Raw genomic sequence first — 112,262 nt, 5'->3', positions numbered from 1 at the left:
ATATTCTGTCAGGTTTTTACGGGGGATCGTCACCCCCCCTGCTCCTGCCGGGAAGCCGGCAGAGGGAGTCACGGCCCTCAGCTGCGACCGGAGCTCGAGCCCTGTCTGCTCTGCTTTTCATTTCTAGGACATGGCATTTTAAAGCGTGGCCGAGAGCACGCTTTGGGAGCAGATTATATTTTCATGGAAAGGCAGGTACGCGTTTGTGCAATTTTGGAAGGCGGAAGAACCTTTTTCATAATTTGTAGTTGTTGCTCTATTACTCACTACAAGCATGAGATGTTTAGTACATCTGTCTGTTCTGCAAAGAGTTCTGAGAAACCAGCACAAGATTTTGTGATGATAATGCAACAGAGAGGGGCAGATTTCAGCCTTTGCACAACTGCGTTCAAGGTAACGTTGAGCTGGAAGATCTCAAGCACGATGGAGTCCCCCCGCTAGCGTTGCACAGCAACCTCCCACCTCAAAGAAGTCAATACAAACAGAACACAGAAGCTACTATCATCTCAATTTACAGGCAGCCTGTTCCTTCAGCAGGATCTGTTGTGCTGTGTTTGCAAAAAAATGACTCGTGCAGTTACAGAATCACGGAATCAGAATCACAGAATCGTCCAGGTTGGAAAAGCCCTTGAAGCTCCTCCAGCCCCACCATGAACCTCACCCTGACCGTTCCCAACTCCACCAGATCCCTCAGCGCTGGGTCAACCCGACTCTTCAACCCCTCCAGGGATGGGGACTCCCCCCCTGCCCTGGGCAGCCCATTCCAACGCCCAACAACCCCTTCTGGAGATAAATACTTCCTAGTATCTAGTCTAACAGTTGGCTCTAGCAAGGTGTGTGCTCACACCTGCCGTGACCACCGCTCTGTTTCACACTTCCACTGGCCTAGGCTGGGTTTCTTCACGTGAGGACATCAAAGACGACACGTGGCCGGATTTGGAAAGCCACACAGCGAAGCAAGCGTGGAGTCAGGTGTCACGTTCCCTCGAACAGTAGCTGCCACCACAGTCTGAACGAGGAGCCTCATGCAGAGGTTCCTACAGAAGCAAGATATTACTGAGCAGCCTCACTCTTGCCAAGTTTCTTCCACGCCTCTCCAAATTTGGGATAGAAAAACACAGTCTGGGGTAGCACCCTCAAAAGGTTGCTGAGCCAGGCCTAAGCCAAGATACATTAATTTTTCCACAACCAGGCTGGCACTAATTTTTAAAGCAGAATAAATGCCCCCGAACTATGCCCACATGTAACTGGTTTATCTGGTCCTTCCTCATAGCTTCCTGCGCGGCGTGACACACCGCAGTGCACTGCCCCAAGAACTGCTTCTGCCACGCTCTGCACGACTCCCAAGGTTCCTCAGCTGCTTTATGTCTTCTACAGCCGTTTATGCACCAGAGTTAATAAACTGACAACAGGGTTAGGGGTGGTTATATACACTTTGCAACATCTGCGATGATAATGTGCATGTCGGGGGATCTGTATCCTCTAATTCAGTGCAGAGGGAGGGCTGGCTGGGTTTCTGCAGCATGCCCTGCTAGGAAAACATTGTGGCATCACACTAGCTGGGAAGGACATGAAAAAGTTGCTGTGTGCACAAAACAACTGTAGTTGTTACAACTAGGTCAGGTGAGAACGTCAAGCTGCCTGCAAACACATGATTACAGACAGGCCTTTGAACTCTGACTTCTGTGGCTTTTTAGAGGTATAGGTGGAGTCCTTGGCCATAAAGTACGTGCTTTGTCACTTCACAGCCCAGGTCCAGGGCTCTGTGCTTGGCTGAACACAGAAGCCTTGTGTATGTACGCGGGAGCAGAGTTATGGCACTGCACAGCTATAAGGGAAAAAGATCAGGATTGTCTGGACTTCCTCTCAGCAAGATATTTGTTTTGCAACACGAATACCCATAATTTGAACGCTAACATACTGACGTCTGAGTTGTCCCCTGGTGCTCAACTCTGCAAGTCATGGGGGTAGGAAGGAAAGATTTGGAACTTTGCTGAACAAGCCAAAAAAAACCCTAAGTTTGCAATGGAGACTTTTGATGGTGCCAACAGCTAGGAATGCCATTTCATCTTAAATCAAGGCTGCCGTAGGAGAGCCAACAGAATCTGGAAATTAGAGCTATGCTTTTCATGGGTTTTGTGTTACTCTGTTTTGAACAGAGCTGAGAGGAGCTTGGCGTGAAGCCACTGTCCAAAACAATGCAGGGAAGCATATGTGGTTTGAGAATTACTCAATACCATTTGAGCTTTCAGTTTTTCCTGTCCTTCAATCCAAAAGGTATGAGGGTTCCAGGACTCAGTTTCCTCTACAGTAAGCAACTCTATGCAGTAATGCTCACTAAAATCCTTTACCACTGCAGTTTACGAATGCAGTACTGTGGCTTCCCTCTAGAAACTGCTTGGAATCAGTAAAAACGTAAAGGGAAGAAATGAAAAAAAGATTAGAAGAAATCACTGGAATACATTACAGATAGTTTAATATTAATATTTCTATTAGCCATCATATTATTGCTAAAATTTAGCAGCCAGGAGCAGCAGAATTCAGAGGAGCCACTTTGCTGTTACTGCACATCCAGAAACCACACGATGCCCAGCAGCAAAAGTTAGAGCTGTTCACATGTTAACAAATTTAGCCCAGAGCACAGGATCTATACACAAAGGATCCATCATTTAAATCCAAGCTTTGCCCTAAAATGGGGTCTGAATGGTGTATATACACAGTGCTGGCCACCCATCGGAAATTAATTCACCTGCAGCTCTGCACACTCGGCAGTTTGTGCCATGGGATAATCCTCCAGACGACGGCATGGTGAAGCCTTGTGATGTGTATTGCTGGTGTAGTTAAATGTTTCTCCTTTCAGTGGAATCCCAGCTCACACCTCTGTACTGATGTTATTGCATCAAACTCTACAGCTGATCTAAAGAAAATATAACTAAGTTGATTGTTTTCTCAAGTGCTAACTGTATCTAAGTCTACAATTTTCCTGGCTTTTCAGAACACAGTGAATACATTCCTCCATTCTTCACTATTTCAGTAAAGGACTATAAAAACCTGAAAAAATTATTATATTGTTTACTGGGATTTAGTTCTGGTGGATTAGAAAGGGACTGAGGAAGAAATAATAGACCATGTTATATTAGTGCAGACAATATCAACTTCAAAGTGTTGAAGAGTAATAACAAAATGTTTTATTTAAAGCTTCACATCATTCTAAATACATCTGAAAATAATGAAACTGCCTGCATGTAATCTGTTGAAATATGGCAGATTAATTTTACTTACTAGCAAGCAATAAATATATAAGAAACACTAAATCAGGACATTAAACTTCTACGGAAATTTCGGAAAACAAGCACAAATAATTTGCTAGAATTATCTACAAAACTAGGAATTATCTTATACATTGACATTTCTGTGCTTTTGGCATTGCTGGGTATCATATCTATTTGAAAATGCTTGAAAGCAGTAACATAAATATTGCTTTTTGTTTAGAACAACAGAATTACTGGAAGCATTAGGCAGGCTGTCTATTTTATAACTCTGGAACAGAAAACATAAAAAGAGGATCGAAGGCTGATAAGAATCACCAGAACTGTTCTTAACTGTACCTTTCTCCTCTCTACTGAAATCCCAGTTCCCCAACAGTTGTAATTCAGGGATTGCTGGTATACTTCCATCTCTTCCCCCAGCCTGGGTCCTGAATATCCGATTGAAGGGGTGGAGTATCGTACTGCTGGAGAGAGCTTGGCTCTGCTTTATTCTGGGCTGAGCGTGAGATATCTGATATTGGCTCTTCATGCAGAAGTTCGTTGTCAGAGTTCTTTGCAGAGAAAAAAAATCTTTCTTCTTCTTCAAGAGCAAACTTCTTTCCTGAAATGTACACAAAAAAGCCGAGGGTGGCCGATCTGTTGAGCCAGTCAAGAGCAGTTCCCGTGCCAAGGCAACACCATGTGAGCAGCGAGAGGGCCATGCTGGCGTGGGAGCACGGGACAGTCCGAATCCCCGAGGAAAGGAGCTAGCAGGGACCGCCAAAGCCGACGTCACCGAGCTGCCGTGGGTCCCGTCTGCACACCCAGCCCTGCACACTCATCTCGAAGTGGGGAATCATCATCACCTCCTGCCCAGCAGCTGCTCCCAACCCTCCCCGCCACGTCCATTAAAGGGAGATTGGTGAATATAAACGGTGACCTTCATTCTTTGAAGTTTTTTTCTATGGGGAGGAGAGAGTCCAGAAGGTCAATACCCTTGCATCAGACTATTCTGTACAATGTCAAGATAAGAGAGTTAAACAAGTTGTTCCATGAGCAGCAGAACCCTGTTTACCTACAGATTTGCATAGGTTTTTGCCTTCATTCTCACCTCCTTCAGCTATAGGACCCCAGCCCGGCGATATGCACAGGATGATTAGTCAAGGCTGGGCTCTTTCCCTAGGTGGGGCAAGTACTGGAATCTTCTACTCAGAACAAGGGCTTTTCCTGGAACTTGCAACCGTCTGCCCTATTCAAACTTGGCTGCGACAGCCAGTGAGCTTAAAAATTATTGCAGAGTACTGACAGAAAGAGCATGTGCATAAACTTCAGGCAATCAAGCTAGCACTGTCCTTCATTTCCCCCATCAGCCCCAAGAGACCTGGTGCAGTGACCTCTGGAAATAAAAAACTTGGAGCTTTTGCTCTGCCCTGGCAGGGTCCTTGCTCTGTCGGAGAAATGGAAACAATTTAAAATGCAACTAAGTCATTCCCTGCCGCAAAACTCAGCTGGATGCCTTTCCAGCCTGCACACAAAGATGCCTTTCCCCAAACAGGAACACAGGACTCAAAGAAACAAATTGGATTATGGATCCATTGCAAAAAAGGCAAGTACCTGTGAAAAACTGGAGAATTCAAAAGAGCATCTGCTCTGCCCTATTTCCTCAGCCACATGACAAGGTTTAAGTTACCGACAGGATAATTTAACAACGTGAGGGCTTAAATGTTCTAAAGCTAAATGTTCTACCTTGTGCTGTTCAGCTAGTGATTCTTCAGACCCTTGCGCAGCAGGTTCTAGCTCATCTGGGCTTTGATGTTTGCCCAAAGCAGCCAGCACAGCATCATGAAGAGTTAGAAAGAACCTTTCTTTGGTGACCCAGCTGTCAAAGAAATCATTCTTCTCAAAGTCTGCTATCACAGCGGCTATAAAAAAATGGGGGAAAATAAATAAAGCAGCAAAATCACACCAAGTACTACTGCTAAAACACTCTAAGTTTAAAACTTATCCTTGGAGATAAGTCAATATTAGTAAACAAATACTATACTCACAGTGACAACCAGCTGTGAGGGCTGTAATGCCAGGATTGGGAAACATGAATGATCTGTGCAAAGAATTAATTCCATGCAGGAATTAGAGCAATTCTGCATTAAACAAGTGAACTAGGAGGTAAAACATAAATAGGGAAACAAACCCTCCCTTGCAGGGTTTTATCTCTGAAGAAAACCCTTATTCCACTATCTCCGATCCTGTTTTCTAGTTCAGCACTGAACAGCCAAGATGTCCGGGATGTTAATGAATGCTGACTCCAGAGCCAGGGCAGGTCACGGCCAGACCCCGTGCTGGCCCTCCTGCAGTTCACTACGCAGCACACAGTGCTATCTCTTCACTTAAAACAAAAAGTTCTCACAGGAACAGACTAACTTGAAACATCTCTCCGTATGCAGATGCCATGCCCACGTGTAAACGAGAATAGGAACCCCTATTTTCAAGCGTGACCTGTAATTCTGGTTGTCTCAATTTTCATGTCCAACATTTTCAGATATATCAACTTAGTGTTAAAGGAATCAGATTTTAAAGGTGATAGATTCTCACCATTTTCTCAATGCCTAACCCTTTGTAACAAAAATATCTCAAAGTAGTTAATTTTTTTTTTAAAAAGGCAACGAAACTCATTATTTCAGAGAATCACAGAATTTCAGAATACGGGGTTGGAAAGAATGTGGAGAAACTTTGACTTTATCCCCCTTTCCCAATGGGAAGGTCATTCAGTGGGTGGCGAATAAATCTTCAAGGATTTCAGGGACAACAGCTCAGTCCACAATTATTCCCAATAGGTGTTAGTCTAACCTGTTATTAAACAAAAATCTTTTGAAGTTGAGCTATAGAGTTTGTGGGAGCTGACTAAGAATCCATCTGGAACTGTATCTTTCCAAGCAGCACAGCTACATGAAATTTATTTTTGCTAAATTTATGTCTCCATTGGCTAGGATCCCCACTTGGAGATTTAAAAGTTCAAGGCATACTTCAAAGGAAAGGCTAATTAGGCAGTCAGCAATAACAGCAAAATCACTCTAGAAGACTGCGGGGAGTTTTACATCCGACACTTTTAAAGAAGAGCATTTTTTTAAAGTGTCCAGCTAGAAGAAAAAAAAAAAACAGCCAAAATGGAAAAAAAATAGATCTTTTATAAATGTGCTTTTAGTTTACATGACTCTAGAACTGGTGACAATGGATGACAGGTTTTTGCATGTCTTTTGTGTGGATAGTGGGGCTTTTGTTTTTTAAAAAAAGTGGTTTTATCGGAATTTATTAATTTCTGAAACTCGATAGCTCCCTTAGTCAACTGAAAGATGTGAGTGTTGTTACGTAGCAAGGCATTTTTGGCTAACTAGAAACATAAGCCATTGGGTAAACTTCAGGTTTCACATTTATGTGCAGTTAGGGTACTTACCTGTTGCAGTTACACTGAACCTACCAAATCCCCTAATTGCACCATGCTGAAGACTAAAATAACGGTGTGAACTGGAGATGGCAAATGCATCAGCTGTTCCTCCTGATCTATCTGTACCGAGGAATTATCTGTTGCAGAGCCTGGTGAAAGGCAAGCTCTTTTCCCTTCGTCCTTGTTCTTCTCAGTCGTAAGTCCCGTGTTAAAGCCTGGGGATGCACACTGTGCATCGGCTGCTCCCGCCCAGAGCATCCCAGAGCTGAGCTTGTCTCCACGCTTTGACCAATGTACCAAATTAACTGAAGATGACGAGGAATTGCTGTCTGTGTGATGTTCTGCTCTCCTCTGTAGATGGTATCTAAGATGGAAAATGGAGAATGCATCAGCAGATGGAAGAATTGGGCCCAGGAGGTGGAAAATATTTTTGCTGCAAGTAAGACAGTACTGTAAATCAGATGATATTTTTTCTCTCGTCGTAAAAAACATATGTGAAATAACACTAAATATAGCACGAACCCACAAGAGCATGCAAAGCAGCAAGTGACTTAGGCAAGTCTCAGATGTGGTTAGCAGAGTGCCTTCAGCCACCAGATAGTACAGTGGTACCTCACTCTTCCACACCTGGACATGGCCTGTGATACTGGAATCCGATTTGTTACTTCTACCTTTCAGGAAAGAAAAGAAGAAAACAAAAAAATTGTCTATGGCCATTGCCTCTCTCAGCAGCACTAAGCTGACCCTTACTGGCTGAGTTCTGCAGAACTTTGATTCATCTACATTCTTGTATGGCAGCTGGTCACAGAAAGGACCAATTTAACCAATTTTTCTTTCACAATAGTTCCCAATGTGTTCTTTAATTTTTATAACGCAAGAAAGGTAAAGTCACTCTCTGCATTTTTTGTACTTTAGAAGATAACGTTGCATTGTCTATCACTTCAACTCCCTAAGCACCTCGGTGCCACATACGTTTTCCAAACCACTGTCAACCTGTTTCTCATACAAGGGCTTTTACAAAACACTTCTGAAGACAGTCCATTCCCTGAAGTTCCCTTCATACATTGTCTAAGACAATTCAGAAAATTCAGATAAAAAGGAACAAGAATGATTCTAGAAGATGCACAGCGGCCAATTATAGTAAAGAAGAGAAACTCTCTAATCATGATAATCGTAGTTGCCTTTGAGGTATTTTGTACTTGCATTTGGCAGTATTGGCAGGAACAAATTCCTCATAAGCAAGGGAATTCTCTCACTTCAGTGGGGAAAAAGAAGAAAATCCCTACCAAAGAACCTGACAAAAATCATTCTTTCAACTGAGGAGAGAGTATGTTGAATACTTCAACTGCTGGTTAATTCACCCAGTAAGCTGAGCTACTGTTGCTCTATCACATAAAGCATGCGTAAAGAAATACAGTGGCAATGTTTGCTTATTTTCAAACAGCAAATATATATATATATATCCTTTATATAAACATTTACAGCCTTTTCAGTGTGGCAAGTTAAGAACATTGTCCTCAGTAACATAAAACCAGGCACCTCAAACAAACAGCCTAGATAAATATACTTTTAAAGCTGACCCTAGGTGGTGGTGGTGGAGGTGGATCACAGACACAAGGGCGTTTAAGATCTTTTCCTTCCACTGCAGTGTCAGACAGACTAAGTGAAATTAAAGCCTTCATTTCACTTTCATCTAGAGGCACTGCTTTCATGTCCATCTGAAACAGAAAGGCAGTTTTATTAGGGGTTTTATCTCCCCAATGCAGGGCTCTTAGAAACTTCGGCTGACTGAGAAAGTGGCATTTACCTTGCATAGCAAATAGGTTTTGAAGTGATTCATGTTTGCGGAAGAGATGGAAGAACAGCACTGGAAGATTTTGATACTTTCAATCTCCCTTGCCTGTAAAACAAAAGTTGTATCTGTGAGGGCTGTACCTAGCAGGAGCTATTTTTCCCCTCCTGACTGTCTATGTTTAGTCTGCAAGGTCTTACCCTAAGGACAGAGTTTCTCTGGTCACATTGTTGACTACACTGCATACTGGTAGGGGCATTGGCAGCATGGACCTAATTACCATAATCTAATCTGCTTCTCTTGCAATTAAAAACATACCTCCAGCACATCCATCACAGATGGCAGCTGGCTGCTCTAATGTAAAGTAAGGGAAATTATTTTCGATGCTCATTACAGGAAACATACACTATACCTTTGTCTTACTAACCTTGTCCTTATATTATTCCATTTTTTTCCAATCCATCAGCGTAGCACTGGGAAGGTACCCATGTGGCAAAGGTAAAGCTTTCTGCTACTGCACTAACTGGTGCAGGACTTGAAAATAATGTGTTAAAAAGGCCCGTGCCCTACCTATTTTCCCATCATTGGGAGAACCTATGAGTCAGTCTAGCACATGCACAGTTGTTATTGTGAAAACATAGGTAGAGTGGACAAAACCAGACTGAGAAAAGCAGGTCAGCAAAAAACGCCAAACAGCTCTGGAAGTGCCAGCAGTGCAGCTTCCACCGTTCGACACAATCACACAGATTGACACAAGGAGCTCCACAGGGCCCGGGCAGGCTGAGCCAGGTATCCGAATCGCTTCACCACAGATACTTTAGCATTCTTCAGTTTTCAAAGTTTTGAATCAAATGAACTGAGTCTGAATGGTCCCCCCAGGCATTTAAGGGAAGGAGCTGGATTACAGAAAGAGATGGAACATTTGTTTTTTGTTTCCTCTTAGGGCTCTGTAGACGGATAAACTTCTATAAATATTCATGTTTGGAATCTGTCCCAGCACCACCATCTTCATTCTGAAACAAGATGTTTATTAGGTTTTCACAGAGAACAGAGAAAAACCATTTGTTCCCAAAAGCTTGATCTCCATTTCTCTCCTCTTCACTGGATACACCAACTGTAACTTACAGGGTGCGAGTACAAAAAGTTATTCACTCATAATTAGGGTTCTTTGAGTAGGGGAGCAGTACACAAGCACAACCTTCAGCTACAGTGGTGTCCTCAAGAATGGATAATATCCCATTTCTAGCTCTGGAACACTTGGATGATTGTTATTATGCTGGAAAGCACGTTCCCTCTCTGTCTCCCCACAGCTCTCCTCAAAGATACATCTACACAGTCTGGTGGAGGCAGCGGTGACTTGTGCTTAAAGCTGGCTGCTCAGAGGTGAGGTCTGATCCAGAGCTCGTGTAGCACCATTAATGCAGGGTTTTGCCTTGAAAGAGAATATCTTGGTTTGGGTACTGGGCTTTGCTAATGGTGCTGGATGGTTTTGGGACAGGTTCTGGTCAGTTCAGGGCATGGGTGGAATAAACATGGGACTGGCTGGCTTGTTGCTGGAGAACTGGAAGGCAGCGGGCCCTGGTGTATGGAAAATTTTTGTCAAGACACTCTATTCAAAGCAATCTCTTTGCAGATAACTTCCCATGCTTTTTTGAATGTTGTCAGCATAATGCTCTCACTGGTAGGAAACTGATAAGCAGTTATATATCCTGAAGGTAGTACGGACAACAGGGATACTTAATGGAGAAGTGGCTGCAGAAATGCCCTTTCACAATGCTCATGAAGTCCCAAGGCAAACCCAAGAACTTAACTCTGAGCAGAAGTAATGCTGTGAGTTTTGGACAGCAACTGAAATTCTTCCTGAAGGTATTCATTCTTTCAGAGCCACTCTGGATCAGATCACAAGTGGTTCGATATTTACAGCAACTGAGTTATTTCCTACCTCTTTCCAGGCTTCAGTCTACTCAGACAAGCACCTCCCTATTATGGTAAATCTCATGAGGTATGGCTTGTATTTATGAATGATTTTCCTGTTTGGATTAGCTGCTAATAAACTGAGTAATGTGTGCCTGACGTAACCTCCCTCCCCTATCACGAACGGAGTTTACGGAGAAGATAAAGCAACTTGGTAAATGGCAGTGAAGACTGAGGAATGTATTTGAAATAAAGGCACAATATCTCATTTCATCCCTATGCAAGTGTGTGTACACAGATCACCTCTCCTGGCTGATGCCTACTCCATAATAAGCTGTCTTCAGTAGCATGGTACACCTGCAGAAGGGACCAATGCAGAGCCCATAAACTCGAAGGGATTACTGGTTTGGGATAGCATTAGAGAGACTCCAGAATGACCTGACTGAAGTGCTTACACACATGAAACACCTATTTAATTGTTGTACATATAACTATCTCTAAAGCATCAACTCTAAGAAAAACTTGTATTTTGTTTTAAAATTTACAAGTACCTGTGTGACCTAATGGTGATTATGAAGAACGTAAATCCCATGGCGATCACTAAACCAACAAATCACTGCAGCAAAAGCTGCAAGCCAAATAACCTTTGAACGAGAGACAGAGAGAACATGAGCCATAAAAAGATGCAAAATGACCTCCAACTCAGCCCCAGCATTTGTAAACTGCAGACAATATAAAAGGCTAGAAATGGTAATACGTGAAAAGCTTTGCTGGCACATCTAGACCAACCCAGTCCTGGACGTAGCCACAAACAAGGATCACAAATCACAGTTCAAATCTCCAGACTTTTTAACAGGCCTTCAATTATCAGGATGAAACCACATCATATTGGGGGTCTTTATGAGAAATCCTGCACAAGAGTTGAAATGAGAATGTGGCCCTAGCTGGCAGCTAGACAATTTCCTTCTTAAGGGATGTGGGAAGCAACAACAATAATTAGAACTAATTGAAAATTGATTTAAAGAGATTTCAATACACTTGTTTCAGCGGCTATTTCAAAGGATCGCTTTCCTAGGGAATGGCCACTGCTTTGCCTTGCCCTCTCAAAACATTTCTCCCTTTAAGAAACATTCCAAATCCTAGATGGTTTTTTTTTGTCACTTACAAAATGATACTTACCCCGTCTCCACAGGATGGGGATGTCCAGAAATTTTTCAAGAAAAGGGATCATGTTAAATACCACAATAGCAGCCAGTATACCCTGTGCAAATCAGAAAACCAGCATCTATTATTTTGTTATTTTTTGTTTGCAACCACAAACATGCTAAGGAACAGATATCCATCACAGACAAACTGCTTGAAATGAAAATCTTATAATACCTTTATTTCCATAATTTTTATAGCTACGTATAACGGTTCTCCTCTGATCTGCAAACCAACATGAAACTAGCATGTCGCTTCTTGTTTGATTTCACAATCACTTCTGCCAATACAACTGGACTTCCTCTCGAACTGTTATGTGTAGTTTCCATTACAGTGTTCTTCAGTGAATGCCTGTGCCTCCTGCAGCACTAGGAGAAAGGCCAACACCATCTACAGAATTAAGAGCTGCTGTTTCAAAGAATGGTTTCAATTAGCATGGGTAGTTCGTTGCCAGATTTAGGAAGTTCTTTGACACCATTTGTTGAAATAGCCTCTTAGCAAAGAAAAGGAGACTGAAAGGAAGTAGATGGTTAAATTCTGTTTTGTCAGCTAGTTTTGGGAAAGGGATTAATTCTCCCATCTTACAAAGAGGCCAGGAAAAAAATCAGGAAGTAATGCTCTGTCAGTGGTTCCCTAAGAAAACTTACAGAAAAAAAAAAAAGTCTAGATAAAAAATTAAGGGAAAAGTGGAAAACTGAGTACTCTGAATAATCTATGATAACAAAATGTTTATGTTTATTGCACTGGCAATGCAAAATCCACAGAAGGCAGTTTAGGGGTCCATATGGTTTTAAAATAAACCTCAAAGACCAAGCTGTTTAAATTATAGAGGCTGTCAGTGAAATTTCAATCCAGTTTTAGCCAATGAATTTTAGCTTGTACTGCTCAGTGAGACATGGGAGAGAGATGCAATATTCATTACCTAATATGTTAGCCTGCTGAATTTAGGAGAGCTTAAAGTCATTGTTTTGGTTTGGTCCATGCCTGAAAACAATTAACTCTAGAGCATGATATAATCCCTAACTGTCCCAGAAAAATCTAGATATTATGCTTAGAAAAAAATCTTCATTTTATGCTCAGGAAGTAAGTAGGCTGCTGCCATAACTACTTCAAGTTCACTTACATTAGGTATCATCTGGAAAAAGCATCCTAGTTTCAGTGCAATCACCAGCTCCAATCGCTGCTGCTAACTGAACAGAAACACTTTATTAGAGAGGCCCGGGAGAACCATCTACTCCCTCGTCCTCTCTAAACAAGTAGCTGTGGCCCATGTAACACCACTGACTGGGAAAAATAACCAGGGGACAATTAACAAAGGTCACAGGTATGCTGCAACTCATGGTACAAATTCTAGTATACTCAAGATGGAAGAGTTTTCTGTAGATATAAATTTGGCCTAAATGGACTATTCTTAGGCACAACAGAACAATGCAACAAATGATTTGGGTTTGATAATTTCACCTGAGTAATAAGATACTTCTCTTGCAAGTCAGACTTCGAAATACACTCTTTATTAAACAAAATTATTTCTACGCTGCAGTAAAGCATATACAGACATTCAGTCAAGAGGTATTATAAAAACATTCTTACATACTATTATTACACATTACACCCTCTTTGCCCCCTGGAAAAAAAAAGATCATGATGTCAAGTACTCAAGAGTTAGGAAGAAGTGGCAGAATTAAGGGTGCATGAACAATTTTCCATTTGGCTTTTCAGCATATTCACTAAAATAATTTTAAACTACATGAACAACATATCCTATTCTCCCCACAGGATCCTGGCTTCCTTCGTGGCATATCACGTGCTGTAAGTGTAGTACGTAGTATAACATCCACAGAGAGGGGATCTGAATTCATGTTGCCTGGGTATGTAACTTTATATTTCACAAATTGTTTCGATTAGGTGTCAGCCTATACTCAGTATACAGTGATTTTAGATGAGAGTTTGGAAGCTTAAAAAAAATCCAGCCCAGCTCACCTGTGTTCTTCCACCTGTCTTCTCTTGAATGACAGTTCCAGAAATAGCACAGCTGACAACAAAGCTTTTGAAAAATGAGCTGCCAGTATTCCATAGCCCCACAGTTACTGGCTCCTGTAAAACAGAAACAGGAGGAAGCAAACCCCAAACGAATGACTTACCTTCATAGAAGTAGCGTAGCAGGGATTCCTTTCCTTTTGCTCACACTTGCTGGTTGCTCATCTGTATTGCTAAGGTCAGGAAACCTCCTGGAAAGCAAGGTCTCTGGTGGTTAAATGAGCTCTCTTAAAAGGCATACAGTTTTCACATCTGAGGATCTCATGAACCTTCCTTCAAAGAAATCCACTTAGAACCTCAAAGCTAAGAAGCACTAACTTTCAAGCTAACACATGGCAAATCTGAGTACACAGCCAGAGTACACCTCGACAAAAGCTGAGTGGAAAAGACATTCACTTTATATTGTATCCCCAGAGGCAGCTTCCTTACTGGCTCAGTTCCATTCCAGTAAAGATCCAAAGCCATCACAACAAGCTAAACATGGGGTAGTACAAAACACCTAATGCTTACTAACTCTAGCACAGTTTTACTTACTAACACAGTTTTAGCTTAAAAGCCTCTCAGAGCAATTGCTCTGGGCAGAGAATCCATACACTGGGATAGTAGCCACATACAGAAAAGAACTACAGCTGCTCTGGCCATTTACAAATTCAGCTCTTCATTTATCATGCTTTTATAGTCTCATGGATTCATGACAGCAATGGTCCTCAGCGATCAGTTGCAGCACTCTGTGTGTGTGTGGTTCATCCCAATCACTGGGAATATACAAAGGCCTCCTGGTCAAAGAAGGCCGTGTTTTGGCCTTCACGTTATTGCCTTATAACATACACTTGCAATAGGAAAGGGTAACAAGTTGCTACAAAACCATCACGTGGCATATTCACTCTGTCCTTGCGTTTCTACCACTGGCAGGTAGGTAGTGGCTTTGCAAGTTGAGTTTAGCTTGCTTCTTGGCCTAGGAAGTATTGTAGTTTTGTTCTCACCTGATTGCTGGCAATACTGTAGTTGTGAAGTGAAGCATATCTCTCCCCAGCAAAACCAAGAAGGAAATAGCTTACAATAGCAAGGGAGAAGGCATACAGTATGATCTTGCTCAGGTTTGATAAATCTGGCAGTGTAGGAGGCACAAATCTACAGGAGAGAGCAGATAAATTTAGGCCAGTTCAGTAACTCTGAACCCAGGATCATCATCAGAGGCATCCAGCACCCCACTGGAGATGCTCTCAATCCACCTCACAAAAAAAATCCAAATTCCTTCCTCTGTGTGCTAATAAAACCTGAATCTAACACAGAAAACTGCAGTTTGAATTCTGTATATTCTCAGAAATGGTGATGTAATTAAAATTCTTGAAGAGTTATTCTTCTAGCTGTACTTCCCAGTAAAAGTCAGCCCATGCCAGATTCCAAGAACAGGCTGAAACATCTCTTTCGTATCTCAAAAGTACAACCTCAAAAACAGCATAGAAAACTAACCTCTGAGGAATCTTACTGACCACAGCACTACTGATTCAGCATGATGATGAATGTAATTAGAAATAATGATGACTGTGATAATCTGGGAAAGAAAACAAGAAGCAATACCAGAGATTATACAGCATTTGTTCCTGAAACTGTATACAATACATCTGAAGACAGTTAATCTTGCAGGAATATTTAAAGGACTTAACCACAGATTCAGTGTGTAAATATAACAGCATCTTGAAGTAATACGTTACATGTTTTTTGAAATAAAGTATATTATACTCTCTGTTAGCTCAATTATCGCGATGGCATTTTGGAGATCACTTACCAAGAGAAGTTCCATAGGAAATGCATTAGGACTATGTTTATAAGTTATCATGATAGATGTATTGACTCGTAGTACGGCCATGCCAAGCAAAAATTGCAATATGCTGGTGGCATTAGCCTCTGGGAGAACCAGGAGGAAACGAAATAGATTCTGGAAAAAAAAAAAAAAAAAATCATCAGAAAGGATCAGAGTCAGATACTACAACTATTTCTGTATTCCAGGAGACTGACATAGGTTGCCCTGACACTTGAACTCAACCTTTCTGCTATGGTGGTATCTTCAGTTAGAAGAAGAGGGATGCTAAGAGAAAAACAGTATTTGAAAAATCTCTCTCGTCTATTGGTATCTGCAGAGAAATCACTGCCACGAATAGCTCAGATCTAGTGCTGTCATTCTTCTCTCTTCTACACTACCTTTTCCTCAAGTTGTCTGATTGACATTACTAAAGTAAATTAGGATGAATTAGCTTTAACTTGTCTTTAGCTTGGAGTCTGCTGCTTCTTTGTCAGGTATGATAAAGATCCTGTGTACCCAACAGCTTGCCCACGATGATCTATTGAGGAGAAAAGTACCTTTTCCTTTAACCTTTGCTCCGCTACAATTGTAGGCATGCTGAAAATATAGTATAGCACTACATAAGTAATTAAAAATATGCACACAGACTTTTCTTCTTGCATGTCAGACAATAAGCTCCATACATTGTTCAAGACAACAGGAAGGTGAAGTAAACCACAGCTGAGACTTGCACAAATATCCCTTAGCAACTGACTTAGATTGAAATTGCCTTCAATTTCTGAAGCTGCTCTTTTCTTTCCCCTCCAAAAAGCATGCATTTCTTTGACTAACAATGAATTTACTCACATAGAAAATGCCCAGGGGTCCCTTATGGAAGTCAAGCATGACGTCAAAGATAAAGCTAAACTGTGATCCAACGACATGCAATGCTGCTGCGGTGAGGTGAGCACTGAGGAGCCTTCGGCATGTATGTTGTTACAAACCCCAGGCAAAAGCAACCTCAGCAGCAACTGTATGGAACAAACAAGAAGTGAGATGTGATAAAATTATCCATGTCTAACCCTGTCCTTCTTGTTTCCATATTTGAAGAGCGTGATTCTTCACTGCCATACATGATGGATAGTTATTGGAACATGCTATTTTCATTATGCACAATTAAGTAAGACACTGCCAAACCAAAATAGGAGCACTTTACATCAAGTGTGTGCAGTTATGCAGGACTACCTAAGGGTCAACATATTGCAGAACTGGTCAGTGTAAATAATTTACTTTACACATATTAATCATAGACACATGAATCTTCACCTGTCATACCTTTTTCAGACAGCATGAGAGGAAGAGACAGACCTTCATGTCCCACTTTGCACAACACGTATTCAAATGTAGCTTAGTATTTGTGGTAAGAGTATGTAAGCAGTACCAATTCTTACACTTGTATGAAGAATGCATGTCAGGATACATCATTAAGAATGTAAAATAGATTCATCTTCTACCTGAATGATGCCAGTCAAAAATGTTATTGAGGCGGTAAGCGTCAAGGCCTCCATGTACCCTTTCCTAAGTGTAGGGTCTGAGAAATTGTCCAGTGAACCATTAGTGGAAAATGTTTGGTTCAAAGTAAGAGTCTTCAGAATGTCTATCACCACCATATTTAGGATGCTGAATGAGCCTGGAACCAACAGAACAGAGAACAGAAAATGAAACTGCATGAGATGTTGCAACAAAGTCGTGTCTTAAAACCACACATCCATCTCTTCCCCCCACCATCAGTCTGTGCAGTATGAGACAGTCTATTTTCATTCATATTAACAATCCACATATATAATTCATTTTTACTGTTTCTGAGTAAGTACCTAAAGTTTTCAAAGTCTTGTCTGAAAATTTCATATTCCTACTATTTTACGAGTGAAGTCTTCAGTTCGGCAGATGCACAACAAAAAGATTTTAATGTAAAGCACAAAAAATGGATGCATTGCAATGAGCTGCCAGAAAGGCTGAAAAACACAGTCAGGGAAAGAACTGCCAATTTACCTAAGAGGCCAGAGCTCCACATACCCACTCATTATGATAATGTGAAGGGCCTTCTCACATGTAAACAGCATTTTAATAAGGCAGCTGCTGAACACATTAAGAACATAAACCCATCACCAGTTCAGTCATGGAAACTGCATGGAGAAGACCAGGAGCCAAATCATAATTCACAGTAAGATCCTGGAGGTGAATGTGAAGCAGCTTGCACTGGTCCTTTACGTAGGAGACGCCTCCATGACACTCCAGCCTCTCCTTTGCACTGGTGTCTGTCACACAGGAGCCGTGCTGGCTCCCATCCTCGGGGGGTTCAAAGCACCTGAAACTTGACTGACTTGGTGAAATTCTCACCATGGATCAGCAGCAGAAGTGGAACAACAACGAACTGAGAACGTGGGGGTCTGGATTCTCACCTAAGTAATATCTGCCTATTAGATGAAATAGGTAGGACATCTTGCCAGTTTTTTGAAGCAGCACTGAATAATCTCTAAATCCTGCAGAAACATTTCACAGTACAAAATAAACCTCACCAATTGAGATATGATGTGAAGTCCCAAATATAACATATGTTATCGAGCAGCAGAATGCAGAAAGGAAGCCATTGATATTTGGCAGAGGTAACCTGGTCAGCCAAACTCCTAAAAGCCCTGGAAAGCAAAAATGTTCCTAAAATCAAGCGGACTGGGAAGGCTCTCTATCTTTGATTACTATTTTTAAGTAAAATTTTGCTGATGAAAACCTGACAACCTTTATGAAAATCCCCATTCAGGACCTGATAAAGCCAGGCCAAAAGCCAATGCTGTTTTACAACAACAGGCCCTTGCTAACTGGAAATTAGACAACAAACCAGAACTACTCTTCATTTAGGCAACCTATTAGCAGGGTGGCTATGCATGTGAGTATCTAACAGACCTGATTTTGCAAGGTGGATTTTAAAGCCCATGTTATTTTGTTTGCAATATAGGAAAATGCTGATATTAGTTTACATTTTGAGTAGTGTCCTGTCCTTGAAATTATACCATGTAACATCTTATTATAGAAAAGAAGTTCTGCAAATATGCAAATAAATAGGTTAATGATTTAAGGAACTTCCAAGGTTAAAGTTCTCGCATAACCTGATGACATTAGAAAGAACAGAAACACACACAGGAGATAGATGATGAAAACCATGATATACAAAAGGAAGCTGGAGTGTTTTTTTCTCTCTGCCTACCTTGAGGAATCTGAAACATCCCAACACTTAGGCCTGCATGTAGACCCCTCAAGATCCATTCTCTGAACTGATATAAAAACAGCCAGTTCAGGACAGGGAACATCTTGATTATGATCTTTCCAAACCTCCCCAGGAGAAGCTGAAAAGAATCAGATAGCTGAGCTATACACAATGCCTTTTACAGTCTCCATCTCTGCAGCGGCCTCATGCTCTGCAGGCAGCAAAGCCACACTGCTCCGGTCAGCTCTCTGCAGGCACCACGTACCACGCACAGGCGATGGTTAGCCTGCTGCAGATCCAGCTGGCACATAACATGAATCCTACACAGGCACCCCCCCCCACCCCCCCACCCCCCCCGTGCCTTTGCATTCCATTCAGATGAATCACAAATACTCTGTGTGCCATTCACATGATAGCCTGTCAGCGACCGAGCCCAGAGCGCTGAATGCATCAATTACTTGACCTCATTAACACCGCAGACAAATAGGAGATGGTATTTTGATTCCTCCTATTCTGATCTAGAAGAAAAACAAACACACACTACATCTGGGGGGGGAAAAATAGACAAACCTATCCCACTTCCCGCAAAACAGTCAAATGTTTCCTGTATTACGTTATTTAATAAGGGGATGCAAGCAGGACTTGACCCACATGATTTATTTTGCGTGTATGTTTTTGAATCAGAATTTCCAGTAGGTAAACTCTGACTAACCCCACGGCCCTGTGCTCCTTCTTCCCCTTTTTAATCCCCTGGCAAAGTTGGTGATTTTCTACTTACAAACCAAATGTAAGTGATGTAGTGTCTACCCGAGGCTTCTGGCAGCCCTGAACAGTGGCTGTGGGAACTGACCCCAGTTAACATCACAGAGCTGAGTCCCCTTCCATCATTTTATTGTCCCAGGTGATTACACACTGGGCTGTCAAGTGGAAAAAAATGGGGAAGAGAGAAAACATGAGATAGGGAAGTGGAAAAGAAACAGAGAAAAGAGTATGAGGAATCAAGGCCGAGATGGTTCTTAAATGGTGAGTTGGGGGAGGAAATAAAGAGATATTATTAAGCATCAAGTGCAATAATAAAGTTTCCAATAATATTAGCTATGACTTTACAGCAAAATTCTCCCTTTGATCTCTGGGCAAGACTTATTTTATTGCACCAGGTGTTTCTGGGTGGACAGACTGTTAACTCTAGATCACATGTCATAATTACACACAATTCAACCCTTTCCATCAAGTAATTTTGTTTTGCTGACTCCAGAACTTCATCCAATCCCCTTCTTACATTTTATTTTCTTTTAATATATAAAAAGACAGCGCTGGAACAGAGGCTATTGCACAATCTAAAGGATCTCACTATTACAGAAATTAATCTTGATGACAGGTCTTCATGGTGAATGAAAACTAGAAAACACAATAGCAACTCAAATAGCAAATATGGCTCCACTTGCCTTCACTTATCACCAGGAAATTACTTTAGAGCAGCGTAAGTTAGACATGACCTATAGTTTTAGGCTGCAGTCCCACACATAGCTGAGCTGATGTAAGAGGTAGTTAAACAGAAAGAGAGAGGTCTGGCTCCCCTCCTTTCCTTTCCCTGTGTGGTCCTGTCTCTTCTGGCAGCAGCAAGCTGTTAGATTAGCTCACCACACCTTGTGGAACCTCACCCATAGCTAGACTTGAGTCTCAAGTCCTGCCATGGTCTCAAAACAAGAGTTTAAGTTTCAGTAGACATTCAGTATACATGCTGAAACAAAGCCCAGATAAATTATGAATCAGAGATTTCGTATTTACTTTTTTAGGAGACCTTTGTAGAGTAGACACGGCCATGACCATTGACAGTCCACTCCAGATCCAAAAAGAGATTCAGAAAGAAAACGGAGATATTCATAAGTCAAACAAAACTAAAAGGGGAGCTGATGAACTGGCTTCCTATTTTTTATTATATTTGCCTTGCTGGAAGGACACCAGAAGTCATCCTACTGCCAAAAAAGACTGCCTTCTGGTGTGCCTGCAGGGCTCCTCTGGCAGGAGACATGCTTCTACTCTTAGTATAAGGCCCAAAAGATAATTCTGGCACATGGGAAAATGAGGCTGTGGAAGCATTAATGCCTTATCACTACCCTAGCCTCACCCATTCTCCTCAAAGAACGTCGGAACATAGCTCCAAAATAATGCCAAGGCAGTTTGGTCACACCATTGTGCAACTTCCCACGTCCTCAGCTAAGAGGGAACAGAAAAAGGCTCTTGAAATTTAAGAAATAAAAGTAGCAAAAGGCACAAATCAGAAAAAAGCAAATGAAAGCCTGTGTCTGACAGCTGGGCTGAGGGAGGCTCTGAAGGGAACTACAACTATTGACAGTTTCTCGTTACAGGGCATATATCCCTCACACGCTCATAGTCCTGAAGTGAACAGACACTTCTGCAGATTGCAAACAGCAACTTTGATAGTGCAGTGCTGCACTGACCTTGCACACTTCAGGTGAGTTGTTGTAACTGGGTGTTCTGCTTTGGTTACCAATCAGTGCAGATCAGCATTTTAATTACCAGCTGTGGAAGAGTTAGCACTTTTTTTTTTACACGGGCTTGAAGAGTCTCCTTAGTTTCTTTACACCTGATAAATTCCTGGCATAGAACTCACCTGTATTGTAGCTGTCTGTTCTCTTGGTGGATCTGTGGTTCTCCACCCAAGGTGGAGGACAGTTTTCTTTCAAAATATGCCTGGAAGTGCTCCTCAGTCTGCATTTCTCTTTGGACCGTGTAAGCTGCTGGTTGCCTGTAATTCCAACAGTATCATTGTGGAGCACCATATTTTCCTTTTGACTACAGTCAGTCAAAAACAAAGGAACAGCAAATGCTGGAGACCACGATGAACACTCTCTTTCTCACTGGAAGAAACAAACACAGTCACAGAAGTATCTACTAAAACCAAAACAAAACATATGATACGTGATCAGTCCATCCCAACATCACTCCTGTGAAGCCAGTAGTTACACTGGGGATAAGCAAGGCTCTGGAGAATGAAATCCATAAAAGACATGCTGCTCTTAGGATCAAACAAATCAACTGCCAAATCAGTTGCAGGAACACTGGGTCCTTCTGGAACTTGCCTTGTTCCTACTCTGTAGGAAAGACCAGCCTGGATCCCCTCCATTTTGTGATCCTAAAAGCAGGCTGGTGTTTAGGGAACTAAATGCAGTCCTTCTTCATAAACCTGCCACAGCTGAGGAAACAGTTTGAATTCTCCTTGTTTCCAATCCTGGAGGAAAAAGGCTTAGTTTGAATCATGCAGAGAGGAGCTACATCGGAGGCTGTACAAATGCCACAACTTGCTGTATAAAATTGGTATCTGATACCATTCAGGTTTTCAAATCCCCAAAATGTCTGACTCTCGTTCCTCAGAATTTTAATATCAGGAAGGAGATCTGAATTCAATCACTATCACTCAGAGTAAGTGAGATATGAGTTCTCAAAGTAAATACTAAGTAAAGGTCCAGTGGAAGAGCAGAGCTAAGGCAAAGTTCTCATACTGACATCTGAGGCAAAAAAAAAAAAAAAAATCAAATCCAGAGCTACCAAGTGAAAGTACATGTAAGAAGGGTGGTGACATGCAGTAAGATTTTTTTTTTTTGCTATGGGCAGAACAAAGAAAAGAGGAACTATAAAAAAGTTGCAAATGAGCAGTGGAGAACCTAATCAGAATGCAATTTAAGTTTAAAATACCAAAACCTGCAAAAAATTAATTGGGATTAAGTTTTCTCCTCATATTTCATTTCCTGAACCATCACGATCAGTTTGTGCCAGTCTAGTGTTTTGCATCACTGAGATCTGCTACTTCTGATACAGCATCAGGGACTCCAGCACAGTATTTACTGTCTTGTGAGACATTACCTACCAACACGCACACGCATCCCAGTCATTCTAAACCAGAGAGAGCTAGTAGCAGGCAAGTCTCAAACACACTCCATCCCTAGGGCACAGTTTCTCCCTTTTTTTAAGGAGGAGATAAATCAAGGTCTTCCACAGATGACCTTCAGAGCCATTTTGGTCATTAGCTTTTCATACCCAGTACAAGCTTTTGAAGCCTTAGCTGTTTCTAACACCTGTGAGCACCATCACCTCTTTTCAAGGCAAGGTGACACAACAAGCAAAACTAACAAGCAGCTAGAGTTTGCAAATTAAAGGCATTCAAAACCCCAGCACGTCAAGTAGTTACTTTTTAGATGCAAGCAATGGTAACTTTCAGCTGTTCCCTCCTCTTATTTGGACTTCAATGACTCACAGCCACAGAGGACAGGGTCCTACTCAAATCTTACTCTGTGTAGAGAAAGAGAAGGGTTTTGACATGGGAAGCCAGATGTTTTAAAAGCAGGCTTCCATATCCCATTCAGAACATGTCTGTCTTGCACAGTACTGCTAACAAGACTCATCTTCCTCAAGCTTGAGATCAAAACCTAAGCGGCCTTGAACACAAATCCCTAACGCTATTTACTTGCTGTGACATTCTGTACTTACTACCTGGTGAAGACACTGTGAGCTCCACTCCAAAATGTGCTCAACCTGCAGCACTTAATAACTTCACTGAGTCTTAGGCACGCACTTGAAAGCAAGCACATACGTATCCTTGATACTGCAAGGCCTGTTACGGTATTGAGAAATAGTTTATTCTCCAAACACACACAGAAGGATCAGGACACTGGGAAATCTGGGCTTCGCTCTCACCATCGCTCCTGGCTTGAAGCCATTTAGGGAACAGACTGTCCTTAGGAAGTTTACAAGCGCAGTTAATACTGGCTTGTAAGGCTTCAGAAGCTTTGGTTACCCCCAGATACACCGTGTCAGGCTGTTACTGGTGACCCTGGGCCTGCAGAAGTGCTGCCTCAGGCAAGTTTTTTCATCTATTTTCCTTTTCGCAGAACCATCTGGGTTGGAAAAACCCTTGAAGCTCCTCCAGTCCAACCATGAACCTCACCCTGACCGTTCCCAACTCCACCAGATCCCTCAGCGCTGGGTCAACCCGACTCTTCAACCCCTCCAGGGATGGGGACTCCCCCCCTGCCCTGGGCAGCCCATTCCAACGCCCAACAACCCCTTCTGCAAAGAAATCCTTCCTAAGAGCCAGTCTGACCCTGCCCTGGCGCAGCTTGAGGCCATTCCCTCTTGTCCTGGCGCTGGTTCCTTGGCTCAAGAGACTCCTCCCCCCTCTCTGCACCCTCCTTTCAGGGAGTTGCAGAGGGCCATGAGGTCTCCCCTCAGCCTCCTCTTCTCCAGACTAAACCCCCCCAGTTCCCTCAGCCGCTCCCCATCAGACCTGTGCTCCAGACCCTGCACCAGCTCCGTTGCCCCTCTCTGGACACACTTTCTTTTTTACTTTAAGCACACCCTAAGGGGGACCGCGCAGGAAAACCAAGCAGGACTCATGAAAAGGCGAAAGAAGGGCAACAATTCCCCAATTTCAGCTGCTTTAGCCCGCAGGTGGTTTGGAGCGGGACCCTCCAGCCCTGAGGCGCCCCCGAGGCTCCGCCCCGTCCCCGCGGGGCCGCTCTCGCGAGAGGCCGGCGAGCTGGTTCCATATTGGGTCATCTCAGCCCTCGGCGCCTCAACTCTCGCGAGAGCGGCCGCGAGGAGCCATTGGGCTCCGCCGGGGCGGAGGTGGGGGGGTGTGTGAGGGAGGGGGGGGCGGCCATTGCCCCGGCCCAGCCCGGGCTGTGCCGCTCGGAGCGGGGCGGGGGCAGCGGCTGTGGCGCCGTCCTACCTGCGCCGGGAGTGTGTCCCCACACGGCCGCCCCGCCCGCCAGCCCCTCCGCCGCCGGTGGGACCGTCCCCGCCGCGCCTCGCTTCACCTCCCCTCACCTCTCACGGGGGTTTATCCCGCGATCCGCGGGAGGGAAGGTGGGGGGGGGGAAGGCAGTGACAGGGGCCCCGGCGCCCACCGCGCCCGCCCCCTGAGCTGAGGTGAAGGCGGGGCGGGGGGAGCGCAATCGGCCGCGCGGGGCGGGGCGGCGGCGGCCAACGGTCGGCGGCGTGAGGGGACGGCGGCGGGGAGGGCGTTGCTGTTGCAGGGCCGCCCCCGCCCGCGGGAGAAGCGAGGCGGGGAGGGGAGAGGAGAGAAGAGGAGGAAGGAAGAAGCAGCCGCTGCTGGAGGAGGAGGAGGAGGAGGAGGTGGTGGTGCTGCTGCAGCAGCCGCGGGCAGAGCCTCCCCCTCCCGCCGGGCCGGGCGGGGCGGGCTCCGGGGCCGAGATGTCTCAGGAGCGGCCCAAGTTTTACCGGCAGGAGCTGAACAAGACGGTGTGGGAGGTGCCCGAGCGCTACCAGAACCTCTCCCCGGTCGGCTCCGGGGCCTACGGCTCCGTCTGGTGAGTGCGGGGAGGGGACCGGGACCGGGGGGGGGTGGTTGTCCCTCCACCATGGCCCCTGCCCGGGCTTTGCGCCTGGAAACCTGCCCCGGCTTGTCGGGCCCGGGGGGAGAGGAGAGCGGGGCTTGCTTGTCCTCCGGGGGTTCCTCTCCCGCAGCTTTTCACCGGTCTCCTGCAATAAACACTTTTTCCTCCTCCCGGTTGAAGAGCGGTACCGCCGGGAAGCCGCAGTCTTGTCTTTGGAATGCGTCGGGGATTGCACCACATGGCAGGTGGCACTAAAACATTTTTGCAAGGGAAGATAATCATGTCCCAACCCCCCCCACCCCCCCGAATGAGCTCATATAGACATATTTCACTGTGCCTTCTTGCAGTTAGTAGGTGGGGGGTGGAGAGGGATGGAGGCTGGCAAGTCCCCCGTAGCTGGCTTTGCAGAGCTGAGGGCCTGGCAGCTCTTGCCCCGGCTTCTTTCTGGACCTGAAGGATAGCTTATATTTGAGAGAGAGAGATTTAAGAGATAGATATTTGAAGCAATTATATTTTTAGCTGGAATTGTTGATAGGCAGGGAGGGCAGAGGGAAGGCTGTGAGGGCTGTTTTTGCATCCCTGACTTGTAACAGTAGGTTTGCAAGTGTCGGTATTTTCTTGGCAATACTAGATCAACACAGGAAAGCTTGTTTTATTGCTGTAGAATGTCAGAATTACTGCAGTATGCGCTGCCTGGGAGAGTAAAGCCTTGGTATGAGACCTGCAGAAATACAGAGAGCTTGAAGATAAGAGTTTAGTTTTTAATGCTTACTTAATAGGAACAAAACGTATGACAGGTTACACGTGCAAAATACAGTACTTCCTTAATATGTAGTTTCTCTGCTGAAGGATGGTGGATCGTTAAACATAAATTAACTGGGTTGCATGCATTGGTTAATCTTAAAGACAAGGTTGTATTTGAATCGGTTTGATGTCTAGACTTTAGCAGCCATATAGTAAAGCTGCATAAAAGCGTTCACAGATTACTGTGTCCTTTTTATTAGGAAATGTCTTCCACATGAACATTCTGGGTTTTGTTTTCTGTTCTTTGGCTCTGTCAAAGTGTGAGCAGAATTTTCAAATATGGGTGCATAATGATTACACATCTGCTCTGCTGCTGTATTTGAGCAGGCATGCATATTTTTTCATTAACACAATATGCAAATTTATACCATGAATATCATGTTATATCATAAGGAAGGATGCATGCTGCACTCATAAAGAAAAGATGTTTTGCATGTGCTGCAGTTTTAAAGAAATAAAGTTTTCAGCTGTTCTTAACCTACTGTTACAAAATTGTTGGTAAGTTCAGCTTAACTAGCATGCATTTCTTAAAACTGCTGCGCCTTAAGTATGCAAATGCTTATATTTAATAAAAGGCAAAGGCTGGTCAGTTCTAGCAGTGAGATTAACCAGTGTGCTTGCTGAGTTTTTTTAAAATAGACGGGTATAGTTCTGGCCTTGCTGCTGTAGCTGATAAATACCCCTGCAAGTGCCACAGAGTTACATAACCCCCCAAATGTAATAGGAAATGAATTTGCTCAGTGCCTTGTCCATTGTATTTTTAAGGTTGACTCTACACCATCTAGCCCATTCCTCTTCTGTTTTCCTCCTCCCCACACTCTCCATTGTGCATGTAATGCTTCCAAAGTTTGTTTTCACAACCGATAACTAAAGAGTTTGCATCATGAATTTCCTGTTTTGCTGTGTCAAAACTTTCGAAGATTGTGCAACTGTGTTCAGACCAGATGAAACAATTTTGTATTGGAAGCAATTTCAAGACATGTGGCACATGAGTCTTAGTGCAGTCCATGTTAATAGTTTTCTGTATGTTCTTCTAAAAGTATGTTTCAGAAAAGGTACAGTTCAGAAACAGTAGTGGTGTGGAAAGTATGTCAGAATTTTTTTAAAAACAAAACAACAAACAAATCCCCTTGCACATACATGTAATTTTATTAAGCTGCAAATGGTGATGCATAGTATTCAGAATGTTCCTGCAATGACTTGTTCCGCTCTGTCCCTTTAGAGATTTTTTTCTCCTCAGTAAAAAGTTACCAGGTTTCTTTAGAGGCTTTGAATTTGGTGTACGTCTGTGTTGGGATAGTAAATTGTGGGGCTGTAACCACCCTTAAACTGAATGGTTAAATATACTTCTGTGTGTGTCTACTGCAATATTTTATTAGAATGTAATAAAATACTCTTTTATTTAGTTGTCAACATGAGGCATTTAAAAATGAGCAATTTCTGGAAATTGGGGGGAAAATTAATAAAGAAGCCAGCAGATGAATCATTTAGGCTATGGAGCTGTCTGCTGTAGGCTGCTTTAAACGTCTAATGTGAATATGACTCGGAACACCCTAATGCAAGAACCTGACTTTATGTTGTAGTCAGCGGATAGAGAGAGAGAGGCTTTTTCTGCAGGCAGCTTAAGGCACCCGAGGCACGTGCTTAAAGTTAGAGCAAGTAGTCCAGTGTTTTCTGAAGCGTTGTGTGCAGTGTTGGGTGAATGACGTTCAAATGGCCAACTCGGGTCTTTTTCAGGATCCGTTTTTCAAAAACTGGAAGATACAAGTAAGGATTCAGTTCCAGAACTTTGAGAAACATCGATCCGTACCCTCGGATTGTTCATTACCGAGTCATGTAACAATTGCTGTGACATCTGCTGTGTGAAATGCTATTCCATTTATCCTTGCAACTCTTTTGTATGTTCACACAGCACAGTCTTTTGCATGACAAGGATTTTGTAACCAGGTCCACACTAAAACACTTGTGGGTTCCTGAAGTATCAGTCCGTAATACTTCATGTGAGGAGGAGAGGGGCCTGGATAATGCAGCATCTTGCAGTGGGAAGTTGCTGAATGGAGATGGGATCGATCAGTGACTCACAGTTTAGCTGGAGGATTGCTTCATTTCTTGTGTGTGCTGAAGGGAAATTTCAGCAAACAGCATTAGTTCAGCCAGCTCTAAGCTAAGCAAAGAGGTGTTTAGACGATCTTTGCCATCATTTTCTAAAATGCTGTGAAGGCTGACTCTGTATACTCTTGGGAGTTTATTATTGTATTTTTTGCAGCAGTTCTGTGTGTGCTGTATTAATACTTTGTAAAAGAAGGGCTTTGGTTTAATTGCTTTGCAGGCTATCTGCATTGCCTTATTTAATTTGGAAAGGAATTGAACAGCCAAGACTTACTCTTCCTCGGAATATTGCATAAGAATTTTTTCTTTTTTTTTTTTTTGTGGATGGTCAGGTTATATAGCTCTTCCAGAACCTTTGATTTCTTCCCATTTCGACCCACAGTTGTATCACCAATGACTGACTGAATTTCCTGAGTATTATGAAGATACTGAGATAATTCTCCTCTTTTTTAAACTAACAGAGAAACACTATGGATTTAAGAAATTTTAAAACATTAGGCTCCAGAGGAAATGAAGTAACAACTCTAAATATCACCTTTGTAGTTACAATTCCTCCGTGGATTTTTTTGTTACCAATGTGTGTCTTCAGGCTTACTAATCCCTTATCAAAGCGTGCAAGTGCCTCCAAAGTATGTGTGCACTTGGAGGGACAGGTGCCTGTTCCCCATAAGGTGTGGTAGATACACGAGGAGTGATATGAAGAGAACTATAAAGCTGAGTGGGATGAAGCAGCCGTACAGGTAGGATTAGCAGAACACGTGTGAGGAAGGGGCATCGAGTAGGAGGTGGGCACACGCAGAAAAGCCGTGAGCAGAGCTCTGAAAGCAAAGGCGAGTAGTTTGAACTTCATGGGAACTTTGTATATTAAGAAATGAAATTAGTGTGAGCACATCTGTCCTGTAGGGAGATTTTTATTGCAGCTTTCTTAGAAGCAGAATCCAACATAGCAGAGAAGTAAGATTTACAACTTCTTATAGGGTGTTGGGAGGGTAAGTGAAACACATGTACAGACTGAACTCAGAAGTGACGGGTGTTAATGATAAACTCTCGGGTACTAAGAACTGTGTTTTTTCTGTCTATAACTAGGGATGCATAAATTAACTCCAGAGGTACCACCAAAGAGATGCAGCTAGCTGGGGTATTTGCATAGGCGCTAGCGATGAGCAGCATACTATTTAGCAGAATAGTCTTTGCACAAAAATTAGCATTCTGATGATAAAATTTTTAAATAAATTGCACTCCTGAGTAATTTTGTATGTACTTCAGTTCCTCAGACTACTTCAAATCTTACTTCTAAGAAGATATGAGTTGAATTGGTGGATAGGTTCCCTAAAACGGTTGTTTTATTCTAGCTCTTACGTTCTGGATTCAGTTCAGATTAACTCAGGATTGTAGTTTTAGCTCACTTAGGGCGAGGTGGCTGCAGTTCATGTGCCATAGCATGATACTATGTAAGAGGTTAAAAAACGTGGAAGCTGTGAGAAATTCTGAATTTGTGCTGATCTTGTTTTAAAAGGGATTTAAAAGTGTGGATCATGCAATTTTTTCCTAGTTAGGCTTTTTTAGATGAAATATGATCAGTGTAATGCAGCTGTTTTAAGTCTGTGATGCAAGCCAGCTTAGTGTTCTTTAAAACGTGCTCCAGCATGACAGCTGGTCTGTGCTCTCTGTGCTGTGCTCTGAAAACCATTAGGCAGTTATCTATATTGGCAGAAATTACTCAGCATGCCTTTATCGGTAGGGAAATAGTCTTTAGGCCTCAGATATGACCGAACTTAGAAGTCTTCTGACTTCAAAAGTAACTTGATTGCAAATGTGCAGTAATAGAAAATTTTCTTTCCTGGGCTTGTGCACCATTGTGCTGGTTAAACGGTTTCTCAGTGCTGCTGATTGCAGTTCTCCTTGGAGGTTGTACATCTCCTGCAGCAGAAAGGTAACTTGATACAACCCCAGAAATGTCATTAAAAAGATGGTGAAATTGAATTTCCTTTGGATTCTGAAATAGCTTATGGTGGCTCTGAAATCTCTAAAGAGAATCTCGTGGAAATCAAGAGAGAAGCCTGGCTGGGTAGCTGTGAAGATGATTAATATGCAGGGGATCCCCTTCTTCTCAGGATGAAAGCGATACTGGTATATGCTGCCTTTTGTACCCAAAATGTTTGAAAGCCGGTAAAGATTCATGATTAATTCACAACAGCAGGTGTTGAATTATGATGACTAATCTTACTTTTGCTCTAAGTCCTAGAAAACACCTTGAGTATCATTAAAATATTGTCATATAATTACAGTCTGAATTACGTATGTTTGTATATCGCAAAATGGTGTACACGAACCTTAAAAAAAATTGAATTCTATGTTCCATGAAGCGTTGCAGCTTAAATATTGATACTCCAGTGGTGTGTGAAAACCTGGTAATTTGAAATCAAGATTAAAAATGAATGCTTCATGGCTTGTCTGCCCAGGCTGAGTGAGGTGTAAAGGGCAACTCATGTGTGGAAGTGGTTGATAACGGGCATGCTTTGAGGCAGTGTGGTATAGCTTGAGGATTTCAACTGTGGCAGTTTGCTCCAGTGATCTTCTGTCCAGTTGCGGTTTTGTCTCTTTTCCAGAGAGCTCTGTCCACGGTGTTTTTGCAGGGGCCCCTTTGTAGAAAAGGAGATACTCCTCTTCCATGGGGCACAGTGGGTCTTTCCATCCTCTTGCAGGACCTGGGCGAGGATCACTGACTGTAGAAACAAGCTTGTATTTTGTTTTCTATTTCTCATAAACCTCATATAGCATTTTCCTTGAAAACTGAGCAACTTTGAGATAAGGAGTCTTTTTTTTTGCAAGTTAATTCCAGTTAGTTGTTTTAAAAATAAATGACAACTACATTTATTTTGGAGAGCTTCTTTGGCAGGGGTGGGGGATGAGTCTAGGACTACTTTTTTGAACTTTGTTAAGCTACTTCACACTTTACATTTATAAATGTATAGCCTTCCTTTTCACTTGATGTTTGTCAAGAACTAGTGCATACTCACTTTTAAATGGAATCAGGAGCCCTGAATCAAAGTGCAGCAGGAAAATTAAAAAATACTGGCCTCTGACTTTCTCCATTCCATCTTTTCCCCTTGTTTGTTATCTTGAATCAAGTGTAACCTTGATTTCACATCCTCTCTTTCTCCTCCTCCTTCCTTTTTGACAAACCAGAGCTGTTTTAGATAAGAACATCAAAGAAGAAAAGGAAGAGGAGTAATTCAGTTCACAGCTAAATACCTATATTTCTTTAGTTCCTCACATATAAACCCTAAGCTCCAGAAGATTTTATGCAGTGTATCAGAAATTTAAAATAGTTCTTCATGTGTTAAACTTTTGGTTGTTTCAAAAGTGTCAGGTTTTGCTGCTTAATATTATAAATAGGCTTTGATAGGACTTACTTCAAAAGACGATTTTAGAGTACAAAATATCAACTATATATATATATATATGAAGTTACCAAATAGGATGGAGTTAGTCTTCATGGGTTCTAAGAAGAAACATTATTTATATGTACAGGTTTTATGTATAAGTTTCTGTTAAAGGGACACGTTTAAGTAATGAACAGCTAAATATCACTTATTCACATGCATTTTTTGTATAACAGGATTAGATGTGATAAAGAGGTTTGATTTTTGGCTTCAGTTGTGATTAAGAACCTTCATAGTTGATTTTATTGGGCATAGGCCTTGGATTTTTGTAGCGACTGAAACCATAAAAGATAGTATCTTGAGCACAGTGTTTTGTAATGAAGTGTGATATATGAAAATATGTTTAGGAATACAGATAATATTTACGAGTACTCTACCTCTCTCCAGACTTTTATTGCCATATTTGTGTTTAAGAGCGCAATTTTTTTTAGACAGAAGAATCATACGTATTTCTTTGTTTCTCCAAAATTTCTCTTTACTGTGTGAACAAGACTCATCTTTTAAACATTTTCTGTAGAAACCAACAGTTGTGTACCTGTGTGGGGATTTTGGGTGGGGGTGCAGGTTGTGGACCAGGATACCTAGAAGTTATTTTCATTGCAGAAATGGAGAAATGACGTTGACTGTGACTCGGTGTCCAGGTAGCAGCTATCTGGAGTTGCTAAGTGTGGATTTGAAGGTGTTGGTAAATAATTAATTTTGATAATATGATTGCTTTTTATTGTAGTTCTGCGTTTGACACAAAAACTGGGTTGCGTGTGGCCGTAAAGAAGCTGTCCCGACCATTTCAGTCTATCATCCATGCCAAAAGGACTTACCGAGAGCTGCGGCTACTTAAGCACATGAAACATGAAAACGTAAGTTGAAGGAGATGGTATCAAAAGTTGGTCTGAAGTTGGACTGTGCCTGGAGGGTCCCTCATGATTGCATTTAAGGATCTTGTTGCATATGCTCTTTTCTGATACTAAATAAAAGCTTGCAGTAGTACAAGGGATTATAGTTGTAGAAAAGCAGACAAATAAAAAAAACCCACATAGCCAACTCTGTATTAAAAAATCTTAATATTTCCTAGAGTAATCTGGAAATTACTGCTTAGCAGGTTCATATTGGTTTAAGGATTTAGGACACAGGTGGTGTCACTTACATCCTCCTGCTCGCTTGCTGTAGTAAGCTGTACCTTTTGTTAAGAATTTATTTTAAAAAAGAAACTCTCAAAGTTTGTGTTCAGTGTCTTCTGGAGGGTTTTTCATGTTTGATTGTTTTGGCTGGCCTGTGTCAGAAGGGCGTAGAGTAGATGTTCGCTAGATTCCTGTAGGTAAAATAGGGAGGGGAAAAAAGGGGGTGGTGAGGGGGTGGAAATCAGATGGCTTTTCATACAAGCCATCCACTTAAATCATCAACAGGGAATCAGAATAGGATGTGACAAATGTGATGTTGAACTATTTTTTTGCTGTAACCTCCATTTGGTATAGAAAATGGTTGGTTGACCAGTTCTGTGTGTTTGTGGCATTAACACACCAATATAACTTATTTTGCATGCTGTTTGGAGCAAATATTACATGAAGTGGAACAAAAAGCCTTGTAACCTGTAGAGCTGTCAGAAGGTCAAGAGGAAAGGAAGGCTCTTGATTTCTTCTGTCCAAGCAAACTCCAACTTAGCAGAAGAGAGGTAGTGTTCTGGAAATGAGCTGAGCAAACCCAGGACCCTTGCTTAGCACAAAAAGCCAAACAAGCCTTATTTTGTTGGACGTTCTCCATGGATGGTCTGTGCAGAACTTCTTCTGTTGTGGCAGTGGTGGTTGTGTGTTGTGGCTTCTGACCACTACAGTCAGCAGCTGGTATCCCCTAAAGCTTCTTGACATTTTTAGTGTGGCCAACTTAATTGGAACTTTTGATACATGTATGTGCTATTGTCTATAGTTCTTCCTCAGCGCCTCTGTACGATACTGCTGTCTCAACAGTAGAGGTTGAATTTGATCCTGCTCAATGTCCATCCCCTGGAGTTTTTCCTGGACCTTTTCTCATAGCTGAGATGTTCTCCAAACAGGGAAGCTTTGAATATCTGTTCAAAAAGAAAAATAAAATCAGCATATCGATCCATTTTGTCTAGTAAGGTTAAACAATGAAGGTTAGATTGCGACTGGTGCTACAACAGTTCTGTGTCTGGCATTCATTAATATTTCTGGATTATACTGGAAAGAGCGTATGTAGCTTTAAGAGTAAGGGATAAAAGGATGTTAAGTTGTTTATATATAGAAATATTTATTATCGGTTCATCATACCGTTATCTATCTGTGGGAAGTTTATCTAGGTTGTGGTTTAAAAATCCTGCAGATGCAGAAATGTTCAGAGCTGGTTCAGGCAGGCTTATTAGTGCTAGCGTCTGGGTTATTTAGACCTCAGTTCGGAATTAAAGCACTGGGTTTTATGTGGCACAGAAGACACCAGCAAATCTAGAAGGTATGGTGGTTTTAGGGGCTTGAGCATAGAATGGTTTTCTACATCCTGTATCTAATCTGGCTCATGATGCTCTTGAGCAAATAAATGGACCTGCAGAGCATGAGTGTGTCTGCGTTATATTTTCAAGTTCCAGGAGGCCTTGTTAGCTTGCATAAAGCATAACACTGAGCAGATGGGAGAGCAAATGGGTTTGTTGTCATATGAAGAAATTAATAAGCTCTGTGACATCCTAAAATGCTGGGAGGGGAAAGCAAAAGGTTAGGAGTTGGAGTCTGCATCTACTGGTGTTCACACTTAGAAGTGAGTCAGTGACGCGCTGCAGAATAACTGTATTTAAGTGTTTGTGAAGCTCGATGAAAGATAAGGGTAGTTTGATGCTGTGCTTTACAGTGTACCGAGACAGAAGTGATAAATGAAGGAAAATCTGAAGTCTAGATAGCAAAGTCAGCTTTTGTCTTTCCATGCTAAACTGGGTGGATAATGTTGATTTTTTTTTTTTTTTCTGTAAAAACTGGTACGAAAGAATCCCCTGGAGAAAGAAACTGTAAGCACGAGAACTATTGTACAGGATGGATGTGAATGTTACAGTTTGAAGATGCCTGTCTAGAAATGGAATTGCTGTGATGTAAATCGAGAGAGGCAGGGAAGTGTTTTTTCTCTTCAATTTCCTCAATAAAATCTAATCTATAATGTATAATATAGATTAGACAGAGGCTTTTATTTCCTACCCACTTGCTCTCTTTTCCAAAACCATAGTCAAGGTTCCCCAAAGATTTTCTTTAATTCTCTGCTTAAAAGTGACTCGACTGATTCTGACACCCTTGACAAGGGTAAACAATGGGATAAAAAGGATGGTGCCGAAGGGAACACGGGAATCCAACTCTTGGTTTCGTACGCACGCTTGAACCATTACTGAAGTTGCTGAAATGTGTGTGATGCTTCTGTACCCGAGACAAGTGACATACTGACTTGAAAAGGGAAGAGGAGTTTTCTGAAGGTGGATGAAGAGAACCTGTCTGTTTATCTCATGTTTTCATAAAATAAAATATTATTTGCTGTTAAGAGAAGGAAGATGAGGGTTGAAAGCATGTTTCAGTGAAAAATGGAATAAACTTTATTGAACAGATGGATTTAATTTTTTTATAATGCTGTAGATGACCTAGAAGGTAATTATGGGATAATAAGGTATAGTTCTTTTCCACAAAGTAACACATGCATGTCCTTTTACTCTCTACTGAGAGAACAGTTTAGCTGTAAAATGAAAGGTGGAGTAGCTGCACTTTGGGCAGAAAATACAAGTGACAGTGTGAAGCCGTCAGCTGTGTGTGAAAATTGGGTCCTCATTGCACTGCACTGTTTTGCTGACTTATTTTCTAGTGTAGTCATTATTATTCATAGCTTGCCTTACAGGTCCTTGAATTTTTCTAGCCATTACTCAGTACAAGTGAAACAAATATAGTCTCCCAATTCTGATTTTAGTTTGTAGTCAACAGTATAACTGAGAATCGAGCAGGAAGCAGTTTTGTATGTGGTTGGTTTTTTTTTTGTTTATCTCATCCGTTTATTTCCTGAACAAACTTTAGTTGGTTTTTGAAATAAGGTATTCTAAACCAGGGTTTACACCTGCCTTTCGTCATGGCTCCTGTTTGATGCTTTAAGTGGTTGGCTGGTGGGAAAAGACAGCTGTGTATTTTTAACCTTAATTTTTTTTTTTACACAAGTATTGAACGTTTGTTTCTGATCTTGTATGAATACTAATTTGTCTACATCTGAATCATTCATGTAGTTGGAAATGAAACATCTACTGGAATGAGTGGTTTCTATTCCACAAAGGAGCTTAGTAACTGTATCATATTATACTACGAAGGTATTTCACAGCTTTTTCACTTTACCGTTTTCTTTCTAGGTGATTGGCTTGTTGGATGTGTTCACCCCTGCCAAGTCACTAGAAGAATTCAATGATGTGTAGGTAACTTCTCTGAAGACTGCAACAGAACATCTTTGGTATCTTCCTTGCATCTCCCAGATTATTATAGAAATATTTCCCACCTTAATTTGTCTGCCATCATTCTCAAACAATTCTGAATTCCAACACAAAAGATACTAGGACACCCTAAACTATTGGACCCATCAAACTTGTTCACTTGTGTTTTATTGACCGGTGCTGTAGGAACCAGTGTAGTAATCTGTTATGTTATTTAAAATGTTGTGGACTAGGTTTCATTCAGCAACACGCTTTGGACAGTCAGCCCTGCTACTGGAGCTTCATAGGGCATTTTTACCCTAATGCTGTGGAAGGGATTGCTTCACAGCCGATGTGTTTCCTTTTGTTCGTAGGTACTTGGTGACACACCTCATGGGAGCAGATCTGAACAACATTGTGAAATGCCAGAAACTCACCGATGACCATGTGCAGTTCCTCATATACCAGATTCTTCGGGGACTGAAGGTACTTGCACCCATCCTACCTGAATGTTGGTAGCTCATCCAGGGGAGGTGGAACTTGTTGATGAATGTCATATCCTCAGAGATTCGTGTGAGGACATAGGGAAGTTACAGAAGCCCCACTAACGTACCGTAGGATAACCTATTAGTATTGTTCTTTCACTTCATACCTCTTTGGAGCTCTGTATCAGTAAAGTTAGGTATCATTTAAGAAGATATTTTTATACATTCCTATGGGCAGAGTATGGAAAATGATGAACGGTGCTGCCCTCTAATCTGCTCTGGCCAGGAATCTTCCACTTCTTCAGTTCTATTTGCCTGTGTTGTTCCACTCGCGGTGGCGGTGCTCCTGGGTGTTCCTGAGGAGAGACAGAGTGAAACACCTGCCAGCTTGGAACACACAGACACACACTCGGTTCCTTCTGCAGACAAGCTGTAGCATTTGAATTGTGTGGGATGGGGTAGGGCAGTATTGTTTAGTGAAGAAATGAGGAGGAGGCTACTTGACAAATTTTATAACAGTCCATCTTGCTTTACAGTACATCCATTCAGCTGACATAATACACAGGGTGAGTATTTATCCTAAGATTGCTTCCTGTACTGAACCAATGTCTTTAAAAAAATGTAGTACAGAATCTTGCAATGTAGCACCTATAGAAACAAGAAGAAATTTTCTGAGAATTATTTTGATTAGGCAGTCAAAAAGTTAAACATGGGAAGTGGTTGTCGAGATCCTTAGTTTCTGTTCCTGCCTTTGGCTTGTATCTGTGTGAAAGAGGCTCTCTATTTGTTAAATATATGTCTACAGCACTGGTGTTGCAATAAGCCTTTATGCATTTTTACTTACATGTGACACCTCTGAGGACCACAGAAGAGATAGCTGACTCTGGGATTAAATAATTTTTCTGAGTATGGAGAGTTGGTGTTTACAGCCAGTTAGAATCGATTTTCTTCTGCATTTACATTTTTTTATCTGCTTTAGACTTGTGAAACAACATTTATAGCACTGTTAATGCTGATGTTTAATTTTTTAGGATTTAAAACCTAGTAACCTAGCTGTAAATGAAGACTGCGAGCTGAAGGTAATGTAAGCCCAAGGTCTGATTGCTTTGACTGTGATTTGAGTGAACGCCTTATGGATGTCCCTTGGAATTGAAGGGACAAGATAATTCCTTATGGAAATAATTTTGTGGTCCAAAGTAATAATGTCCTTCCCAGCTGTAAAGGGTTGTAAGGACATTTTTTCTGTATCTGTTCCTGTGTTTTTAATGGATCATCATGAAAGGGAAGAGTTAACAGCTTTTGTTTGAGTTCAGTTGTTTTAGAGACAAGATATCCAGACGTAATTCTGATTGAGCCTTAACGCTGTTCTAGGCCTAGTGTCTTTTAACAGGTTGTGAAATTTAGTTTCATAATCTGCTTTTGCAGTTGCACCACCTCTCCTCCACCCATTCCAATAACTGCCTAGTTATTTGCTCTAACTAGTTTGCATTGTTCCACTGCAGTAGTTGGTGGATGTCTGTTCTGTTCTGTAGATCCTGGATTTTGGCTTAGCCCGACACACGGATGATGAGATGACCGGGTATGTGGCTACCCGGTGGTACAGGGCTCCTGAGATCATGCTGAACTGGATGCATTACAACCAGACAGGTGATGCATTTCACTAACACAAAGCTTTTCAGTTCCTGAGTTGTGGGGAAGAAGGAGTTGTTCTTTGTACGTGCTCCTTTCCATTTGATCACATAAGTTGGCAGTCGGGGTGATTACGCTTCAGTAAGGGTGATTAAAAGAAGACAGGTATAGAATTAGTATTTGAGCCACAGTCAACCAGATGTGAGTTAAGAATCGTGATGGCATTCACAAGACTTCTTTAAACTTAAATCTGAAATTGCAATCAGTGAAGTATTGTCAGCACTTATCCCTTTTCCTAGCACGGTGATTTTTAAAGTAAGTGAATGGAATGTATCTGGATGAGGAGAAGGTGTGTTTCCAGGAAGCTGCTGGGAATATGCTGAAAAATATCTGGAGTTATGGTGTGAAGAAATGCTAAAAAGTATATAAATCTCCCTTCCTTTCCTCTCTTCTTAGCCAATTCTTCACAGTTACATCTTCCTCACAGTTTCCAGTATCTTCTCAGCAACACACCGTGCTTCCCTACAGTACTTCCAGATCAGGCACAGAGCAGAAAAGCAAATGCTGAGAATAGTTGTACAGGAGAACATGTGGGTCAAAGAAGATAATGTGCTACTCTGATTTCATACTTCACTACTTTTTCTTCTTTTCTCTTTTCCTCTTACATGTATATAGACTTGTCTTGTATCTGTAGTGTAATAGTTGGTGGTTGTTTGGGTAGAATTTATGTGAAGGCCATATGCAAATTAATTCCTCAGAGTTGTTTTGAATAGGTTTCTTCCTCTTCGATTGCGTAGATTCCTCCCCAGCTCTTTGGAGTTCAATGCACGTTATGTTCTGGAAAGGAAATTTGTCTGATCTAGTATTCTGTTACTCGGACAAGTCTTAGATGACGTAGTTCCTGAAGAGTATCAGTTAGCTTGCAATGTTTCTCAGATTGTTTCAACGCTGTAAGACTGCTTAAGGATTAAGTTGTTTGTACTTTTGTTGGATAGGGTGATTCTACTGAGACTGTATTTTTCTGCATTACGTTGTTTTTTATTTTATTTTGTTCAGTTGATATTTGGTCAGTGGGATGCATTATGGCTGAACTGTTGACTGGAAGAACGTTGTTTCCTGGTACAGACCGTATCCTTTAAAAGTAATATATTTTTTGAAATGGAAGTTAGAGATCCTTACTTTGACATACTTCACAAGAAAAGGAGTTCTGGGTTTGGTTGTGGGGTTTTTTGTTTGTTTTTAAGTTAATGGCTTCTTTTACTCACAGTACAATGAGGTGAGTTCTTGGTTTTGCTGCACATGAAACAATCACAGTGTGCAAGATGGCAAATCTATTCCTCTTTATTGTCTGTTGGCATCGCTAGAATTACTCACGTGTTGTTTGTTTCTGGGAGTTACTTTCCTTTAAGTTTATTTAAATTCATTGCTCTTTGAGTTTGTAGAAATAACTGCATGGAGTAGGCTGTCTGCTAAGAATCCTCTCACGCTGCAGGTTTCTAGCAAATGTGAAGCATCCTTCTGGCCTCTGTTCTGTATCCTGGGGGTATGCTGTGAAAGCAGCAGGTTTGCAGATTCTTCAGTGCCAAGGATCTCGTTCCAAATTGCTCTGAAATGTTTAGGTTCCGCTTCCATGCTTGAGTGTAAACAGATTGTGAGCCTTCTTCCACTGTATGCTGGTATTGATGTGAAAAATCAAGCCTGAATAACTTCTTTTCAAACTGATTTTTTTTTTTTTCCCTGCACCAAAGTGGCCGGGTAGGACACTTTGGCAAATTTATGAGAGAGCACTATCTTTTTCCCCAGGAAATTAGAACTGAGACTTGATGCAAATTGTTATACTTACAGCTTTTGTTTGTTCACCCATGCAACACATAGGAGTAATTTACTACTGGCAAGATTTTTCATTGCCTAGAAATTGGACTTTATTTGCCAGAGAAAATTACATTGCCCACCTTTTACCAAAGTTTATTCTTTCATCACTAGTTTGTTTATTTTAATAACTTCTATTAATTTATTAGTATTTATAGCTATTAATTCAAATTTGTTAGCATTTGATGAAAAGAAAACTACTGTTGGAAGTGCTGGCCTTCTGTGTACTATGTTCCTTCTGGAAAGCATCTAGATTCCAAAACTCTTTGGCAGAAGGGAAAGCTTTTTCATTCCAGTTTTGACAGAGTTTCATTTCCCTTTTCAATGTGCTTTAACTTTACTCTTTTTTTCCTCTTTTTCTGCCTATCTCCATCTCATAATCTCTCTCTGAATTTGTTGAACTTGCTGTACTCTACTGTTTAGTCATCTCTGCTGTATTCTTCTGTTGTCAGAGACAGAAGCAGAACTAACACAAAAGCGGTTTAGAAGCTAGAAAAAAGTTGCCATATTTCTCTCCACTCATTGAGCACATATAATTTGGTTTGGCCAGATTTTTTTGGTTTTTTTCAATAATTGTTGATTCAAAGCAAAAGTCTTTAACCTGTTGCCGTTATTTGACCCTAGTAACAGTGACACTTTAGATTTTAAAAATCTTGGTGCTTGAAAATAAAATATTTGCTCACAGGATTTGCAATACATAAGAAATGCTTCACGATGTGTCCTTTATGAATTGAACAAAACAGTTCTCTTCCAAGCCCAAGAAGTTTTTTCTCCAACTGTGTTCTTAGCTGTGAATTATAACCAATAATAGCTGCAATGCAAAATAAAGTTTGTTTTTAGGATCTAAATTGTTTGCTTTGTCATATTAAGGTATTTTATTAATATACATCTCCCAGCAGATGCTTGTGACTCTTTACCTTAAATGCTCAATTTCTTTTGCAAATGGTAGTAATGCTTTTGAATTAAACACGTTTTCTGTTCCCAGTTGGTTAGATTTTAAGAAACATAAGGTCAAATCCTTTCCCATTGTAGATAAAACTTTGTAGTACTGTAGTTGTTACGGTTTGTGTGTGTGGTTCCCCACTTTAACATATATGCTGTTTGATCATGAGGTTAGAACTCTAAGGGGAGTGGGGTCTGTGGTTGTGGATCTTGTTTGTGCACGTAACACGTGACCAAGGATCTCGAAGGGCACCAAGCTGTCTGCTTTCACTCCGGTTTTGCTGACGTCTAAAGACAGCAAGCAGAAGTAAGATAATGATGGGTTCTAGCTTCTCCCTGTCTCAGAAGGCTCTTTGAGATCTTTATATATGCATGATTTCAAGAAAGTTTTAGGAATTTTCCAGGTGTAGATCCTCTTGGGTACTTCTGGGCTCTTAATTTCTTTGTACCCACAGATTTGCTGAGGCCCGTGTTCCTCCCGCAGTGTCACAATGCAATTGCTGATTTACTGACTTTGCAATTAATGTGCTTAATTCAAGATACATTGACCATGCTTCTAGTAGCCAAGGATAGATTATATCCAAATCCACTGCAGTTCTAAGGAATTCCCTTTGCAGTTGGAGGCAATGTGACTATGTATTCTGCATGTACTGGAAGCTGGAAACTGCTTCTGTTTGACAACTGAAAATTTTACATTCTTGCTTTTTGGCCTCAGGATGTTAATTTTCTCAACTACATAGCTTCACATTTCCAAAATTAAATAGATAGTGGCAGAATAGGTAATGACATCTCAGGAATATCATCCTCCTGCTCAGGTGGTTCTCTTACTTGAAATATTGGTTCCTTTCACCAAGGATTTAACAGAAATGGTGTGATGTTATTTACAGTCTATCAGATATTTCTTTATACGGCCCAGAGTCACAGATATTACTTGTAAGGGGCTTCAGTACAGGCAAGCTGTACAGTTAATTTAATCTGGTAAGTAATAAAGTGGTTCTGAGTTGATGATCTTCAGTGCTGTCTATGATGATGATGCCACTGATAAACTAATGCTGAATTTAGTTTTAAGTTCTGAAGGACCTAATCTGGCTGTCATTGACTTAAAGCAAGAATTGGAGATACTCTTAGAAAAAAACTGCTGAGATTAATATGGGTTTAGCTCTGCAGGATTGTTACAGTATTCCTAATTTAAAACTGAGTGTAAGCGAATTGAATTGTTCCTATTGTAATCTATGTGTGGAAATATTTGAGTGAAAGATGGATTTCTGATATTGGTAAAATCTCTGCCAGGAGGTGGAGAAGGGGAGCAGGACTGTGGAAAGACTAGTCAGGGACGAAAAAAATTGAGGTAATGAAAATCAGTCCTTCAGGCTTTTAATGTGAGGCATAGCTAGAGGTTTTCCTTTTGTTATTATCGTATCTGTCTTATGTCAAGATCAGTTTCTTTTAAACATGTATATTCCTAATTTTTTTTTTACAGCTTTTGTAATGTGAATGATTCATACAAATAAGTAGAAAAGTTGACTTTTAAGTTTGACAATTTGATTTGCATAAAATTATACAAAGTACAAATAGGAATAGCTTGACTGTTTTGTACTAGTTTAGCCAATTTTCTATATGTTTTAAGTTGACTCTATTCCCTTTAAACTCTGAAGAGTATTTTTATTACTATTTTTATTCAGTAGTGTGAGACTTCCATGGTAACTAACCAGTCTGAGATTACATATTCTTCTGATACATCTTGTTCTTGCTTGTGGTGGCAGCTAAAACAACTTCTGAACTTTGCTTTGCCTGGATGAGCTCTCACAATCTTGCGATGCCGGCTGCTGATGGTGATGGCAGGTTGCTTTCTGAACTTTAGAACCACTGAGACTCATGAGTCGTTGGGGGTACCTTGGTGATGGCATTTGGGGTTTGCATGCTGCGCTTTCCTTCTCCATGCACATGTGTTTGTTTTTTTTTTTTTTTCTTTTGCTTTGTATTTACTAAGTCTTTTTCCTGTCTTTAACTGCTTATGGCTCATTTCTCTGGGACGTGGTAGGCCCTGTAGTTAAATGAATGCTGCAGTTCAGCAGGTTATAGATGGCAGGCCTAAAACTAGAAGCAGGGGTTGGGTTTTGGCGTGCCTGTGGCAGGGCCAGTTACACATTCTGTGTTTTCTCTTGTGTATCTGAGAAGTCACTGAAGTGTATTACACGAGTATCATCCAATAGCAGTTTTCCCTGGGAAAAGAGCTGACAGCAAACTGGGCAGCAATATTATTGGCACACCTGGTGCACATGATTTTAAATGCCTTTAAAAGAATTTAACTATTCCAGCTGAGGTATGGCATGTGACTTCTGAGGCATGTTAGCAGTCTGAAATTTGCCCAACTGTTTCTTGCACAAGAATGAGTGGAAGATGTAAGGGCTGTTTTAAATAGCACTGAAGAAGAGCCAATTTAAATGAGCTAATTGTGGTTAGTATAGCACCCTCTGCTAATTCTCCTACACCAGTGGATATACTGATTTCATTTTAAGCATTAACAATTAAGAGCTGGCAATTCAGCAGCTAAACTAAATCCAACTAGATGCATTGGATTTACTTTTAGGTTTGCAGTGTTTAAGTAGGTGGGAGTTGGCCAAGCAACTTGAGAAGTGAGAAATTAGTTCAGCTGTTCTGACAAAGTACTATTTCCAGGACTTTTAATTCATTTCACATGTAAAACTTTGTCTAAAGTTTGCATCAAAAGTTAACAGTTTTAGCAAAGTATTGGTGATTTCCTTCATACACAGTCTGCCAGTATTACAGGAACTCTGAGGCTTTTTTTAAAAAAACTGGAGGCAGTTTTTTAAGTTTTTGTAGTACTCTAATTAAAAGATATTCTAACAAGGAATTGTAATTGTATCTTAAAACATCAGGAGGGCAGTGATCCCAGAAATTGTCTAGTAAGTAGACTACTTTTATTGAAAGGAAAATGTGTAACTAGTTTGATATAATTTTAAGGGCAAATATAAACATTACAAACACAGTCTGAAATGACGAGTAGGTTTTGAAGGGCAGCGTGGAGGATAATTCAGAAGGGAGATTATTCTTTTAATGGTTTTAAAAAGACGCCTCGTGTCTCCTGACTGTCTTGAGTTTTAGACATAAGACTGTAGGTTTAGTGGATTTTTTCCCTCAAGTGTATGTTTTGTCACTTAAGCCAAATATTTAATTTTTCTGCCGTGTTAAAGAGGACAGCTCGGGTTAGTACGTGGCCTGGTGGAAGCTCTGTTGTGGATAAAGCATCCTTTGCATCTGCAGTGTTACATCTCGAGAGCTTTCCACGTAGAGATTTTTAACCCTGAGCCCACGTTCTGTTTCTCTCTGCTGCTCCGGGGGGTCCTGCCCTGCTGGTCCCGGGGAGCTGGGGGGCGAGTACCCGCTGCCAGCTGCAGCACCCCCGCTGCTCCGGGCCTGGGAAAGGTGCACCCCGTGTTCAGGTGGAGGGATGCTGTAGGTTGTGAGCAGGGGCCAGTCATTTTCTTAAATTTTAAGTTTTAGGAGTGGCTGAATTGCCTTGGACGGTGTTCACAAAAGCCCTTGACTTTTTTTAATATTGGAGCCTACACTTTTCAGCCTTCTGCTTTACTTCATCTGTCACTAACACAACCTAATCCTGCTGACTGCTTCTACTCTGGTGCGGGGCCTGAGAGGGTGAAGTGAGCATGTAAACTGATCCTCCACCCGTGGGGACAGAGCTCTGACTTCTGCTGCAGTAGTTAAGGGTGCGGTGACTGATTCAATGCATGTGGTGTATTTGTAGACAAGTTGTTGGATCTGATGCAGACAGAGCTGTGTTATACGGGGGTATTCAACTGTAAATGAGAGGAATGAATACAGTTTGCTTAAAATAGCTTTTCAGTGGAGGCCTTGGCAGGTGTTAACTTTCAACGTTAATAGGCTGATATGTTGCGCTTTTTCATTTTGATTTGTCCCAGCATTTTCCTTTATGGTCCATCATTAGATATTGATCAGTTGAAGCTCATTTTGAGACTCGTTGGAACCCCAGGGCCTGAGCTTTTGAAGAAAATCTCCTCAGAGTCTGTGAGTTTACACTTTGATTGTAATATCTGCCCTTTCGGAAGTCCCAAGTTTGTGTGTTGCCCTCCTGTAGTCTATCTGTAGTATGTGTTGGGATTTATTTTCTTTTATTTTTTCTTCCTTTGTCATTCTTCGCTCTTGGATGGCTTTGAGTTCTCATGCTATGTGTATCTGATCTTTATTCCTCTTACCTCTGCCTGTGGTATGATTTCTTCCTTCCATATTCTCATTTTACTGCTTCGTGACTTTTCTTTCAGTTTGTGGGTTTATACTTCGTGATACATTGTATGATCAGATGCTGCTGGGGAAGTATTTTTCACAGCTAAGAGTTTGAGGCTCATCTCAATTATTATTTCTCCAGATTGCCTACCCAGGGATCTTTCTTAACAGGAGCAAGTGTGTTATCCTCTAAACACACCCAGTCCCTTCTGTAGCACGATTAATTTCTGAAATACTACTGCCACCATCTTTGTTCTCGTAGCATAAAATCCAAACTGCCTTTTAGGTGCTTTTCTGTGGCAGCTGTTTCCAGGGCACACAGTATATAGTCCGCTGAGAATATAACTCATTGTGGTGTGTGTTTAAAGGGTATTGCTGTATGGGGCCCTTCTGTCAACCTAGTCCACAAAGCTTTCTGCAGTCTGTTTTAAAGGGTGATCTCCATTTTCAACCATAATGCCATTTCTGTTTTGTTGTAATCTTGAATGGAGAACTTCTGCAAAGACAGTTATTAAATGGCATTTAGTTTTACCTGTTTCTGAAGGTGAAGCGTGGAAAAGTTAGAGCAAGAGATGCTGTAACAGGACGGGTTAACCAGTTCATGCATAGTGAGCGGTGAGCTTGCGTAGAGGTAACTAGCAGCATACTTGAGCAAGTCACTCTGCTGTTTCTGATACGTCATCGAGGATCAGTGCGGTGGAGAGCGATGACGAGATTATTTTGTACTGCAGCTTGTGTTCTTTTTCATGTAACAGTGACGAAAAATGCAAAATGTGAGGTTAGCCTTGAATTACACTTGATGAAAGTAGACTTGCGGTGCAAGTTGGGATCAGTGGGTCAGCTTGCTGAAGACAACACCAATTTAAAAAGCCCTGGGATGTTCTGCCCTTGGAAAGGTTAGAACTGGATACCACAGGTTGCTTTGGGTGCCCGGTGAGCTGACCTTAAGGGTAGTCTGGTATTTGAAGTACAGGGATTAGCGAGAGAGAGAAGCTTAAAGGGTGACTAGGTTAAGCAAAAGATTAGTTTGCATACATAAGGTTGGAGCGAGGTTTTTTTTTTTAACATTGCACAGAGAAAACAATAATTGCTCTTAGCCAGGTCCAAATCAAGAGTCTAAAAAAAAAATGCAGTAAAGTCCTGGTTTTAATAATTTTTTTCCCACCGTATGGGGATAGCAGAACTATTAAGTGGTTGAGGGCCTTTAGTGTGTCACTGTAAGGAATTCTGGTTTTCTGCTGCATTACTTCACTTGCTCTTACTTTCTCTGTCTGTTCACTGGCATCAGCTAACTCTGTCTTATGCAATGCTAATGTTTTGCTAATTTTGCATTTATTGCCTTCTGTCACCTCGCCCACATCTCAAAGTGCATTCAAAGCTGTTTAGAAGGAGGTGTCAGTTGTGAGCCGATTTCACTTTGCACCACAAGGAACTTAAGTACTTTCTATGCGGCAAGAAAAAAAGCTGGTAACCAGTGCAGGGGATACAATTTTTGTTTCTGTTTTAATTTTTATTCATTTTTCTGAGGCTGCATGTAGCTGCAGCAGCCTAGGAAAATGTTTGAGGAGTAGCTTCAGCCAAAGGAAATGTCTACTTTTGTGGCTTAAAACTGTTGGGAAACATGAACGCAACCGTGTTGTAGTGTGGTGCTACTCGTGGCAGACAGAAATACTTTCTGTACTGACGCTGTTACAACTGATCAGTAATTCTGCATCGTTTTAAGTGTTCACTAGTGCAATTGCTAAACTTTTCACAAGTATTGGAAAAAATTAGCGGACCCTGCCTGTATGGCTTTTGCCTTGTGGTTTGCAGAAGAGATGCTTTGTATGCAGCTGTTTTTTTCTGTTTAAAATGGTTTTTGCACTGTTTTTAACAAAGCCCTTGACTAGGCACTTAAGATATTAACCAGCTTCAGCAGATCATGCGTCTGACGGGAACACCCCCTGCATATCTCATTAACAGGATGCCCAGCCACGAGGTGAGCCCTGAGCAGATGAGGGGGGGTTCGCAGGGCAGGTCTTCACTGCAGCGTTTGCTGCTTCTCAAAGTGATACACTCGCATGTGGCATGGGGTGGGCAACTAACGACCTGCTCTTCAGCAACGTTTTTGTACTAAATAAAGACTTGAGATTTGGACAGTGTGTACCGAAATACTGATTTTTTTTTTTTTAATTTTTTTTATTTTTTTTTGAGACTTGGGAGAGCCTGGATGTGAGTTGGTTTTGCACTGTGAGCCGCGTTGTGCGGCTTCACCAGCAGCCACCGCGTGGCACGCCCAGGCACCTCTCTGCTCTGCAGTCTTGCATGAACCCCCAGTAATGTCAGCTCTTCCTCCGCTGTCTTGAGTGGCCTCTAGCTGGGAAGGGATAAAGCTGATGGGCTTAATAAGTATCAGAATAAGTAAAGAGAAAGCAAAGCAAGGAGACAAACCGTAATAACTGGTGCTTCAGGGTGACTGAAATGTACTTTGTTTTGGTGGCTGGCTTGTGTTGTACTTCAACAGAGCATTTATTTCCACAGGCAAGAAACTACATTCAGTCTTTGTCTTACATGCCGAAAATGAACTTTGAAAATGTGTTTATTGGTGCCAATCCGCTAGGTAAGGCTTGCTTTTTAAATGCTGTGCTCTTCCTGAAGCTGAAGCTAGTGTGTCCTGGGACACCCAGGAGCTTCCCCCGGTTTTGTTTTGACTGCAGAAGTAGTTCAGAACAGAGCTACGCACCGTTTTCAAAGTTTACAAAGTATGTGTGGGCTGAGGGTGTAAGAGGAGAGGAATTGTGGGTGAGGGGTGGGTCCTGAGAAACTACAGATTCCTCGTATATGTCGGGCTTTTATGAGCTTACGTTTCAGAGTACAGTGTCACACGCTCACTGTGTAAAACCCTTTTCTATTTTGATGCAATTGCAGCTGTGGACTTGCTAGAGAAGATGTTGGTACTGGATACAGACAAGCGAATCACTGCGGCAGAAGCGCTGGCTCACGCCTACTTTGCTCAGTATCACGACCCAGACGATGAACCAGTGGCAGATCCCTACGACCAGTCTTTTGAAAGCAGAGAACTTGAGATTGAAGAATGGAAAAGTGAGTTTTGGGGATGGGAGAGAGCACCAAGCTGCTTCCCTCGCGGTCCCTTCCACAGCTGCTGTGCAGCTGAGCCACGGGACTTGGAGGCACAAAAGAAACTGAGAAAAACGTGGGCGCCCTGTTCCCTCCGAGGTCCTTATGCTGAGTGAACCCGTAACGTGCTGTGCACATAATCAGCATCGTCCCTGGGAACTAATTCTTACCATGAGTGTACAAACATACAGGCGACGTAGTTGCTCGTGCCTTTATGTTTGCAAACTTACACCTCCTCAACGCTCAGGAAGTATCTTCTATTGTGTGTGTTAGTCTGTGAGAATGGTGTAACCGTTCTTTTCTTTTTCTTCTTAATTAAACCATGTTTTTCACTTAAAATAGCGTTAGAACCTTTAAGACTGTTGCGGGTTTTCTTGCATGAGGGATGTTTTTAGTACTGCCTGTTGAGTTTCTGTCCTGCTTTTCCACCAGGCCTGACTTATGATGAAGTAATCAGCTTTGTGCCGCCGCCGCTTGACCAAGAGGAGATGGAGTCCTGAGAAGCTGCTCTCTTCTGTTTGTCCCACTTCACTGTGAGGGGAAGGCCTTTTCATAGGGACTCTCCGATTATCGTTCAAGTGCCTCGTCACAACAATATTCTCCTTGGTGGAGGGGTTTTGTGTGTGTTGAATTGGGGAGGGGGGGGGGGGGCGGGGGGAAGAAAGCTGAGTCTATGTAAACATGCTGCATGCTCTCTTGTATTCTGTGTACAGCCTGGGGCAAGCTCGGAGGACCTGTTCTGACTCTCTCCAGTCCTTCCAGAGTAGCAGTGCTCAACCAGTTCGCACTGCTGGGGCAAGGTGGGGAAGCTGACCTTTACAGTTGGGTTACAATCATTGCCGTTTATCAATTCTTCTACAATTAAGTAACCTCAGAAGAATGGAAGTTGGTTTATAGGCTTAGAGAGTCCTCTGTTCTCTTCAAGACTGAAGGTGGGGTTGAGGGATGTCCTTGTTCAATCCCAGATGGCTCATTTACGTCCAGATCTTCCTGGTACAGCGGAACATCCAGGCCTTCTGATTCTTGGAACGTGAAAAGGTTTCGTTTGAAATTGTAAATATGTTTGTGCCTTAAATGAATGGGGAGAGAGGGGAAAGGAAGTCTGGAGTGGAAATCTCTGACCCACTGTTTTTTCAGGGGTGAAGGCTCCCGGATAGCCAGGCATGAACTCGATGTAATCAGGAAATAACTTTCTGAGGCAACAGCCTCTACCCCTGCATTGGGTATTCCTGTACTTCTCCCTTTTCCCCTCCTCTCGTTCTGAGGCTTCCCAGCGTTAGCTCCCAGGAGACAGAGGCTGGAGAAGATTCTTGCTAGCCACACGTTTGTGTATGTTGTTCCTTAAAAGGTGGGGTGTTTTTGCATGTCGTAGCTGTATGTGCATGTAGAGCTGCTTGATTTGTGTCGTTACTTTTCTGGGGATGGCACTGGGGCAGTTAAATCGTCAGTGAACTGTTTTTACCGAGTACCTCAGCCAGTGCCGTGAAATCACAGCATCCTTCCTCTTGTGCTGCAGCTCCTTGTGAAATACCTGCCCTTCTGGAGGCTTTGACGAGGACAGGATAAAATATACGGCATAGAAACGTGCACCTTTTTCTTTGTGTTCTGATCTTCTGGTTTCGGAGAAGGAGAGCTCGGGACGGAGGGTTTCTTGTGAGATCAAATGTAAAAAATGTTCTTTAAAGAAACAACTATGGCATCTTGTGCCAGAACTTAAGTTATTTCCTGAAAAGAATTTTTTTAGAAGTATTGGAATCCAAAGCAAAGAAATAAGCATGCATAAAACCACAATCTCCCTTTCACTGTCTATATCTATAAATATAAATATTTATATATATATAAAACTAACATTTAGTAGAGGTTTTTTTACCCTCTCAGATAAGAGCTGCTTGGCTGTTTTTTAGCAGGTTGATCTCTGCCTGAGGAAACATGAAAAGGGAGTATGTTTGAACGCAAACACGGTTCAAATATTTTGTATTTTACAGGACTCTGCGTGAGTGAAATACCCAGAGTTCGAGACTGGCAGGAGGGAGGTTTCTCAGCATGTTTGTGTGCTAGAGCTGTGCCTGGGGAGCTCAGGAGCCCGGTTGTAGGATTTGTGGAGGAGAAGTCTGTAGACATTTATTTGTTGCAGGCATCCTGTGTGGACAACGTACCTGTGTATGTGAGGAGAAAGGCTTTTGCAGTATTTTGTGTTCTTGTTACCTACGGGATGGAGAGGAACCGTTTGTAGTGTTTTTACCCTGTGTTTGAAGAGGCAGCACAAAGGGATGGGACACGGATGACAAAGCCATTGATTCTTCCTAGGCTACTTTCCAGTGATCTCTTCAGGTCAAACACTTAACAAAGGTCTGGGGTGAGATGAAGAGAGCAGCTATTTCATGCTCTGGGATAAAACTCTCCTCAGCCCAACAAATTCAAGACAGAAAACCTCCCTTTTCTGCTGGACCAGCAGTCCAGGTATTCAGATGAAAATGTAGATATACTATGTAAACCTACAGCAAGATTATTTTTATCAGCCATTTTATGTGTAGATGCTACAGTGTGATTTCATGCGGAAATATTGCTAAAGATTTTTAAAAATATAGATGTCGTGTGTGCGTGGGTGTGTGTGTCTGTGCGTGAGTGGGAATGTTTCATTCGGAGTCTGTAGGGACGGGAGCCCGCGTGGCCCCGTGCTCCCTGCCCGCCCCCGGCGTGGGGCTGCTCAGCTGCCCGCAGGCTGAGCCCGAGGACGCGCTTCGGAGAAGAGATCGGCTATTTTGTTTCTATCCATGAATTTTGCTGTAATTGGTTATGCCAGATAAGATGTCACAATACCACTGGTTAAAAATAAAACCTATTTTTCAGATTTACTGCGCTGATGGTACTTCTAAACCTCTTGCACTAAAGGGTTGCCTTTAGCACGGTGTGAATTTCTCTGTCGTGTCCTGCCTGGGGCGGGGGCCGAGGCCGCACACTGTCTGTCTGACTGTCTGCTGACACTGCGCTTGTGTCCCTATTTGTCCCAAGTGGATTCTTTGCTACCAAACTAGCCTAGAGTCTGACCCCGAGCACTGCACACAGAAAAAAATACTTTATTTTTCTGTTTAGTGTAGGGAAGTGCTTAGTCAACACAATAGACCAGCGTTTCGCTGCTTGCCCGGACCTGGGACCCTTCCCAGTAGTACCGGTTTGTGTGTGTTTGCTATTTAAAAGTGATTTTTTTTTTTTTTTCCTCTTCAGCTGCCATCTAGTTGGTGGTGGAAGGGTGTTTGTGGGAGCAGGAGCATCGTGGCTCCCCGTAGTGGAGATTTTCCAATGCCTGTTGTGTGTCAGTGCCGTTCACTCGGAGCAGTGATTGACCAGAGCAGTGTTCTGTGCGAGTTCCCAGGCCTGGATAACCCAGGGTGGGTGCGTTGGTCCAGGCCAGGGAGCTGCTCCCCGTCAGAGCTACTCATGGGAGTAAGGACAGAGGAGAGCGTGGGGGTGCTCTCGGCTGTAGGGAAGCTGCCCTCCTGCTTGTTTTCACCTTCTGCTTGCCTGGGTGCAGACTGAGAGCAGAGGGGAGAAAAGCCTAAACAGGACCTGTCATTTAGTGTTTTCTGGGAGGGGAGAAAAAAAAAAAAGCCTAAAACTCAAGGTACACAATTGCAGAATGAGCTCGGTTACAATATGTCCTGGTTAGCAAAAAAAAAAAAACCCCAAAACTAAACTCAGTGAGAATTGAGCTGGGGAAAAGAATAAACTACACCGACAAAATCCAATTACTCAAGGTTTCCTATTCGATTTGAATCGGTCACTTGAATTAATTCATCTTTCTACAGCCAAGACATGCCTTAGATATTAGAACTCCCTAATTGTGCACTGATTACCTGCGTGTGCGCGCGTAGTTGAGCAAGAGTTGTGCTCATGAAATAACAAATGAGTTACACGTTTGCTTATGTACCAGGAGTTTTTGCTGTAACACCTCTTGCTCACAGGTGTATTTATAGAACCAAGCCGATTGTCAGTTTATTTCTTGACTCTGCTCCTGCTGTAGCCAGGGCTTATTTACACACGTGTGTGTGTGTGCAAGGTTAAAAAATCTGCCATAGCACCTTGTCCCTCGTTTGTGTTTTATAAAAGAGCAGACCTGTTCTTTGAAGAACACGGGCTGAGGCTAATGAGTGTTGCAGCAGCTGCCTGTAAGCAGGTAAAACGAATCTTTCCTAAACCCCTGATGGTGCTTTTTCTGTAAGTCCCGTTTATCGGGGGGCTCTGACCCGCTGCGCAGGCGTGCGCAGAGCAGGGGCACCCACGCGGGTGATGTGTGTGGAAGGAGCGGAGGCTGTGGGCAGGTTGAGGGCTGGCGGGGTCCAGCACGGTGTAAGCAGCTGGGCTGGCTCAGTAAGGCGCGGCTTAGTCACTTCCTTTGGGAAGTCTGTAGGATGCACCAGCCTCCGGTGTGGGAGCGCCACCTGAGCCTCGTGGAGTTGGAGCAAAATGTCGAGGTGTTCTCTGCTTGCCGGGACCGGACCTTCCCGCGGGCTGGGTTTGCTGCTCTGGCCTGTCACGGGGGGCGCGGCAGTGACCTTGGGCTCTGCGCTGGCCAGGAAGACCCGAGAAGGGGTTAGACCTGCTGTGGGAGATGAAACCAGACCCAGCAAAGCCTGGGGCACCAACACTTCTCGGAATGGTCCCATCTCACGGCGGTTCCTGAACCTCCTTGCTGCAGTCACCTGGCCGAAGGTGGAGAACCTCAGCCCGCTCTGGCCGCGTCCCCGCTCTGCCGGGAAACCAGGCTTGGGAGAAAACCGCCATCGCTTCGTGCTCCTCCGCGGCTGTAACGCCCTGCTGTCCTTCGTCACGAGCCTGGAGCCGTCCTCCATCAGCCGGAACAAAGAATGTCCCCGCGTGTCTGACGAGGCGCTGTGGCTTGTCCCCCAGATTCCCCGGCTCGACAAGTCCTTACTCACTCGCTTGTTCAGGGCTTTCATGAGACCCCCCCTGCCAGCCCCACGAGGACATTTCTGGGCCGGTGGCCCGGTGGGAGAGCGCGAGCCGGGGCTGAGGCGTTGCCTGCCGCGGGGCTGCCTGCCCGGCTGCCGGCACAGAGGCACCTGTACAAGATCAAGGCGTGTCGGGAAATCTGATGCCTCACCTCCGCCGATGTGGAGGCGGAGAGAGGAGGGCCCAAAGACATGTCCCTTCACGCTCGCAACAGCTGAAAACGGAGAAGGAAACTCGCTAGAGCCTTTTTTTACCAGCGCAGGAGGCCTCGCTGTCCTGCTCTCACCCCGGAAGCCCTCCCGTACTCCAGTACTCTGGGGGGGTGGCAGTCCCGCACCCGCCGGGCGATGAACATCGCAAGGAGAAGAGGCTTCTACAGACAGGAGGTGAACAAAACCCTCTGGGAGCTGCCCAGGAGATACACGTCCCTCCACCCCGTGGGGTCGGGAGCCTACGGCTCGGTGTGGTGAGTGGGGTCCTGCCTGCAGCGCGGGCAGCAGCGCGCGGCGAGCTGGGGGCGCTTAAAGTACCGCGCCGGGGGGGAAATGAGGAGGCGCTTGTCAGCACCCCTCCATTAGGAAGGACATTTGCACGTGTGATGGAGGCAGTTTGCCTCCCGCTCCGGCGCGGGCAGCGGGTTGGGGACTCAGTTGCTTGGTGAAATAGAGATGGTTCCTCCTGTGGTCGCCCCGGGTGGGCAGAGGGGAGCGTTTCCCACCCAAGCTCGGGTGGGTACTGGAGCGGGGGTGGCTGCAGCGTGTCCCCTGCAGCGTGTCCCCGCTGCTTTAGCCCAAGGCGGCTCATCTGGGGCTGCCTGCAGAAAGGAGCTGGGCAATACGACCCCCGCCTTGATACTGCTTCCAGCTTGAAATCATAAAATAGATAGAAGTGATTGTAAACTGGGATCAGTGACACACTGGGATGGGACTTCCTTCCTGGTGGATGATAATCCTCAAGCTCCAGGAGAGCGGCCTGAGCTGCTGTTGATTAATCAGTTGGGCAAAGGTGCCCGCAGCGAGAGCGAGCAGAAGTCAGATCTTGCTTGGTTTACGTTGGCGAACCAGAGGAGACGGGTGACTTTTTGAAAGGTTAAATATGAAGCAGCCCATTGATAGGATCTGAAGGCAGCCCTTGTTTCATAACACGCTGAGCTAAAAAAAAATAATAAAAAAAAAAAGGTGTGTCCCCTTTTGTAGGTGTTGGGCAAAGTCTCTCTGGCGCTGTCACGGCTCCAGTCCTGAAACCCTGGGGCCCAGGTTCTGTCCTTGACCCCTGGCTGCCGGTTTACAAAGGCTGCCTCTCCCCATGTTGCTGTCCAGGTGCAATTAAGCTTCTGAGATGCTTAAATGAGTCCTGCAAAATCAGGCAAGAGTAAACTTGACTTTTTCTTATATCGCTACAGTGTTTTCTGGTTTTTGTCATAAAAGAAAGCAGGAAGATTAAAAGAAAATAAAGGCAGGACAAAAAAGGGAAGAGGGAAATCCTTATAAAGTTTCCTTGCTCACCAGAAAAAACCCAAACAACAATAAGATGAATCTTTTACTGATCCCTGTGATCTTGGCTGCTCTGGAGGTGTCGGGGAGGGAGGGATGTTAAAACAGCCCCCGGGTCCAGGGGGGTGGTGGTATCGCAGGGGCAGTGCCCAGCGGGAGGGTTTGGTGCCGATTCCTGTACAAAGCAGAGGGGGAAGCGTTAGGATTTGCTGTCCTCTGCTGGGAATTGCTGGGAAGCTTTTCTATGGCAGCATCATGCGGAGCTGCTGACTTTTACACCTCCTTGAGCAGCTGAGAAACTAACTCAGGAAAACCAGCAAAGACGTGTTTCTTCCCTCATTAATTCTGCTGAAATCTGTAGTGATTTGGCTTCCAGCTGGAGGTAATTGTGGAAAAAGAGTCTCCTGCCCCCTCCAGCCCTGGTCTTGCCGCGGAGGCAGGGACACAGCTCTGCCTGCCCGGTGTTGTTAAGCCTGTGCTGGGCAATCCCGACCCCATCAGCTGGATTAACTCTCCGCCGTGGCTTGCAGCGGGGTGAAAGCGGCGCTGCCTGCGCTGGCCCGGCTCAACCTCCATCACCCAACTCTGCTGGGCTGGGTGGTGGGGTGAGACGCTCCGTCGGCCAGCGGCTGGGAAGGCAGGTAAGAACGTGCACCCTCAGGTGAGGAAATCTGCCTTGAATTCTGCAGCTGTTTGATTATCTGGTCCGAGTCCCTTCCTCTAACTTCCCTGGCTCCTTGGGTTTGCGCTGTGCTGTCCCCTCTGCCGACACCTGCTGAATTCCTGAACTGAGACAACCCTTCACTGTCCTCCTAAGACATCCTGTGGCATCTCCAGCGCTGAAGCTGCCTCGTGTAGCTGTTCCTGTGCTTCCTTTGCTTTTCCCAGCTGAATGCATTGATGAAATCACCGTCATACTGAAGCTCCCAAAGGATTTATTTTTGCTCTCATCATGCACAACTTGGAGCACCTTGGAAGGGACCTTAGTGGCCAAGAGCAGGGAGATTGCCTGATGGTATCGGGGAGGTTGAGCAGAGCTGCTGATAGCCCAGACTGCCGGCGGACACACCACAACTGATTGCTTGTGGCTGACAGTCAGAGAAAACTCTGCGAGAGACTTCCAAGATTTGCAGTAAGGAACTGACAACCCCTCCTCAGCGCTGAACCAAAGGGACGGCCACGCAGAGCGGGGTACTCCCACCTCTCCTACTGCAATCAGCCCTAAACCCAGGAAAATGCACCATTTCATTGCATCTCCCATCTATAGATATCCCTTCATCCCATAGATGAAGTTTTGCCTCTGAGCGAGGGCCCTGGAGGTCATGGGAGCTTTATGGTACCTGCCCTTCCCTGTCTTGGGTCCTCTAAGAGCCTTGAGGAAGGAGCAGAGCCTGGCGATCAGGGACTGTGGTGGGGTGAATCACGAGTCCCTTCAGAGAAGGAAGCCGGGGAAACGCGTCTGTGCAAGGCTGGAGGACGCGTGTGAAGCGCTAACGCCAGCGTTCGCGTGGGCTTGGCTACCCTGGGCAGCCGAAAGCCGTGGGGCCGATCGTGGTGATTTATAGCCCTTCCGCCTCCCCAGGAGATGAGATAAGGATTTACAAAGCGGTGGGAACTGCTCTGGAAACCCACAGCGTGATTTGCAAGAGAAACCCCTTTTTTCATCTGTTTGCCTCTTGGAGGGGTCAAGGAGGGGCTGATGTACCACCGAGAGTCCCGAATTGCAGCGCTCTCTGCCTGAGGACCTCCCTCCACGCTTCTCGTCTGGTGGAATCCGGGGGCACCTTTGCAACCCGATCAAAGAGCCTCCAGAAGCAGAGAAAGTGTCGCAGGATCGCCCTGTCCAGCCACAAACAGCAGACGTGGCCAGAGGGAATAACAGGTCCCATCCCCAGCAGTGGCTGTTGTACCATGTCTTCATTAGCTTTATAACAGACTCATTTTCAGCCAGACCTGCTTTTACACAGAAACATTCATATAGTGTCAAAGATCCCGAATGCAGGAGAATTAACTCAGCAACCTGTATTTTCAGCGCGTGACATCCACTGTCTTTGCCCCAGAATACAGCGAAGGCGGCTGATGTACCTTAAAAGACAACAACCTCCAAGCAGATGATTGTTTTATTCCCTTATCTCCATGTGTTAGGGAAGGAGAAGGCAGAGGTAGAACTAATCCTGACCTTGAACTGTTTGTGTTTCCCTCTTCCCACAGCTCTGTTAGCTCCAGCTCGTCCCTGCAGGTTAAAGGGAACAAAGTTAATTGTATAAAGTCACTAACAGTTTGCTCGGTGTCCCCCCAAAGAGCACGGGCTGTGGTCTGCCCAAAGCCATACAGGTGACATCCGTGTGCACAGAGCTCCGCTGGGTTTCTCAAGGGGCCTTTCTTTGCTGTTCCTCTGTGAGCTCCAGAATTAGCTCTTCTCTGGGAGAAGACCTTTGGTATTGCAAAATTTGTTAAACCATACTGCCCATGTCAGAACTGGTTTTTATTTGTCCACTACAGTTCAGCCGTAGACAAGAAGACAGGGGAGAAAGTGGCTATCAAGAAGCTCTGCCGCCCGTTCCAGTCGGAGATCTTTGCCAAGAGAGCGTACAGAGAGCTCATGCTGTTGAAGCACATGCAACACGAGAATGTAAGTACTCATTTCTCTCCATTCTTGCTGAAATGAGGCGGGTTTTCTTGCCACCTGGGAGCAAGTCCTTTCTGGTGGCATCGCCTTTATTTTAATTGAGAGGTCCCAGGATTTGGCACGTGCAGGTAGTTTCGGGGTTTAACTGCTACCTGTCTGCTGCGCCCAGTTGGCACCAGGCTGGAGCAGATGTGTAATGGGTGCTCCCGTGTGTTAGTAAGAGGAAAAGCAGCTGCCCAGCATAGCGAGGAGTCCTCGGATTCCTCAGATGGAGTTCTCGGTGCTCACCCGCGTGCGTGTGCCGGTGGAGAGCTGCTACCCCAGTGCCACGTGTGCAGCAAACGCTTCCCACGTTTAAATGTGGACTTCTCTTCTCCGTCAGGTCATTGGGCTGCTTGATGTCTTCACCTCCGCCCCCTCCTACCAGGGATTCCAGGACTTGTAAGTTTGGAGTTTGCGTTCGCTCTGTCTAGACTCAGCCATTGCCCAAGACAGCGGTGACTTAGCAGCAGGGTGGGAGATGGGTTGAGGTGCAGTCCGAGGCACTGAGTTGAAAAGGGGCCAGACTAAAGCCAGACACCCCCAGACAACAAGGAGAATCTAAAGCACAAGTCAGTTCTCATGGCTTAAACCACCCAGAAGGCACAAACAGACCCCCGGCCGTGCTCCCAGCTGGGAGAACAGTGTGTAGAGGCCAATGTATGTAACGAACAGGCAGCCTGAGCCGCGCTAACGTGCTGCCTGCGCCGCTGCTGAGCTAAGAGGCTGCCCTCGGAATGGGAGAGGTATTGTTCATCGGGCCCTGGGGTAACTAAATCGAGAATTTTAAAGATCTGGTTTTCATCTTGATTCTGGCTGTTCTTTTTTTTCCCCTCGGTGTTGATGGGCAGGTTGGACGAGTTGTTTTCTTTTCCTCGTCCTCGAGCAGCTCGCGCCTGGGTTGGGGTTTTCAGCTGATGGCTGGGTATTTAGCAGCCTGCAGGAAAAGTGTCTGGAGGTTCTCAGACCAGTTCCTGCTGGAAGATCGTCAACTAATTAGCAGTCTCAGCAGGCAGGCCAAAGGCTGAAGGAAGCTAGATGTTGTCTTCCGAGGCAGGGCTGGAGAACATGACAAAGATAAATTTGGGAGCCAACGCAGCAGTTTTGCAAGACTTTTTAAGGCTGCGCAAGATGTTGCAGCTCCCAGATGGTGTAAGGCTGTCCGGAACTGAACATCACTTGAGGTCTAAAGTAAACTAATTCAGGATCATTAAAGTTTGGAAGAGCCTTGCTCTTACTTGACGTCAGATATCCAATTTAAGGGGAGGAGAAGGACCAATTTTCAGAGCAGGCTGAAATCCCAGCACCACTGCAGGCTGTGCTAGTTAGCCAGGAACACTGTCACAACAACTCGTCTTAGTTACAGTAAGTTACACAGCCAGAAAACCAACTGAGTGATTACAAGGCTAGCCTGGTTCCCTATGTTTTTCTTCTAGACTCAGGGCCTTGTCTTACTGCCTTTTAGCTACCTGGTGATGCCATACATGCGGACAGATTTACAAAAGATCATGGGACATGAATTCAGTGATGAAAAGATCCAGTACCTGGTCTACCAAATGCTGAAAGGGCTGAAGGTAGGTGGGTCTGGAGGAGTTTAGTGACTCTCTGTGTCTCCTCTACACGTCACCTCTGAGTTGACCATAACTAAACCCCCTTCCCACACTGTACAGGAAGATTTGGAGGGGTTATGGCATCCCCTGAGAGCAGATATTTGCTGTTGAACTACTCTTGATCCAGCACACATCAGTAAAATGACTGCTGGTTCACGTCAGTCCATCAGGTATCGAAGCAATCGGCAGTCATAGACCTTGCGATGGTTTTTCCGTGACAGCAGTTGCATCGTTCTTTGACTTGCCAAAACCTTTAGCAAAACTGTGTAGAAAGTAAGAGGCCAGCAGCAATGGGAGCTGCTTCTGAATTCTGAACAGAGGCTCTCGGGGGAGAAGACAGAGGAAATGAGTTTCTATTCACTGGAATAAGGAAGGACTATGCTGCTGTAACTGGCTTTGAGAGAGCAGAAAGCCATCACTGCAAACCCCAGGATGTGGAGACAATGCTTTAATGCTGCCCCCTGAAACGTTCTTCACCTGGAGTCAGAGCAGTGGCTCTAACAGGCATTAACGAGTTCACCTTAATAACACCTTTCCCCAGATCACTGCTATCTTGAGGAGGGAAGAACACACAGAAGGTGTAACTCTTGTGATAAAAGCCATGTGGTCAGTTTTTGCTACTTTTTGTTTTAATGATGAGATTTTTTTTTTTTTTCACGTGGTTTAACATCCAAAATAACAAAGTTTTCATGTCGTCTAATGACCCTGTTCCCACCTGTAACCCTGATGCCCTTGTTTGATAGTTTGAAGTAAGGAACTCTTGCTCCACACCCCCTCCTCTGCTCTACGCCTCTTCTTTAGGCTGGCAATATCATTGCAAATACAGGCAGAAATTCAGGGCAGAGATTTCTTTTCAAGCTGCTGCCCTGGGGGCTGGGGCCCTGCAGCAGGCTGCAGAGTTGTGTTCTCAGCAAGTTCTTGTTTGTAGCTCTTGTTTCTCTGCTGGAGAACAGAAAGTCTCGTCTGCTGGTGCTCACATTGTGGCTTCTCTTTTTATTGCAGTATATTCATTCCGCCGGTATCATCCACAGGGTAAGTTTGTGTGTGTTCTTATTGATTTTTTGCCTGTTTAGGAGAAACACAGCTTGGTCATAAAGTTAATAAATTCCCAAACACAGTCTAACTAATAGCCTCATCTGCTCTAAGGTCTCTCTGGCGTCCTCCCTCTTTTCCCTCCTACACCCTATCTGTGTTTGGATTTGCTCATTTGTGCAATATTTTGAGGAAATGCTGTATTTTCTGATGAGCTGAGAAGCATTTTATGATGCTTTTCGAATTGTTTCAGAAAAAATAGTAATCTAAAGCTGTAGAGTGTAGCAGGCATGGTGTCTTTGCCATATCAATACTGGACTTGGGATGTTATGGGATCCCATCAAAGGCAAGAAGAGGTTTGGCTGAGGCTTGTGTTGATGCGTTACGAACCAAAACATCCTTATTATTCTGCTCTTGTCTGTTGTAGGACCTGAAGCCAGGCAACCTGGCTGTGAACGAGGACTGTCAGCTAAAGGTAGGTGGAAAAGCACCACTTTGTAGCATGTAGCATATCAGATCGTGGAGGAACTGCTCTGCCAGCAGGAATTTGGCACCGTCATGTTTCCTCTTGCCTCCCGAGACTCGGTTCGAGGCGTTTCATTACTCGGCGGTTGCAGGCGGTGGGAAATACTCACCTGCTGATGTAACTTGCTGAATCAGGGCCCAAGACTTGGAATGAACATCCTGTCGCCGTAATTCCTGCGGGACGGCAGTTCGTAATGACTTCCTAAATAAATTCAGTACTGCTGAGCAATACTTGCATTGGGTGGATGATCCCCGAAGGATAACTGGATTCGACCACAGTTACCCTTTGGTTCTCGTTGACGTGATGGTTGTGATTTCAGACGGAGTTATTTTCAGTATTGCTCTGAAGGGTTTGCTTGCAGCTCGCCGGTGCGGTGCTCCAGCACGCGTTTTCTGTAGGGTGTATTACAGGGAATGGCTCTGTTTCCTCTAGAGGCTGGGTCAAGCTATTTTCATCTCCAGAATTGAGGGAGAGGCTGTGCCCTGTCAGCTGCAGGGTGTTTTTGTAGGAAAGGGTGAGTCGTGGTGGCCTGGGCACATGCCTTCGCCGCCAGGTTATGGAACTCAATTAAATAAAGCTCATGGAGTTGAAACTTAAGCCTCAAGAGAGGAAGTGACCTTCCAGGTGCACACAGCACCCATCCTTTCGGCAGGGTCTTCACACAACTGGTTTTGCAGCTGGGTTGCAATTTACAGAGGAATTAAGACAAACCTGTTAGTTCTTTGAACTGTCCTGTGGGTGGCTGTGGTGTAGTTGGAGCTTTGTTATTATCTGATTGAATCTGCTTCGTTTCCTTTTAGAAGTAGATTCTCACTTGCCTGTAGGATTTCTCTTTTCTTTCCTGCCCTTCCTTCTCTCTCTTCCTTTGGTGAACTGCAGATCTTGGATTTTGGCTTGGCCAGACACGCAGATGCTGAAATGACTGGCTACGTGGTTACGCGCTGGTACAGAGCCCCAGAAGTCATTCTGAACTGGATGCATTACAACCAGACAGGTGAGCGGCCTCGCCTCAGCCCCGTGACGAGCCCGGGGATCCCGCTGTCACACCTGGGTCACAGCTCACGTAATCCCCCAGATGTTTTTCTTCTTTATCATCAGTGTCCCCTGGAGCAGAGCAAGTCCCAAAGCTGTTGCACAACTCCCAAAGCTAATGCCTGCGGGAAGTGATGGAAGCAGAGATTTTAGCAGCATAGAAAGAACAGGGGAGGGTGGAAAATGGGAGTGAAATTTAAATCAGCACCCCTTCTGCAAGCAACAGTCCCAGCAATTATTGCTGCCTTCTCACTGTCCTTTTTGGTTTTCCCTTTTTTTTTTTTTTTTTCCTCCTTTTTCTCTCTGAACAGTGGATATCTGGTCTATTGGCTGCATCATGGCAGAAATGCTGACGGGGAAAACGCTGTTTAAAGGAAAAGACTGTATCCTTTCTTGGTGTGTGTGTCTGTGAAAGGGTTTTTATGAATGAGGCTACTGAGAAAAATAGGTGTCAGTCTGGTTTACCAGGAGATAATCGCAGGGACCAGTCTTTTTGGTGAGGAAAACAGGACAGGGCCAAGCCACCCTTAGAAATACACCTCTGTGCTGGCCCCGTGTGCTCTGCATCAGCAGTCTCTCCTTGCGTGGCCAAAGCTCCATCCCCAAACCTTAGTGTATCCCCCACGGGCCCTGGTAGAGTTGTGCCAGCAAAATTATCTGTTGATGAAAATGGCATCCCAGGAAAAAAGCCCTGGAGCTCTTTTTGCTAGTCCGATGAGTCTCTGCTTGCGCAGCTCTGTTGGGTTTGTATCGTAACCTACTCGTAGCTCCCACGGGTCCTCGGGCTCTCCGGCACCCAGCCCGCAGGCTGAGCTGTTGGGGGTGTCCAGGGCTCGCTCCTAGACGGGTGATCTTTAACGCAGCCTGCCAGACCTAGATCAACTGACTCAGATCCTGAAAGTAACGGGGCATCCAGGGGAAGACTTCGTGGAGAAGCTGGAGGACAAAGCGGTAAGAAAGTTCCTTGTGAATTCAGGTCTCGTTGGCGGAGGTGCGGAGGGAAGAGGTTAACTCGGCGTGTCCTTGAGGTGGGAAGGGTGCTGCTTCTACAGCAGCAGGGAGGAGGAGCGACAGCAGTCTTTGCCCCTTGGCAAGGAAGATGTTTCTCTTTGCTGGTGGCACATCTGATGGATTTGGCGTTGCGTTGGGAACTGGTGTGGGTTGCAGGGACTCCCAGATGAGGTGCCTTGTGCCCCAGCAAACCACCAGCCTCTGCTGTTCTCCAGTTTGGCCCTTAAAGCAGGAATATTTCTGTATCTCAATTGATAAAAATAGTTCCTTGCAAACTGGTCACTGAAATGTGACATCTGGGTTGATTTGCGGGTGCATTCGTTTGCCTTTCCTCATCTGAGCCGTGAGACCCAAGGGCTGTATTTCACAGCCCCTCACACTTGTCCGCATGCAGTAAATGCACTTCCCTTTCCATTTCAGGCTAAAAGCTACATCAAGTCCCTTCCTAAAATCCCCAAGAAGGATTTGTCTGTGCTTTTCCCCAAAGCCAATCCTCAGGGTAAGTCACCTCCAGAATTTCTCATGAGTTTTCACAGCTGGAAAGGAGGCAGGCTGACTGCCACAGCTCCAATCTTATTTCTCCTCTTTCTCATAATTTCTTGCTTCTTTTTCCCTTGCAAATTGTGCCCCTGCCCCTCTTCAGGGCAAATATGTATGAATTAAAAGCAAAATGATTCTTTATTGGCATTACAGTGACAATGTTCTGCTGTTCTTGGCCATGTACTTTTCTTTTTTTTTTTTTTTAATTTTAAAGTGACACAGCCTGCAATATACATCATTTAAGGAAGAGATAAAGTTCTGACTCGTCAGAAGAGAGCGGGCGCTGGATATAACAGGATGTCTAGGCTGTGGGGTACAAATTATGGGATTAGGACATTGCATGTATCAGCTCCACTTGGTATGAGAGTTGGGATGAATTTTGGCTGATACTGGCTTCCAGAAGTTGTTGCTTTTAGCCAAGCAGGTGATATTATGATCAACAGTATTTAGATAAACAAACCAGCTCTTCTCTGTTCATGGTTATTTCCCAGCCCCACATCTGAGGCTCCATAGGTTTTGATAAAGTGCTGAGAGCCTCGCAGTCCACACCAGTAGTTTGGGTTTTTTGGGGTTTTTTTGGGATTTTTTTAGAGTACAGCTTAGATACTGTTTGTTGAACACCTGGATCCACTGATACTTAACAGGCAGCTGAGATGTGCAATTTTCAGGGTAAAAATTGATCTCTTAAAGGAGCTCTTTTCCCAAGTAGATTAGAGGTGAGAGCAAGCAAAACTCTTCTAAAGGCTGAAAGGAAGAAAGCATTAAGGTGTTAGAACCAAGGGGGAATGGGGTCAACAGACTAGTTAGTATCTGAGTTTCCTGCCTTCCTGTTTACCAGGGATGTATAGATTTCTGTATAGGTTACTTATGTTAAGATTACTTTGAGTTGTCTTCGAGTTGAAAGCAAATGATTAAAACCAAAAAATACCTTGGAGTTACTGGCTTTTTATATTCTTGCGGCTCCATCTGTGCAGCAAGGCTTATTCAAGATGAATTGGTTATTTCTGCACAACTTACACCTCCAGTTCTGTCAGTAAGAGCTCCCTGAGGCTGTTGTTGGGTGGACTTTGCATCCCCCCTGCTGGGAGCCTCACGCTACCTTGGCCAGGTTGAGGAATCTCTTTCGTTTTCAGGTCTGGAGATGTAGTCCTGGAAACACAGGTCCCATCCCTTGCAGGGTTTGTCCACAGGATTCCTGTTCTCCATCACACTTTGCTTAGCCCTGTTCCTGTCTTCTCCTACAGCAGTGGACCTGCTTGACAAGATGTTGCAGCTCGACGTGGAAAAGCGCCTTACAGCGACGGAGGCGTTGGCTCACCCCTATTTCGACCAGTTCCGAGACATCGAGGAGGAGACAGAAGCACAACAGTCCTACGATGATTCTCTGGAACACGAAAAGCTTTCGATAGATGAGTGGAGAAGTAAGAAGTTTATCATCTTTGAAGTTCCTGTCTAGCACGGGACTTTCCTACCTCTCTCTTTCCTGTGTGTGTGCTGAGTAAGGCTGCGATTGCCTGCTGGGCCCTTGATGATAGCGCACATCTCCCTTGCCTTGCTCTTGCTTTTATTCGTTTAGCAAAGATCCCTCCAGCTCCTCAGGCACTTTTTTTTTTTTGCCTCTCTTCTCTGTCTGTCTCTTCCAGCTTGTACCTGCCCTACCCTCTCCACTGAGTTACCTCCTCTCTGCACATTCGCAACATTCAGACTCTAATCTGTGTCCTCACAAATCACACATTCATGGTTATTTTTGTTCTGTTTTTCAAGAGCATATTTACAAGGAGATCTTGTCCTTCAGTCCCATTGCACGGAAGGACTCAAAGAAGCGAACTGGGATGTCGTTATAGCGGCCGGTGCGGCTTTGGCTGGGATTCACTTCTCCTGGGTGACGATTCGGACTGACCCCTCGCTGGTGGCCGTCGATTGGCCTGTGGGACTTCTGTGTGCCAGCACGAGGGTGACACTGTGCTGTGGGCACTGGACTTTGTTCTGCTAAAGGGGGAAGCACCCCAAACAGTTTTCAATGCAAAAGATAAATATATTCTCATTGGAACTTCAAGTGGGAGAATTTTACCTGGTGTTTCTTTCCCCCCCCCCCCCCCCCCCATATTCATCCACTTGAGAGAGCTTTCATTGCTCCCTTCTCATTAGTCTTTCCAAGCACAGGTCTTAGTACATTGATATATATAAGGTAAACTTTTCTGGGAAGCAAGTTCCAAGCAAAATAACCAGAAATAGTGAAATTCAGCATAACGAGACTTTATCCAATCTAACTCTGAGCGTATCCCCTTTCCCTGCACAGTCAAAACAGCCTCCAGCACAGCGAGGTTGCTGGGACGGGGGAATCCAGTTGATCGTGGCATCAGTCTGTGTTCAGAGCAGCTCCAAACTCTTGCTTATACACACAACTCCCTGCTGGGGTGCTTCCCCCTCCAGACAGCCACGGCCTCCTCTGCTTTTTGCTCTGCTTATTTCGTTCCCTGGGGTTTGATCAGCGCTGTCTCCTCCTTATTGCTAGCTGCAAACACATCCTGGGAATTCACGGCCACTTCCCACGGGCATCCCAAGGAGCTGGGTTATAATCTAACAGTCCTGCTGCCGTTCCTTTCTGCTCAGCCTGGTTTGCCCAACGGTTCTCTCTTCACCACGCTTATCTCCTGCTGAGCACCCTCTCCCTGGAGTCACCCTGCCTGCTCCAGGCTGCCTTTATCTCTCGGCAGGGCTGGTGTTTCCTTACACAGCCCAGCGATGTGACCCCTTATATTCTCATTCCTTCTGCCCCGCGGGATCAGTTAAACCAGGGATCCTCTGCTTCAGTTCTCTTTAATGGCTGCTCGTTCCTCAATATGAAGAGATGTTTAAAGTGATCATTTGGAAAATAGTCAATTGTCAGTCCTAAGGCTCAGCTCTCAAAGTAACTAAAAAAAGTTCATATATTGGGGGGGGGAAGCAGGAAACTATGTTGCATGAACAATCTAGTGTTAGCAGAAAGGAACACAATAATTCAACTCAGTGAGCACAGAAAATAAGTTTAGACATCTTAGTTTCTTGGTATCAGATTAGCTCCTTCCGTTGGCATCATTATAAATTACATCTAAGATAATCTTATTAGATAGAATATCTCACAAAAACCACTACAGGCTAGAAAACATCCTTGTAAGAGCTTCACAAATTCCTTTTACTGTACTTCCATTGAGGTTTTGCATTTCTTATTTGTCTGTGCAAATTTTAACTCATTCACTTATTTGGTGAGTAATTCTTGATAGCTACAAGAAATGGCCTTCTCTGAGATGCTCAGAGTCCCCGTGCGTGACGGGGTGGGACTGTGCAGTGCTGCTGGCACGCAGCTGGGGAGAGCACATGGCCCCAGCCAACTGCATCCAGCCCTGCTCTGACAGTTTCTTCAGTGGGTACAGAGTTTTATATGAGATGAAAAACACCACAATAATCTCTTTTTTTTTTTTTGCTCCTGGATGTGGACAAAAAAAATGTAGGATGATGTCAGAAATCCTGACAACTTGCCTGGATTTAATTGCTTTGGAAAGGTGTTCAGGTAGCATCAAGATAAGAGGAGTGTGATACATAAACAGAGGGAGGTTGTTTTGTGAACGCAGACCAACCAGAGTCATCTGGATCCTCCCTCCAGGGAAAGTTTGTTCCATTTTTTGGTTCTACAGTATGTTAAGTCATTCAAATTTAACAGTATGTTTTGATCTTTGAAGTAATTTGCTGTACTGGAGGTATACTGGTATGGTTTTTGATGTGTATGCAGCAGTATGCCCCAAGCCACCACTCGAGTACATAGGTGTTTCCTACAAATGTTATTACCATTAGAACAGAGAAGAGATGAAGAATAATTACAAGAACAAAATAAGCAGATGGGATCGGAAAGTGACTGCAGTGTCACTACAACTGTGTCTGCAGGTTCTGGCCTTGGTGAGTTTGGGTCTCATGTGAGCATCTGAACGCTTCAGAAACCAAGTGGAATTTATCCCCAGGGTGGGATATGACCGGATAGCAAATGTGGAAGAGCAGGATTGTGGGTCTGATACTTTTGTTATGTAAATTCTGGCTCCCGTGACAGTCCTCTCCTAATGCATCCCGATGATCCTGTAGACAATACCTCTCATCAGACCTTTTAGAGTACAGCCCAGGTGTACTTGTGTGGCTTATTCTAAAGCAACATAACTGCTGGGTCTTGACCTGAGGTGGTGTCATGATCCTTTGTCACTTGTGAGACCAGGAGATCGGACAGTAGATTTTGGAGAATTTTTCCCTTCCTTCCCTATGCTTGGAAGTTCTCATTGTTCATATGCTAAACAGTTAATTGCCCAAGTTTCCGAAGTACAATGGGGTCTTTGGGGGCTATTTATCCCCCCTCTGCAGTGCTACACAATAGGTTGGGTTTTTTTTTTCCTCTGACAGGCCTTTATTCCTCGAAATATGAATGAGTATGCTTCACTCCCACAAAAAAATCTTTAAATATATATTAGGACGCCCCCCAACCTGTCATATATTCCCTTAAACACCACTTTGGTTAATAATCACAGTTCTGGAAATGCTAATTGCTAACCCAAAATTTATAGAGGTACTTATAAAAAAAAAAAAAAAAGACACATAATTTCCTGCTGAGCAGGATTCAAGTGCACAGCCATCTGTAAAGAGTGATTCTCTAATCAGGCATCTACCTGCAACTTCGCTGATGGATGGAAATTGTTAGTTTTCTTGAATGGACTCTGATAAACCTCTGGATAGGTTACATGTCCCCACATATTAATGTTAGTGCAGAGAAAAGCCTGAACAGTAATGGAGCTAAGATTCCTTCAGGTTCAGTGCCTTCCGTGGCCTGACACGGTCTGCCCAGGAGCTCAGACTCAGATGGTCCCTTTTGCAGAGGTGTTCTGGGAAGCTATCAAGCATAAGGCTCACCAGCAGTAATACAGGTTTGTCAGATGTAGAATGATGTAAAATGAATATAGAGCTGGTTTGGACCTACAATTTTTCCCTACGATTGCAGGTGCTATCACTAGAGCTGCTTGGGTGCAGAAGTGCTGAACACAGCAATTCTGCTGCCGTCGAGCTCTTAACACCTCTTGTCAACGTATTCTGCCTGCAGCTGAAGCAAAAACTACAAATATCTTCAAATTACTGCAGTAGCATCTCAAATCCTTTCCTATATGTGGTGGCGATGCACAGACCCACCCTGCAATCCAGAAGTGTGACTGGCTCGTGCAAGCGTAGCTGAACTAGCTTTAAGCTACTGAGCTCAGTATTAATAGCACCATCTGTAAGCAGCGAGGAGCTCAGCCCAAGTTAGTCTGAATATTTACTCAAGATCTTCAGAAGGTTTTTCAGCCTGTGCTGAATCTGGTGTATCTGCAGATCCCTGGCAGTCACTAGATAGTTCAACGCTAGGCAGGTACAACTGTTAGCTGTGATAACACCTTCGCACTGCACCGTAAATACCTTCTCAGTTGGCATCTTCTCCCCTATTACAGTTGGTTGGGTTCAGCCGGTCATTCCAAAGTCCATCCCAGGGATGTGTGCCAAGAGACAAGTGTCTTTTCTGTGTGAGAGCTCAGAGCATGCCGTCCCCGGGGCTATAGAAAAATATTTGTTGAGAAGGTATATGAACTCTCCACCCCTTCTGTAGCTGCTGAGTCATTTTGGTTTGGTTTAGCCAGGATGTATGCTTTCAGTACTCCCTAATTTTCTTCTTTGCCTTGTGATATGTGGTTTTGCTGTACAGACCTCAAAATAAGGGAAAACTGCAACATTACCAGAATTTTCTGAGCTCTCATCTCCACTGGGACCCAGACACGGTGACGTCGTGTTTCTTGGCTGTCTCTCTGTTGCAGCTCAGGCCGTGTAGTGCTCGGGATGACCCTTCAGCTACGGTAGCTTTTTGATACGCCGGTGTTGATGTTATCCTGCTGCAGCTGCACAGATGCTCCATGCTGATGTGATGTGGTTTCTCTCGGCTCCTATCTCTCTGAGCCATGTGCCAGCCCTTTGCCTCACTCTGCACAGAACCGTTGTGATGTTCCCTCAAGTCCCTTGAAATTCAGTGTTGTTGTTACGAAGCACTCCGAAGAGCTGGGCTGGAGGACGTACAGTGGTGTCCTGCTGACTCTGTCTTGAAGAACCCCAGCTTGATGGGAGCAAGGGACCATCCTTTCTTCTTCCTAAGTGTGAGACAACCTGCATTCCCCTTGAACAGTGGGAGAAATTCCAGCTGCATCGGTCAAACAGCAGTTGAAATATTGTCCTTTTGAACCTGGCATCTGACTCGGCTGCCCTGTCCGCTGTGTAACAGAGTTAACAGAGCTCTCTGCAGCTGCCATAAATATCTTGGAGAGCTGCAGATGTTTAGAGCTGCCTGTGCCCTGGTAAAATGAGATTTGGTGGTCAGCAGCGGAGGGTCATCATCCAGGTGAGTGTGTGCGAACACACAGGGAGGTGTCTGAGGACTGTGGGTGAGGCAGGCTGGCCGTCTGACTACACGTAGCTGTGGATGTAGAGAGGCAGAGCAGAGTCTTAAAAGCTTCATCTTGTAGAGAAAAATTGAGTAGATCTATGGAGACTTCTGGAGTATAGAGCTTTCTTTCAGAAAATCATCTGTTGAGGTGAAGAACCCTTTCAGACAGAACTCAGAAACCACTTTAACTGGGAATTTAGTGTGTGATTTCTTAATCATCATGCCCCTCTTCAAAAGGGGATAGGCAGACCTGAAGAGGATTGGAGTTTGCTGGCTCTCTCTAATGATGGCTGAGGGAGAAAACATCTTCATGATAATGTACTGAGTAGTTGAAAAGGAGCCTCCATAGTTTACAAGAATAACCCAAGATGCCCTTTGGGGGAATTGTCTGTGTGACCAGAGGATGAGCACAGAAGAGGCACTGAGGACTTCAAATACAAACAGGTGTGAGAAGAGCAAGTGTGAACACAACTGAGTGGGATATGTAGATTTTTCTGTCAGGGAGATGAAATATTAGTCCCTCGTTTCAGGGACAGCACGTAAAGTCTCTTCGGTATCAGTCTTTCTGCTGAATATACTCCCAGAAAATATTGTGTGTTTCAGGGACTGGGTTTCTCTCTGGAGAGCTCACACTGAATGCTCTGAAATTGCGAAAGCAATCTCAACAGCTGGTGTGTGGGCTCCACGCTGTGGTTTCATTCACTCACCCACCAACCCCGTACAGTGACAGCACACTGTCCAAGAGCCAAACACTATTTCTTCTGTAACTCCCAATATCCCGACAAATGCGGGGAGCTGGTGCTCTGCAAGCCCAGGAACCCTGGAGGTGTGTGCATGTGTTTGGTTTTTGTGGTATGTACCAGCCAGGAACTCAAAATAGCAGGAAATGTAGCAGGTTGATAGTGGAAAGACGGTGTCTGTTTGTGAAGATCAACCGTCCCAGTGCTCGTACGGCATCTGAGGACACGTTTCAATGAAGAGGAATGAGCTACTTGAAGAGGAAAAAAAAGTCATATTCACATTTCATGAAAGGAGTTTGAAAAACACCTGCTCGACAGAGCCAGTGACTCAGGCCAAGCTTTAAAATACTTCAAAACCAGCACAAGAAACAGGGTGTGTGTGACCCTGACAGACACTGTTAGTCAAAGAAATTATCTTTCCCTGAGGCACAGGTGTGCCTGTTAGATGAGCCACACTGACACATAATTGATGTACATTCCTTTCTTCACGTTTTTTCCCCTTGCGTAGTTTACATACTTAAAAACACAAAACTGAGTGATAAAAGTGAACATCCAAAATTCCATAAATTAGGCCAGCCAGAAATATGTTTGCTGTTTATATTAAGGATGTATGATAAAAATTTATATAGACAGAATTTTTGTGCCTGTCTCACATAACACACAGATGTTTATCTTGGAATACTATTTACTTGTGATTCCTACATTTATTTCTGAGTTTATTAGCTAAGCATTTTTTTTTTATTTGGAAAGTGAAGTATTCATCGTAAACAATCTTTCTGTGTAAGCTTTTTTTGACAGCTACTTAGGTCTGTGAAGTTGCAACTTTACAGGATGTATTTATTAGGTACTTCCAGATGTAGTGGGACAGGAAAAGCAGATGAAGCAATGATTTCTTGTTTTATTTTTTTCTTTCTTAAGAGCCACCACAGAATTGTCAGGATTGAAAGACACAATACTTGCCATGTTTTGGACACCACCTAGAAACCTTTCACTGCAGAGCTTTGAAAATATCTACAGCCTCTTAGAAAACCATATGCTATAGGAAAAGGGAAGTCTGTTTTCATGTTTAACCTTTTCACATTCTAGGTAGCAGACTAAACAAATAAATTTCAGGTTTTCAGTATGTGATAAAGGGGGAGAAGAAAAACACAGAAGACTATAAACACATCTGAGAACTCTAGTGAGATACTGTACAGAGGATGGTAATACCTTTTCATATTTCCATGCCTTGCTCTTGCCTGAGCAACCAGGGAAAGCGTTCCTAATCCTCTGCAGTTTCCCGTATCATGGGTCAGCGGAGCATTGGCTGGTAACATGATTATGGCTCTTTTCCCACCTAAGACAAACAAGACACGAAAGAGAAAGATTGAATGAAGACCAAAATAGCCAGTACTAATTCATTTTTCCCCCAAATGCATGAACACTCGCTGCACTAATTGCAGTTACGTTCAAGGCCGTCAGCATTACTACACTGTGAAAATGTCAGAGTTTCCAGGTGAATGTGGTTTATGGGGTGTTTTGCCTGATTTCTCTCTACAAGGCCATTTTCTGAGCACATGGGTTTATACAGCTTTTAATGCGATGTTCAGCTGGTGCTGCTTCACAACTGATTCAGTCAGCACTTTGGCTGATTGATAACTCCTTTTTGTTGGATTGCACTCTATTAAATAATACTGAAAGGTTAGTGTATATCTTCAGCCCTCATTGATTTTCTGTTAAATGAAAGTGAGTTAACTCCTTTTAGCCAAGTTTGATCGGAAAAATAAAAATTCTTCCACCAGCAACCATAATTTCAGATCTGTCGTCAGAACCCTTCACCTGAATAAAGGTTTCGAAACCATGATTTGCATTTTAAGATTAAAAAATGAACAGCACTGAGGAGATAGTGCTGGGTGCTTGTGTCATCTCTCCAGAGTTAGTGAGACTGAACAGGGTTATATATACCCTGCACAAAACTGGGGTCTAAGAAAGTGCAGCTGAGCACTTGCAAATCCAGCTGAAATAAACAGCAGCTGAGGCTAATCACTAAGAGATATCAGGCTTTTAACCTTTAACAGGTTCTTTTTAGGAATTGCATTCATTTCAGTAATTCTGAAGAAAATGGCCACACCACAAGCAGCTGAAGCAGAGATACAAACATTGCTCGTTTTTGAGGCTTAATGAATCAACAAACAAAAAAGGTCAGTTCTCAATTCCAAATGATAGTTTTCTCCCCTTTTAAGTATGTTTTATATACTTGAGTAAAGATGAAGAAAATTATAATACAATTGAAGCTCTGAGCTGTCTTGGGTGCTGCTTTCATTTCAAGCAACATTGCTGGTTTTGAACTTGCACCCTTTAAAAACTGGGAGAGCGAGGAAATTGAATTAAGTTGTGCCTCTGGGATTTGAGATAAGTTCAGAATGTTTTTTCAAGTAACTCATTAGTTCCACAGCTCTATTATAAAACTAAATGATGGGTAACTTGTTTTCATGTTGTGACACATGGCCCCCGATCCTCAGAGATGTCTGTACATCGCTTTGTGCAGGAGTCATCCTACTGAACTTAATAGGGCTATTCACATGCTTGACATTAAGCATGTATGCAAATCTTTGCAAGACTGGAACCTAACGTGATTATAATAAGCCAATTCCAGTGCGAATCTACGAGTACAAAGTTTCAAAACTGAGGTCAAAATGAAAGCGTTTGCAAAAGTTTGTTGTATTTAAAAAAGATGCCAAAAGTGCTGGGAAAAAAATGCAAGTAAACCCTGCTGTTAAAATCAATTAAGTTCTCGCATAAAGGAAAATGGGATAGTGAAGTTGTTCATCAGTTATTGAAATGATTTTATTTACTTTTTAACTGTCTTCCCAACACCTATAGATTTTTTTAAATTTTTTTTTATCCTTCATGTATAGGACCATGCTGCTGCATAGCTGTTCTTCAGGGGTTAGGCGAGATGCTACATAAATCAGTGAAAGTATCTGGACTTTATTTCTTAATATTTGATAGGTCATTTCTCATGCAAGACAAGAACAGAATATATTATTATTTGAGTTCTGATATGTTAACAGTAGATTCTTTAAAAAGTATACACAGAAGGGAGTACTTGGAGGTTGACATCTAAGACTGTTCAGCATTAAGTAACATGTTTTCCCATGCTTTTAAGGCTTCAACAAGCTCTGGTCCAACCAGAGTACTTTGCCAAACAGACTTGTCATAGACTGTTTGGCTGCTCTCGGATTCCACGATTAACATACGTCAAGAGACAAAAGATCTATAGTTGGACTGTAAATGAGGGAAAATAGCATTCATTTTTTCCTTTGAAAACAGTTCGGTTAATTCTATAAATTCAGATGGTAATATTATGCAATACTCTGCACGATCTGAGTGGGAGGTGGAGCGTACATATGCAAGTATGTGGTACGCTCTATAAAAAATAAGTGTAGGAGCCTGTGCAGTTCCTATCTCACCACTTATCTCAGTTGCAAATGTAACTTCCTTGTTCATTCCTCAGTCCCTCTCTCGCAGTCCTTCCACCCCGTTACACCTCTGCACCTTAGGAGGCCCTCCGGACCTGAAGTATCAGACTAGAAAATAAATACAAGCTCTTATTATTCCCATCATTTGTTTGATGCTGCTTGTTTGGGGTAACGGTGGCAGGGACACGGCTACAGGCTCTCTGGGGGTGCAGCCTGGTCAGACTCTGGCATCTGGTGATGCTGCTGCACGTTTTGGGGGACCCTCCTGAAAAAAAAGCGGGTGCTGGCTGAAAGCACCCCAAGGAGCCTGGGGCAAAAATCCAAGCTGCTCCTCATCTCCAGCGGCCTGGGTGCTCCCGGGGGCAAGGCACCGGCCTAGGAAAGGACCCCCACGGCTGTACCCGAGCCCCGAGGCAAACCCCAACCCCATAGCGGGGGGGGGGGGGGCGGAACTGTCCCCCTCCGACCTCCCCGAGCCAAAGCGGGGGCCGGGAGGCCGCAGCTCCGCGACACTCGCCCCTCTCCACCTCGCCCGGCCTGGGGCAGGGGGTGGCGGGCGGTAGCGGTCCCCCCACAGCCCTGAGGCCAGCGCGGAGGGACACCCCCTCCCGTCCCCTCGCAGCCCCCGGGGGCCTCCCGCTCCGCGCGGCCCGGGGGTGGGAAGGGACCGGGGAGGGGCGGGCGGTCCCTGCCCGCGGGGGGGAGCGAAGCGCGGCAGCCCCCTCCCCCGCCTGCCCGCTGGCTGCCGCCTTTTCTCGCCGCTCGGCCGGGCTGCGCTGCCGCCGCCACCGCCGCCTCCATCTTGTGCGTGTGTCCCCTGCTCCCCCCCCCCCCCCCCCCTTCGCCTCCACACAGCACCGGGAGCGGCGGGGGCGCTGGAGCGAGCGGGGCCCCGGGGAAGGGGGGGGGGGGGGGGCGGGGGGGAGGTGAGGGTGGTGGGGGGCGAAGCGGCACCGGGGCCGGAGCGGCAGCGGCGGGAGCAGCGGCGGCAGCGGCATGAGGAGGCGGCGCTGAGGAGGCGGCGGTAGCCGGAGCGGACGGAGCCGACATCTTGTGCCCTCCCCTCCCGCCGCCGGCTGGGTGAGCCCGTCCGCCCCAGGGGGGAGGGGAGGGGGAGGCGGAAAGAGGCTTTAAAAAAAAAAAAAAAAAAAGGGAAAAAAAAAAAAGGAAAACAAAAAAAAAATCCCCAAAAAGGAGGCGGCAGCAACGGTGAAGACCGCCGCGGCGGCGGCGCGCTGAGGCGGCCAGGTAAAGCGCTGCGCGGGAGGCCGCGACACCCTTCCCTCAGGGGGTCTCTCCTCCCTCACACACCCCCGCGCCGGGGTCGCGGGAAGGTGACCGGGCGGGCGGGAAGGAGCCGGGGGAGGCCGCTGCGCTGCAGCCTGCGGGCCCCCCCCGCCCCCGCTCGGTCCCCGCGCGGCGGGAACGGCCCGCGGCCCCTCGCTGGGGGGGGCGCGGCGGCGGAGAGCGCCCGGGGAGGGGGAGCGGGCAGCGCCGTGTCAGCCGGGCCCCCCCCTTGTCGCCATCTTGCCCCCCCCTCTTCGCGGCGCCCGTGGGGGCCCCGCCCACCTTCTCCCACGCTATTGGCCCAGGCGGGGCCGAGCGCGCCCCCCCTTAGACCCGCAGCGCCTTGATTTGCTATTGGTGGGGGCGCTGGGATGGGCGGCGGCGACAGCCAATAGCGCTCTGGCGCTGCCTGCGCTCTCCCTCGCTCTCCCCCGCCCTGGTCCCTCTCTCTTTGGGACTTTTTTCGCTCCCCGGGGGGCGGTGGGTCCTCCTGGGCTGGGCTCCCTGCTGAGGCCCGACGTAGCTCATCGCACTCACCCGCCGCGCCTTCTCCTCCCCCGGCAGCGGCTTTATTTTTGTCCGGGTCCCTGCTGTGTTTTGACCCAGATCGCTGAGTGCTGCCGGGGCTCCCTGCGGGGATCCTGTGGCCCTGGCTGCACAGGGGAGGTCCTGAGGAGCTCCCGGCCGGCACCTGACACAGCTCACGGCGTGTCATGGTTCCCTCTGAGCGTTGCTGAGGCCAGACACAACTCATGGCGCGTCACAGTTCCTTCAGAAGGCTGCTGAGGCCGGAGGCAGCTCATGGCATGTCACAGTTCCCTCAGAGCGCTGCTGCTGAAGCCAGACACAGCTCATGGCACACACCATCTGTTGCCGATGCATCCGACTTCACCTTAAACTTCATCCGCAGCCTGACGTGTCTCGCACCCTCCCTGTTCCAGCGGGAGCTCCCCTCCTGCAGCCCGGTGCATCTGCCGTCAGCACGACTTGGTTCCAGAAGTATCAGGGCATGTGCCAGGGCAGGCAGCTCTCTGCAACGTCCGCTGAGCACTGACACACTTCATTGAAGGTGTCACCACGGGCATGAGGAGCATAAACCTTCAGCAGACACGGGTGAATATGGGCCCGTGGAAAGCACGGACGTGCTGGGAACGTGGAGGGACATCAGCGAGGGTGGCAGGAGCTTTTCCTGGGATTTTCGGTTGGCAAAGGAAAGGTGGGAGGGGGCTGTGAGTGTTCCAGGCTGTGCCTTTCCTCTGGCATCCTTTGCATTTATTTTACGGACGCGTTTCTTAAATAGCTCAGTAGGTGTCTATTCCCCACTGCCCAGGAAGGGGTTTTAAATCCCAGAAAACAGCAACAGGTGCCTGCCCAGAGCTGCATGGCTGCCAGTGTGGGATGGGAACGAGGGGGAGTGTCTCCAGATCTTGTGTTTGACTTGGTGCCATGGGGAGAGGTAGTCTCTGGTAACACCAGAACCCACACTTTTTTTGGGGCAGTATGAGCTGTAGCCGCTGCCAGTAATCACAGTGCACCAGAGTGGAACGAGAGCCACGTTGTTCCCATCTGCTGCTGCCTGCTGAGGTGCAGGTGGCCTTCTCCTCACTCCAGATCACCGAAGGTCTTGATCTTCGAGGGACTTAGCTCTTCACTGGGATCCCCAAGCCATGCTGGAAAGGGGCAGGAAACTCCCCCAGCAGCACTGCCTCGAGCTCCAGCCTTGTGTCCTCTGCAGGTTAGCAAAGAAACTTGGTGCTGGAAAGAAAATCCTTGTTTTTTTGGCGTGGGAAGGCTGGAAAGAAGGACAGCAGTGGGAAGAAGGGGTGGGAAGGAGACTGAGGTCTTGTGTGGTGCAAGAGGGTGCCTCTGACCCTTCGAAATGGGCAGTGCAGTGTTGCGTGGGTATAAATCACGGCAGCATTTAGCCCTTCCTTTTAGAGCACCCCTTGGGCTGGATTTTCCAGGCTGCGTTTATAATAGGGGCCTGTATTGTGATGTTGTTCGATACATGGATCTCTCCAGTTTTTTTTCAGTGGAACTTTTGACCCCTTTGTAGTAAATGTAAGTCTCCTGATGACAGGCTTGTGTTTTTAGTCTCCTTTTGCAGCCCCCCATGCATCTCTGGCCCACAGGTGTGAAAGCTGCTGCTCAGATTTGAACTGCTCCCGAGTGAACTCGGGGTAGAAAGAAGTTCATCCCCAGTGGTTTTGTGTGTTATAGCCACACTGTTTGCTCACTTGTGCTCTCTAGGAACCTCACCCCCTGCTCCTAGCGCAATACCCAGCGGAAATGGATGATGGGAGGTTTTTGGAAAGCCTTGAGCACGCTGTGGTGACAGCGAGAGGACGACTGTTTGAACTTTCTGCTTTCACATCAACAACCTTTGTCCATGGCGGGACAGAAACAGCATGGGCTGAAATAGCATTTAACCCTGCTGAAGTCAAGTCTGTTTAGCATTTCACTGTGCACGGGTGCTGTTTGCAGAGGGATTTTTTTTATCCATGGCTGAGGGGTGTTTTCCAGTGTGCCAAGAAGATCAAAGTGTTCCTAGATTGCTGCTTAGAAGTTTCTGTTGTTGCAGACAAGGACACAGTGTTCAGCTCAGCGTGTCTGAGTTCATTTCTGTGCTGCTTTCAAGGTATTTTGGAGGTGGGTAGCTGTGTCTTTCCTAAGATCCAGGTGCTTGTCTTATCCCAGGCACTCAGCTCTGACTGGCAGCAATTTCCATGCTGTTTTAGGTGCTTCTGCATAGTGCTAGGTAATTGTGTTTTACAAACGGGTTGGTTTATGACATTTGGTTGCTGTGGTGCAAAGCCCGCTTTGGGTAATTTCTCTAGACAATATATTGATTGGTTCACTAAAGCTATGGGAATGCCATACCCTTGTTTTTTTCCATCAACAGGTAAAATAACCCTTCCTTGAGGTGCTTGTTTTGCTGAAATTTGCTTGTCCCTCAGCACTCCCAGCAGACAGCTAACACCTCGTTTTTCCTGAACACAATATTAATTATGAGTGTGGTCAGCTCATGCTAATTACTTTATCCTCCAATATCTTTTTGTTCATATATCTTTTTCCCTCCAGTATCTTCTTTGCTCATACCCACCTGAATTGTAAGAGAGCTGTTTGTCAGCAGGATTTTCTGTTGATTTCATTTGATGATCAAGTTGCCTTTATACCTTCATTTTAAAATTCTTTTTTCCTGCTGATTGAAACTGTTGGAGCTTGGCTGGGACAAGTGCAGTTGGATCTCTGCAGTCTGCTAATCAAGTGGCTGATTAGAGTTTTGAAGCAAAGGTCCTGAACTTCGTGGTGGTAGAACTTGTCATCTGGAATTAAATTGTGCCTACAGGCTCTATCATCATGGGTGTGTGTACTGAAGCTGGCACCTGCAGCTTATTTCTGTGGATGCAAAGGAGAGTTTGAAAACTTTTCCCAAAGCCTGTTTGTTTCTTAGGACACGTGTTGTATCATGGCTTAGTCTCATGGTTCACAGAGTCAGTACTTTCAAGAGAAATGTGTCGCTCCTGGAATTAGTTACATCTTTCTGGAATAAGCTCTGGGCTTCTTGTAGGTCCTGGTCCTGCCAGGTGCTGCTTGCTCTGACTGACACGATTGAGGGTTTGTGGAGCTATGTCCTTCACAGAGCAGAAATAATGCAATGGCTAAGTACAAATTATGGGTTTGTAGTATGTTTTCTTGTCTGTGGGTCGCACAGAAAGGGTCTGAAAGCGTGGATTGCTCTAAATAAGGGTGAGGTGCTGGTTCAGGCTTCTGTGTAGCAACAGATAAGCTCTGGGCAGGCTTATCTTCTCAGGGAGATTTTACATTTGCTTTTCTTTGTTTCCTTTCTGTCTTGTTTCAGCCTCAGCCCATTTCTTCCCATAACTCATGTTCCCATCCCGGACACTGCCCTTCTTGCTTGCATTACTCACTTGGCTTCCTCTTTGCTGCCTCCCTCCTTCGCCCTCAGATTGCCGGGCTCCTGACGCTGCGTCTCCATCCTCCCCCAGATCATCTCGCTGGCTCCAGGCTTCTGCTCCAGCTCCCCCTTGATGGGCACCTCCTTAACGTCAAGAGCCAGCTCAAATGATTAGCTGGGTTACTGATTAGCAGTTTGCGAGGGCAGAGCTGGCTTGGGCTTCTCATTAAGGCTCTCGACAAATACCGTTGCACAGTTCCTGGTGAGGTCTAGAAGCTGTCTTGCTGCTTCCCTGCTCATACCACCATGGACCTGCCATGAGCAGAACTGGCTCAGGTGCCTGACCATGGATAGTGGCTCCAGAGGGGTTAACGCTGAGCCAGAGCTAGTAAGTCCATCTGGATCCATGCTGCTTGTTCCCTTGCTCATTCCCCTTCGCTTCCTCATGGATCCCACCGAAGAGCAGAAGGGATGCACATCTGGCACGTTGCTCAGTTCATCCTCTGGTTCTGTTTGGGCTTTTGTGACCCATTTTGCATATTGGGAAGGACACAGTCCATTCGGTGCACCCTGTCTGCAGAGGGGTGTAAGGAACAGCTATGCCTGGGAGAGAAAGGAAAGCAAAGCTGAAGGATGATTTTTCATTACGGGACTTTTTGCATCTGCAGTGTGGGAATGAAGAAGTGGTGGTGGCAGCCCTGAGGTGGGAAACTTGGAATAGGTCCCTCCTGGGCTGAGGGAGCACTGCTAGTTTTCTCATATGGAGCTCAGTGACAAAAAAAAAATGGGAACTGCTTTCACAGGACAGGAACAGTGCTTTCCTTTCCACCTGGAAACCATCCAGTGCATTTTCTGTGCTACTGGGGGTATAAAAGAAAAGCCACAGGCAAAAGAACAGGGAAGAACTTCTTGACTTGTGTGAACTTAGTATGTGAATTTTGGGGGATCTGAATGGTTTGCTGAGCTGAATGCACAGCAGAGCGTTTGGATGCTATGCTGTAAAATTAATTTAAGCATTTCTCATCTGGTGGTTTGGGGCTATATACATCTCCTGACATGCAAATAGGGAAGGTTGGAGGGTGCTGCGCATTGCAAGAAATGGTTGATGTATCCATTATCTGCTTGTGTCTGAGAAGGTGTGAAGACTCAGCAGGCCTGAAATTGCTGAGTCTGTAGTAGAAATGTTGCTCTACTGCAACGCTGAGTGAGTTTTTGAATCTGTGCTGCTCCTTGCTTGTCTCCGTGGCTGACCCTGTCCTCTGTTCTGTTTTGTTCCAGGGTCTCTGGACCGCAGCGATGAGGAAGCCTCGGAGGAGGTCCCGGCAGACCTTGGAGGGGAGGCGTTCTCCCTCGCCCTACAGCCTCAAGTGCTCACCGACTCGGGAGACACTGACGTACGCTCAGGCCCAGCGGATCGTGGAGGTGGACATCGATGGGCGGCTTCATCGCATCAGCATCTACGATCCCTTAAAAATCATCACGGAGGACGAGCTGACTGCCCAGGACATCACAGAGTGCAACAGCAACAAGGAAAACAGCGAGCAGCCCCTTTTCCCTTCCAAATCTAAGAAAACACCTTCCAAAGGCAAGAAGAAGGAGTCCTGCTCCAAACATGCACCAGGGACGTCTTTACACTTGCCCCAGCCCAACTTCCGTGTGGTGGACTCCTTGTGCCAGCCAGATGCCCCTCCTCTCCCCGCTGCCTACTACCGGTACATTGAAAAGCCTCCTGAGGACCTCGATGTAGAGGTGGAGTATGACATGGACGAGGAGGATCTGGCGTGGCTGGAAATGGTCAACGAGAAGAGAAGGGACGATGGTTATGGGACAGTTTCTGCTGACACTTTTGAGCTGCTGGTGGATCGGTTGGAAAAGGAGTCGTACCTCGAGAGCCGGAACAACGGGGCTCAGCAGTCTCTCATCGATGAGGATGCCTTCTGCTGTGTCTGCATGGACGATGAGTGTCACAACAGCAACGTCATCCTGTTCTGTGATATCTGCAATCTGGCCGTGCACCAGGAGTGTTACGGCGTGCCCTATATCCCCGAGGGGCAGTGGCTTTGCCGCTGCTGCTTACAGTCCCCTTCTCGTCCTGTGGATTGTGTCCTTTGCCCGAACAAAGGTGGAGCCTTCAAGCAGACCAGTGATGGCCGCTGGGCCCACGTGGTTTGTGCCATCTGGATTCCAGAGGTCTGCTTTGCAAACACTGTGTTCCTGGAGCCCATCGAAGGGATAAATAACATCCCCCCGGCGCGGTGGAAGCTCACGTGCTATATCTGCAAGCAGAAGGGCATGGGAGCTGCTATCCAATGCCACAAGGTGAACTGTTACACAGCCTTTCACGTCACCTGTGCCCAGCGGGCTGGTCTCTTCATGAAGATTGAACCCATGAGGGAGACCAGCATCAACGGCACCACATTCACCGTGCGCAAGACTGCCTATTGTGAGAGTCATTCCCCGCCTGGGACGGTGAAAAAAGGGTCTCCAGCTGCAAGCGGTGAGGGGCAGGAGGACACTGTGAAGGAGGAGGGAGAGGAGGAAGCTAATTCTGGTCCTCCCAAAGGGTCTCTGAAAAAGAACCGAGTGAAATTGAAGCAGAAGATCAAAAAGGAGCCTGGTGACGTGACCAAGGGACGTTCGTCTGTGCCCATGGTGACAGTCGCACAAATCCCCTCTTACAGGTGAGTGTTGCAGGTTTAGGGAAGGAGCTGGACAGGGTCTGTTTTGAGGGCTTAGTCCCTCTGGTTTTTGACCTTGGAAACACTAAATCTTCAGTCAAGACCTAGCAATAACTGTGTTCAAAGAGTGCAACAGAAAACACCCATCGAGCGTCTAAATTCACATAGACAGCTGTGAAGGTGTTTTTAAAATACTTCAGGCATTACAGGTTGGCAGGCAGATAGGGGTCATCCCGCTATTAAATTTTTTTTTAATCTCCTCATTTCATAGTTTCTTAATTCCTCCTTTTATTACAGAGCATGTCAAACCTGTCAGTGTTGCCAGCAGCTTTGAATTTGTGTATTTTTTTTCTCCCAGCTCTCTCTCATACAGAACTAGGTAGTGCTGAATTTTTGTTCGGTGCCTTAGGAACTGTGGTGATGTGTTGCTGGTATTTTAACAGATAAGGTTTGGAAAACTGCTGATAAGGCACTGCGTATAATCTAACGAAAGGTTTGGAAAGGTTAAAATCGGTGATATATTATTCTTGGACTGCTGTCAAGTTAGTTTCCCAGACTCCAGCTTAATAATATCAGACTTAAACAGCCCCCAGGAAAGTTCTAGACACTGAAAGTAGCTTTGAAGTTAAGGCTTGGAGCCGAATTGCTGATTGTGTACTTTGTGTTGTGGCAAGTGCTTGGTGAGAACCTCCAGCCAAGCTGCTGCTAATGTAGGGTTATACTGTGAAGAGTAGGCACACTTATCTTCACGGTGTGGAGATAGACTGGCTCTTAGGAAGTATTTCTTTCCAGAAGGGGTTGTTGGGCGTTGGAATGGGCTGCCCAGGGCAGGGGGGGAGTCCCCATCCCTGGAGGGGTTGAAGAGTCGGGTTGACCCAGCGCTGAGGGATCTGGTGGAGTTGGGAACAGTCAGGGTGAGGTTCATGGTTGGTCTGGAGGAGCTTCATGGGCTTTTCCAACCTGGATGATTGTGGGATTCTGTGATCCCAGATTGTACCAGTCACACACGTAGTTCAGAGTGTGGATTGACACAGCACCGCAGAGCTTCGTCGGGAAACCTGGTGGTGTCACCAGGGTCCACAGTGTCCCTATTGCTTTACAGTTGCCTCCATGACACCTCTTTGCTTCCTTTAGGCTGAACAAAATCTGCAGCGGCCTCTCCCTCCAGAGGAAGAACCAGTTCATGCAGAGGCTCCACAACTACTGGCTGCTGAAGCGGCAGGCGAGGAACGGGGTGCCCCTGATCCGACGCCTGCACTCACACCTCCAGTCACAGAGGAATGCGGAACAGGTACCGGTGCCCAGCTGAACCCCCATGGGAGGAGGAGAGCTGGCGTTCCCCGGGGAGTTGTGCTTGATGGCTGAGAAGGGGAGTGAGGGTGTAAGGATCAGAGGGTGACCTGATTTAAGTTTCTTTTGGTCTCCTCTTGGTATGCCTGAAGAGCTGAGTTAGTGTATCAGTGGGATATCCATCGTGCCTCTAGGATTGGTGTTGATGAGCCAGCAGGTAAGAGTTTTTCCTCTGAGTCAGGAAACCCAGGATTGTGCAAGGGTATGATGGGCCCTTGGTGGGCTGATCTCTTAGATGAATCATAAAACCACATTCCTCATGAGTCATTAAAGATCCCTTCCTCAAGAAAATGGGTGTTAGCTCCAAAGTCCTGGCCAAATTCCAGTTTGGGTCATTCTTCCTGCAGCTTCAATTTCCAACCCTCCCATGCATATTCATATGGAAGTTTAGACACAGTCATCAGCTCTGGACTTCTTTGCTTCCTCCTCTGAGCTGGCGTCCAGAGTCACTCGATCTCGATGCTATTAAACAGCACCGTGTTTGGCACGAGAAGTAGTTGGTGAAGTGGTGAGGCAGCTGAACTCTACCCTCTAACATAGCCTATCAGTAGGTATTGTGCACATTCTGCACGTGTATTTTCACTGTAGTTGGAGGAATTTATAGGCTTTTGCTTTGCATGAAGACTGCTCTGGGTGATTAATAATAAAAATATTTCCCACTCATCGGTCTGGAGCTTGGGGAAGTACAGTGTTTCCTTGGTGTATTAAATTGGCAATTCACCATAAGTAAGTTCTCAAAACCAAATGTCCTATAAATTTAAACTATCAAGATCTTGTGAAGCAATTGTCCTCTCTTGGCAATCATGTGAAAGTGTATGCACTTCAGCTATATCCTCAAAACCATTAAAAAAGCTACAGATTTAGGAGAGGAGGGATGATTGCATTGCAAAGCCACTGAACTGTGTCTTGGAAGGTGTGAGCTCATCTCCCAGCGTTGGCTGTTCCTTTGTGTTTTGGCGAATCTCTTTCCATGGCTCTATTTCTTATTGGTTACAAAGAGGATAATAATAGGTCTTTTCTCCTATGCTTTTGCTCGCCTTGCCTTTATACTGTAAATGCTTTGGGCTGCCTCTTCAATGCAAAGCAGCCAACAGAAAAATTTCCAGCCTGTATAATAAACTTGGATATAAAAGCAGGGAGGGTGTCAATGAGCGTGCACTGAAGCGTGTTCCCAGAGTGTAGCTACAGCATGATTTAGGCCTAACTTCCCAGATAACGTAAAATCCAGAAAGGCTGCTGTTGTGTTTGTTTGACAGCTAAATGCTGTCAGAAGGAGGGGACAGAGTCCAAACAACAGACAAATAGACAAGAGGAAGACTATGAGAGCAATCCACGGGGGACACCTAGAAAGAGGAGGAAGTGCAGGAAGCCAGTCGTGTTTTTGATCTCACCCCACTGCTCTGTCTTCCAGAAGGAGCAGGATGAGAAAACCAGTGCAGTGAAGGAAGAGCTGAAGTACTGGCAAAAGCTGCGGCATGACTTGGAGCGGGCACGGCTGCTCATCGAGCTGATCCGTAAGAGGGAAAAACTCAAACGGGAGCAGGTAGGTGGTTGGTTGTCGAGTTGCTGCACTTAGCTCTGGTCCCGTGCACGCGCTCGGTGCTGCAGGAGGCAGAGGAGGAACACGACAGTTTTTCTTGAGCCTTTTCCTCTCTTCACGGAGTCTGACTGTTGGATGTGCGGAGCAGCCGTCTCTCTCTGTGTCAGTCACAGGCTCACACTGCTCGGCCTCTGCCCTCAGATCAGAACTGGGCTGCAGAGTGCTGGGAAAATGTGTTTTCATAACTAATAGTGGATTTGATTCCTGACCTACAGCACCCCTTCTATTTCTGGGCATGGACCAGGTGTTTTGCAGAGTATAAGTTAGATCTCCTTTAATAATTATTTCAGGAGTTTGGTGACACCTACTCCAGAGAGAGGCCTAAATCACAATTCTGCTTTTCATTTCTAAAGCTAAAAATGCCTGTGTTTTGCCCTCTAAGTACATTGTTTAGAAGAAGTTTTAAGATGGAGACCATTTATTAAATTTTCCAATTTCCTCTTCGATCTGTGTGCAGTTCTCCAAAGTTGCATCAGTTAAGGTTTCTTCCCATGCTTGCCAGCTTTGCCTGTTGAGGGTCTTGGTCTTTGCTTGCCATACCTGGTTGGTTGCTGCAGCCACAACTGTGCTCTCTGGCATGAGTTATCTTCAAGGCTAGCATCATGAAAGACTGACCCTGTGCACGGTGAGCCTGGATGTGTGGCCTCAGGCATTGCCTGGGTGCTCTCATGCTGTCTGCAGGGAGCCAGCCAGAGGGAACCCAGCATCTTCTGTCATCTGTGAGCTTTTTTCCATGACCAGAAACTGTTCACAGCTTTTCTGGAGTCCTTTTGATGCCAGCACTGGTTCATTTGCTGCGTTGTCCTTGATTTACAGCAGTAGCTCAGTCCTGCTTGCTGTGTGGACATATTTTAAGTAGGAGGATCAAAAAAAAAAAATCACTCTTGGGCTTTGTTTGCTTTTGATATCTTGATATATCCCTATCACAGTTGGCTAAATCCATAAAAGCTTGTTGAAACTATGGTGTTTGTATAAAAGAATAAGATATCACAGAAAAGTGTATCTAGTTTAGGAGCTCTACCCCAGCCCAGCTTGTAGGTGAGCAGAGAAGGATGCTCCAGAGTCCTGAGTCTTTGTTTGGGTTCTTTCCTGTTTTGGGGGAAGGTCCGTCTTCGTCCATTCTCTTACTGATGCTGTCTTCTTGCTTAGCACATCAAATACGGTTTACTTTGTGTAAACGCTTACTTTCCTTTGCTACTGAAGGAGTTGATTTAATGACATAATGAGGGATTAGAAGATCAAAGAAATTAAAATGTTAAAGGAGAAATAAATACTTCTATCCTGTTCCAGTCTCCTTTGAATAGAGTTTCAGTGTAGGAGATCAAACCGGTGCTACAACTTGTTTGCTTGACATCAGACTTCATAAAGGATGTAAGAAACTGTATTAGGAATTTGCAGACATCTAACCACTGTTGTTGTTTGTCTTCTGCCTTGAAGTGTGAGAGCTTATATCTTAAACTCTGTTTATTCTCTCTAGTCTAATTATGGATGCTGTCGTTCATGTAAACGCCTACATACTTTTAACTTTTGTATAATGTTGCTAATTGGCTTAATAATATCTTGAGGCAGGGAGTTCTACAGGATAATTTACCAGGCATGAAAAGCTTCTTCCTGTTTTCATTTTTAGTTGTATTATCTTTTCATTTTCTGGGGTTTCCTCTCGTTTTGGCCTTATGAGGTTGGATAAACAGGAGTTCCCCATACAAAAGGATTGGACTGTGCAGTTAGACTCTGCAAAGTGCTGTCTGCTAATGCACATCCTGCACGTGGAGAGGACAAGGTCTTTGCCAGAAATTCTTCAGCAATGAGTCTGCCAGGCTAGTGGTATGATGACCTGAGGTTTCCACCACCGCGTAGAGCTGGGGTGATGATTCAGGAGAAACCAGAGGGAGACACTACTCACACATATCCTGTCCTTGATAACTGGGCTCGTGGTTGTTTTCCCATTCCCAGGTCAAGGTTCAGCAGGCTGCCATGGAGCTACAGCTGACCCCTTTCAATGTACTTCTGCGCACAACACTGGACCTGCTGCAGGAGAAGGACGCTGCCCAGATCTTCGCAGAGCCGGTCAACCTGAACGAGGCAAGTCTCTTTCCTAGAGGTGTCTCACGGGTTGTAGATGAGGTATGGCTGGGCAGAAGCTCATGTGCTGTCATAACCCTGGAAGCACAAACCACCTTGTCCCAAGCTGCTGGTGGACTAAATATCTCAGAGGGGACTCGCAATGTGGGTGTCCTTCCGGGCCAAAAAAGGGTATTGTTTTCTGGAAGCTTCAGCACGTCTCAGACAAATAATGTTTTGCAGAGCCAGGATGTGTCTGCCTTGACTGGGTGGCACAGAAATGAACTGCTGGCGCTGCCCCTTGCCGGTGGAAAGGGCATTAAGAGTGCTTGTGATGGATGCGCTCTAGTTGGCTAGTAAATGGTTTTTGTAATTGTACAGGTTTTATATGTTTAGGTTCCAGATTACCTGGAATTCATTTCCAACCCAATGGATTTTTCCACCATGAGGCGGAAGCTGGAGTCCCACCTGTACCGAACATTGGATGAGTTTGAGGAAGACTTTAACCTTATAGTTACCAACTGCATGAGGTATAATGCTAAAGACACGATTTTCCACCGAGCAGCTGTCCGGCTCAGAGACCTCGGAGGAGCGATATTGCGTCATGCGCGGCGGCAGGCTGAAAACATCGGCTTTGACACTGATGTGGGGATTCACCTGCCTGAGTCACCCAAAACCGAGGACTTTTACCGCTTTTCTTGGGAAGATGGTGAGTGTTTATAGTGTTTATTAACCTTTTTATTTTTTTTTCCCAGGCAGATCATAACTGTGTTCTTTGTTCTGAGCATGTCACTCAGCCTGCATGGAGGTCATAGCCATCATTCAGCATACAAGAATTTTCTTATCCATCTGTTTACCTAAGCATATATCTAACTTCTTCAGAGCCACAAAGAGCAGCATTTCAGCTGAGCCGGGCACTCTGAGCTACGTGCAGCTTAGCTCCAGCTCTCCTAGTGCATATCTGTCTCAGAAGACCCTTGTAGCTGCCCATGCTGTTTGATTTGTGCCACAGCTGTGGTACAAACTTGGTATTTTAAAGAACAGTGCAAAGGTGGATCTAGGATTTTTTGCACTGAGGAAAGCTCACACATTTCATTGTACTTGCAAAGATGTAGAGCAACTGCGTTAGATGGAGCACAGAGGGCTGGGTGGGGGTGATGTGGGGTTAAGCTGCTGGCACCCAAGCAGTCCTTCTAGCTGAGACTTTCCATTCGCAGCGGGACCACATCCGTCTTGAGATGCAGCTCCAAAGCATTGGTTGAATAACTTGGCTAAACTTAGTACAGAATACTGCTGCCTTCCAGCACACAGAGCTTGCAGTCTGCCATCCAATTCCTAAACGTTGCAGCCCTCTTGGATGCAGACAGACAGTTTTGTTGTGAAATTTGTGTTGGTGTATGATAGCACGTCTCAGCTGTCTGCCCTGCTCCTGCGGATGCCAGCCCTTCAGCAGAACCAGAGGAATGACAAACATGTTATGTTTTGGCCAGTTCTGTTTGTGGTCTTGATTTTGTCATTTAATCTGGCAATGAAGTAGGTTTCTACCAAGGATCTGGACTGTGAGCTGTCTTGTGTGGGGTGCAGACACATGTCCTTTCACTCTTGCCCCTGGGACAGTAACGGGAACTGGAGGGTGGTGCAAGTTAAATCAGCTGCTTTTTACCCAAAGAAAGGAAGTCTGAGCTCCAAGGTTAACAACTGCTAAATCGCCAAACTAAAGGAATTGGTTCATGAATAGCATCAAAGGGAATGAGGCATGGCAGTGGTCCCAAACGCTTCTTGAGAAAGCCTTACTCCTTCCCTTCACTGTTACAATCTCTTTTGATGCAGTGGATAACATCCTCCTCCCGGAGAACCGGGCTCACCTCTCCTTGGAGGCCCAGCTGAAGGAGCTGCTGGAGAAGCTGGACATGGTGAGCACCATGCGGTCCAGCGGCGCCCGCACGCGACGCATCCGGCTTCTGAGACGGGAGATCAACTCCATTCGGCAGAAGTTGGCCCAGCAGCAGAACAAGACCATGCCCAACGGGGAGCCTGTGCCACGGGAAGAGGGGCTGGATAAAACATCAAGGGAAGGGGACGAGGAAGGGGAGAAAGGTGAGAGGTTACAGCAAGGATTTTAGCTCCAGCTCTCTAGTGCATGTCAACATGAGGCTGCACCTCAATTACTGGATTCAGTTTTGGGCCCCTCACTCCAAAAAGGCCATTGAATGACTCGAGCGTGTCCAGAAAAGGGCAACGGAGCTGGTGCAGGGTCTGGAGCACAGGTCTGATGGGGAGCGGCTGAGGGAACTGGGGAGGTTTAGTCTGGAGAAGAGGAGGCTGAGGGGAGACCTCATGGCCCTCTGCAACTCCCTGAAAGGAGGGTGCAGAGAGGGGGGAGGAGTCTCTTGAGCCAAGGAACCAGCGCCAGGACAAGAGGGAATGGCCTCAAGCTGCGCCAGGGCAGGGTCAGACTGGCTCTTAGGAAGGATTTCTTTGCAGAAGGGGTTGTTGGGCGTTGGAATGGGCTGCCCAGGGCAGGGGGGGAGTCCCCATCCCTGGAGGGGTTGAAGAGTCGGGTTGACCCAGCGCTGAGGGATCTGGTGGAGTTGAGAACGGTCAGTTAATGGTTGGGCTGGAGGAGCTTCAAGCTCTTTTCCAACCTGGATGATTCTGGGATTCTGTGAACAGTCAAGACCTGCTGTTTCTCCTGTCTGTGGCCCTAGTGCAAGATGGGAATGGCTGTTGGTAGTTTTGGGAATAACTCTTTCTAAACTGTTCAAGCAGATTCTTTATTCCTTTAGCAGATGATGCCAAGCCGCCGCACCCTCCAACCCTGGAGCCCACAGGACCCGCACCCTCCCTCTCAGAGCTGGACTCTCTGCAGGACCCTCCAACGCTCAAACCCATCAGTGAAAGCAAGTCCTTGAATCAGCTGCAGAAGAGGGTGATGTCGGACAGGGAGCTCTTTGACAAGAAGGCTCTGCAGCGGGAGAGCCAAGCCTTCCAGCGCCTGCTCAGCGACAACGGCCTGAACGGACTGGCCTTGCCGCCTGCAGACACCCCCGCCAGCCCCCCCTTCAGCGGCGTGGGCCGACGGACATCTGTCCTTTTTAAAAAAGCTAAGAACGGGGTGAAGCTGCAAAGAGGCCTGGACTGCTCCCTGGAGAACGGGGAGGACCATGGGCAGAGCGGAAAGCTTTCGCCCTCCCGCCCGGAGGGGGAGCGACAAGCTCGGAAGCGGCTGCAGAGCAGGACCTGCAGTGAGAGCGATGGAGAGAAGTCTCCCAGGCAGGCAGCACAGCGAGGTAATTCCTTGGGATTTCTCTTCCTTCTGTACCCTTGGAAACTGTGAGATGGGGCTGAGGGAGTGGGAATCCTGGGGCCGAGTAAAGATGTCTGCTTCCAAACTACTCACCTGAAACTCGCTTTATGCTTGGGGGAAACATAGTCCCCATAACCAGATGTGCCTGAGGAAAGCTTCATTTCTTCCACATGTTTCTAAAATAGGGCAGACAAGACGTATCTGTAATGAGCTGCACCTCCCTTCTCCACCAACTATACACGGAATTTGTGGTAACTTAGTTCAGCTCTAGACACCTCCATTTTAGACATTTAAAGGTACCGAGATGAAGCCCAGGTGGGGTCACAAGTAATTCTTCTCTTTGCCAGTCCACTGGCTGCTGTAAGAGAGAGTTTGCCATTTTTTGTAGGGCCAGCCAATGTGCCTGGCTGCTTGCAAAGCTGTTGAATGGGCTGGCTGGAAACTCCAGGCTCTCCAGTCAGGGCTGAGGAGTGTTGGCATTCCTGCCCTTGTGGAAGGGTTTGTGTTGGTTCAGCCGCTCTTAGGAGTGAGAGTTTCCTGCTGCAGAAATGGTGCATTTGGTTGGAAGTGTGCAGTGAACCAATAACACAGCACCCATGTAAGGTGAGATGTTAAACATTGCTTTTAAATCAGATGCACCCTCAGTTCTGGAGTTTAAATAAAATCAGTGGGAATACCGAGCAGGATCCTTTCCAGATTAGATCTGCAAATGAGAATAAGCAGCTGAGATGAAATTTGGAAAGACACAAGGTGAAAAGGAACATATGAATGACAGCAATGTGATTTCTTTTAAAGTCTTTGTTAACAGCCATTGTGGGATAGTTCCCATCTGTAAGGCTTAACTTAGCCCACACCTCAAATATTGTCTTAAAATTATTTTGGCTGTCAGAAGGTGGCTAGCAAATTGAGAGTGGGATGAAAGCGATTGAATGTGGGGATTGACTTACCAGGACAGGTTAAAGGAAACATAAATGGCTCCTCCAAAGAGTTGAGGGACTCACCATCATCATCTGCCAGTAATTAAAGCAGAGAGGAGTGGCTCAGGGTGGATACAGGTCAGAATGAGAGGCTGAAATTAAAAAAGGGAAAATAAAGGCAGGGTGCTGGAAAATCACTGATAACTAGGCAGTGACGTTTTTCCTCTGCTGAAGCAGCACTGCTGGCTTTTTCCTATGAGTTGCATTCAGCTCCTTCTGCTGTTTCAAACACAATTGATTTCTCCTAACGGGAGGGAGTGTCTAGTGTGCCGAGTCCGTGTTACCACAGGAGCAGGTCAGCGTGATCGGGATTGTCGGAACAAGGTGTTTTGCAGAAGTGCACGTTTTGTGGCCATTCCATAGTTACAGCTGGAAAAACGATAGTGGCCTTGGCATGAATTTGCCCTTTGTATGGCTGACAGGCTTTTGATGAGCCCACGGGGCCTTGGGGTGGTGGGTCCCTGGATGGGGGAAGGCAATGATCGTCTGCCTTCTTGCGCCTGCTCTGGGCTTGGGGGTGCTCTCCGGGGTCATTCCCTGTCCACCCCTGCCTGTCCCCACTCAGGTGGTCCCAGCTCTCTTCCTGCATATCCCTCCGGTGCACAGAGCAGGAAACCTGGCAGTGAAGAGAAGATTTCCAGCACTGTCAGCATCCAGGGCAAAGAAGTGAAATATTCCACTTATGGCTACAGTGACATTTGTACTGGCCGGAGAGGAAGGTGGTGGGGAGCCTTCTTCTACCCCGGAGGAATTTGCTTCCTCAGTGCCTGCTCTGTCCACTGGAAAATCTTATTTCCAGAAATTGAAGCAACAAATTTTTCCTAGAGCGGTTTTCTCTCAGCAAGGAACCTGTAACCCAATAAGCTATGGTTTTATATGCCTGCTCCTGTGGGCAGGGACCAGCCCGGCAGCCAGGCCCGGGGCGAGGCAGGGCGAAGTCTGTGGCAATCAGCATGAAACCTCCATGTCTTTTCCAAACGACACTTGAAGCCAGATGAGCAAGTGGTTCATTTCCTGGCCTCTGGCCTTGCCCAGTGAGCAAGATGCTGTGTGGAGCTTTCCTATACCATCCCTGGGCACTTCTCCAGCGCTTGCTTCTTCAGAGAGAGCCTGATTTTTCATGTGTCGGGGGTAGAAATACCTTTTATTAGTCACCTTTTGGCTGCAGCTGAGTCTGGGGAAGTCGGTGCAGAGTTTCCCTCTCTGGCTGAAGTACTCAGCATCTTGGTGGCTGTGAGTCATGGGACAGTGACCCTACCTGAGCCTCGGTGGCATCTCTGTGCCTTGCTGCTGCTTTTTTGGGCTGATTCCCATTTGTCTCCTCGGCAGGAGTGACTAACGGCTTTGCAAAGCACGCAGAGAGCGGCTCTGACTCCGAGTGCAGCTCTGGCCTGGGTGGTGGACTGGTGTTTGAAGCCTGCAGGTAAGTGCCCTGTGCAAAACTTCCCCAGAACACCTTCTGTGTCTGGATTAATCTGCCTGGTTTTATTGTTTGACTTCTTTGTTTCAAACCCAGCCCAAACTTACTTATTGTATGTGTGGACCCTAAAAGACAAAAAGCTTCTGAGGTTCCATCCCATCCTCTTAAGCTATAGGTCACAAAAACAGTGCTCGATTTTTTCGAGTAAATGGGTCTATGTTACACTTCTGTTCCTCAGTGCATACACCTCTTCTCTGCTGGTGAATACCCTCTCGCAGTTCTTGAGAGCCAAAGCTAGAAAAACCTTGAACTCGAATATCCAGCACTGCAGGTGAAGCTGAACTTCTACCACCTACTGAATTGCTGCTTTCTTCCTCTCAGAGGTTTAAAAGCAGAACTGGGCACTTCAAACAGGACTGAACAGACTTAAAGCAAACATCTGTCATCTTTTGGTCAGATGCCATAGACGTACATGGGTACTATATCTTTTTTCTGGTCTTATCTACCTGTCCAGCCCTTCTAACACTGACTCAGGTAATTTCACAGCCCTTTCACCACACGGTAAAACCTCTGTTATTCCAGAATCATGTTTGTGAGTGGCAGGCTGAGGACATTTGACCTTGATGGGTAAGATCATCCAGGACAGGCAGAAGCAAGACTTGTAGTTGATATTCTTAGTAATATTTTCAGTGCCTTGAACATGTCATTGCCCTCTGCTTGTCTTTGATGACCCTGAGGGTGATGACCCATCACTAGAGAAACGTGTTCAGACATTTTATGCTTCCTTCCAGTGCATGTGCTCAGTCAGTCCTCAAGCTTGCAAAGTCAGTTGGGCACTTAAAATTGTCAAGCTCCCCGTGCACACTCATTCTCAGGACTGAGGCTACAGTTTAAAACTAAAAGCTGTGTAACAAATTATTCTGCAGCAGGGTTGAATCCCAGGAGCATTTTTCAAATGAAAACTTCTCTCTGCTATGCAGAGTGATCCTAAATGTTAGCTGTTGAAAGAGGTGTATAATTTTGCAGCTGTAACTAAGGTTTGATTAGTGTTTCAATTATAAATCTGTTTGCAGAGGCTTTCATGCTGATGACAAGGGGCAAGGCCCTGGGTTCGGGGGAGCAATTTTGGTGTGAGGGCTTTTCCCTGTGGCAGAGTCATCCCACCTCAACAGTCAGGTTCTGGGCAGCCCGAGGGAAGCACGTGGTGCCCCATTAAATTATCTCTCTTAGCCCATGCTGAGCCCCTTGAGGCATAGGACTTGCAGCTCTTCTCTGAGATGGGACACCCACCCACTTCTTCATCTCTCCCCTCTTCTCTGGGCTCTGCGCCCAGATCTTCAGCTCAGTCATTACCTCTTCTGCAAGCTGGATACTACCATGATCCCCGTTCAGATCTCACAAGAAGCTGCTGCAATAAACTATTGTAAAGTGAGGAGCTGCATCAAAGGGAACAAAAAGGAGAGAACTGGATTCGTGCGTAGTTGTAGTGTCATTTAAATGAGGGCCCTTGAGTCAAGCAGAAATCCTTCATGGGGTGAGGATGCCCTCAGAACAGGACCAGGAGCCAGAAACTCACCTTCAAACCATTATCTTGGCCTTATGGCTGCACTGTATTTGCCTCCATTTCCTCATCTGTAAGTGAGGGAGACAAATCTGGATTCACAGGGGAGCGTGGGGTCCTGTTAGTTGATGTTTTTATAGTACATTGAAGGTGAAAAGTGCAAGGTAAGTGCTTATTACAATAATCACAAGCAATTGACATAGCAAAAATTACATTAGAGCTATGTGACACCCACAAAACAAGGAATTTAAACCAAGCTGATGTCTCATGGATAACTTGTACAATTATTCTATTTAGGAACAGCTCTGCTTTTTCTCCACGCTTTCTTTTTGAGTATCAAATTCACTCAGAATGGGAGGTTTATTGAAAAATGGTAAATTAAAGAAAAAAATTACAATAACTGAAAAAATATGATTGCTTGAGGTGGGGATAGTGCATTTTCTGAAATGTTTGTAGCTGTGAGGTAAAAGGATGTTCAGGACATGGGCTGATAGAGTCCAACTGCCTGTGTGCTCTCCAGCATGAAGTCTTTGCTGTGTTTCTTCCTCACGTTCATAGCTTGGTTTCTGTTAGGCCCCTTTCATTGCTTGTGGCAAAGTTGGGGTGATGTCCGGTGTACTTGCACCAGAAGAGATGTTTTGGTGAAATTCTGCTCAAGTATTCAGTGTTCTTTTCATGTCAGGGGTGCACCAGTAGAGTAATTTTGCAGTATTTTAAACAGAGCTGAGGAATCCATTTACTCGCTTTTGTTTTCAGCCTAACACCTGCTTTTCCGTATCATTCTAACAGTGGTTTGATGCCTCCCAAGCGAAGTCGAGGGAAGCCAGCTCTTTCTCGGGTGCCCTTCTTGGAAGGTGTGAACGGAGACTCCGAGTACAGCAGCTCAGGTGAGAACGGCCGCAGCACACAACCTGCTCCAGCCCCCAGCGCGCCGCAGGGCTGATGCCGTCTGAACCAGGGGCAGCAGGTCTCGGTGCCTGCCAGGAACCCATCCTGCACGGACCATCCAGGTTGTATCATCAGGCTGCTGACCTGCCCCACCTTCTTACCTGCTTTGTTAGAAATTCTGGGGAGGAGTGGCTGGAAAGCTGCCAGTCAGAGAGGGACCTGGGGGGGTTGATGGATAGCCGGCTGAACAGGAGCCAGCAGTGTGCCCAGGTGGCCAAAAAGGCCAATGGCATCCTGGCTTGTATCAGCAATAGGTGGCCAGCAGGGGCAGGGAAGGGATCTTACCCCAGTGCTCGGCACTGGTGAGGCCGCCCATTGATTACTGGGTTCAGTTTTGGGCCCCTCACTCCAAAAAGGCCATTGAATGACTTGAGCGTGTCCAGAGAAGGGCAACGGAGCTGGTGCAGGGTCTGGAGCACAGGTCTGATGGGGAGCGGCTGAGGGAACTGGGGGGGTTTAGTCTGGAGAAGAGGAGGCTGAGGGGAGACCTCATGGCCCTCTGCAACTCCCTGAAAGGAGGGTGCAGAGAGGGGGGAGGAGTCTCTTGAGCCAAGGAACCAGCACCAGGACAAGAGGGAATGGCCTCAAGCTGCGCCAGGGCAGGGTCAGACTGGCTCTTAGGAAGGATTTCTTTGCAGAAGGGGTTGTTGGGTGTTGGAATGGGCTGCCCAGGGCAGGGGGGGAGTCCCCATCCCTGGAGGGGTTGAAGAGTCGGGTTGACCCAGCGCTGAGGGATCTGGTGGAGTTGGGAATGGTCAGGGTGAGGTTCATGGTTGGGCTGGAGGAGCTTCAAGGGCTTTTCCAACTGAGATGATTCTGGGATTCTGTGAAATTCAGGTTATCGCATAAAAGGGTTTTCCTGCTTTCACTTTTGCTGGTTGCCTGTGCCCTGCACTCTCCTCAGATGGGTACGGTCTGTAGGTCTGGTGTGTGCAATGTGCCTGGCACTGTCTTCTCCTGTTTTGGGACTAGTTCTCTTTAATGATGCTGCAATAAAAGCAGTAAATCATAATTACAAGAGGGGTCTCTGTGGACATGGCTTCATAGCTGTTCCCTCTTGTACTGCTACCATTGCTTTCGAGGTCTTTTAACAAAGTTGTCTTTGTCAGAACCCCCAGGGCGCTACACCAATCTTCCAGCACTCACATGACCAGATTCTTGTCTTTCTTATGGTGCGTCAGCCATGGAGTTATTGCAGGTTTATGCTGAAATCAGAATTCAGCTTTCACTCCCTGGTATGCCTGTGCCCTTCTGCACAGCTCCCATCTCCCTGGGAACCGTTGTTACCCTGCACCCTGTGCGCTCAGCAGTCTGCTTTGCAGATAAGCTTTACAGAGAGCGAGGCTGGTACCAGGGGGAATTAGAATCGGTGGGACAATTCTGGGTTTTAGAACATCATTTCATTAATGGAAGAATACATCTGGAATGCAGTAGTGGAGAAGCACATCAGATCCGTCTTGGCAAGGTGCTCATTTGGGTTGTACTCAGCGTTTTCTAGATTCAGTTTGACTTCTGGGAAAGCCAGTGTTTGACCATTCCCCCCCAGAGCAAGCACTACTTGCTGTAAAATTCACATTAATGAAGATTACTCCTTTTCCAGGATCAGAAGCTGGCAGATTACTTATTCATGTCTTGAATGGATCTTTTGCAATACTTCTGACTTAAGTTTGAAAAAAATGATGGCTAATAGACTTCTGCAACTAGAACCAGGCATTTCCTGCAGAGATCAAATAGCCCCAAACTATATGGCATCAGAATAGTCTAGCTATTTGTATTTAGGAGGAATAAAAAGGAGCTCTCTGAACAGTGGTCCAAATTAATCCCAGATACAGCTTCATCAGTTCCATTGAGGATGGATTTGGCTTGGTGGAGTCTAATGGACCAAATTCATCTCTTGTATACCCATGTGATTTCAGTGATATAGCAGCTGTTCAGAACTGAATTTGATTAATATTTCCATATTGAAGAGTTCATCTGAAGCTACATGTGTGCATAGACTTACACCCGTGATTTAGGAGACTCTGGCTTTATCTTAATGCAGAACATGACTGTACTGACAGAGCATAAAGAAGGCTGGATGTTCACCGTGGCCAGGCTGGATCTCACTGCACCTTAAATTTTATCACAGTCTTACTGCAGACGAGATGTGTGTCTTATCGCCTCACCTTTTATCACTTATACCCAATGCATATAGGTACAAATCATAAGTGGCTTTCCATTTTGCTCTAGATCTCCGTTAAGAGAAATGGTTTGGATTCATGCATATGTACACGTAGTAATGATTAAATGTATGCTCTTCTGTGACAAATAGCTGAACAATAGGTTTGTTATAAAAAGACAAAGATCTGGTTTGTTATAAAAAAAGAGGTGTAATTCCAGCTTTCTGCTAGCTGCAGAAGCAAATAGGTTGAAAAATAAAACCAGCAATACTGTTAGTATGTTTTAAGTACAACAGCAGTTCATCTGTTTTAGCTGATTGCTACTGAGAGAATGCAGGCCGTCACGGCTGGGTGAGATGACAGTGTGGTTTCTTGGGTTATCATAACCCCCTGGCTAGTAATCGCCCTCCTAAGCCATGTCTCCTCTGTCCCTTAGGCAGGACTCTCCTCATGTCCTTTGAGAGTCAGGCTGAGCTGGAGCCCTTGGAGCTTGTGTGGGCCAAGTGCCGTGGCTATCCCTCCTACCCCGCCTTGGTAAGTGCCTCTTGCTCTCTGGCAGCCTGTACCCGCAGTGAGGTAGCCCAGAACACCCTGCTAGCGTGCAGCGTAACCAGGCAGAAAAGGAAAACTGCCCAAAATCATGCAACGTGCGCTTTTTCTTTTTTTCTTTCCTCTTTGCACAGTTAATTTCCCCTGTGCTCGTTGTTTCAGAGCATGGCAGAGGATTCATAAAACATTGCTCTCTCAGTGCCAGGGATAGGAGGAGATCTTTCCTCTCCTCTCCTGTTCACTCTGCAGCTATGGGGAAAGTAATCAGAATTATTGGCGTGAGAAGACCTAAATTTTATAAAGGCAGACACCGGGTTCCACGGGTGTCCAACTGCCCACATATTTTCCTATATAGTGAGTACAACTCCATATGTAGGTGCCCAACTGGCCTTGTGATGTGTATATCCTCTTGCAACAACCGTCTGTTTATTGCATATGGTATGCAAATATGAGACTATCCGCATGTGTTTTCACCTAGTCCTTGGAATGATATTTCCTAAATATTTCTCTGGTTTTGGATACTTGACTATTAACATGAAATCCATAAACCTGGCTTCAGTGAGCACCATATTCAGTTCCAAGGCAAGACACGACACGCAGCTGTTGCTAGGAAGTGCCAGCACCACTGCAGGCTTTTAAGCGCTTGTTAAGTTATCAGCAGAGATTGCTGAAGTAAGTATATATGTAAGAACACGAGATGGGATGACTGTGTTTTGTTGTTTCTGCTGCTTTTAAATATATCCCTTGAGATGTGGCTCTTCCTGCCATCTCTGCTCCATGTAATTTCTGCGTGGCTGCAGCCATCCCCTTAAGTACCTTTATGGTTGGGATCGCTGAGACAGCCAGCGCCTGTGACTGCTGAGAAATCGTAGGGGGTGAAAGCAAGTGTAGTCATCGTGGAAATTATACAGGTCTCTACATCCAAACTGTGAAACCGGGCGTAAGCTGACGCAGCGTGTATGCCTGGCCGTGGCTGAGCACACAGATGCCATCAAAAAGGGCAGGTTCTGCTAAAAGAGGGACCCTCATCCAGAGAAGGGAACAGCTATGGATCTGCTCGCCATGTTGGCCAGCCAAAGCATTTTTAGATCTTTGTGTGGCTACAGCCAAAGTTAAACTGTGCTTTAGCACAGCTTTTAAACACTGAGATTGCCCCCAAAAAAGGCAATTCTTTGGTAGCAGTCTGTTGCAGTTGTAAAGTGTCTTAATAAATTCCTACAGCTGGCCAGTTTTTCAAGCCCTTAGGAGACAAAGTGCTGAGAGATCTGGTGGAGCTGAGAACGGTCAGTGTGGGGTTAATGGTTGGACTGGAGGATCTTCAAGGGCTTTTCCAACCTGGATGATTCTTGATTCTGTGAAATCAGGAGGCGAAGAAGAGTAGACCAAGTATTGCATCCCCCCTTTGCTGTTTTGTTCTCCTGTGATCACATAGCACAGAAGTTGGACGCTGACATTTCTGCTTTATATGGGGAGAATCGATGCATCTGTTGTTCCTTCTCCCCAGAATGACTGTAGTCTGCGTTCCCCTTGCCTGACAAAGCTGGCGCTGCTTGTCGACTCTCTCAAACTCTTGGGCTGGATTCTGATCTGATAGCAGTGTAGATCTGAGCAATGCTGCTGAAGTCAAATGAATTGCAGCAGAGCAGAGCTGTTGTAAAATCACATTTTGCCTGCTGAGTACAGCAGTGGTGTTACATTTATTGTATGAATTTGGAGTGAGGGAGAGAAATCCTTTGCTGAACACAACAATTCTGAGTTTGTACTAAATTATCAATTAGTGTAAATGCACCTACGTCCACACAGAACCACATACTTACATCCTTTCCCTTTTTTAAGATCAGGTGCTTGGCTTTTGGTCAGGCTGGCTTCCCTTCCACAGGGGAAGCCTTGAGCACAGGAAAGTTCTTGAGACAAACAAGCAGTTTTGCTTATCCATCCTAAGTAGATTTTAATTGTCTAGCTTGGATAGACTGAAAGAACAGAAAAAAAAATGCATTCTCTACAGTACTTGAAGGGTTTTGTGCTCAAATATCCTTTCCCTGTGTCACTAGATAATTGATCCCAAGATGCCACGTGAGGGTTTGCTCCACAATGGAGTCCCCATCCCGGTCCCACCCATGGATGTGTTGAAGTTGGGGGAGCAGAGGCAGACGGAGGCAGGAGAAAAGCTCTTCCTCGTCCTTTTCTTTGACAACAAGAGAACCTGGTGAGTGTGTGCAGACAGGCGGGGGCCTGTCATGAGTGCTGTGGCAGAGAGGGAAGATTTAACATGGTCTTTGGTATGTGGGAGCGTACAAGGATTATGATGATGATGATGTTCCATGTAAATTGGAGAATTTAAACATGCAGCAGTCAAGAAGAGTCTAAATAAGGAAGCCAGCCTGCTTTTCCTGGCCCAAGAGCACAACATCTGCCTGCTCCACTTCCATGGTGAACAGCCCAGCATCCTTCACCCAGGAGTCACATCACCACAAAAATACTGAGGCACATGAAGAGCCAATTTAATAGTCAAAATCTGCAGCAAATTAGAGCGTTTGACTTTAAAACACCAGCAGACTGAGCAAGCCAGTTCTGCTGCTGCGCAAAAGATTTGCCAAAAATCTCCAGGGTAACATTTTCAAAATGCTGAGTTTATTCCATATTTAGACTTGCCTGATTTTTCGGAGATGCTGAGTACCTGCAGTTTTCAAATCAAGGGATTTGTTTAAGATAGAAAACGTAGGTGTAAGCACCTGGTTCAGGGCAAGTGAAATATCTCAAGGCCTTTTATTGTTCTGTCTCAGACAGGCTGAATCTGCTGATTTTAGTATCGGTGGCTGACCATGCTCACATGGTAACAATAACCCAGCCAGATATAATAAACCACAAAGCAGCGAAGTGCCTTAAAATAAACAATAAGGCTTTGAAATCTGGGTATGAACACCAGGAAACTTGTAAAATTGGAGAATTATGCTGGAAGAGGTAAGTCCCCGCAATGAGGCAGGCAGCTGCACGCTGAACCCACTGGATTATTTAACCAGAAAATGCTACATGGGAACATGAACCAAGCAAATAAATTGTCACACAGGAGACAATACCTGTGTGCAGCTGGGATCACAGATCCAGAGGAGAAAGAGGATGCTGGGCCGTTGGGGTGCACATGGGAATGGAGGAGAGAATGGGCTTGCTTCTGCTGCTGCTGTCTCTATAAAGTAAGGTACTAAGTTTAAAAAGGAGCCTTGTGTTACTTCGAGGGCACTTCTCCTCCTCGGTCTCCTGGGGAAGGTCTTTGCTGGCGTCCCTGGGAGAGCAGGGAACCACGAGATCTGGGAAGGGCAAGGGGCTGGAGGAAGGAGGTGAATGTTGCCCGGAGGCTGCATCGCAGCTGGAAGGAAGATGCATCACGGGGAGAGAGCAGAGCCAAGCACGCAGCGGGGTAAAGCAGCAAGGGGGAGGGTTTCTCCCTGCATTTTGGGGCTGCTGCAGTGTTTTATGCAGTCTAAAGAGATGGAGGCAAGGTGCAAGACAGGCAAAGGAAAAGCATGTGCTGTCTTCTTGGGAATCTGAGGCTGGGATCACGTTCGCATCACTTGATGAGTATTTGTGTCCTCTGGAGAAAAGAGGTGCCGAGGGACGCACCCCTGAGGCTTTGTATTAGTACACTGCATTGTTTCACTGGCCCTGATGACCAGAACCACTCGATACAGGGCATGTTCTTCAAAGAGGCACTGATGCTTTTTAGCGCAAGAGCGATGGCAGTGCCGTGCTTCCTGTTGCTGTAATCATCCATTTTGAAAAATTAAATCCAAACTTGTAATTGAAACTATCTTCCCAATAAAAATCAGCATTTCCTTGGCTTTGCCCTGCTTTTGTTGGAGACAAGCTCTGGTGGATGTTGTGTGTCTTAAGTGGCCACTTAGAGCCTTGTTTGCAGTTTGTCTGGAGTTAAGGCATCTCAGGAAGGTCCTAAAAACCTCTTATAGTGACAAATCCAAATTCTGCTGACTTCAAGGATGCTGCGGAAAGACTGAAACTGGTCCCTTATCTTTGCGGTGAAGTTAAGCTGAGCTGCCCTGGGTTGCCCATGTTGGCTGGCTGGGAGATGCATTGAACTGTGCTGGCAGTGCCTGAGGCTGGACTCCCAGGGGCTGGACTTTGCCAGGAAAGATGGATGGCATGTTTCTGAGTGTGCTGGTTAACCCGGGCTAATGACTGCGTGTGCTGGTTAACCCGGGCTAATGACTGCGTGTGCTGGTTAACCCAGGCTAATGACTGCACAGTAAAAGCTTACTGTAGACAAGGCATTTGCAATTCAAGTCATCAGTTGGTTGGGGTCAACCTGGGTTTGGGACACGTCTACTGGAAGTTGCCTATTTCTGGGTGATAATCAGATAGTTGTACCCACCCAAACCCTGATGCTTACAGCCTCTTGGAACAAGGCAGAGCTTTCTCAGGGATAAAAACTTACTTTTCACCATGCGGTGGCTGCTCTGTGGAACAGAGGAATTTCCAAGGTTCCCCTGGAGCTCCAAGGAGCATTGAAAACCTTGAGTAAGGACTCCGAGGAGAGAGAAGACTGTGCTCGTGCAGGAAGGCTTCTTGGCTACAGGTGGTTCTTCCATGTCCAACGCAAGCATTTAAACATTTGTAGCATCGTTGTGGGGTGTTAATTATAAGCAAAAAGATCACACGTAGCTGCTCCTGAGGAGGAGATGACAACTGGTGACTGAGATACGTGGGGAATGCCTGAGGAGCTGGAGTACTTGGCTGCATCTTGGAAACTTTTGGGACAAACTCCTTGTCCTGTAGCAGCCGTGCAGTGGGTACGAGAGCCAGGCACGTCCAAGCAGTCACCTCCTCCAGATTGCTCAGGCGTAGCGTTGCAAAGGCAAGAGGCCTCCAGGTGTTTGCTCTTCTTTCCCCATTTCCCCACTCGATTCCCTCGGTGACGGGGCTTTGCCCTCTCCTTTGTTGCAGGCAGTGGCTTCCACGTGACAAAGTCTATCCCCTCGGCGTGGACGACACAGTGGACAAGTTAAAAATGATGGAAGGACGTAAAACCAGCATCCGCAAGTCTGTGCAGGTGGCGTACGACCGAGCCATGATTCACATGAGCCGCGTGCGGGGAGATCATCCCTTCGTTACTTCCAATTATCTGTAAGGGGTCGGGGTGGCTGGTCCTCCTTTTCCTCCAGACCCCGCGCTCGCTGCGTCGGCAGAGCGGACCGTCCCGTGCGCTGACCGGCCGGGGGATGCCGTTCCCAGCAGCTGTCAGTGCTCCTCGAAGTACCCTGAAATGTGCCAAAAAAAAGCCTGTCCAGCTTCTTTCTGAATGTGTCTCGCTGAAGAGCTGGCAGGAGATGAAGTGTATAGTCTACAGGGCCGGGAGTAAGGGAGTTAGGGAAAGCTGCCAGGTGATGGGAGCCAAGGTGAGGCGATGCAGCGAGCAGAGCGCAGCGCTCGGATGTTCGGACCTCACGCACCCTCCCTCGCCCCCGCCTCCCCCCTGCCACCGGGGTTTTTAAATCCTCAGCCAGCCCCGAGAAATTCCTGGGAACCCGCCACCACTGTCACCGAAGCAGGATCCTTTACAGAAATCCCAACTGGACTTTCTTGTGCCAAATTTACCCTAACCGTCATTGGCCTTTTCATTTTTTAAAATGACATTGATTGTCCCATCACATTTAAAAAAAAAAAAAAAAATCGTAGCTGGGAGTTCACGTTACGATTTTCCTGCCTACGTACGTAGTGTTCTCATGTTGGATTCCTCATTGCATTTAGAAAAGCTTTTTTGGTAACCTTCCCCTCTGCTGCACACTTACATGCACAGATGCACAGAGCTTTAAATATGAAAAGCAAATTACCTGATTTTTTTTTTGTGTGTGTGTGTGTGTATGTCCTAGAAATTTATTTGGTAGTTTCACATTTAAATTCTGATTTCTGTGACTGTGCTTGTTCCAGTAACATTTCATATCATGGTTTAGTACAGTGCTGAGTGTAAGCAAAGAGAACTTCCTTTTTTTAAGAAGCAAAACTAATTTTGGAGGTGTCTAATGAGCTGGAGCAGCTTTGCAGGCACTGAGGTTGATCAGGGTTGGAGGGAGATACATCTTTTGTGTTGGTTTATGCACATTTGGTGTAAGGCTCCTCTTCCTTTCTTCCCTTTTTTCTGTCTCTCTAACGTTTTCCTCTGGCTCGGTTTGGGTTGAAACCAAGCGCTAACTAGAGCACACGACCATTTTGCCTTTTCGCCTTCTCCCGCACACGCGTGTCCTTTCCCTGGCGTGTGGGGCTCCAGCGTTGTCATCCATGAAAACCCAAGTAAACCCAGCTCTGCAGACAATCCCTGTTTTTTGGGGTTTGCATTGCAAAAACGGGGGCAACTGATGTTTGGAAACTTGATGACAAAACCTTTTCTATTAGCCAAGGACTTTATGATTTCTCTGATCTCTTCTGTTGTGGATCCCTTTTTGCTTTCCCATTTTAAGAACCAAAGGTGCAGAGCAAGATTGTAGATTGAGAATATCATCATTTCGCTTTTTAACTCAATATTTTTTTATTATTTTAACTTTTTCATATTGAAGAGAATGTGGGGTCAAAATAATAATAAATAATAATTAATAATAATAATGAATAGTGGGGAGTAATCACTGCCATTTCTACTTGGTCTACTTTTTTAAAATACCACTTCTTATACATTGGGACATGGAACCACACTTTAAGGAAGATTCCTGTAACATATAGAGATGGGGCATAGGATTTTGTAATAATAATAATATTAATAATAATAATAATGCCTATGGAGTGTGGCTAGGGAAGGATTGTTGTGTATATAGTTGTAAAATATTGTTCTAAATTATTTAGACCTATTGTCACCATTCTTGAAGTCCTCAGTTGTGTTGCTGGGTCTTTTATATGCACACAGTGTAATTTATTTAAAGGAACATACACTTTTCCAGGTGGTAGCTCAGCTGTGGACTTGTGACCTGTGTATATGTTTTAAGATCTTGGGATTTGGGGGGTTTTTTTTGGGTTTTGTTTTGTTTGTTTTTTTAAATGACATTTTAGAATTTGAATTGGCTAATATCCTGCTGTTGCTACGGGACCTAAACGTTACTGTCAGTCTGCTGTAAAGCACAGATCGCTCTATTTATTGTAGAAAGTGAGTTTATTTGCTTTCTAGAATTGTTTATATCAGATGGTATAAGAGAGGTAATAAGAAAATCTATGCTTGTAAAGAAAAAAAAAATGCTAATTTTACCTACTATAATCTGACTGTCTGAGACTATATTTTCTCTCTGAGAAATAAATGTTCTAATGTATAAAAAAAAAAAAAAAAAAAAAGACTCCGTCCTTGCTAGTGTTGTCCTGAGGTGCAGGACTTACCGTGATGGTTTTTATTCATCCCAGTTGTCCCAGATGCAGGCATAAAGTGGTTGCAAAGAGCAGTGGTAGGGAAGGGACATGTGGAGGTTTCTTGTGCTTGCCCTGAACATCTCCCAGAGGTGAGTTTGTTCCCAGGGTGGTGGGTAACAGATTTGGGTGCTGCAGGATGGGATCCCACCCGGCGCCGTGCATTGGCCGGGGGATGGCTGAGAGCCCCAGAGGGATGGGAATTGGGAATCTGGGCCTTGAATCCCAACTCCTGGCGATGCTGATGGCCCTTGGTGGGCCTGGGGGCTCCTGCAGTGCTGGCCCATGGGCATGGGACTTGCCCACAGATGGGGATGGGAGCCGGCAGGGCCACACTCTGCAGCCGGGCTGGTCCCTGGCTCCTGGCTGGGGAGGGTTTTGCACCTGAGCAGGTGCATTGTCTCTCCTCCCTAAGATGCCTTTTCCCTCCCTGTGCAGGTTCGGGGTGCACCACCAGGACCCCTTCACTGCCCGGCCCCTCTCCGCAGCCCCCGGGTTTTGCTGGAGGCTGCTGCTCTCCGAGGGTGCCGGTATCGTCCCCGCCACGGGCACGAGGCCCTTCTGGGGCCAGAGGCACAGACCCACTGCCGTGATGCAAAACCTGCAGGAGCCAGGGGACACTTCTCCTTTACTTTCTCCCATCCCATTGCCTCAGCGCCCCAAATTCTGCAGGGGACAGATGCAGTTGAGGCCTCAGCCTGGCTCTCGCCTCCCTGCCCAGCCTTGCCAGCACTTCCTCTGCCTCCCAGGCTCAGACAATTGTCAGCTGGATCCAGGAAAAGCCCCAGTTCCTGATAATCTCCAGCAGCCACCGCGCTGTCACAGTCCCTGACCCACTTCTCCAACTGATTTCAAAATACCGAGTAACTAAATTTCTGTTTTCCCCATAATAGGTTTGTCCTTTCAGATGCTTCTGCCTTTGGCAGAGCTGGGTTTGTCCTGCCTGGATCCGTCCCTGGTCGCAGCATCTGCGGGAGCTGCTGAGATCCCTCCAGAGCTGGTGCGACAGCATCTCCCGGGGCTGCTGCTGGCAGCACCTTTGCCTGAAACCAGTAATTAATTTGCAGTTCTGCAAGCAAAACTTTCTAGTGGAGTTTAATTTCCCCTTCATTATATGGTGCATAATGTGAAAGTGTGACGACACACTTGCTTGGTGTCGTCTGCTTCAGGTGCAGCCACCAGCCTTGCCCCATCCGTTTCTCCATGTTTCTTTTCAAGTCGCAAAGAAAGAAGAAACAAGATGAATGAAAACAAGAAGATCCCGTGGCTCAGCGCGCTGGCAGGGCAAGGACACGGCTCTCTATCCGCTGTTGGGATGATGCTGAAGGCCACCAGATTTTGATCAAGGGGAGGAGAACTCAACTGCTGCAACATTCAGGATCCGCAGATGAGTGGGGAGGGCGAGGCGGGGCAGGGGGGGAGTCAGAGCTGGAAACTGGGACCCCAATGGCTTCTTCCTCCTCCTCTTCCTCAGTGTGGTGGCTCTGGGGGACCCTGCCCAGGCAAAGGGAGCCCATGGGGTGAACGGGAGCCTGGTGACCCCTCCAGCCACCCTCCCCACACCTCAACTCCCCTGCGAGCCCCCCGGCACTTGCCCCATGACTGTCCCCATGGCGGGACAAGCCCGGGCAGGGAGCGGGGTTTGCTCGGTGCCACCATGCAATGGCTGTGACCTCCCCCCTCCAGAGCCCAGGAGAGGTGTCAGGGGCCCAGATGGGTGCTGGGGACACGGGGGTGACAGGACACAAACCCTGGATGGGGACAGGGGCTGCGCAGCCACGGTGGGACCCAGGGGAAGGAGCTGGAGAGCCAGAGCTTGGCAATCAATTGTAACAAAGCCTGGGCAACAAACGCAGGTGATTAGACTCATCCAGAAGTAATTATATTTGTTCCACTCGATTGAACTCTAAAAGTAACGAACAGGGAATAGAAAGTGACTGGGGGGTTAAAGGTTTGTCCTCCCATAAGCTGCTCTGACCCAGCAAACTCAGACACCACCACCGAAGATACAGAGGAGAACCTTCCCATTTTACAGGTGGAGAAACTGAGGCACAAGGGGGTGGGGGTGGGGGGGGGTCGGTGACATGCCCGAAGGCCCTCACGAGGCCAAACAAGGACTCACCACCCCCAACCCTACTGCACACACTTGCCACACCACACAGTTCCGTTACTGGTTTTGTTGCTTTTTTTCCTTTTTTTTTTTTTTTAATTCATGTTAAACTAAGGCCCACCAGGTCTGTCTCTTGGAGAAAACAACAAAAGGCACACACAGAAATAAAGTAAAAATCCAAATGCCTGAGAAAAACAATTCCAGGTGAGGAAAGCGATTTCTTGAGACACTGTTTGGAGTTTTATTGGCAACAAGGCTCTGCCTTTCACATGCTTGGCCCCGGCCCCGCTGTCTTTTCCCACCGGGAACAGCAACAGAAAGCGGAGGGACGAGGAACCTCCACACCCTGCCGAGACCCCCCGCATCGCCCCGCGGGAGCGCCGAGAGAGCCCCGTGGGGACCTGGAGCCATCTGTCCCCCCCCGGCCCTCCCGCATCCAGCCCTTGGCACCCCTGTGGACGGCGCCTGCCCACGGGAATTCAACAGCCCGTTAAAACATTCACCATTGGTTTGATTTAAAAGCAGACGGCGACGAGGCCAGCACAGTCCGGGAGGATGCGTCCGCAGGACCGGGGGGCGCCGGGGGCAGCTGGTGCTGGATCCGGGGTCGTTCCTCCCCGGAGAGTCCCGCAGCGCTCGGAGGGGCACGTGCCAGCAGCCGACGAGCCCCGATACCCTGTTTTTCCTTGACACAGCTCTCCCCTGCTTCCTGCTGGGAGCTCCCATCGCCTTGCCAAACCCAAATCCTCTTTGAAGGAGAAGCCTTGAGATATGTATTTCTATCACACCTCTTCCTGGCAGATCCAACACTGCAAAAACACCCTGGGGCAGAAATACTCGTGGCTCTGAAATGGTCCCCTGGAGGGGTCCAAAGCCCAACGCCGCAGCACCCAGGCGACCTTCCCAGGCGCGGAGAGGATGGGGGGAACAAGGGGTGCACGTTATAAATATAAAATCATTATCTGCTACAAACAGAAGACTTATATTGTACATCTTTGACCCATATACACAAGAACACAATATACACAGAACGCCTCGGAGGAGCGGGGGCTTTGCAAGGGGGTTTTTGGGAGATGCTGCTCCCCTACCAGCCCCCCCGCGCCTCCCCCCCGCGCCGGAGGGGGCTGTACCGACAGCACATCAGTCACCAAAAGTCCCGTCAAGCTGGCGCGCATCCTTCAAACCGCGTGTGGATGGAGTGGTTGTTCCCCCACCGCCGTGCCCGTCCCGCTGCCCCGGGGGGGAGAGGGAGGCGAAGAGGATGGAGAGAAGGAGAGAGAGGGCAGGCACCAGGGGCTCTCTCGTGAACCCACAAAGCGCTCGGGGGCTCCGGACCCTCGGAGCGAAGCTCAGCCCTGAGAGAAACTTCTTGCCCTGCTGCCCTCGGTGCGGGGGGGGAGGATTTTCCGGCCAGGCGGGTCTCTGATAAGGCATTTTCATCTGGGAGTTGGAGCGAACGGTGTCGGAGAGAGAAGGGAGCAGATGGGGCAGCGCATGTGGCGGCAGGTTAACACGAGGCAGCAAAGCCAAGGTGGTCCCAGCCGGAGAAGCCCAGGGCAGGGGGTGGAGTGGCAGGAGAGCTTCGTCCTCGGCTCAGTTTCTCTGTAGAACTGTCCCCCATGTCCTCCCCGAGCCCCCTCAAGCCTCTCGCCCCGGCTCGAGCCACCAGCCCGGCGTGAAATACTGACGGTGGTTGGAGTGGCACATCCAGGCGCAGGGAGTGGCAGACAGGCACGCGTTAAAGAGTTAAGACAAGAGTCGATGTGAGCTTTGTACAGCGAGGAGCAGCTCCCGGCCGGAGTGTCCGAGGACTTGGGATGACAAAAATGCCACAGTGATCAGATCGGGCCAGGACGAGGGGGTGGGCACGGGGGAGAGGAGGGAGTCTCGCCCTGGCACCTATCGGCGGTAATGATTGGGGGCATCTGCAAACATGTACTTGAGTCTGTAGGCTTCTGCGAGCAGGAGTCCAATTTCTTCGTTGCCCCAGTGTATCGTGGGCAGGTTTTGTAACAACATCAGAAGGCCCTGAAAGAGGGGAAGGTGCTCAGATTGGTACAGATCCAGAGCAGGCTCGGGGCCGGCGTGACCAGAGGCAGCAGCACTCAGGAACTTTCGCTCACTCGCAGGTCTGAGGGGCTTGGAGACGGCGTTAAGACGTGCTCGTGTCTAGTCTGAATCACTGAAACACCTCAGATGCCCCCAAACCCCTTGAGATACAAGGTGCTACCACGGCACTACAGCTGGACACCCAAAGGCAAACACGAAGGGATTTACCATGATTGAAGCTGGAGCCCAGGGAAGAGCTGCCCAACAGCTCGGTCCTGTCCTGAGCGCTCCGGCTCAGGAGTTACTTTCAGGCAAAGATCCTGAGAGGGGATGATCTCGGAGCCAGCTCTGAGGTGATGGTTGACTGTGTCCACGCTGAGCTCCCAACCAGAGCAATTCCCTCCCCTCTACCCCCAGGGAATTACCCCCAGCCTCAAAGACTTACTTGGAAGTCTTCCTCATCTAGGATCTCCTTCCGCCACTTGATCAAGAAGGCGGCGCAGACGTACAGGTGGAAATGTGAGAATCCTTCCGGCTCCGACTGCGGACAGCAGAACTCTGGGTCAGCTCCTGCAGCTCGGCTGGATCACGGCCTCCCCGGACACTGACATTCTACTGGGCCACCCACCTCCCAGCTGGCTATAAATGTCCCGGGGTCACGCTGCTTTGCTTCCCTCATCTCCCCAGCTGCACGGTGCTGCCAGAAAACCCCCGTCCCCCCGCGTACAGGGAATCAGCCCCGCAGTGACCAGCCAAGCAGGGACGGCAGCGGGAGCCCACGTACCTGGTAGGTGTCCCAGAGGCGGATGGTGCAGCGAAGCGGCAGCTCCCTCATAAGCAGATTGTTCATCCAGCGAAAGGCAAACTGCAGGTATTCGACCTCGTACTTCCTAAAGTGATTATGTACCTGCTCTGAAACAGCACATTTCACTTACACACCTGGGGACCACGGTGCCCCAGCGCCCGCATGCGGTCACTGCCCCCAACACACCGGCTTTCACGTGCTTTCAGGCTGAGTCCTTGTTCTCCCAAATGCCTCCGCTCCTCACCCTGTGCTACCTGGCCAGAAAAACCCTGTCCCCAGCAGGTTTCTGGCTGACCCTACCCTGGCCTGCTTCCTTACGTGTTGTAGGCAAGTGTCTACCCATCCCCTGAGAGCACTACTTGCAAAGGAGGCCTCCTGCTGTTGCGACAAAAGAGCCTCCAACCTGCTCAGATCCCTCTGTCTCCTACCATCGATCCGGCTGACCAGCTCCTCCAGCGCTTTGACTTTCTTCTGGATCCCTGGCTGTGCAAAAGTGTAGTTATCCTGTGGGGAGAGGCCACGAGTCAGCAGCAGCAGCACTAACAACAGCTAGAAATGACCAAAACCAGATGCCCAGCTCCACAGGGAGATCACCGTGAGCCAAGGAGCCACAGCTCTTCAGCACCAGGATCATCTGCCTGCTGTGAAGTCTCAAGCCCGGACAGCACCCGTTGAACAGCCACAGCATCTTATTTCCCAGGATTTTACCTACAGATTTAGCTCAGTGAAGCAGCAAAGTCTCCCTAATGCTAGGACATGCAGAGTGCTCACCCAAACACAGAGAGATGACTGCTACCCCAGCAAGGGACAGAAACCTCGTGGCCCCAGAGGCTCACCTGTATCCCGTCCAGCAGCTTGCTCATGCACCAGAAGCTATCGGCTTCGATGCTCCGTAAAACATCCTGCGACAGGTTCGTCACATCAAAGTTCTCCACGTCCTCCTCTGCAGAACAGAGAGGGAAGAGCATCAGGAGGATGGGGGACACCGGGAGGCTCAAGGGACACACCGAGGGGCTTTATCAAGCCAAGGCAGAGCAAGAGGCACTACAGGGCTCCCTGAGTGATGTGAGCATCCTGCCTAGCACAGAGTGCAGCACCCAGGCAAAGGGCTGAAGGACCCCAAAAGACTTGGTGGCCATGATCCAAACCCAGCCCAGCTCCCCAGGGAGCCGTGGGAGGGATCCTACGGCGCCGTCACTGCTGTTGTCCCTCAGGGGCGAGGGCTGTGCATGGACAAAGCTCCCGGCATATGGAACCTCTCTTGCTGGAGCGCATCCCACCCTGGGTGACAGCAGGTCTCCGCCAGCTGGCAGGACCACAGGGACAACTGGGAGAGGTGAATCCCTCGCTGCAGCCAGAAACCAGGTGAGGAAACGCTGCCCTTGGCCTGGGGCAGCACAAGGGAGGTCACTTCCCCCTCCCAGTCAGATTCATCAGCATCATCCCAGGACCGAAGAACAACAGAGGCACCCAAAAAGTGGCTGCCAACTCTTGAGGACCCATGAGAAATAACTGCCAAAGCCTCAGAAACCCCTACAGTAGAGCAGGACTCTCAGGCACGATTGCAAGGACCCAAAAGTGTGCAAACATCTTCCTGGAGAACAAAAAGGCTCCGAGTTAAATCCAGCACAGAGCCTGACAGCACGGCCACGCGACAGAGGGACCGCTCAGCTCCACAGAGCTTCTCCTCCTCCTCGAGCCCAGCTGACAGGAGAGCTCCAGCAAACAGCAGCCCCATGCACAGAAGAGCCTTGCTGTGGGGGAAGCCGAGATCTGTGCAAGCTTGTTTTTCAAACCCAGTGAAGTAGGGGTCTGAGAACACAAGGGTTAGTGGCAGCTCTGTCCCCAGAGGGTACTCACAGAATCATCCAGGTTGGAAAAGCCCTTGAAGCTCCTCCAGTCCAACCATGAACCTCACCCTGACTGTTCCCAACTCCACCAGATCCCTCAGCGCTGGGTCAACCCGACTCTTCAACCCCTCCAGGGATGGGGACTCCTCCCCTGCCCTGGGCAGCCCATTCCAACGCCCAACAACCCCTTCTGCAAAGAAATCCTTCCTAAGAGCCAGTCTGACCCTGCCCTGGCGCAGCTTGAGGCCATTCCCTCTTGTCCTGGTGCTGGTTCCTTGGCTCAAGAGACTCCTCCCCCCTCTCTGCACCCTCCTTTCAGGGAGTTGTAGAGGGCCATGAGGTCTCCCCTCAGCCTCCTCTTCTCCAGACTAAACCCCCCCAGTTCCCTCACCTGCTCCTCATAAGACATGTGCTCCAGATTGTACTCAGAGTGCAAAAGGCTGCCCTTGCTTTTAAATAAACCCCCAGGAAGGGCAAGGGAGAGATGAGATGCCTCGAGGGTGGGACAGTGGTGA

The 112,262-nt window shown here is 46.1% G+C and overlaps 4 protein-coding genes and 1 long non-coding RNA gene across 18 annotated transcripts in view; 3 read left to right on the top strand and 2 right to left on the bottom strand.

Moving 5' to 3' along the window:
• The first annotated feature begins 24,380 nt into the window (after nt 1–24,380).
• MAPK14 (mitogen-activated protein kinase 14) lies at nt 24,381–51,021 on the top strand. Of its 2 annotated transcripts, none has more exons than XM_074850501.1 (12): nt 24,381–25,031; nt 32,145–32,274; nt 35,784–35,842; nt 36,215–36,326; nt 36,862–36,891; nt 37,357–37,404; nt 37,858–37,972; nt 39,011–39,082; nt 46,948–47,027; nt 47,570–47,648; nt 47,957–48,130; nt 48,599–51,021. In XM_074850501.1, the coding sequence occupies exons 1-12, from the start codon at nt 24,916–24,918 to the stop codon at nt 48,664–48,666; spliced, it is 1,083 nt and encodes a 360-aa protein (XP_074706602.1). In that variant the 5' UTR covers nt 24,381–24,915; the 3' UTR covers nt 48,667–51,021. The 2 variants fall into 2 exon arrangements, with proteins under 2 accessions (XP_074706602.1, XP_074706601.1); XM_074850500.1 differs by lacking the exon at nt 46,948–47,027 and adding an exon at nt 44,754–44,833 and having other exon boundaries at nt 24,385–25,031.
• Nucleotides 51,022–53,484: 2,463 nt separating this feature from the next.
• Nucleotides 53,485–65,114, top strand: MAPK13 (mitogen-activated protein kinase 13). 2 transcript variants are annotated; one of them, XM_074850498.1, is made up of 12 exons: nt 53,485–53,603; nt 57,133–57,262; nt 57,642–57,700; nt 58,764–58,872; nt 59,911–59,940; nt 60,368–60,415; nt 61,346–61,460; nt 61,810–61,881; nt 62,370–62,449; nt 62,930–63,008; nt 64,294–64,470; nt 64,814–65,114. In XM_074850498.1, exons 1-12 carry the CDS (start codon nt 53,485–53,487, stop codon nt 64,891–64,893), a joined length of 1,098 nt encoding a protein of 365 aa, XP_074706599.1. In that variant the 3' UTR covers nt 64,894–65,114. The 2 variants fall into 2 exon arrangements, with proteins under 2 accessions (XP_074706599.1, XP_074706600.1); XM_074850499.1 differs by lacking the exon at nt 53,485–53,603 and adding an exon at nt 53,632–55,271.
• LOC141934782 (uncharacterized) lies at nt 62,990–74,782 on the bottom strand. 2 transcript variants are annotated; one of them, XR_012626423.1, is made up of 3 exons: nt 68,513–74,559; nt 63,978–64,433; nt 62,990–63,793 (listed from the first exon to the last, which is right to left on the bottom strand). It is a non-coding gene; the product is annotated as an uncharacterized LOC141934782 (long non-coding RNA). The 2 variants fall into 2 exon arrangements; XR_012626422.1 differs by lacking the exon at nt 62,990–63,793 and adding an exon at nt 74,680–74,782 and having other exon boundaries at nt 64,362–64,433; nt 68,513–73,833.
• Nucleotides 74,620–103,385, top strand: BRPF3 (bromodomain and PHD finger containing 3). Of its 9 annotated transcripts, XM_074850450.1 has the most exons (15): nt 75,577–76,125; nt 76,624–76,747; nt 77,263–77,661; nt 80,210–81,612; nt 82,744–82,900; nt 84,371–84,502; nt 86,513–86,641; nt 87,017–87,329; nt 88,451–88,717; nt 89,407–89,910; nt 92,234–92,327; nt 94,675–94,772; nt 97,429–97,526; nt 99,593–99,747; nt 102,498–103,385. In XM_074850450.1, exons 4-15 carry the CDS (start codon nt 80,228–80,230, stop codon nt 102,679–102,681), a joined length of 3,516 nt encoding a protein of 1,171 aa, XP_074706551.1. In that variant the 5' UTR covers nt 75,577–76,125; nt 76,624–76,747; nt 77,263–77,661; nt 80,210–80,227; the 3' UTR covers nt 102,682–103,385. The 9 variants fall into 9 exon arrangements, with proteins under 9 accessions (XP_074706553.1, XP_074706555.1, XP_074706549.1 ...); XM_074850448.1 differs by lacking the exons at nt 76,624–76,747; nt 77,263–77,661 and adding an exon at nt 74,692–74,973 and having other exon boundaries at nt 84,374–84,502; XM_074850446.1 differs by lacking the exons at nt 76,624–76,747; nt 77,263–77,661 and adding an exon at nt 74,694–74,973 and having other exon boundaries at nt 75,923–76,125.
• A 5,165-nt stretch (nt 103,386–108,550) lies between these two features.
• TBC1D22B (TBC1 domain family member 22B) overlaps nt 108,551–112,262 on the bottom strand; it is a 19,479-nt gene continuing 15,767 nt past the window's right edge. For all 3 annotated transcript variants that reach the window (XM_074850471.1, XM_074850473.1, XM_074850472.1), the window contains 5 exons: nt 110,734–110,840; nt 110,326–110,401; nt 109,877–110,004; nt 109,538–109,633; nt 108,551–109,071 (listed from right to left, as the gene is read on the bottom strand). In XM_074850471.1, the coding sequence (XP_074706572.1) occupies nt 108,943–109,071; nt 109,538–109,633; nt 109,877–110,004; nt 110,326–110,401; nt 110,734–110,840 (536 nt within the window). In that variant the 3' untranslated portion in view covers nt 108,551–108,942. The remainder of the gene's footprint in view (nt 109,072–109,537; nt 109,634–109,876; nt 110,005–110,325; nt 110,402–110,733; nt 110,841–112,262) is intronic.

Source organism: Strix aluco, chromosome 25 (assembly GCF_031877795.1).
Source record: "Strix aluco isolate bStrAlu1 chromosome 25, bStrAlu1.hap1, whole genome shotgun sequence".
In the NCBI taxonomy this organism is placed as follows: Eukaryota; Metazoa; Chordata; class Aves; order Strigiformes; family Strigidae; genus Strix; species Strix aluco.
Note: the sequence above shows the minus strand (reverse complement) of the source record. Positions and strands in the feature narration are given on the sequence as shown.

Coding starts and splice junctions, on each gene's coding strand:
- MAPK14 (XM_074850501.1), top strand. CDS start 24,916: ATGTCTCAGGAGCGGCCCAAGTTTTACCGGCAGGAGCTGAACAAGACG. Junction 25,032..32,144: donor GGGGCCTACGGCTCCGTCTG/GTGAGTGCGGGG, acceptor TTTTTATTGTAG/TTCTGCGTTTGACACAAAAA. Junction 36,327..36,861: donor AGATTCTTCGGGGACTGAAG/GTACTTGCACCC, acceptor CTTGCTTTACAG/TACATCCATTCAGCTGACAT.
- MAPK13 (XM_074850498.1), top strand. CDS start 53,485: ATGAACATCGCAAGGAGAAGAGGCTTCTACAGACAGGAGGTGAACAAA. Junction 53,604..57,132: donor GGAGCCTACGGCTCGGTGTG/GTGAGTGGGGTC, acceptor TGTCCACTACAG/TTCAGCCGTAGACAAGAAGA. Junction 57,263..57,641: donor AGCACATGCAACACGAGAAT/GTAAGTACTCAT, acceptor CTTCTCCGTCAG/GTCATTGGGCTGCTTGATGT.
- BRPF3 (XM_074850446.1), top strand. CDS start 76,096: ATGAGGAGCATAAACCTTCAGCAGACACGG. Junction 87,330..88,450: donor CCGCTTTTCTTGGGAAGATG/GTGAGTGTTTAT, acceptor CTTTTGATGCAG/TGGATAACATCCTCCTCCCG. Junction 92,328..94,674: donor CTGGTGTTTGAAGCCTGCAG/GTAAGTGCCCTG, acceptor TCATTCTAACAG/TGGTTTGATGCCTCCCAAGC.